This window comes from Rattus rattus, chromosome 5, assembly GCF_011064425.1.
Source record: "Rattus rattus isolate New Zealand chromosome 5, Rrattus_CSIRO_v1, whole genome shotgun sequence".
In the NCBI taxonomy this organism is placed as follows: Eukaryota; Metazoa; Chordata; class Mammalia; order Rodentia; family Muridae; genus Rattus; species Rattus rattus.
The window spans coordinates 10339884-10473879 of NC_046158.1; the positions used below are offsets into that span (position 1 = coordinate 10339884).

Genomic DNA, 133996 nt, shown 5'->3' on the forward strand with positions numbered 1-133996 from the left:
CTGCATAGAAAATTAGCTCAAACAATTCAGTAAGAAGCCTTCTTCTACTCAAAGGATGAACAGGCTGAAAAATAAATTAGGAAAATGACACCCTTCTCAATACTCACAAAAAAGTATAAAATACTTTGGTGTGACTCTGATCAAACAAGGGAAAGTTCTGTATGACAAGAACTTCAAGTCTTTTGAGAAAGTAATTGAATGAGATTTCAGAAGATGGAAAGATCTCCTATTCACATGGCAGGATTAATACAGCAATAATTGCCATCTTGCTGAAAGTAATCTACAGATTTAATCCAATCTCCATCAAAATTCCAGCTCAATTCTTCATAGAGTTAGAAAGAAATTTGCAAATTCATTTGAAATAACAAAAAATCCAGTATAGAATAACTATTCACAACAATGAAAGAACTTCTAGGAGAATCACCTTCCCTGAACTCAGGCTGTATCAATGAGCAATCGTGAGAAGAAGGAGGAGGAGGGGGGAGGAGGAGGAGGAGGAGGAGGAGGAGGAGGAGGAGGAGGAGGAGGAGGAGGAGGAGGAGGAGGAGAAGGAGGAGAAGGAGAAGGAGAAGGAAAAGGAGGAGGAGGAGAAGGAGAAGAAGAAGAAGAAGAAGAAGAAGAAGAAGAAGAAGAAGAAGAAGAAGAAGAAGAAGAAGAAGAAGAAGAAGAAGAGAAGAAGAAGAAGAAAAAGAGCTTCATTGGTTGAGACAGGCAGGTAGATCAATGGAATAGAATTGAAGACCCAGAAATGAACCCACACAATTATGGTCACTTGATCTTTGACAAAGGAGCTAAAATTATCCAATGGAAAAAAGATAAAATTTTCAACTAATGGTGTTGGTTCAACTAGAGGCCAACATGTAGAAGAATGCAAATCGATCCATGCTTATCACCCTGTACAAAGCTTAAGTCCAAGTGGATCAAGGACCTCCACATCAAACCAGACACACTCAGACTAATAGAAGAAAAAGTGAGGAAGAGCCTCAAACACGTGGGCACTGAGGAAAATTTCCTGAACAGAACACCAAGGGCTTATGCTCTAAGATCAAGAATCGACAAATGGAACTTCATAAAATTGTAAAGCTTCTGTAAGGGAAAGGACACTGTCATTAGGACTTCCAATGGCTAATATCCAATATATACAAAGAACTCAAGAAATTGATCCATTCTTATCTCCTTGTATGAAGTTCAAATTCAACTGGATCAAAGATCGCCACATAAAACCAGATACACTATTGGGTTGGGGATTTAGCTCAGTGGTAGAGCGCTTGCCTAGCAAGCACAAGGCCCTGGGTTTGGTCCCCAGCTCTGGAAAAAAAAAAAAAAAAAAAAAAAAAAAACCAGATACACTCAAACTAATAGAAGAGTAAGTGGGGAACATCCTCGAACACATAGGCACTGGGAAATTTTTCCTGAAAAGAAAATCAGTGGCTTCTGCTCTAAGATCAAGAATCAACAAATGGACCAGGATGTTGATTTTGCTTGATGATGATATGGTGGTGGCGGTGGCGGCAGCGGTGGTAGTGTCAGAATTACTCAATTAAATGGCTTGCTTAGAAGCTTGAATATACTGTTCTACCTACCTATCTCTACCTATCTATCTATCTATCTATCTATCTATCTATCGTCTATCATTTATATATTATCTATCTTTTAATGTAGTCTGTATTCTATGTATGTATGTATATATGTAAATATATATATACATATCACCTATCAATCTATCAATTGTCTATCTATATCAATTTACCTATCATCTGACATCTATCTATCCATCTATCATATATACCCTGTTACCTATCATTTAAGCATTTTGTGTGTGTACATATGTTACAGCTGTTTGCTGATTTCAGAAGGTACAAGTTTTCTTCTATGTATAAACTTTTTCAATTCTCTTTATTCCTGGGTAAATTTTCTCTCACATCACACTACATATGTTTTTTCCACCACTCTTCTCTCTAGAAAAAAATGTTATTATTCTTTTATCTCGATATTGTAAAGATTTGTTAAGACAAGAATGTTTGACAATATGATTAGAAGTCCGCCTTCTGACTCTCTTTTAAGTATGTCTTTTCTTTCTTGCTCAATACCTACTATGATGAACACCTGTTACAAATGCCTATTTACTTTACCTCTTTCATTCTCATATTTTCCCACCAGCAAGTCTGAAATGAGATCTGTTTATTTTCTTGTTAACAAATCAGATATGGGTTGGTTTCTGTGAGACAGTTCCAGTCATGCCTTCCGCTTGACTGCTGATTACAGAAGAGTGGCTGCAGGAGGCTCACCCATGTAGAAGTACAGGTGCTGCTTCTCAGAGTCAATGTATTTTATTTTCTTCTTGCCATACTAAAAGGACAGAGAATAAAAGACCCATTATTCTGTAGTATGTGTGCTTTCGTGTGTGTGTGTGTGTGTGTGTGTGTGTGTGTGTGTGTGTGTGTGTGAAAGAGAGAGACAGACAGACAGACAGATGGACAGGGGGAGGCATGAAGGTGAAGTATGATTTTAGGAGTCTGCCTGTCACACTTGAGACACTAGAAGAACCAGAATAGGCTTGTAAGTAAATAATGTGCTTTAACTGTGGATAATTCTTGCGCAGATGGATTATTTTATTTTATCATATGGAGTTTGTTATCATTAAAATATTCTTATTTATTAAAATATAGAAAAAAGAATCAACAAATGGGAGCTCATAAAATTACAAAGCTTCTTTTTTTTTTTATTAACTTGAGTATTTCTTATGTACATTTCAGTGTTATTCCTTTCGGTTTCGGCAAACATCCCCTTCCCCCCTTCCTTATGGGTGTTCCTCCCCACCCTCCCCCATTGCCGCCCCCCCGACAGTCTAGTTCACTGGGGTTCAGTCTTAGCAGGACCCAGGGCTTCCCCTTCCACTGGTGCTCTTACTAGGATATTCATTGCTACCTATGAGGTCAGAGTCCAGAGTCAGTCCATGTATAGTCTTTAGATAGTGGCTTAGTCCCTGGAAGCTCTGGTTGCTTGGCGTTGTTGTACATATGGGGTCTCGAGCCCCTTCAAGCTCTTCCAGTTCTTTCTCTGATTCCTTCAACGGGGGTCCTATTCTCAGTTCAGTGGTTTGCTGCTGGCATTCGCCTCCTGTATTTGCTGTATTCTGGCTGTGTCTCTCAGGGCGATACATCCGGCTCCTGTCGGTCTGCACTTCTTTGCTTCATCCATCTTGTCTAATTGGGTGGCTGTATATGTATGGGCACATGTGGGGCAGGGCTCTGAATGGGTGTTCCTTCAGTCTCTGTTTTAATCTTTGCCTCTCTCTTCCCTGCCAAGGGTATTCTTGTTCCCCCTTTTAAAGAAGGGTGAAACATTCACATTTTTGATCATCCGTCTTGAGTTTCATTTGTTCTAGGCATCTAGGGTAATTCAAGCATTTGGGCTAATAGCCACTTATCAGTGAGTGCATACCATGTATGTCTTTCTGTGATTAGGTTAGCTCACTCAGGATGATATTTTCCAGTTCCAACCATTTGCCTCTAATTTCATAAAGTCGTTGTTTTTGATAGCTGAGTAATATTCCATTGTGTAGATGTACACATTTTCTGTATCCATTCCTCTGTTGAAGGGCATCTGGTTCTTTCCAGCTTCTGGCTATTATAAATAAGGCTGCGATGAACATAGTGGAGCACGATGTCTTTTTTTATATGTTGGGGCATCTTTTGGGTATATGCCCAAGAGAGGTATAGCTGGATCCTCAGGCAGTTCAATGTCCAATTTTCTGAGGAACCCAGACTGATTTCCAGAATGGTTGTACCAGTCTGCAACCCCACCAACAATGGAGGAGTGTTCCTCTTTCTCCACATCCTCGCCAGCATTTGCTGTCACCTGAGTTTTTGATCTTAGCCATTCTCACTGGTGTGAGGTGAAATCTCAGGGTTGTTTTGATTTGCATTTCCCTGATGACTAAAGATGTTGAACATTTCTTTAGGTGTTTCTCAGCCATTCGGCATTCCTCAGCTGTGAATTCTTTGTTTAGCTCTGCACCCCATTTTTTAATAGGGTTATTTGTCTCCCTGCGGTCTAACTTCTTGAGTTCTTTGTATATTTTGGATATAAGGCCTCTATCTGTTGCAGGATTGGTAAAGATCTTTTCCCAATCTGTTGGTTGCCGTTTTGTCCTAACCACAGTGTCCTTTGCCTTACAGAAGCTTTGTAGTTTTATGAGATCCCATTTGTCGATTCTTGATCTTAGAGCATAAGCCATTGGTGTTTTGTTCAGGAAATTTTTTCCAGTGCCCATGTGTTCCAGATGCTTCCCTAGTTTTTCTTCTACTAGTTTGAGTGTGTCTGGTTTGATGTGGAGATCCTTGATCCACTTGGACTTAAGCTTTGTACAGGGTGATAAGAATGGATCGATCTGCATTCTTCTACATGCTGACCTCCAGTTGAACCAGCACCATTTGCTGAAAATGCTATCTTTTTTCCATTGGATGGTTCTGGCTCCTTTGTCAAAAATCAAGTGTGCATAGGTGTGTGGGTTCATTTCTCGGTCTTCAATTCTGTTCCATTGGTCTATCTGTCTGTCTCTGTACCAATACTATGCAGTTTTTATCACTATTGCTCTGTAATACTGCTTGAGTTCAGGGATAGTGATTCCCCCTGAAGTCCTTTTATTGTTGAGGATAGTTTTAGCTATCCTGGTCAAGGGGATACAGATCGGAAAAGAAGAAGTCAAAATATCACTATTTGCAGATGATATGATAGTATATTTAAGTGATCCCAAAAGTTCCACCAGAGAACTACTAAAGCTGATAAACAACTTCAGCAAAAGTGGCTGGGTATAAAATTAACTCAAATAAATCAGTAGCCTTCCTCTACACAAAAGAGAAACAAGCGAGAAAGAAATTAGGGGAAACGACACCCTTCATAATAGACCCAAATAATATAAAGTACCTGTGTGACTTTTTAACCAAGCAAGTAAAAGATTTGTACAACAAGAACTTCAAGACTCTGAAGAAAGAAATTGAAGAAGACCTCAGAAGATGGAAAGATCTCCCATGCTCATGGATTGGCAGGATTAATATAGTAAAATGGCCATTTTACCAAAAAAGCGATCTACAGATTCAATGCAATCCCCATCAAAATACCAATCAATTCTTCAAAGAGTTAGACAGAACAATTTGCAAATTCATCTGGAATTACAAAGCTTCTTTACAGCAAAGGACACTGTCAATAGGACAAAACAGCAACCAACATATTGAGAAAGGATCTTTACCCATCCTATATCCAATAGAGGACTAACATGTAATATATACAAAGAACTCAAGAAGGTAGACTCCAGCGAACCAAATAACCCTACTTAAAAATGTAGCACAGAGCTAAACAAAGAATTCTCAACTAAGGAATAGCAAATGGCCAAGAAGAATCACCTAAAGAAATTTTCAATATCTTTAGCCATCAGGGAAGTGCAAATCAAAGCAACCCTGAAATTCCACCTCACACCAATCAGAATGGCTAAGATCAAAAACTCAGGTAACAGCTAATGCTGGTGAACATGTGGAGAAAGAGAAACACACCTCCATTGTTGGTGAAATTGCAAGCTGATACAACCAGTCTGGAAATCATTCTGGCAGTTCATCAGAAAATTGCACATAGTACTTCCTGAGGACCCAGCTTTACCTGGAATATACCCAAAAGATGCTCCAACATATACAAGGACACATGCTTCACTATGTTGATAGCAGTCTTATTTATAATAGCCAGAAGTTGAAAAGAACCCAGATGTCCCTCAACAGAAGAATGGATACAGAAAAGGTGGTACGTTTACACAATGGAGTACTACTCAGCTATTAAAAACAATAACTATGTGAAATTCATACGCAAATGGATGGAACTAGAAAATATCATCCTGAGTGAGGTCACCAAGTCACAAAAAAACACACATGGTATGCACTCACTGATAAGTGGATATTAGCCCTAAAGCTCAAATTACCCAAGATACAATCCACAAACCACAGAAAGTTCAAGAAAAAGGATGGAAGTATGGATGCTTCAGTCCTTCTTAGAAGGAAGAACAAACTACCCACAGGAGGAAATACAGGAACAAAGAGTGGATCAGAGAAAGAAGGAAAGGCCATCCAGAGACTGCCCCACCTGGGGATCCATCCCATATGCAGCCACCAAACTTAGTCACTATTGCTGATGCCAAGAAGTGATTGCTGACAGGATCCTGATATGGATGTCTCCTGAGAGGCTCTGCCAGAGCCTTTTGATACAGATTAGGATGCTTGCAGCCAACCATCAGACAGAACGGGGATACCAATTGAGGAGTTAGAGAAAGGACTGAAGACATTTTCAACCCTAAGGAAGAACAACAATCTCAACCAACCAGACCCCACAGAGCTCTCAGGAACTAAACCACCAACCAAAGAGTGCACATGCAGGAACCCATGGCTCCAGTCCAGTATTGTCTTTCATCAATAGGAGAAGAAACCCTTGGTCCTGTGAAGACTGGTTTCCCCAGTGTAGGGGAATGCTAGAGTGGTGAGGTGGGAGAGAGTGGGTGAGAGTGGGAACATCCTCATAGAAGCAGGTATAGGGGTTTGGGAGGGGGAAACCTGGAAAGTGGATAACATTTGAAATGTAAATACATAAAATATTCAATAAAAAAGGAAAGAAATTGGAGAGATCCTATAGTAGCATCTTAACCGAATACCCGAAAGCTCTAAAACAAAAAGAAGCAAACACATGGAGGAGGCATAGAGAGCCTTGAGTCAAACTCAAGACTGAAATCAACCAATCAGAAATAAAGAGAACAATGCAAAGAATCAACAAAACTAAGAGCTGGTTCTTTGAGAAAATCAACAAGATAGACAAACCCTTAGCCAAACTAACAAAAAGGCACAGAGACAATATCCAAATTTTAAAAATCAGAAGTGAAAAGAGAGATATAATGGAAATTGAGGAAATTCAAAAATACTACAAAAGCCTATACTCAACAACACTGGAAAATCTGGATGAAATGTGTGATTTCCTACACAGATACTACATACCAAAGTTAAAATAAAAATCAGGTAAACCATCCAAACAGTCCCATAACCCATAAAGAAATAAAAGCAGTCAGTCTTAGTACAGAATTCACCCAGACTTTCAAAAGAGCTAATACCAATAATCCCAAAGTACTCCACAAGATAGAAAAAGAAGGAACACTACATATCTCATTCTATTTGTCCACAGTTACCACACAAAGACCCAACAATGAGAGAGAATTTCAGACCAACTTCACTTATGAACATCAACACAAAAATACTCAATAAAATTCTTGCAAACCAAAGCCAAGAACACATCAAAAATGTCATTCACCACAAACAAGTAGGCTTGATCCCAGGGATGGTTCAATATATGAAAATCCTTCAATGTGACCCACTATATAAACAAACTAAAAGACAAAAATCACATGATCATCTCATTAGATGCTGAAAAAGCATCTGATAAAATCCAATAGCCCTTCATGTTACAAGTCTTGGAGAGATCAGAAACTCAAAGCACATACATAAACATAATAAAAAGCAATATACTGCAAGCCAATGGCCAGCATCAAATTAAGTGGAGAGAAATGTGAAGCAATCTAACTAAAATCAGGGAGCAGACAAGACTGTTCACAGTCCCCCTATCTATTCAATATAATACTTGAAGTACTATCTAGAGCAATAAGACAACAAAGGGGGATTCAAATTGGAAAGAAAGAAATCAGCGCATCATTAAAGGGTAATATAATAGGGTACATAAGCAACCCCCAAAATTCTACCAGAGAACTCCTAGAGCTGATAAACAACTTCAGCAAAGTGGCTGGATATAAAATTCATTCAAACAAGTCAGTAGCCCTCCTTCATACAAATAAGAAATTGGCTGAGAAAGAAATTAGGCAAACAACACCCTTCACAATAGGCATGAATAATATCAAATTTCTTGGTGTAACTCTAACCAAGTAAAATATCTATATGACAAGAACTTCAAGTCCCTGAAGCAAGAAATCAAAGAAGGTCTCAGAAGATGGAAAGATCTCCCCTGCTCATGGATAGGTAGGATTAGCATAGTAAAATGCCATCTTGCCAAAAGCAATGTACAGATTCAATGCAATGAATGGGGGTCAGGATCAGGTATGGGGGAGAAAGGAGAGAAGCCCAGGGAGCCCAGAGAATTAATGAAAATATGCAACTGTTGGGGTAGTGTACGGGGAGACCTCTAGAAAGTCCAGAAACCTGGAATGGGGAAAGCTTCCAGGACTTAATGTGGGTGACATTAGCTGAAATGCCCAACAGTGGGAATTTGGAACCTGAAGAGACCACATCCTGTTGTTAGATCCCCAGTGGAGGGATGGGGACACCAACCCACCTACAAAACTTTGCCCTGTGGAGAGGGCATTGCACATAAAAGGTTTCTGTTAGAACTCAACTTTTCATTGAAACCTGAGACCCCAAGACATGACATGTAGTAAGTCATTGCAACTTCTCTCCTATTGCTTGGTACTCAAGGCCACATCTGCTCATGTCCCTGGAAGATCTCCACAGACCACCCGTTCCCACTTCATAGCATCCTCACCGAGCACATAAAGCCTTATGCAGAGCTGCTAGAAGGACACCCTGGGGGCTTTCTACTTCCAAGTGACAGGGTGTAGCTGCCGCACATTCATATGGCTAATGATCATAAATGGGATAGACAGGAAGTGGGTTTCTGGAGTTCCTCACCCACGAGATGTCCCAATTGAGATTTTTCTGAAACAATGGCTTTTAGTGTATATGATGATTATATGGTCTTTCACTGAAAGCTTGTAGATGTAGAAGAAATCACAGCCCAAAACCACAGATTAAAGAGAAATGGATCTGTGGTGTCTTTCTCAATATTCCACCCACACTACAAACAGTCTGGAAGGTTTCAACAATAACCCATTAGCACCCAGTCGACTAGCTCCAGGCCTTGATGTGATCTCATCACAGAGGTTCCTCAGTGAAAGTGTTCTTCCCAGCTATGGAGTCAGGACCATGGATATCAGTGAAGATGAAGGCTGTGCCTGACTGACCCCCTAGTAGCTACCCTGACCTGATTCCTAAACCCTAAGCTTCAGTCTCCCTATTGAACAGTGGATAGTACTAGAGGGAAGCATGGCCTCTTCTGTGAGCTAACCTGTGGTTTCTGAAATGACTTAGTAATTTACTGGGCCCAAGATGCTCCCCCAAGTGGATCCTTATGACTAGTTTAGAGCTAATTTGGTGGCCCAGTTGAAGCAGGTTACTGTAAAATGGCCCTCGAGCCCAAGTGTGACAGGAATAGGCTCTTCATCTCCAGGCTAAGTGCTGTCAGGTCACTGGTGTGAGGTTGTGTTGGTTCTCTAGAGTGTGCCCTTTACGGCCACAAATGACATTGGCCACATTCCTCCTGGCCATCTGTCATGGCCAAATCCATGTTCATTATGTGGGTGGATGTTATTGCTGTTGTGACCTGTTGGTCATTTGCTGCCACCTCCAAACAAAAGATCTGCAATATCTGCACCATCCAAGGGTATTACTCACAAAGGAACCACAGAAAGTATCAGTAACTCAGGTGTCAAGTGGGGATACAGTCTGCACTCTGAGCCATAGAGGAAGGGCTGTGTTCATTCCCTTGATATCACCAGCCTTTCTCTCGTGCTTCAGACAGCAATGCTACCTTCTCTACTGCTCAGGAAGGGACGTGGTTTCTCCACCAGGCACAGTCTTGCTGATTTCTATAGCCAACACTGTGTTCCCAGCTCACTGCTGCTCATGCCTGAAAGATATGGGTATGGTCACTGTGTGATGATTTGGGGTCACCTGAAATAACAACTCTAAGAGAAGCCAAGCCACGCTCAGTCCCACAGTCACCTGAACTGCTGTGCATAGGACCAAGTGTGCTCTCTTAGAGCACTTCTTACTCTCAGGTGTCTCCCTCCTTCACCTCTGCCCAAAATCTACCTCCTCTGTTGCATTCCAAGCTGCTGAGGAGTAGGATCTTGATGCCTGTATGTCACAGTTTTATCCTGATGCTGAAAAAGATCTAATCACAAGTCAGGGAGTCATGATTATATATGTTCACTAAATGACATATCAAGAGTTTCCTACGTGTGTGAGCTCAGGGATACCTAAGGGCTTGATGAAGGGACTGGTGGGGCCCTAGCACACCCTCCACCATTGAGGCCCCTTCCATACCTTAGGACCTCAGTTTACCCTCTCATTTGTTTGAACACTGACCACCAAGGTGACCCAATGTCTAGTTTCCTTTGGATAGAAAGGGCAAGAAGGAAACCAGGAGTCCACAACCCTCCTGCATCCAGACTCCATTGATAGGCTGCCTTGTCTGCTCTCTCTACTGACTCTGGCCAGCTTCCTCCCCTACAGGAACTCCGCCTCCTTCCTCCTCACTATGCATTTCTTGGCCCTCAATGTCCTGATCTGAAACACAACTGGCCCAGTTTCTGGAGTCAGGTGCTAGTCCTACAATGGTATCTTTGTGCCTTTGTGGACCTAGGATAAACAGCTCCTCATATCCATAAACAATATTAATGAGCAGTCTCTCTGACAAGCCTTGGCTTTTGCTGACATGCTCATATCATATAACCTAGGCATTTGACACCAGCATTCAATGTGCTACTAAGCAGGAAGTCTGTCATCTCAAAAGGAGAAAAGGTGGTACCTGTGCTCTTTAGAACCAAAGAATAATGAGAAGGTGGAATCTCCTTGTCTGAGGTGTCAAGGATTATTTTTTGTCACTCTGTAGATTGCACTCAAATAGCATATACTTCACCATGTGGATCACTGACGAAAGCATTTATGACACTGGTGTACGTAATTCCATCTGTCAAAAAGGCAATGAGAAGCAATAGCCATAGGTGACTGACAAATCATGAGTCTCATGTCTAGTATGATGAGAAGCCTCTGCATTCCTATCACCCTCCTGCCTTTCCCTCTGTCCCAGGAACCTGACTTCTGCCAACCATGCTCAGAGCCCCAAAAGATAAAGTGATGAGAGAATCCATGGTGAGGAAGGGCTTGCAGTCAATCCTGTGTGACTGAAGCATGCCATGATGTGGAGACCTCAGATAGGTAGATGTTCTCAGGAGGAAAAAGTACAGGTGGGTTGGGTCAGCGAGAGTAAATAATATGAAGAGATGATAAGATAGGAGAGAGGGTGCCCTGTCCATAGTGTTCCATGGCCTAAGGCATTTCTGAGTGGCCCCATTTCATTCTGGTGGTGGATCTTATACAGTCCCTGAACTCCACAGCTCCCTATCTCACCACTTCTGGTCACATCCTTCACTGCCCTTGAATGTAAACCTCATCATAGTTACCTTTTAGGCACCTAAGTTTAAAGTTCCTCACTAAAGGGTTCATTTATAGATGTTACATGGCATTTATACATAGTCAACCAATAGCATCAGGCCAGAAAGGGTGTTGGCTGGGACTGAGATGCATTGCATATAGATGGGGAGGAGTCCTGAGATTAATATCAGTAACTCCTGGAAGATGGAACTGGAGATTGTTTCCCTATAGATTACATTGTTTTTTGAGGCTGTATATGGATCACTCTGGCTGCTCAGATCCAGAATAGAAACAATCTGAAGCATGAGTGATCAGTAAAAGAAGTGAAGGATCTTTGAAAATGCTTTTGGTTCCCTGTGTTTTTTTTGAAGGCAGGGCCAAGCACACTGATTGGTGACTTCCCACCACCAGTGCGGCATGCTGCTCCTCTGTGTTTTAGGACACACTATGCTGAGGCCCAGATGTGTCCTATACTAAACACTCAGTCAATAAAAGCAGCTAATGGGATAAGAGGAGCAGTTGCTAATAGGATATGCACACCTTAATCCTATCACTTCAGAAGTAGAGACAAGAGGAACAAGAGTGTAATTTGACCCTTGAATGTGAACTGTTTTAGGCCATGATCAGCTATATTAGACTCTGTCTTTAAAGTTTTTTTAATGAAGAAAAACATTTGCCTAAAAAAGTCTATGCTTCTGTGTTTCTTCTTTACTCTCCACCTCGTGTGTGTGTGTATGTGTGTGTGTGTGTGTGTGTGTGTGTGTGTGTGTGTGTGTGTCCCTTTCTTCCTCCCTCCATCTCCTGTTTTCCTCTTAGGCAGACTGAATCAGACTCCCATAGTGTTCATGTTCTAGATAATAAGGTTTTCATGTTCTTTGCATTTTAATTTCTTTACTGGTCTTATTTTTTATTTTATATGGAGGTTTGAGTGACAATGACCCTCAAGGGCACAGATATTTTGAACACTTGGCCCCAGTTTGTGGCTCTGTTTGTGTATGTGTAAAAAGTATGACCTTGTATGTCACTGAAGGTCAGGCTTTGTGATTTCAAAAGTCACATGGCATTTAGAATTTTCTAGCTATGCTTTCTGTTGTGGTTTGAGATGTGAGTTCTCAGCCCTTCCTGCCACCATACTGGCCTGCAAACCTCCCTGTGAGGGAGGGATTAGTCCATCAGGAGACTTATCCCCTTGAAACTACAAGTCCTAAATACACCCTTCCTTCCTCAGCTAACCTTGGTCTTGGTGTTTTGTCACAGAAGTAGAAAAGGAAACAAGGTGGAACCTGGTATCATGAGAGGGAAACTGCTGTAACAAACATGACAATGAGTGGGGTGAGTTGTGGTGGCATTGAAACTTTGGTCTGGAAAAGGCGTTGGCTGATCAGAGTTCAATGGTTCTTCTGTTCAAGATGGAAAGGGAAAATGCTGAGAGCAAGGCGAATGATGAAGGACTGACTCATGAGGATTCAGAGGGAGGCAGAGACTCTATCTGGGTCATTCTGTGCTGTATGGGATTAATAATCCATAGTTTCTGATGAGCTAGAGCTGAAGAATAGCTGTGATTATGGCACCACCGATGTGAAAGCATGTTTCACTAAGACAATCCATGATGATTAACTGAGCTGAGAAATTAGCAGTGATTAAGGAGACCAGAATCATTGATGTACAGTCTCCTGGGAGAATTCCCTCATGTTCAGCACACAGAAGCTGTGGTCCAGAGGAGGCAAAGGCTACATCTCATGCTTTCAACTGAATTTAGTAATATGTAAGAATCTCCCACATGGTGCTGGGTTTATGTAAGTTTTATTACATTTATTCATGTTGTTTTATATGTGAGGGTTTTGCCTGTGTGTATGTTTGTGCACCACATAATCACTTGATGCCAACAGAAATCAGGAGAGGGCAAAAGATCTCCTAAAAAGGAAATTAGAGATGATTTTGAACTACCATATGGGTACTGGTAATCATTCACCACTCCTCCAAAAGACCATCAAGTGTCCTTAACCACTGATCAATCCAGTCACCAACATGAGGAAGTCATGAATAGAATCTGAGGCTTAGTATTCTGTAGCAGGGCTGGAGCTCCTGAAGAGAGGCCAGAGACCATTGGTGGGGTGCAGTCTCAGTTGCAATGGGACCTCCAGGACCCTGAAGACACCAGTACCATATGCAATCACTGTCAAGAGATCATCAAGTATGAGATGGAGGCTGGCCTGAGCCTGTGAAATGAGCTATTTGTTCTGCAGAGAGCAGAGGCAGAGAAGAGGTTTTATTTGCCTAGGCCCTTTAGATCCCAGAGAATTATAAGCGGGTCCCAGACATCAAGCACTTTTTACGCTGTTGAGGTTTGGTTGTGCTTTTGATTTAGCTGCAATTGAGCCCTATTTCTTCCCTTTGGGAGCAAGAAGGATTTACTGTTTGGGAGAGTTCTTGGGGTTTTTATAAGAGCCCGTGGTCAAGAGAATTTGGCCTTTGAAAGAAACAATAACTTTTTAAAAGATTTGATTTTTTACAGTGTTGAAATTTTTGAAGACTGTGGGAAAAAATGTCTCAGTTTTCTATTTTAGTAGTAATGTCAAGCTGACAGCTTGGGAACAAATGAGAAAGAAAAGGTCATGGTTGAATACTGATGTGTTTGTGCATTAAATTGATGAGTAGTCCATTGTGCTGGTTAGTTTAACTTGACACAAACCTAGACCTCTCAGAGAAGGAAGAATCTCAATTGAAGGATTTCCTCCATCAAACTGGCCTCTAAGCAAGTCTATTAATGAATGATGTGAGAGAACACAATTCTTGTTGGTAGTACCACCCATCAGAAGTTGGTCTTAGTAGCAAACTAAGTCAAGCTGGGCAAGTCCTAAGAGCAAGCCAGTGAGCAACACCCCTCCCTACAAGGCCTCTGCTTCCATTCTTACCTTTAGGTCATGACTTCCAGCTTTGGCTTTCTTCTGTCATGGATTGTGACCTGGTAAGTTGTAAGAAAAAAATAAACCTTTTTTCCTCCCAACTTTGATTGGTTCAGTTTTTTTCTTGGTTGGTTAGTTGGTTAGTTTTTGTTAATGGAAAAGAAACCAATCCAAGATTCTCATGATGAGCAAGAAACAGTGTAGCTATATCTACCTGGACCAGTGAGAGTGGAAAGGGAATCAAACACAGATATTTATAGGAAGAAAAAAGACCCTATGTGGGGACAGTGTGTTTGTCTCTGTGGGATGATATAATAAATGTAAAAACAAAACCAAAACTGACAAGTGACTTGGCCAAGGCCCCAGGATGGAACACTTCTCCACCTTGTTAGAACCAGCCAAGTATGAGCTATCCCATCACAAAATGGTTTCCTCCACAAACCTCCTGTAACCCTCTATCAATGGTTCTAGCTCTCCTTACATTTGTGTTAAGTGTCCATGGCATTAACTATCCCTGCTCACTCTACTGTGTGTTCCATTTCTCTGATTTCTTAATTGTATACTATAACAAGAATGGCACATTCCATTAGGAAGCCCCAAATGAAACAAGTTGAGGAACAACTAAGGAGACAAAGGATTAGGAGGTTCAACGGAATTGCCCAAGTCAGCTGCACAAAGGAAACATTGAAACATAATTGAAGCAAGTGAAGGAAATGAACCATAAAATAAGAAGTAGGAGAGATGGGAAGAACATTCAGTAGAGATTAGAAGAGCCAAAAATAGAGCCAGGAACAGACTGGAGAGAGGGGAGGGAGAGGAAGATGCTACAGGTAAGGTCCAGACAGGGTAGAAGAAACAGCAATAAGATGTAGGCCACTCTAAGGACTTTGTGTTTACTGTAAGTGAAATATGTCAACAAGTGAGGATGTGATATTAACAATTTTATTTTACACTTATTTTCCCAAATTTAAAAGTTATCACAAAGTAATTATTGTGGTAAAAAATAAAAATGGTCGGAAGAGTTGCCACACATACCCTAGAAGTCAATAGTTCCGACTCCAATAGGACTCCACACTGCCCCCAAGTACTTTCGGACCTGGGCAGTATGTGAGCCGTTCTAACCCTGTCAGGCCATCCGGCCTTCACTCAGCTCTCTCAGCAGGTTGCCACCATTCCAGGCATACACATCCCAATTCTGTGGCAGACCCAAGGTGTCCTGCCACCATACACTCTCTTGAACTCAATTAAGTCACCACATGAAAGAACACATCACACAATATCCTCTGATCCAATTAATAAAATATAATTTGCCCATCTACAAAATCCTGTACACAACCATCCCTTAAGAATAGTCATAACAACCTGTAACTATGCACGGAGAAGAATCTTAACATCTGCCGCCATGTTCTCTCAGCTCCCTCTTTCTTGCTCTGGCCTCTCTCCTTTCTAAAGCTTTCCTCCTGCCTGCCCTTCCTTCTTATCCAATGACAGGCCTCATTCTATCCTGTACCTGCCTTCACCTGCATAATTACATCAACCTACAAATAATGAGTGTAATTGTGACACATTTATGTATATGTGAATTGTTTTACTCTAATTTGTAGTCTTCTGACAATATTCTTCCACATGCCCATGCTCCTACCCAGAAGAAGGTAGAGTGATCATCAAACCTGAAGCTGAGACTATAGGCAACTCCTTCCATTCCTCTCTGAATGTTTTATGGCTCTATGACATGCTATAGATTAGAGATTTTCAAGTGAAGAGAGGACTCCAGCTATGCAGCTAAGGAGAATTATCATCCATGTTAAGCTGAAAGTGGTGAGTCAACTTTGGGATCACTCTTATCTTTTGAGAAACCTGGGGGTTGGGGATTTGGCTCAGTGGTAGAGCGCTTGCCTAGGAAGCGCAAGGTCCTGGGTTCGATCCCCAGCCCGAAAAAAAAAAAAAAAAAAAAGAAAAAAAAAAAAAAAAAAAAAAAAAAAAAAAAAAAAAGAGAAACCTGTCCCCGGGTCATGCAAGTAAGCAAGATAAAGACATTAATTGTCCATGATGGACTTTAATCCAACTATACTTACAGCTATCATTGATAGCCTGTATTGAGCACATAGACTATGATCATGTCTCCCAAGAAAACTTCATACAAATCCCATTAAATGCACAGGAATACCTCAACCCATCATGTCCCTGAAACTCTGTGTGAAACATCTCAAGAATACAATCTCTAAAGGGCCAGTGTGTATTCTTGCTCTTGCTCTCTTGCTATTATCCTCTTACCCCTTTGTCCCTTCTCTCCCCAGTCCCTTCCTCCCCCCTTCTCCACATGCACATGCTCTCTCTCTCTCTCTCTCTCTCTCTCTCTCTCTCTCTCTCTCTCTTCCTCTCTTACCACCCCCTCACCCCACCCAAAATAAAATAAAAATAAAAATAAATTTTTAAAAAGGCCACCCTGGGGCTGGAGAGATGGCTCAGTGATTAAGAGCATGAACTGCTCTTCCAGAGGTCCTGAGTTCAAATCCCAGCAACCACATGGTGGCTCACAACCACCTGTAATGGGATCTGATGTCCTCCTCTGGTGTGTCTGAAGACAGCTACAGTGTACTTACATATAATAAATAAAATCTTTTTTAAAATGCTCACCCTGAATCATCTGGGATCCTCCCTTCTCTTCCTTCCTCAAGGAGCACATGCACTGCTAAGCTATAGCTGGCCCTGTAAGGGACATGGGGCAGGTAAGCTGACTTTTCATATGACACCTCTCAGATCATGGTGGCCTGGCCTTCAATATCCGTCTGCAGTCTTACCCCAAAATATCCTGAGTCTTATTTTCAAAGGTTCATGTTTCTGAGAAATTTAGGAAGATGATCCAGGCAGGAACTAGCTGTATTTTGTATGTGAATAATGTGCCCAGGGAAAGAATACTGGTGTGGAAAAGCAGGACACTATCTCTGGCAACTTAAGTGAAGAGATGGAAGGGTCTTGCCCTTCTTCTGTCTGGGTTTGATGACATGAGAGTTTGTTCTCCTGCATGCAGTTTGGGATCTCAGCAGACAGGTCTACAGTATGGTTGGAAGCCTTAGGTATGTCTCTTTCAAAGGCTTCTGAGCTGAGGAGGACTCATGCAGAATTCAATGCACAGTCACAAGCTGGATACAGCCTACACCCTCTCCTAGAAAGAAATGATGAGCTTGATGGTTGGGACATTAGAGGGGAAAGGAGGATTCCACCTGTGACTGTCCCCATCCATTACCTCATTATGCTCTAGACCCCTCCAGCCAGGCTCACATTTGTGAACACGCCCATGAGTAAACCCATTCCCTGCTACAAGGACAACACCACAGTCTTAGTATGGGACCAGTGCTCCCAGTAACAAGGGAGTCCCACTGCAAATCTGTTCAGAGAAAGACCCCAACAATATCAGACACAGAAGAAAATAAAGGCATCAGGGCTGTGTGAGTTGAGACTAGATGTGGACCTGGGCATCAGGACTGGTCATGTGATGGCTGAGGTGAAGAAAGGACAAGAGTTTGCAAATCATCCTCCTAAAGAACCCCATAATGGCAGGAATTGCCCCCAGGTGAAAACTAGACTAAGGGTTGGAAGAAGGAACCCATTCTGGACCCATTGCCTCACAACTTTATCAGCAATTCTCACAGACCCACACATACATGAACGTCATCATTGCGTAGGTGGGATGTACAAAGTTAGTCACATAGTAGGCCAGGGCAAAATCGTCTGTGATTAGGAAATAGATGACTAAGGGGTACTTAGGCCCTGTGGACACAAATGAGCCTCTTTAGAAGTGTCTATGGAAAGGAAGAAGTATAGCCGTGAGCACTTACAGAGATGAAATAAACAAGATTGATCTAAGAAACCATCCAGGAACCTCTTGAACAAAATGTACCCAAAGGATTTCCTAGAGTACAGGAGAAAATGACTCTAATTAGTGCCCTTTCCTTTCTTTCCTAGCACACATCATAGCCCTGACAGTAAGATCAGGGCCACCTTTTTTTCAAATACATGTAACTCAGGCAGAGGCTTTAGAACTCAGTTGGCCATGAGCCTGTTCCCTCCCTGTGTGCAGTCCAAGTCACTCTGGGAAAAAAAGCAACTGACACACTGGTCAGAAAGAGTGAGCAGGGTTGGGGATTTAGCTCAGTGGTAGAGCACTTGCCTAGCAAGCGCAAGGCCCTGGGTTTAGTCCCCAGCTCCGAAAAAAAAGAAAAAAGAAAAAAAAAAGAGTGAGCAGCTCAGACCCCCTTTCAGGACATTCTGACACCTAGAACATACCTGGCTATTTCCCAAGAGCCAAGAACCCACCCTTGGTAAGCAATATGTCTCCAAATGCACCACCCAAATGACAGGATCCCAAGCCTACACTTGGCTCTTTACTACCACATAAACCAGTGACATATTTTTCCTACATAGAAATGACCACAGCCCCATACAATTAGCTCAATGTTCTACCCCATCCTTCTGACCATCATTCCTATAGTTACAGAATCACCTGGTGCACTGCCCAGAGAACACAAAAGGATACCATGTTGACACAGAAAGTTTAGCTTAGATAAGGAAACGTGTGAAGTAGAAACCTCTGGTTTCTTTGGAAAGTCAATTATATCAAACAATGTTTTGCTGAGCACACAGGTAAAAGGATGTTTTGCTAAAGGAGAAATGTGAAAGAAAGTTTTTCTGAAGCAGACACAGGTTAAGGAATGTTTTGCTATAGCAGACACTATATAGAAAAGATGAAAAGATGTGTGGTAAAGGAATATAACTATGACCCCACAGACAGTGGGAGCTGGAGCATTGGTTTGCTTTGCTCTGCCTCGCTAACATCACACATGTATTGATTCTCCTTGTTGCTAAGCTCCATTAGTGGAGATGCCAGAGAGAATCTCGCCAAAGAACTTCTCGTGAGGTTCCTGCGGCTTCTTGCTGCTTCAGTAGCCTCAGGCTAGTTGGCGAACCTTGCAGTTTCTTCAGGACTGAACTACAGCTGCTGGTTCGTGCATGGTGTCTGCCTGCTGAGAGGACTGGAAGGCAGTATGGACTGCGTTCATATTTGGTGTTTGCTACTGGACTGAACTTCTGATATCCTGACAACAAATATTGGACTTACCGCCAAAGAAATATTTCTAAACAGGTCTACTTCCTACCTCTCCCCTGTCCTAACAGCTTTTCTCTTCCCCTACCTCTAGTAGGTGGTGACATAGAGGAGATGTAGAACCCTTATTAAAGTAGGTTGGAAAGATGTATGCCTATGCATGTGTGAAATAAATGGGGTGAAGATTCTTCAGCCAAGAGAAGATATGATCTTCACCCTGAACCCCAATTTCTCAATAGCATCAATGACAAACGTGAAGGGCAGCAGTACACTGGCTTCTTCTTTTCAGGCATAGGCATGTTTCCAGCCCAGTGGATTATATACCGCTCTCCTAGACGCTTGGAGTAGTGAATCTCTGAGTAGTGAATCAAGGACAGAGGAATCATGAAAATGTTCCCAGGATGGAGATGGCGTGGGAGCAGAGAATGGGAAGGGCTTGCATAGCACCTCAGTGCAGACAGGAGGGGTCTGAAGCACTGGAAAGACGCCCTGAGACCTGGTCAGAAGACTAGAGTAGAGGTCTCCACAGATATGAGCTTCCTGAAAGGGACTCCTCCCTGTGTCCTTGTGGAGGTCCTGAACAAGGAACTGAAGAGAGTCACCCAGAATGAGGCATGATACAGAGAAGACAGAGCTCAGAGTGGCCCAGTCATGAGTGGAAGATGACACTAAGCACCCACAGACTATGGAATCATTGAGGGCCACAGTCCCCTCACTGACCAGTCAAGTGACTATGAAGTTCAGATGCTTCCCCCACCCCAACAGTCTGGGATAATCCTCCAAGGACCTGACTCATCAACGTTCTCACAAAACCAATCAGTCTCAGTAAAGTGTTCTGACCCTACCTAGACATAGTAGCCTCACAGACATTAGCACATGAGCTTCCAGCACCTCAGTACCTGCCTTCCCTTGGTCCTGGCTCCTAGGATCCACAAACCCTTGATCTAATTATCTCCCATGCACAGGACCCAGAACAAGATGAGAATTGAAGTGACTGGCTTTTCTGCTTTTGTGGAGGACAGGCAGGATAAAGACCAAGTGTTTCATGGGGAAAGTACAGCAAATGGAGCTGGGTCTCCAGGCCTGGGTGACAGAAAGGGTGAACAGAAGCTAGCCAGCTCTCTGCCTGGAGAAAGAGCTCTGTGAGTAGGCTGTGTGGCTGTGATGATTAACCCAATGAATGTGACAAAGTGCTTGGACATAGGTCTCAGGAGAGGGATCCGTTTGACACAGATGCTTCCGGGGTGAAGACATCAACAAACAAGTAAGGCACAATCAGAATCTCTATTCAAAACTGATAGGGTATGGGAGCATGACTGAACATCTCAGGACCCTCACATCTCCTCAGGAAAACACACCATAAGTTGCTAGACACAACCTCTTAGGGAAGCCCATTCTTCCTGATCTTCCCTGCCATCAATGATCGGCCTTCTGCATACAGCACAGCTGCATCTGTGTGCATCTCCCTGTACGGTTAAGTGGGGCCTGATGTAGGATTAATGGTGGGGTCCCACATCCACTCTGCCACAGAGCTTGGGCTGCTGGGGAGGCTGGGCTCGGGAAGTTTGACCTCGGGCATTGGGCTATGAGAAGACACAGGACACCGCTCTGGGGGTGGGGAAGCGTTGTCTAAGCACGGGACACAGCTGGAGCTGGTTTGGGGGTCCCCAGGCCTGTAAGGAGATTGGGGCCATCAGTTCTCAGGCTCTTGGGCATCCAGGTGCCACTGGAATGCCGCAGAAGAGCTGAGAACAGGGAGGGCCGATGAGGGGTGGGCACGGGATTGGATCTAGCCCGGGGCCAAAGAGGGAAGGGAAGGAGTTCCAGCTGGTCCCGCTGGGAGTAGTCCTTGGCTGGACCGTGGTGGTGGGCTTGAGCTTGGTGGCAGCCGCCGCTAGGCGCACAGGGAGACCTGTGGTAGATTAGACAGTGGCTCTGTAGACAAAGGGCTTCTCTATACCTTCCCACGGCGGATCCCATGGAAAGAGGCGGTCCATGGTTTCAAGGCATTTATTCTCATGGCAGAAAGGGGATGAGTAAAGCCAGACCCCACTTCTCTGAGTGGGCCTGAGATTAAATACCTTTTGCAGGGAGGAGTGTCTGGGAAGAAAAGTTCATTGGCTAAGCCTCCAGGCCTTTAGGTACCTCATAATGGAGATCTGTCTTGAGCCTACATGAGCTTACATGATCACTTCCTCTACCTATAAAGGGGATTGGGTTGTTGTTGACCTTATGTGACTGATGGTCACAAGTCTATGGAGGGCTTCAGGACAGTGACTGGCCTGGTTTCCTTGGAGTCAGACAAAACACCTACCGTCCCTTTCAGAGTCACTGGGGTTTGAAACCTCCTCAACCGGGAACCAGGGCATCTTTCACTACTCCACATCTCCCTGCATGAGACTTTTATTGAGACCAGAAAAGATTCAATACTGAGGGTTGAAAACAGGGTTCTTGAGAGCCACAGGCTGACAGTGTCACTAATCACTGTGACAGAATGGTGAGCCACATGACTCTATAACCCATGTGTCGGCCTGTGAATGCCAGCCCAGGGGGACTAAAAGGCAATACTGGGGGTCAGAGCCTAGTACCTAACATAGGGAATGCCACATGTGAGGTCATCAATGACCTCAGACTCTCACCCAGTCCAAGGTAATCACCCAAAAGACCCAGATCCCACTCTCAGCATTTCAAGGGTTTTCACCTTGTGAGCAGTAGCAGGAAATGAACGGGCCCCATAGGCAGCAGCATGAACCACAAAGCCCTTTCATCTGCTGATGTCATAGAATAGAGTCAGGCCCACAGTTAACAGAGCAACAGCGTGGTTTCAATAGTGCCTGGCTTCCCTGTAGCATGTATATCCTGCACAGGCTGACGACCATCCTCACCTGCACAAAGACCCATCTCTGTATGGGCTGACTGAATTCTTTTCTTTGGACCTCAGGGTGCAGAGTTCTGTAATTAGTCACCTGGCTGTGCTCGCACTCATTCTGAAGTGGGAGTTTCTGGATATGTCAGGTGAGACAGACTCACGTGGTATTTTGCTAAGGCAGACAGACTCACTTGGTGTATTGAGAGGCAAGACCTGTGGGAGGACACATGATGTTTAGAGAGAGTATAAATAGGACTCAGTGGGCACTGATGGTGTGCTTGCACAGCTAGCTTTGCTACACTTCATTGGTCTTGTGTCTTCATCTTTACTGATCTTCATTGTGTTGGGAGAGGCACAGCAATGAACGTCTCCTGGCATCCCCTACTAGTCCTGGTCATTCCTGCTGACTCATGCCAATCTGGAGGAAGCCTGAGGGTTTCTGCTAGATTGCCACCATGGCTGACTCATGTTTGGTGTCTTGACACTACTGAACTGGCTTACTGGTATCCTGACGAACAGGGATTGGAATCGCTCCAAAGAACTGGTTCTTAACAGGTCCACATGCCCTTGTCCTGTGCGCCATCTATTCTCCCCTCACTTTGGATGGTGGGCTAGAAGGAGTCAAAGCGGAACCTATTAAAAGTAGTTTTATGGGGTTGGGGATTTAGCTCGGGGGTAGAGCGCTTGCCTAGGAAGGGCAAGGCCCTGGGTCCGGCCCCCAGCTCAAAAAAAAAAAAAAAAAAAAAAAAAAGTAGTTTTATGCATTCTAAACTAAGCCTATGTATTCTGAAGAAGCCTTGTCGGGGAGACGATGTCGTCAGAGTGGGAAGCGCTGCCTCAGAACAAGAGGATAAAAAGAGCTCCTGAGTTCTTATCTCTCCATGTCCAGGTGCTATTTCCACCAACAGTCACAACACTTCCACTTCCCTCTGAGAACTTATAGTTCCAAACACCGACACCAGTCCTTCTCCATGATGTACTGGTGGATGTGAAACTCTGCCCCCATCCACAGTCCCTGGAGAGCTGAGCTCTGTTCTCTCCCCACCATACTGTTTCTTGTGTCATGCTTTTCCCAAATGCTTATGAAGACTCGTCACACCTCCCTGCAGCTCCCATACCAACAGCAGCTGGGCTTCTAGAAAGCCTCCAAATTCTACTTCATTTGTGCTCAGAGGGGCTCACTGGTCTCAGTTCTGGGCCCAAAAGTTGGAATTCAGGACAGACTGACACCCCTCAGGGATGTCTACCTCCCATTGGTCTTGTGTCTATTTCATGGCACATTATAAATCTGCTGCCTTGTTTCTGTACACGTGTGTGTGCTATGTACAAAGTGTAAGTGTGCATGGATGCCTGTGTAGGTATGTGAAAGTACACACATGCATATGTGTCTGGGAATGCATGTGTGTCTATCTTTGAATTTTGGTGTCTCTCTATATCGGTGTGCATGTGTGCTTGGATCTGTGCCTGTATGTGTCTATTCATGAACGGGTGGCATTGTGGGAGCATATTTTATACATGTGGATGTGTACCTCTATTTCTACGTGAGCATCTGTATCTCTGTGCATTCATGTGGCAGGGTCCATGAGAATCCAAATCTGTGTCTGTATATACCTCTCTTTGAGGATTTGTCTACATGTGTGATAACTTCCTGGATGTTGTGAGGAGGATTTGAAATGACTCTCACAGGCTACATGTTTAAACACTTGACCCTCTCTGGAGGAACTGTGTTGTAAAAACTGGAATCTGTGGCACTGTGTCCTCATTGGATGAATGCCAGTGGAATTCCCCTCTAGATCTACCACCAGACTCTATTTCCTGATCCACCTGATGCCTACAGACAGAACTGATTCCTACCTTGCCCTCTCACATAATGCACTATATGTCCCAAAACATGAGTCCAAATCAATACTTCCTCCAGTGTGTATTGTTTTACAGTTCCAAATAATTGCACGGACAGAAGAAATATCAGAACCTGCACTAAGGGTCCCTGGTGTTGCACCATGGTAAATTCTAACTACTTCTGCTGATGAGTGAGAAGAATTGAACAATTATGAACTTGCCTCTTTGGTGGAGATTTTAAGACACCTCAGCATTCAGGCCCAGCCCGGTGAGGATCCCAGTGACGCTCCAGGCCCCTCCACCTTACAGGCAATCTCAATCTTCAGTCTGGGACTAGTCAAGACTTAGTCCACTTTATAGTGACTGCCTTGACCTGAATTAACCCATTTTGAGAAAAATGACAGGAAGTAGTGACTTCCCAGCTTGTTTACACAGTTTAACAGCCTTCCTCTGCCAGCACTGCTAGAGGCACGACCGGATGAGAAATTACTGTGTGAGATTACATCAGAAACACCAGACTCCAGACATGTGAGTTTGTAAATTACCCCAGATGGAACTTCTCACCTGAGACTTTAAAGAAGTACTCTAAGACTGAGCAGTGCAGCGTGTTGGCTGTCACCTCCATCTATTCAGAAGCTTCATCAAGTAAAAGGACACTGTCAAGGACTTCTGCCCCTGTCTGAGTCCAACAGACGGCTTAGTTGTATTATGCTCCACAGAACGGTGATACAACCCATCCTTCAAATATATTTTTATTCTGCTGTGTCATTGCTCAGGCCAGCACAATCTCCTGCACCCAGATCCTCATGGCCTTGGCCAGAAGCAGCACCAGGGGAACCTAGAGCATTCAGAGTCTTTCTGCTCTTTTCTTTTCCGAGCTCTTGTCTCCTTTTGTTTCCCTATTCCCCAAGGAAACTTAAGACAGTAACAGCTGACTGACTCCACAGACTAGGAGAGTCACAGAGACTTGCTGAACCTCTTTATGAAGAAGGAGAGAAGAAGGTCAAGATAGAGCAGAGGTCAGAGGGTATGCTGGCTTGCCCAGAAGGAGAGTGTTTTATGTTCTTCGGGACAAAGGCTCTAGTGCTGCTTCGGAGATGGAGTCAGCTTGACACAGAAAGGACAATTTGCTAACAAGAAAGGAGCACAGTGGGAACTGTGGTTGCAGAGAGGATGCCAGCATGTCCACCAGATCACTCAAGGAGAGGCAGCCAGTTGCCATGCTACCTAAGGTTTTGCATATTAAAGTATGAAGAATCCAGATCAGCAGGAAAAGCATAGTGTATAAGATCCATCAGTAATAACCATATCAGAGACTCAGTATAACACTAGGTCTATGGAGAACACTTCTCCTTCAAATAACAATAACTAGCTATACATTTGACAGGGGATTAATACCAAGAACACAAAGAACTCCAAAATACAAACTTACCAATCAATAAATGCACGGAGCCATATTGGATTTGGGCCTAGCCGCTTTTTGACTGCATGGTTCAAAGTGACTCTGGGCTGTTTTGCCACAGAGACTCACCCCTCAGATGACTGCCATAAGTCTTAAGATTGTTGGACAAAGCCTCTCCCATGAATTTACGGCACAGGAAGATAACATTCAAGGGATGCCTCAGCTCGAGCAGATACCAGTTATCTCCTCAGTCTACACCCAGTGTCTCCACCACCTGACCTCATCGCCTGACTTCTTTGCCTCCAGCTATCACTGCCTATACCCTCATCTCCCCCTCCTTCATATTTCACAAAGGTCACTCCCCCTACCTGAAAGCCTTAAAAGCTGTAACATTCATCCCAATAAACGAGACCTTGACAACAGAATCTTGCTTGGTCTCCTTCTTCTCTCGCCCCCCATTTAGGCCCAAGGGTAGCGCCCCTTCGGGACCCTGAATAACTGGGTCCCCGCTGGCGGGGACAAATAAATGGTCTAATGAAATGAAAAGACAGTTCTCAAAAACTGAACTACCAATGATCAATAATAGCTAATGTCTTTAGCTACCAGTTAAATCCAAGTTAAAATTATTCTGAGATTTTTGTCTTAGTCTGATCACAAGGGCTATGATTAAGAACTCAATAGTAAAAAAAAAGAAAAAAAAATTCTAGTGAGGATGTGAGGGAGAGAGACCCCTAAAATTCATTAGTAGGAACATAAATTATTAAAATATGGAAATTCTTCAAAAAAAAATTGGATACAGCTACTCTATGACTGAAACATACCACCTCTGAGTATGTTTATCTGAAGCAGTGTAGGATGACCACCACAGAGACAAACTCACACAACCATGTTTACTGTGCCCCATTCACCAGAATAAACAGAACCAACCGTGGTATCTGTCAGAAGATAAATGGATAAAGATGTGTTTGTGCACAACAATGATCCATTTGGCCTCAGGAAAAAATGAAGTTATGATATTTACAGGAAATATTTTGACTTATTTTGTATACAATTCACAGGGGCCTTTGATATTTTCATAATTTTCTTTAAGTCTTAGAATAGAACACACTCTGTGATCAATAGCTTTGTAAAGTTCAGACAACCTTTCCCCAGAAATATGTCCGGACCAGCTGAGGCTGTGACAAACACTTGAAGGGGTAGCTCCTTTTCAGGATGACCTATTGTCTACAACAAGAAGCAGGTCAAGGCAGAGAGGAGGAGCAAGGAGAGGAAAACAGGTGAGGATTGAGTTGGTCTGAAGAGTTGATGTTGATGCTCTCATTTGGAATCAATCAATATATTCTCAGAGGAATATATGCTGCATATTCATGATCCAGGAATTCAGATGCCACTGAGACCCATAGTTTCTAGGTCTATCTTTACCATTCAATGTACAGGGCCACTCCTCCTTCATGGTAGCCCCCATGTCACTATGAGGCAGTGACATCACAGACCTTGAGGTCTGTACAAACTGAAGAGTGGACAAAGAGTTAGCCAAGCACTTGCTGGGGCTGGGAGCTAGGACCTAGAGGGACACTCAGATCTTCAAAAACCTCCCTGGACCTGCATGTCAGATAAGTGGATACATCAGAGACGTGACTGGTAGGGTTGCTGTAATGCTCACTTGAGTAGTGTGCTTTGAAAACAAGAATTTTATGTTTGCCCTGGGTTCCATCGAGATAGGTTCCCCAATTGTAAGTGCAGGGGTAGGCTTGATTTCTATTGCAAATGATATAACATCCCCTTACTATAAAGGCATTGCTTATGTTAGTACTTCTAACACTTCTTGGGACTGTGCCTCAGGGATCACAACCTGTACACGTTTAGAAGTTCTAAAAGGCAGTCATGACTTTGTGTGTAGGTTCAGATAGTGCTCAGATTGGAATCCTGATGCTAAAGACTTAGTAAGACACAAAAGAGAGTTGGGAATAACTCTGACAATTATCTTAGGGCTGAGTTTAGGTGCTGCAGGGGCAGCTACTAGACATCTGCTATTGCCCTGCAACACAAGACTTATGGGGATTGAGGGCTGCCATTGACTTAGATATAAAAAGAGTAGAGAAGAGTTTTTAGCTGACCTCCAAGAATTCCTAACCTCCCTCTCAGAGGTAGTCCTTCAAAATAAGAGAAGATTAGACCTGATATTCCTTAAAGAAGGAGGTCTGTGTGCTACACTAAAAGAAGAATGTTGCTTCTATATAGACCATTCAGGAGTAATTAAAGACTCCACAACTAAACTTAGAAAAAGGTTAGACAAAAGACAGAGAGACAGAGAAGCGCATCAGGTATGGTTCAAGAGCTGGATTAGTAGATCTCCTTGGATGACTACTCTGATATCTTCTCTTATGGGACCCTTCTTAATTTTGCTTCCGCTTCTGATTATAGGTCCATGTGTATTAAATAAACTAGTTACCTTCATTAGGGAAAGAATAAGTGCTGTTCAGATTTTGATGTTGCATCACCAATATAATGCTTTACAAGACCAAGAAAAATCAATATTATGAGGATATTGAAATCTAGTTCTATTATTAGAACTAGATACTAGAAGAAGTGGGGAGATGAAAGACCAGGAAAAATTCAGACCCCCTAGCAAACAGAGCCAAAAATGTAGGTTAGCCAGATCGTGACTCTGTTCCAGGAACTTGACTGACCACAGAACTGATGATTACACAAGTCAGTTTAGCAACTCTGTTCACTGACCATAAAATTCGATTAAAATCTTGAGAACAATCTTGAGAAACAGGGAGTTTCCCCTTGTGATTTTTCACTGGTATTCTCGTCATTTTCTAATGACGCCCTCCCTACCCCCTTGGGTTGTGGTTTCTTCCTTTAAATACCCCTTTTCCCAATTACTCAGGGTCAAAATCCTCTACCCCTGCATGGGATATGAGTCTCGACCCCAGTGCACTGGTTCCTATCAATAAACCTTGTGTGATTATAGCAAGGACAGTCTCTCATGAGTTCTTGGGGAGTCGCATCATCCTGAGACTTGAGTGAGGGCCTCCCCACTTCTGGGGTCTTTCAAGACCAATATGCTTAGCCAATGAGTTTAAACTGTAACCTTGTTGATATAACCTGTACCCCTAAAAAGTATAAAAACTGCTTGTTGTAGCCATTCAGGGTCATCTTCTAGTCATTTACCATGAGGGACTGATTGAGGGCCAACCCCGACACACAGGAAAAATAAACCTCTTGTGTTTTCATCAAATTCCATTCTCGTATCTCACTTGGGGGCTCTCCCAGTAGTTAAGACTCACTTCGGACCATACAGTGCCTTCACACTCTGGATACCAAGATTCCACCCTTACTACCAGGATGGCAGCACAAATCTCTGAATGTACCCAACCAGATTGCTACTCACAGCAGGACCATGACAACAGCTGAATGGGTCAGGAGTGGCTGTGAGCCTCAGGCTTCAGGATTGGTACACTATACTGTCTAGTTTTGTGTGTCAACTTGACACTGAAAGATCCCCAAAGAGAGACCCTTTCTAAAGTCGTGGGAAATCGCAGACCCCAGACACAGAGAGACCATTTTGGATGTAATAAGCAAAGGCGAGGTTTATTTCGGAGATCTATTACGGGGATCTCCGGGTCAACACATATCCTGCGCAGGAGACAGAGGTGTCGACCCCGAAGCTCAAAAGTCAGCGGTTACACACAATTGGCTAATTTCTGGCGCGGCTATAAGTGATTGGCTCATTTAAACATGGCAGTGAGATTACAGCACAGCAGGAGTCAATACGTACTGTATTGACTGGAGCGTACAGGATTTGAGAAGCTAGGGGCGTATCAGGGTTTGAAGGACATCTGGTTAAGGTGTGACTCTGAGTAAGCTGGGGGAGGTGCCTTTCTGCCAGATGGTTTGGGTCACTCCTGATAACTCGGGCTGGTTCCTGCATTCCTTTTCTTTATCTTTATGGTCTGTTAGTCCTAGCAGCAGGGCGGGGCTGCCTGGACTTGCTTTTCACAGTGTTTAGTCCTGAGTCTGAATTTTGAAACTTACTCTTTTAATTTCATATTTTTAAACCTTAAATCTGTATAATTTTCCTTTCAGACACAAGCTGGAGTTATCACAGAAAAGGCGCTTCAGTTGTGTAAATGCCTTCATGCGCTAAGGCATTTTCTCAACTCATGGTCAAGGTGGGAAGGACCCAGCCCATTGTGGGTGATGCTGTCCCTGGGCTGGTGGTTTTGGGTTCTATAAGAAAGCAAGCTGAGCAAGCCAGGGGAAGCAAGCCAGTAAGAAACATCCCTCCATGGCCTCTGCATCAGCTCCTGCTTCCCGACCTGCTTGAGTTCCAGTCCTGACTTCCTTTGGTGATGAAACAGCAACATGGAAGCTGGATAAACCCTCTCCTCACCAACTTGCTTCTTGGTCATGATGTTTGTGCAGGGATAGAAACCCTGACTAAGACATACACCATGGTTGAGGACTCCAGGATCCCAGAGATCTCAGGCATGGCTCACAGGTGAGAACTAGTGCAAGAACAGGAAATTATAACTCATTTTGTACCCATTTCCCCCATAACATCATGCCTAGCCCTCAAACTCATGAGCAGCAGCATTCACAAATTGGCCCTGTCTGTCCTGATCCTGGGGTAAGTAATCAACAGAGACCTCCTCTCACAACAGGAACCTTATGATGAAGAAGCATTTCAGCCCTATGGACAATGACAGGAACTGAACTGTATGGTTGTCTGCTGTCTCTGTGAAGGCTCAGTTAAAAGGAAGACCCTTTCCCTGAGCACTTGCAGGCATGAAAGACACACAACTGTCCTTTGAATTCATTCAGGAACAGCTTGAATGTGGAGAGTTTTGGGGACCACCTTCTAGGAATTTGGCAGGAATTTGACATTGGGCTAGGACATGGAAGCAGGCTCAAGATGAATGCAATTAAGGAATGTGTTCTTTGTATCCTGATGGGTCTTGTTAAGTCTCTGGAACCTTTATACAGTTATAATGGGACCTTTGTTTATGCTTTATTTGTTCCTTAACTACTTTGTTTATACCCTAGGACAGACCATACTCTTTGTTAAGTGCCTATAACCCAGACTGAATAAGAAAGAGAGCTTCTGGGTCTCAGGACTAGCAAAGTCAAGGGTTAAATGCTGGGCTACACAAATTAACCATTTGAAGAAAGTTCTGTGCTCTAAACACCATTGATTATATTGAATGGTGATCTTCTGGGGGTCTTCAGGAGGTGGGAGGTGCATAAAGATGCCTTTAAAGGTGCTGAACATGAATATGGCATCCATGGGCACTTCTCAGAACCACTTTGCCTATCTTAGAGGAATCTATGGCATTATGGGACCCTCACTGGTCTTATGTTATGGAAATCTTATATGTAGTAGTTTCTGTTGGGAAGAGTTCAAGAATCTCTTATCTCTTGCATATAGCTACCTTCCAGATCACTCTTGGATCCAGTCACCTCTTCTGAAGAACCTTATCCCAAACCCAAAAACAAGCCAGCCTATTAGGCAAAGCCAACTCCTCAGATACATCATCTCAGACCACTTCCCCAGACTGGACCAAGTCTTCAGTTTGGTTCAGCACAGTTTGTCTATAGAGTTCTGCTGGACAGATGGACCATCAGAACCTCTGCTGCTCAAAGGAAAAAGATGCCAATAAACAAACCATAAAGGGCCCAGGATGACCAGGGCAGGTGCCTGGAAGCCTGGTAATGTCTGTCTTACTATGTCTGCTATAAGACCATTTCAATTGCCAGAGATGTTGAGGGGAAACCAATAAAAAATGATTGTTACAAAAAGACAGAGCCAGCAATGGTGAGAAACATGATGCTTCACCAAGAATGGCAAATAAATGTAGCATAGTAGGGTCCCACTGCATGTAGGGGACATGAGGACCCTCATCAGAAAAGAAAAATATTGCATGCCCCAAGACTTCTGCATGTGGTCCCTCCAGTGTCCCAAAGAGGCCTGAGTTCCTGAACTAATCCTGCCAAAACCAATGGGCCCAGAAAATGCAAGACTTTAGAATGACCCTGGGACCCAAGGAAGCTTTGATTGATTCATGTCTCCCATAGAAGGAAAGAACATCTCATCACAGTTGGCGCTTCATACTACTCAGTGATTTAGAGAAGTACACTCACAACATTAGCATGTGCTCACAAGGCAATTCTCTGGAGATGAGCTACCTCCAGAGATGTCGACTTTGTCAAACCAGAGTGTAGGAAACAAGTAAGATTACTGCCCATTCTTCAAGAAGTATTCCCAACATTCTTCTGCCTCAATTATAAGCCAGTATCCTGAATGAGGACCTCAACCTTCACTTCTTCTATGGCCACCAAGTGAACACCAAATGCCAAAACCACTACTGGAAACTTCAACTCTGGCCTTAAACCTTGATACATTCGTACTAACACTCTTCCTGTCACACTTAACAACTGGCTTTAAAAGGATGCAAAGCAGAAGTTAGTAAAGGAAGCAGCAGAAGACAAACTTTGACCCCTGTACTTCATGGCCTTTGCCCAAGAAAGACTACAATGAGGGGGAACCCATCAGACCTAGCAACTTCACTACTCCTTGTCCTTCTCCTCTTTCTACTCCTCCTCTCCCTCCTCCTCTTCCACCTCCTTCTCCTCCTTCAAAAAAATATGCCGAGGACCTTGTAAGGGAGAGGATCTGGCCTAGTACCCTTAACCCACCACACAAAGACATGCAGAGACACCAGGGGATGATAAAGTTCTTTATGGAGAAGCAAGGAAGAGGGCGGCAGAGGGAAGGGTTGGGCAGAGCCAGAAGGGACAGTGAAGGAGCTGCTTCTGTGTCCCAAGCTCAGTGGATCTGTGCAGAGTAGAGCAATGCTGTGAGGCAGGCCTGGTATGAGGCATCACTTCCTGTGGAAAGAAGGAGAGTCAGTGGAGCCAAAACAACTCATGAGAGGAAAATATTGGAATGGGAAGGGTTTCATTCACCAGATCTAAACAGAGAACAAAGGTCATTCCCTCCATCCACCCCACCCCCAAACTGAGTTCTCACAATTCTCCATGCCCATGTGTGAAGACGGGACAGGTGAATTCAGGGCAACAGTGTAGCAAAAGGAGGACAAGGATGCTGTTGGACTCAGGCTCAGTTCCTACCTGTGCAGCTTGCCTTGGGCAATTTTTTAAACTACACTGGAGTGCTTTAAGCAATCCATGCACACATGGAGTAAACATGAGGAGCAGAGGAGGAATTTTCCTTCTGCAGAATATTCCAGGGGATACAAGAAGAAGAACGTCCTCTCCATGTACAAGTCAACTGCAGAGAATCAGCAAGGGCAAAGCAACAAAACACTCAGAGGTAGAATGTGTTCCAGGAGCAAGGCCATACCTGTCTGCACAGGTAGGAAAGGGTCTGTATCCTGAGGGTTTGAACACAGGGTCTCTAGAAACCCTGTTGACTGCAGGAACAGGATTTACTCAAGTGTGCCCACAAACTGGTCACTTACCCTAATTGCTTCCTAGAGGGCAGGTTTCTGTACAAGAAAAATATAAAAGAAAAAAATGAAAGAAGAAAAGATTCAGAAAACCATGGAATTCAGGTAGAAATCCAAGGCCCCTCGATTAGCCAGCATCTCCCCCACCCCTAAAGGACAAAGCTCAATGAGAGGCAGCCTGTTGTCCTGCGTGACTGGCTGCTTTCCCTCCATGGGGATGGGAGAACATAGCAGATTAATTCCTACCACTCTGCTGGGGGATGAAGATGTTGTCTGGGTTGAGGCCTCCAGCTCTTACAACACTCTGAAAATCTTCCAGGGCCTCCTGGTTGATCTCAGGGTCTCTGCCTATGGGTGAAGGATTTGGAATTAGGACACAGTTGGGGGACCTGCTGGTTTCCTTACCAGCACAAGGAAATAAGCAACTTTGGGTGAAGACGGAGACAGGGCCACCTATGTTGGGACTTGACCCAGAGGCCTGTGTGTGAGAAAAGAGCCTAGGAGGGAAAAATGGACGAGCACATCATATGCATCCTTCCATAATATCTAACATAGGAGAAACAGGGGCACTATTCCTGCGTTCATCCTAGGGCAGCTGAAAGCAGTGTGACCCATGCTACTCTGGAGATAAGGGAGAGCTACAGAGTCACTAAAGCTTTCATTGCCAGAAAAATCCACACAGACAGCAGCTGTGATGGAGACTGCACGTTATACTCTCCCCCGTTTCTATACCCATTCTATGTACAGCTGGAACCCCAACACCGGCAAGGTCCTTTTCATCCTGAGAGTCCTTGGCCCATCTCACAACAATGTGACTCACCTATGAGTTTTGCAATTTGGAGATGATGCCTGTGCATTTTGCCCTCATAGTAGAAGATGTAGTGGTCCTCCACTGCAGATGGTATGATGTAGAGAACCTGTTTGCCACTATCTGCAGAGGAACAGAGATACACATCTGGAATAAGCCCCTGAACCCTCAACAAGAATCCAAGGGTGGACTGGCACTTCTAAACCATGACTCCCTCCCAGTTGCCCAGGGATCCCTGACATAGGTTTCCCACAACTCCCAGAGTATTGGGCACAAGTACCCTTCATTTCCTTAGAAACCACACATGAGGGATAGCCATGTCCCAAACCTCTTTGTCCTACAGGAGGGTCTGGCTCTGGAGCTAAAGTCAGCCCCTTTCTCACTCCCTCCATGACCTCAGCCATAGCCAGTGGGACATCTCTGGGCAGTTGTATTGGCTACAATTATGTCAGTGTCACACAAGATAAAGTCATCAGGGAGGAAGAGAGCCCAATGGAGAAACATTTTCATGAGATCAGGCTGTAGGCAAGCTTGTAGAGAATTTTCTTAATTAGATATTAATAGGGTAGGGTCCAGGCCACTGTGAGGGGGGCCACCTCTATAATAAAATAGGCTGAGCAGGCCATGAGGAGCAGACCAGTCATCACCACTCCTCCATGGCCCCTGAATCAACTCCCATCTCCTGCCTTGTTTGAGTTCCTGCCCTGACTTCCCTTCATCATGAACGGTGATCAAAACAAGCCTCCTTCTTAACTTGCCTTTCATCATGGAGTGCCATGGTAGCAACAGTGACACTCCCTAACACAAAACAGTCAATTCTCTTCTAGGGACAAATCTACCATACACAATGCAGTGCTCAGTGTCAGCTGTTCCAGTCAGTAAGGAAAACAGCCTCCTGGGAGTGATCATGGGTAATTGAAAGAAGGGGGATTTCTCAGGCCATAAGAACCCTGGAATGGCCACGTTAGCCTCAAAGGGATCATGGGAGGTTGTGTGGAGCCATCACAGGTCAAGGACTCACAGGCTGTGTATTTGCCAGGTTCATCTGTCTTCTCTAGGACAGCACTCATCTCCTGGCACCGTCCTGCAATCCTGAAAGACAGAAGGTCTGTGAGACACACGGCTCAGCCACACACTTTCCCTGCTGGCAGCATCCAAATCAAGTCTTGCCTTTCCCTGTTTCCAAGGTGGCCAAGGAAGAGCAGGCTTCACTCAGCCCTTTTGTGTTTCCAGCAGGCCTCCTGAGTCCCATGTTCCAGTGCACTGGTTCTCACAGTGGCCCGAGTTCTGCCTTATGCCACCCAGTGCCTGCACTCTGACGGACTCTTGTTTACTCCCTCAGGAGCCTGATCACTTGATCTGTAAACATTGTCTCAAGCAAAACCCTCCCTTCATAACCTCCATGCTTTGTGGCTCCTGTGGCTGACCCTCTGTCTCTGAGCTATTTAGTGACCAGCCTCACAGTCACTGTCACTTGGACAAAGGAGGGAAACCTTCAGGGAGTGGGCTTGATGAAAAGAACGTAGAACAAACTCCAAGATAACTACCACAGTAGGGACGGCCCAAATGCCAGATTCCCAAGGAGACAGCACAAACACTCTCATGCTAAGAGAGCCACTAAGGTGACAGGCCCCAAGATGTGAGATAAGGCACAAAAGTAAAAGCCACGTGAATGGTTGGTCACACAGGAGTGAGACCACACAGGCGAGAGTCTACATAGATGAGAGGTCACACAAGTGAGTGGTCACAGAGGTGACAGAGCACACAGATATGAGGTCACATAGGCCATAGAGCACACTGGTGGGAATAGGCTGGCATTTCAGTGTCTGTGGAGAGCATGACAACTTTTCTCCCTGGGGTCCTGTGCACACTCTTGATTATTCTGAAATCCTGGTCTCTGCCACTGTCCCCAAATGAAATTTACATTGGTGGAAGAGCAAGGCCAGAGAGTGTGCTCACTTTGGGTTCAGGAGTGAAACCCTTCCCCTTACCTGAGTGTCTGACAAAGAATGGGATATCAGAACAGACAGTTGGTGCCCCTTGCAGCTGATTCATCTCTGGACCACCTACCATCCCACGATCCTCTGTCTGGACCACCTACCATCCCACGATCCTCTGTAAGCTGAGGCACCCAGAGTGGTGCTGTTACACACAGAGCACCTGGCACAGGGTGCTCTGGGAGTTGACTTGGCCCAGCTCAGTCCCTAGATCTCCTGTGTGGGGAAGTAAATGCCAGGGACTTGGTACACACTCACAGGGCAGTGAACTTCACTTGCAGGTTGCCCCCTTCCAGGGTCTTGATTTTCATGGGAGTCACAGACACAGATCCAAACTTCTTGTCAGGAACCTCCTTGTCCCATGCTGCAGCTTTCAAATACCATGTTCCTGACACCTGGAGAAGGGACCTGGCTCTCAGGACTAAGGTAGACAGGACGGAATGCCTCTAGTCCATACCCCCACCTCTACCTCAGCCCCCAAGTTCTGAGGGCTTTTGCAAAGCATTTTCCAGGCAACCATTCTCCCAACCCACTAAACCAGCACTACCAGGGTCACATCTGTGTGGTCTCCAACCACTACAGGCAAGAGAGTATCCCAGAGCCTGCACTCCCAGAAAATAGTGAAATGTCTAGAACTCCTCTCTCCTCAAGCTCCCTGCTCCCAGAACCATCTAAGCAGATTCCCCATGCTGTGTGACATTCATTCAGAGTCAGGGTTCAAGCCTGACTCTAAAATGGTGTCTCTTTAGGTTGTGAAGGAACGGGGCCTCCAACCAGCAACCTAAGCCTCTATCTGCCTTAAAGCCACTCGCAGCCCCTGCCCCTCTCAGCCTCACCTCCTGATTCTCTTCCATGGTGGGGAAGGCCTGGGCCTGCAGGGCAGCCAGGAGGCTGAGGCCGAAGGTCAGGAGCAGGGCCTTCATCTCCAGAGTCTGTGCTCACAGGTGAACAGCAGATCACTTGGCAGACCGAGGAGACTCTTTAGGGGCCTCTCTCAGCTTCCCTTTATACTGCTCAGCCCAGGGTCCCCAGGGAACTTGGCAAGGTGTACTTACCAGTCCCTTCCTGGTCATTCACCCTGGCCAGTTCTGCAATGGAGCAGATAAAATGTCATCATTGTTGGAAGTTGTTAGAGAACACCCATTGCCCAGAAATTGATGGGACAGGGCTACCTCCACAAGGAACCAACTTGCAGGTTTCCCCCTGGCAAGAAAGGGAGTCTGAGTTAGAGGTGCAGCCTCCCATGTCAAGAGACCCCGAGGGTGAGCACTGCAGGAGTGAACCTTTTTGTCCACACTGTGTGGCCATCCAGCTGGCAGACATGCTCCTTGACACAAAGGAGGACACGTAAGCCAGAGAGTCTTGTGCGCCATTCTCAGGGACCTTCCTCAATCCCAGAGCAGGTCACTGGACCTTAGATCCATCTTGGAAAAGAGGAATCTCTGCATATGGAAGCCCCGTTTGTACAAAATGTGGGCCTAAAACTGTGTCCCCTCTTCAGCAAGATGTGCACTAGCTCCTGTCCACCTGCAGAGCGAGGATGGGTCAGTTATAGAAAGAAAGCAAATAGGGCTTCGTGAGCACATTTGTACCCTGGCACTCATGTACACCCAATGTGCAGTGGGTAGAATCACAATCCAAACCTGGAGAGATGGCTTAGCAGTTAAGGGACCTTCCTCCTCTTACAGACAGCCCAGGTTCAGTTCTTAGCACTTATATTTTAGTTCACAACCACCTGCAGTTTTAGGCCCATGGGAAGCAATGCTCATTTTGGCTTTACACGTGTTGTACACACAGACTCACACAGGCCTGGCAGTGGGCTCCAGGCACATGAGTTTTGTCTCTGAAGAAGGCCAGGGCTCTGTCTCCTGAGGAGTGATTCGTGCTCTCCTTTATGTAAGAAGGAGGATGAGGAATCCGGAGCAAATGAGCGAGCTAGAGGATGTTGGGCGGCTGGAGCAGGGCAATGCCTAAGTCAAAGGAACTGGTTTCTTCGAGCTCTTCCGGCAGTGATTCTGACAGTGAAGTTGAAAAACAGTTAAAGGGGGAAAAGCAAGTTGTTCCAGAGAAACCTGTGAAGAAGCAAAAGCCTGGTGAGCGTTCTAGAGCGCTGGCGTCCTCCGAGCAGAGTAGCCGCAGCAGAGATGATAACATTCCGGATTGGAAAGATGAGATACGTCAGTGTTCGGGGCTTTAAAGGAAAAATTCTAATTGATATTAGAGAATATTGGATGGACCCAGATGGTGAAATGAAGAGAAAGGTATTTCTTTAAACATGGAAAAATTGACTCAGCTGAAGGGACAGATCTCTGACATAGATGATGCAGTAAGAAAGCTGTGACGTCTGGGTCATATCAAGCCTGTACTGTGTCAGCTGTTTTACTCCGTCTTTTCACATTGGCTTTTGTTTTCTAAATGTTGTTTTCCACGCTGTTGTATATTTGGATTGCAGAACAATTTGAAAGGCAAATACTTTTTAATGTGAATTATTATAATGTTCTAAGTGAAGCTAATTATCAACTTTCCTAAAGGAGGTTGCTTTGTGCCCCCTATCTAGTGCAAAGTAAAGTCAGTTCATTACAATCTTTAAAAAAGGAGGAGGAGGAGAAGCCCTTTATGGGGGCGCTGACGCGTCAGTTTATAACTTGCTCTCATTATCTCTCTACCACCCTCCATGTCTCTGTCACAATCTGGCTAAATGTGCTCTGGCTTGTTTCCTCTGTGTTTGGCCCTTTGGATGATGTAAAACATCTCTAGTTCAGTTCCAAAGCTATTATGGTCCTCCTTGGGTCAGGAATTCAGGATAAATCCCCTCCTAGGGTGGATTTTCTTTGTTGCTATTTGTTTTGTTTTGCTTTTCAAATTTTTAAAATTCTCTTTATTTTAAAAGTCAAGCACTTTACAACTGACCAGAGCACTGGGACTGAGGCTGAAGGCAGAGCCAGAAACTCTACTGTTAGGAAGAATACGTCAACTTGACAGAGAAAGGAAAAGTGGGCAGATATGACCCTCTCCTAAACAAGATACCAGACATACGCAACTTGCAGTTGACTTATTGGTTATCTATAAAAGTCAACGTGCTACCCCTCAGAATAACTTGGGAAGAGAGTCTCAATTTGGTAATTCTCTAGATCAGATTTACTTGTGGCCTTATCTGTGGGAATGTCTTGATTGTTACTTTGTCAGGCCACTGTGGGCAGCATTACTCTCTAGGCTGAGCCCGGAAGTCTATCGGTGAAGAAATCTCATTGAGTAATAAGCCATGTGGCAGCATAGGGGCATTCATTTCTCTTTGCTTTGACTATGAGTGTAGTTTTGCTGCTCTGCCTTGACTTTCCCTCACTAATAGACTGTGATCTGGGATTGTAAACCAAATAAACCCTCAAGCCCTCCTTTTTTTTTTTTTTTTTTTTGTTCTTTTCTTTTTTCTTTTTTTTTTGTTTTGTTTTTTGTTGTTGTTGTTGTTGTTGTTCTTTTCTTTTTTTCTTTTTTCTTTTGTTCTTTTCTTTTGCTTTGTTTTTCCCAACATTGTCTAGAATGGAACTTTCCTGTCTTAGGTTGAGTTATATTAGGATATTTTATCAAAGCAACAGAAATGAAACCAGACCAGTGAGAAATTATTTTATCTTCCGGTTTCTGATGGTTCACTCTGTGGCTTCTTGGTCCTGTGGTTTGAGCATCATGGGAGTGGGAGCTTGTGGTAGAGCCGGCTTTCTATCTTCTGAGAACAGGAAGCAGAGAATTGAGGAAGAACTGGAAGAATTGAGGAAGTCATCCTCAAGGACACTTTCTAAGAGTCTACTTCATTTACTAGGCTCCGTCTCCTAAAGCTTCTCTGTGTCAGCACCAGGGATTTGTGGAAGATACTTCACATTCAAACTTCTGAATCCCAAAGACTAATGCGTAATAAAAATGCATTCAAGAACTTTGATAGTTCTAACTATTGAAGCATTCTTCAAAATATGTATTGCCAGATTTGTTGGCAAAGTCGAGGACTGTCCAATCACTTTCCTATAAAAGCAAAGCAGAAAACAGCATACTGCCAAGATATAATAGTATAGACATTTTAGAGACATCACCATTCCCAATGGGTCATAAGAAAGTAGCATGGAATCAAAATAAGCCTGAAACCCAGACAGAAAATCATTAAATCCTACACCTATGTCCAGCTCTTGGGTCACACAGTATGGTCATGGGAGCTCAGAGAAGCTTGGAGAAACCAAGCACTGAGATGTCAGCAGATATAACCTGGCTTGGGAATACCTCTCCTAGGCTTTTATCAGCAAACATTTTTGTCCCCTATGCCTACAAATTCCCAGGATAAGCAATACATCATCAGGTTTGAACGTAGCCTGGCTTCCGGGAGCTGCTTGCAGGAATCCTAAGCCTGCTGTTCTTTCCTGGCTTCCCAGACTTTCTATAAAAATGGGTGCAAGCCCCTCTCCATTTCTAATTTGGACTATACATGCCTGCAAAACTCTCATTGCATGGCAGTTACTGGTCCTTCCAACACGGACAGCAGATCAGCCTCTGAGCACCTGGGTAATGGAGGGAAATGGAGCTGGGAAAACAAACTTCTTGTAGTAAGTGGGGTCACTTACTACACTGGTTCTTGCAAACCGGGGTGTATTTACTATGGTCTTGATTGAAACTATTTGGCTTCTCTTCAATGGCTGTGATTTCTTTGAAAACCATGACTTTCTTAGCTGTAACTGTCCATGACTTTCGATGACTAAACTGCAACTTTTTCCAAGTCTTCCACTCTGCTTTTTCTCTTGATTCTCTCTGTGAACCTGACCAGAGCAGCCATCAATAACTACGCCATGGCATCAATTCTGGGCTTCCTTAAAATTTTCTCTGCTACATTAATTAGTCTGTCACAGTTACTCCAACCTTTCCCTAAGACCTGGGACATGAATAAAGTGCAAACAAATTCTCTCCCACAGTGTAACACATACTACCTCAAACCCAATTCCCGACGAAGTTATCATTTCCATCTGACACCACATGTTCAGTCTTTGCTGTTAGTCTTCCTGTGTCCATTTTCACAAGAACACTCATGCTTTGTTAATAGAATTCTAGGGTTTCTCTAGCCACAATCTCCAAACTTGTCCATATTTCTCCCACAAACTAGGCCCAAAGACTTCGGAACCACACTATCGGGTAGTCACAGCAAAAATCCTACTTCTTTGCTATGACTTTAAAAAAAAATCTTAGTTTAAATTGTGTGTCTATGTATGAACACATTCATAGCATGGAGTACTTGTGGAGGTCAGGGGATAAATTGTAGGAGTGTGGGCTTACGCCGTGTGGGCTCCAGTGACTCAAATCAGCTTGGCAGCCCTAGCAGGAGAGACCTTTACCTGCTGAGCCCTTTCCACGAGCCCCTGGTCTACACAAGCTAAAGGGAGTTAATATACATCGGGCTTCTAGTTTTTGGTCTATCATGGCGGAGAGAAGGGCAAAGCTGACTCGTTGGACTTGAAGGAAGAATGCTGAGAGATTCGTGCTTGGGTTCTCCTTCTTCAGAACTGTTTCGTCTCCCCATGGGGAGCCAGGGCTGAGAGATAGATCATGGTGTTCTCCTAACCTTAGTTGATCCTCTTTGGGATCCCTTAAAGACATGTCCAGAGTCATGTTTTACTAATGTTCTAGGCCCTTCTCCATCTAATCTAGTCTACCGTCAGGATTCACAATACATTGTGAAAATATCTTCAGAAGTGACTTGTAGAGTCCTTGCCCAATGCCAAGTGACTGTGTGGAGTCATCTTCCAGCCCACAAGGTCGACTATGGCTCAGGGAACAGAACTCGATCCCCCCCCACCCAGGTATCTGCTGAACTCTAGGAACAATGATAGAAAGTTCTGGCATCCTATGGCTCACAGAAAAGTTATGCTTATTTTCCAAACTTGTAGACTTTCGGTACCCTATAGGTTAAGCCAGTATTAAAGGCTCAGAGCCAGCTTCCAAGCCTCAATTCCTTCCAGGATGGTCAACTCAAAGCTAGCATGACATGGATATGAGGCTGGCTCTCAAATGATGCAGAAAATGAATAATTGTCTGATACCCACATCCCCATAGAAGAGCCAAACTGGTGGAAGCCAGCATGGCATGGATATGAAATTGGCTCTCCACAGATATGGATAACTGTGTAGTAGATACTCACTTCCCTGTAGACGGGCCAAGCCATCTGAACCTAGCAGGTCATAGAGCTGAGTCTAGCTCTCATGGAAAGTACCATACAAGTACCGAGTTCAAATCCCAGCAACCACATGGTGGCTCACAACCATCTGTAATGGGATCTGATGCCCTCTTCTGGTGTGTCTGAAGACAGCTACAGTGTACTTATATATAATAAACTAATAAATTAATAAATCTTTTAAAACATTATTTATAATGCAAACATATGATATTGTACATAATGTAAACATGACTCTCTGTGCTTTATTGTACAAGTTACTAGGCAATATAAAATTCCAACAGTGGGAACTGAAGATCTTCTGTGTGCCCTGCACTATGTGACAAACAGCTTTCCCATGAATGTGTTGGCTTACAGTGAGTCACATGGTGCATGGTCACAGCTCAGGGCTCACAAAGCCAGAAGAAAGGAGAGAGATGACTTTAAAATGTAGAGCAATTTAGACCACTGGACATAGGGTGGTGTGAGGTGAGTCTATAGGAGAGTGGGGACCTCAGCTACGTTCAATGCCTGGGTGCCTCTTCATAATAAAGACATGGATCCTGCTGTGGAAGGCTTCAGGCAAGAGATCTATATGACAGGACATGGCAAGGGTCAAAGGGGAACCGGCTTTTCTCTGTTCTGATCAATAGTGAACTGAAAGTCTGGTTAGCCCTTTGGATGGGTTAGCGCTTCATTCACTGTTTTTGGTCTTGCCTTCCTTTGTCTTTGGGAAATGGGTCAAGGATGGCAGGCAATGAGGCACCTAAATAGCCATATTCTTTGGTCCCCTCCTCTTCTACAGGCCTATCTAAACCAACCAACCACAGCACTGACACATTCATAAGGCTTTCCCCACAGATAGCTTCCTGGTGCTTGGCTGGGGACTGACTCAGGTGGCAAGATGCTTAATGTGGGTGGGCTTCTTTCACATTACTCATGGCCTCGAGGGCCCTCTTCGGCCATTTCTAGACACCACAGATCAGTTTCATATGTGTGGAAGTAGAGGCCAGATGAGAAGAGACCTGGGTCAGGCTTGACTGAGCCTCAGTTTCCCAGAAGATATTGTTGAGAGGTTCAGTGTTGCTTTCTTAGTGGCTCCTTCCCAGCGTCCCTTCCTTTTTTCTCTCTGTACTCCAGTGTCTCCCTGGTTACAACATTTTGGAGTGGGGTAGTTATTTAGCTGGAACTCCAGGAAACAAAAAAAAAAAGAAAGAAAGAATTGTTTGTGTTTCCAAGTGAGGTCTCTCCCTTTCCATTGGTTTGTGGAACTTGGATGGTCAAAGAGTCACATTGACCCCATTGGGGATTCTGGCTAAGGTATTCAGCCTTCTGGAACAGAGTGTTGAGTGCTGTGACATCCCAGGATGCAGGGTGAGGCTGGCACAACTTTCCCCAGAACACATCCATGGACGTTACTTGGTGAAGTAACCTCCAGGCATGTTCCCATTCGTGTGACATTTACATGTCCTGTGTTCAGATTAGCCATAGTCTGGGAGAAACTGGAGGGGGTAAAGGAATGTTGGCCTTTAAGCTAATTGGTTTGCAGCACCTAGTTAAGGAGGGAGCATACATCAAAAAGGAGCATCTCGACCTGGGAATGACTTATGTTTTCTTAGCCCACTCTGTTGTATCAGCCGGCTAAAGCTGTGTGTATTTTGCAACTGCCAGGGACATTTTACAATTTTTCTCAGACCACAAGAGACCATGCCTCTCTAACGGCAAGTTAACTTAGAATGGAGTCTTGAAAACAAAATGGAGTTTATCCTGCTATTTCAATTCCTTCACAGAAAGTAAAGGAGTTACACAGAGTTGGCATGACGGTCAGACACACTCTGAGGACTTTGTTACTATTTACTTAAACTGGCTGGCCTCTTTGAAACTCCTTCCCTATGACCAAGATTCTTTAATTCCTGCTTCCTACAGAACTGACATCACACTTTTTCCTGTAAGTAGAACAGAATTGCTTTATCCTTTGTTCTGCTGTAGAATTCAAATTCATTTCGCATTGCTGATTGAGAGAATTAAGGAAGGATGCACCTTCCAGCACAGATGTTCTTGTGAGTTCTGCCAGTAAATAAGAAATGTGGCCATTCTGTTTCACGACATTTCATCATCCTGAGGCTATTCAGTGAGGTCCAGCATCCTTGGGACAGGATACCAGGTGTTCTGGCACAAAGCATGATGGGAACGCTCCTGAAAACTGAGACCGCATAGTAAAGATGGGTGTAATCTGATGTGACTATTGGTTTCACCTTCAGTGTTACCTACAAACCAACACCACAGAGACAGGTGGCTGTGGTAAATGCTATAAAACCAGTGAGAAATGGACTTCTTGCTTGTGTGTAATGAGCCCACATGGAACAATCTGGAGTCTGTGGGAGAGGGCAGAACCTGGGGTCCTAGGTCTGTATCTTCACCATAGCAAGCTCAGAGACTGAGGACTCTGGTCAACATTTGTCACAATCTGCCTCAGGGCTCTGAAGTCACGGCAGCCTTTCATGTCAATCTGTGGTGACCTTGGACTTCTCTTCACAAGGCACTGCACTCTGGGTCTGCTCTTGCTCACTTCCTCACAAATTTTGTCCACTCACCCATTTCTCTAGCTCTTTCAAAATCATGTGAAGAAAATTCTTCATGCACTCTGTCACCTGTCGCAGACTGGCTTCTTCTAGTCCCTGCCTTCTTCCCTTGTCTCAGACTCAGCACCTACCTCCACCCCACCCTATCATGTCAAGACTAGTCAGTTCACCCCAGAGATATATCAGAAAAGGCTGCCCATCCCCCTTCTACGGTCAGGGAGACTATTTTCCACTCCTCAAGAAACCAGCCCCTGTCATGCTAGCTAGTTTTATGTCAACTTGACATAAGCTAGATTCACTGAAGAGAAGGGAGCCCCATTGAGAAAATGCCTCCCACATGATCAGCTGTAGCATTTTCCTAATTAGTGATCAATGGGGGAGTGACTAGCCCACAAACAAAAGAAAAAAAACAGGCTGGCTGTTTACCTGATTGGGGAAGTGCCATGATCATGAAGGTGGTTTTTCCAGGGATAGGCTTACCCCTTGCTCAGATGAGCTGACCCCTATGATTTCTCCAATTATTCAGTGGGAAACTCAACTGCATAATTTGAGGGAGTGGGTGGGAGCACAGAAAAAAAATGCCTTTTAGACATGTAAAAGTAGCTTATGATCCCCACCAAACCCAAGGCTGCATCTGATAACCAGAACTTAGTGACATCACTTACTGAAGATGACCAGACAGAGTCCTCAAACCCCATGACACCCACTGGGCAGTGACATAAGCAGAGACCAAGAGCAGTGCTCTGCTCTGCACATCTGGAGAAACGTCACCTTGATCTGCCTTGCAGCTGGAGAATCTTCTACAGTATCCTGGAATCAGGGACTTCTGTTAGAGACTAGATCTTACCTCCAGATAGGATATGTCACATGGGTGAGCAGCCTTGGGAAGATAGGTTCAGGACCATAGTTGGGAATTTAGAGTATGAACTTTGTGTAATGGCCATCAGCATAATAAAAATACAACTTTTGTAATACTATGTGTATCTACATTCTTGCTCTGGATAGTGGGGGACTGCATTCATGGTCTCCCCTGGGGGAAAAAAGAAAAATATAGGTTGAATATGTGACATGGAATAAGGCAGTAAGTAGCACTCGTCTATGGCCTCTGGATCAGCTCCTGTCTCCTTCAGTGATGTGTAGTGTAAGCCAAGCAAACCCTTTCCTAACCAAGTTGCTTTGGGTCACCATGTCTCATCACAACAATAGTAATCCTAACAAAGACAAAAATTAGTACCAAGATTGTGGGATGTTGCTGTCACAGACCTGACCTGTGTTTTTGAGAGGATTGTGGAAAGACATCAGTACGTTGGGCTAGAGCTGGTGAGCCGTTCTGTTGGAGCTTGGAAGATAAGAATGTTGAGAGCAGTGCAGACAATGCAGGCCTGGCTTGTGACGTTTCCCAGGGAAGCAAAGACTCTTACCAGACCATGTGTGTGAAGACTCTGTGGTGTCTAGTATCTCAGGTATAGCTGAGAAATTAGCTGTGACTAAGAATAGAGCAGCATTGTTGAGGCAAAATCTTCTGGGAAGTATTTCCTCAAGGCCAGCACATAGAAGCTGTGGTCCAGAGGCCTCTCAGGTTGTACCTCATGAAGGGGTCATAGAGAGCGGCTGAGGCTTGGCCCTATGGGTCATCACTGAAGTCCTGGAAGAGAACCCAGGTGTAGTGGTTTGAATATGTTTAGCCCAGGGAGTGGCACTATTTGGAGGTGTAACGTTGGAGTGGGTGTGTCGCTGTGGGTGTGGGCTTTAAGACCCTCTTCCTAGCTGCTTGGAAGGTAGTCTTCTGTTTGACTTGGTAACAAGACGTGAAACCCTCAGCTCCTCCTGACACGCCTGCCTGGATGCTGCCATGCTCCCATATTGACGAAACGGATTGAACCTCTAAACCTGGAAGCCAGCCCCAATTAAATGTTGTCCTTATAAGAGTTACCTTGGTCACAGTGCATGTTCACAGCAGTAAAACCCTAAGACACCAGCAGAGGCTACTGATGAAAATGCAGTCCCATTGCAGCAGAAGACCCTAGCAATTTGGAGATGTCAATACCGTGGGATGACCACCAAGAAGCAGTAGCAATAGAGTGAAGTCAGCTGGACCCTAGAAGACGAACTGTGCATTCTGCAGAGGGCAGAGCAGAAGACATGGCACAAGCACTTTGGAGGAGCCTAGAAGATCATAAGAGGATCCCAGACAAAACAACTGCAGTTTGGTTTTTGCATTGTTCAGATTCTAACTGTGCCCTAGTTCTTTGTACTTGAAGTAAGAGAGCATTTAACTTTAAGAACCTACAGCTGTTGATGCTGTATTTTAAAAGCAACTTTGACTTTGAACTTTTCTTTTTTAAAAAGGTTGGATTTTAAACTGTTGGAATTTGTAAAGACTTGGACCGTCTAAGTTTGTAAAATGTTTTACAATGCAATTTATATTACTATGTGATCTTGGGGATAACCAAGAAAGAAAAGGTTGTGGCATAACAGTGATAAAAATGTTAGTGTGTCGGGCTGGAGAGATGGCTCAGTGGTTAAGAGCACTGACTGCTCTTCCAGAGGTCCTGAATTCAAATCCCAGCAACCACATGTTAGCTCACAACCATCTGTAATAAGATCTGATGCCCACTTCCGGTGTGTCTGAAGACAACTACAGTGTACTTATATATAATAAATAAATAAATCTTAAAAAAATGTTTGTGTGTCAAGTTGACAAGGGGTCAATTGTGCTACCTAGTTTTTTTTTTTTTTTGGTTTTTTTTTTTATTAACTTGAGTATTTCTTATTTACATTACAAGTGTTATTCCCTTTCCCGGTTTCCAGGCAAACATCCCCCTAATCCCTCCCCCTCCTCTTCTTTATGGGTGTTCCCCTCCCCATCCTCCCCCCATTGCCGCCCTCACCTCAACATTCTAGTTCACTGGGGGTTCAGTCTTAGCAGGACCAAGGGCTTCCCCTTCCACTGGTGATCTTACTAGAATATTCATTGCTACCTATGAGGTCAGAGTCCAGGGTAAGTCCATGTATAGTCTTTAGGTAGTGGCTTAGTCCCTGGAAGCTCTGGTTGCTTGGCATTGTTGTTCATAAGGGGTCTCGAGCCCCTTCAAGCTCTTCCAGTTCTTTCTCTGATTCCTTCAACGGGGGTCCTATTCTCAGTTCATTGGTTTGCTGCTGGCATTCGCCTCTGTATTTGCTGCATTCTGGCTGTGTCTCTCAGGAGCGATCTATATCCGGCTCCTGTCGGCCTGCACTTCTTTGCTTCATCCATCTTGTCTAATTGGATGGTTGTATATGTATGAGCCACATGTGGGGCAGGCTCTGAATGGGTGTTCCTTCTGTGTCTGTTTTAATCTTTGCCTCTCTATTCCCTGCCAAGGGTATTCTTGTTCCCCTTTTAAAGAAGGAGTGAAGCATTCACATTTTGATCATCTGTCTTGAGTTTCATTTGTTCTAGGCATCTAGGGTATTTCAAGCATTTGGGCTAATAGCCACTTATCAATGAGTGCATACCATGTGTGTTTTTCTGTGATTGGGTTACCACACTCAGGATGATATTTTCCAGTTCCAACCATTTGCCTACGAATTTCATAAAGTCATTGTTTTCGATAGCTGAGTAATATTCCATTGTGTAGATGTACCACATTTTGTGTATCCATTCCTCTGTTGAAGGGCATCTGGGTTCTTTCCAGCTTCTGGCTATTACAAATAAGGCTGCGATGAACATAGTGGAGCACGTGTCTTTTTTATATGTTGGGGCATCTTTTGGGTATATGCCCAAGAGAGGTATAGCTGGATCCTCAGGCAGTTCAATGTCCAATTTTCTGAGGAACCTCCAGACTGATTTCCAGAATGGTTGTACCAGTCTGCAATCCCACCAACAATGGAGAAGTGTTCTTCTTTCTCCGCATCCTCGCCAGCATCTGCTGTCACCTGAGTTTTTGATCTTAGCCATTCTCACTGGTATGAGGTGAAATCTAGGGTTGTTTTGATTTGCATTTCCCTTATGACTAAAGATGTTGAACATTTCTTTAGGTGTTCTCAGCCATTCGGCATTCCTCAGCTGTGAATTCTTTGTTTAGCTCTGAACCCCATTTTTTAATAGGGTTATTTGTCTCCCTGCAGTCTAACTTTTTGAGTTCTTTGTATATTTTGGATATAAGGCCTCTATCTGTTGCAGGATTGGTAAAGATCTTTTCCCAATCTTTTGGTTGCCGTTTTGTCCTAACCACAGTGTCCTTTGCCTTACAGAGGCTTTGCAGTTTTATGAGATCCCATTTGTCGATTCTTGATCTTAGAGCATAAGCCATTGGTGTTTTCTTCAGGAAATTTTTTCCAGTGCCCATGTGTTCCAGATGCTTCCCTAGTTTTTCTTCTATTAGTTTGAGTGTGTCTGGTTTGATGTGGAGGTCCTTTAACCACTTGGACTTAAGGTTTGTACAGGGTGATAAGCATGGATCGATCTGCATTCTTCTACATGTTGACCTCCAGTTGAACCAGCACCATTTGCTGAAAATGCTATCTTTTTTCCATTTGATGGTTTTGGCTCCTTTGTCAAAAATCAAGTGACCATGGGTGTGTGGGTTCATTTCTGGGTCTTCAATTCTGTTCCATTGGTCTATCTGTCTGTCTCTGTACCAATACCATGCAGTTTTTATCACTATTGTTCTGTAATACTGCTTGAGTTCAGGGATAGTGATTCCCCCTGAAGTCCTTTTATTGTTGAGGATAGTTTTAGCTATCCTGGGTTTTTTGTTATTCCAAATGAATTTGCAAATTGTTCTGTCTAACTCTTTGAAGAATTGGATTGGTATTTTGATGGGGATTGCATTGAATCTGTAGATCCCTTTTGGTAGAATGGCAATTTTTACTATATTAATCCTGCCAATCCATGAGCATGGGAGATCTTTCCATCTTCTGAGGTCTTCTTCAATTTCTTTCTTCAGAGTCTTGAAGTTCTTATTGTACAGATCTTTTTACTTGCTTGGTTAAAGTCACACGAGGTACTTTTATATTATTTGGGTCTATTATGAAGGGTGTCGTTTCCCTAATTTCTTTCTCGGCTTGTTTCTCTTTTGTGTAGAGGAAGGCTACTGGTTTATTTGAGTTAATTTTATACCCAGCCACTTTGCTGAAGTTGTTTATCAGCTTTAGTAGTTCTCTGGTGGAACTTTTGGGATCACTTAAATATACTATCATATCATCTGCAAATAGTGATATTTTGACTTCCTCTTTTCCGATCTGTATCCCCTTGATGTTCTTTTGTTGTCTGATTGCTCTGGCTAGAACTTCAAGAACTATATTGAATAAGTAGGGAGAGAGTGGGCAGCCTTGTCTAGTCCCTGATTTTAGTGGGATTGCTTCAAGTTTCTCTCCATTTAGTTTAATGTTAGCAGCTGGTTTTTGCTGTATATGGCTTTTACTATGTTTAGGTATGGGCCTTGAATTCCTATTCTTTCCAGGACTTTTATCATGAAGGGGTGTTGAATTTTGTCAAATGCTTTCTCAGCATCTAATGAAATGATCATGTGGTTTTGTTCTTTCAGTTTGTTTATATAATGGATCACATTGATGGTTTTCCATATATTAAACCATCCCTGCATGCCTGGGATGAAGCCTACTTGATCATGGTGGATGATTGTTTTGATGTGCTCTTGGATTCGGTTTGCCAGAATTTTGTTGAGTATTTTTGCGTCGATGTTCATAAGGGAAATTGGTCTGAAGTTCTCTTTCTTTGTTGGGTCTTTGTGTGGTTTAGGTATAAGAGTAATTGTGGCTTCATAGAAGGAGTTGGGTAGTGCTCCATCTCTTTCAATTTTGTGGAATAGTTTGGATAATATTGGTATGAGGTCTTCTATGAAGGTCTGATAGAATTCTGCACTAAACCCGTCTGGACCTGGGCTCTTTTTGGTTGGGAGACCTTTAATGACTGCTTCTATTTCCTTAGGAGTTATGGGGTTGTTTAACTGGTTTATCTGTTCCTGATTTAACTTCGGTACCTGGTATCTGTCTAGGAAATTGTCCATTTCCTGCAGATTTTCAAGTTTTGTTGAATATAGGCTTTTATAGTAAGATCTGATGATTTTTGAATTTCCTCTGAATCTGTAGCTATGTCTCCCTTTTCAATTCTGATTTTGTTAATTTGGACACACTCTCTGTGTCCTCTCGTTAGTCTGGCTAAGGGTTTATCTATCTTGTTGATTTTCTCAAAGAACCAACTTTTGGTTCTGTTGATTCTTTCTATGGTCCTTTTTGTTTCTACTTGGTTGATTTCAGCTCTGAGTTTGATTATTTCCTACCTTCTACTCCTCCTGGGTGTATTTGCTTCTTTTTGTTCTAGAGCTTTTCGGTATGTTGTCAAGCTGCTGACATGTGCTCTTTCCTGTTTCTTTCTGCAGGCACTCAGCGCTATGAGTTTTCCTCTTAGCACAGCTTTCATTGTGTCCCATAAGTTTGGGTGTGTTGTACCTTCATTTTCATTAAATTCTAAAAAGTCTTTAATTTCTTTCTTTATTTCATCCTTGACCAGGTTATCATTGAGTAGAGCATTGTTCAATTTCCACGTATATGTGGGCATTCTTCCCTTATTATTATTGAAGACCAGCTTTAGGCCGTGGTGGTCCGATAGCACGCATGGGATTATTTCTATCTTTCTGTACCTGTTGAGGCCTGTTTTTTGAACAACTATATGGTCAATTTTGGAGAAAGTACCATGAGGAGCTGAGAAGAAGGTACATCTTTTTGCTTTAGGATAGAATGTTCTATAAATATCTGTTAAGTCCATTTGGCTCATGACTTCTCTTAGTCTGTCTACATCTCTGTTTAATTTCTGTTTCCATGATCTGTCCATTGATGAGAGTGGAGTGTTGAAATCTCCTACTATTATTGGGTGAGGTGCAATGTGTGTTTTGAGCTTTAGTAAGGTTTCTTTTACGTATGTAGGTGCCCTTGTATTTGGGGCATAGATATTTAGGATTGAGAGTTCATCTTGGTGGATTTTTCCTTTGATGAATATGAAGTGTCCTTCCTTATCTTTTTTGATGACTTTTAGTTGAAAATTGATTTTATTTGATATTAGAATGGCTACTCCAGCTTGCCTCTTCCGACCATTTGCTTGGAAAGTTGTTTTCTAGCCTTTCACTCTGAGGTAGTGTCTGTCTTTGTCTCTGAGGTGTGTTTCCTGTAGGCAGCAGAATGCAGGGTCCTCATTGCGTATCCAGTTTGTTAATCTATGTCTTTTTATTGGGGAGTTGAGACCATTGATGTTGAGAGATATTAAGGAATAGTGATTATTGCTTCCTGTAATATTCATATTTGGATGTGAGGTTATGTTTGTGTGCTTTTCTTCTCTTTGTTTTGTTGCCAAGACGATTAGTTTCTTGCTTCTTCTAGGGTATAGCTTGCCTCCTTATGTTGGGCTTTACCATTTATTATCCTTTGTAGCACTGGATTTGTAGAAAGATATTGTGTAAATTTGGTTTTGTCATGGAATATCTTGGTTTCTCCATCTATGTTAATTGAGAGTTTTTGCAGGATACAGTAACCTGGGCTGACATTTGTGTTCTCTTAGGGTCTGTATGACATCTGTCCAGGATCTTCTGGCTTTCATAGTTTCTGGCGAAAACTCTGGTGTGATTCTGATAGGTCTGCCTTTATATGTTACTTGACCTTTTTCCCTTACTGCTTTTAATATTCTTTACTTTGTGAGTTTGGTGTTTTGACTATTATGTGACAGGAGGAGTTTCTTTTCTGGTCCAATCTATTTGGAGTTCTGTAGGCTTCTTGTATGCTTATGGGTATCTCTTTCTTTAGGTTAGGGAAGTTTTCTTCTATGATTTTGTTGAAGATATTTACTGGTCCTTTGAGCTGGGAGTCTTCACTCTCTTCTATACCTATTATCCTTAGGTTTGATCTTCTCATTGAGTCCTGTATTTCCTGTATGTTTTGGACCAGTAGCTTTTTCTGCTTTACATTATCTTTGACAGTTGAGTCAATGATTTCTATGGAATCTTCTGCTCCTGAGATTCTCTCTTCCATCTCTTGTATTCTGTTGGTGAAGCTCGTATCTACAGCTCCTTGTCTCTTCTTTTGGTTTTCTATATCCAGGGTTGTTTCCATGTGTTCTTTCTTGATTGCTTCTATTTCCATTTTTAATTCCTTCAACTGTTTGATTGTGTTTTCCTGGAATTCTTTCAGGGATTTTTGTGACTCCTCTCTATGGGCTTCTACTTGTTTATTTATGTTTTCCTGGAATTCTTTTAGGGATTTTTGCAATTCCTCTCTGTAGGCTTCTACTTGTTCTCTAAGGGAGTTCTTCACATCTTTCTTGAAGTCCTCCAGCATCATGATCAAATATGATTTTGAAACTAGATCTTGCTTTTCTGGTGTGTTTGGATATTCCGTGTTTGCTTTGGTGGGAGAATTGGGCTCTGATGATGCCATGTAGTCTTGGTTTCTGTTGCTCGGGTTCCTGCGCTTGCCTCTCGCCATCAGATTATCTCTAGTGTTACTTTGTTCTTCTATTTCTGACAGTGGCTAGACTGTCCTATAAGCCTGTGTTTCAGGAGTGCTGTAGACCTGTTTTCCTGTTTCCTTTCAGCCAGTTATGGGGACAGAGTGTTCTGCTTTCGGGCATGTAGTTTTTCCTATCTACAGGTCTTCAGCTGTTCCTATGGGCCTGTGTCTTTAGTTCACCAGGCAGGTCGCTTGCAGCAGAAAAGTTGGTCTTACCTGTGGTCCTGAGCTCAAGTTTGCTCATGGGGTGTTGCTTATGAGCTCTCCGCGGCCGCAGCAACCAGGAAGATCTGGGCCGCCCTTTCCGGGAGCTTCCTTGCACCAGGGTTCCAGATGGCGTTTGGTGTTTTCCTCTGGAATCAATAATGTGTGCAGAGTGCAGTCTCTTCTGGTTTCCCAGGCGTGTCTCCCTCTCTGAAGGTTTAGCTCGCCCTCCCACGGGATTTGGGTGCAGAGAACTGTTTATCCGGTCGGTCCCTTCAGGTTCCGGCAGTGTCTCAGACGCAGCAGACCTGCCTCCCCTGGGCCCTCCTCTACGGGAACCCAGAGGCTGTTTACAGTTTCCTCTTGGGCTAGGGATGTGAGCAGGGGTGGGCAGTGTTGGTGGTCTCTTCCGCTCTGCAGTCTCAGGAGTGCCCACCTGTCCAGGCGGTGAGGGCTCTCTCCCACGGAGTTTGGGAGCAGAGAGCTGCTGCGGGCAGGGATCCGCCGGTTTGGGACCCGCTAAATACCGGAAGTGTCCGGTCCTAGAGGAATTTTGCCTCTGTGTTGCTAGCTAGTTTTATGTCAACTTAACATGAGTCAAAGCCACTGGAGAGAAGAGAGCCACAATGGAGTAAACGCCCTTAAAATATAAGGCAGTAGACAAGCTTGCAGGGCATTTTCTCAATTATTCATAGATGGGGAAGCACCCAGCTCATTGTAAATGAGGCCACACCTAGGCCAGAGGTGCTGGCTTCTATAGGAAGAAGGAAGAATGAACTATGTTAAATAAGCCAGGAAGCAGCATTCTCCGTGTCCTCAGTATTAACCAGGGTTGAGCTCCTGCCCTGAATTCCTGCAATGGTGAGTATATGATGTGGAAGTGTAGACCAAAAGGAACCCTTTACTCTGACATGATTTGGTTGCGAAATGTTATTATGGCAGTAGAAACCCTAACTAGGACTCCTGTCCTCCCAGCCTAGAGGAATTTCCACAGGACCTTTGTCAGCCTATGGAACACTTTAACACTAATTTTTGGTTTATGTGTGTATCTATGACTCTGCATAAAAATTTATATGTGTGATATGCATGTGAGACACAAAGAAGGCCAGAAAGGACATTGAGATTCCATGAAACTAGAGCTGTACATGGTTGTGAGATACAAAATGGGTGCAAGGAACTGAACCTGGGCCGTCTGTAAGAGGAGCAAGGTCCCTTAGTGTTAAGCAATCTCCCCTGGCTTGGCCTGTGATTCTACCCCACTGCACATTGGGTGTACATGAGTGCCAGGGTACAAATGTGCTCACACAGCCCTTTCTTGCTTTCTTTCTATAACCGATCCATTCTCGCTTTGCAGGTGGACAGGAGCTAGTGCACATCTTGCTGAAGAGGGGACACAGTTTTAGGCACACATTTTGTACAAACAGGGCTTCCATATGCAGAGATTCCTCTTTTCCAAGATGGATCTAAGGTCCAGTGACCTGCTCTGGGATTGAGGAAGGTCCCTGAGAATGGAGCACAAGACTCTCTGGCTAACGTGTCCTCCTTTGTGTCAAGGAGCATGTCTGCCAGCTGGATGGCCACACAGTGTGGACAAAAAGGTTCACTCCTGCAGTGCTCACCCTCGGGGTCTCTTGACATGGGAGGCTGCACCTCTAACTCAGACTCCCTTTCTTGCCAGGGGGAAACCTGCAAGTTGGTTCCTTGTGGAGGTAGCCCTGTCCCATCAATTTCTGGGCAATGGGTGTTCTCTAACAACTTTCAACAATGATGACATTTTATCTGCTCCATTGCAGAACTGGCCAGGGTGAATGACCAGGAAGGGACTGGTAAGTACACCTTGCCAAGTTCCCTGGGGACCCTGGGCTGAGCAGTATAAAGGGAAGCTGAGAGAGGCCCCTAAAGAGTCTCCTCGGTCTGCCAAGTGATCTGCTGTTCACCTGTGAGCACAGACTCTGGAGATGAAGGCCCTGCTCCTGACCTTCGGCCTCAGCCTCCTGGCTGCCCTGCAGGCCCAGGCCTTCCCCACCATGGAAGAGAATCAGGATGTGAGACTGAGAGGGGCAGGGGCTTCGAGTGGCTTTAAGGCAGATAGAGGCCGAGGTTGCTGGTTGAAGGCCCCATTCCTTCACAACCTAAAGAGAAACCATTTTAGAGTCAGGCTTGAACCCTGACTCTGAAGGAATGTCACACAGCATGGGGAATCTGCTTAGATGGTTCTGGGAGCAGAGAGCTTGAGGAGAGAGGAGTTCTAGACATTTCACTATTTTCTGGGAGTGCAGGTTCTGGGATACTCTCTTGCCTATAGTGGTTGGAGACCACACAGATGTGACCCTGGTAGTGCTGGTTTAGTGGGTTGGGAGAATGGTTGCCTGGCAAATGCTTTGCAAGTCCAGAACTTGGGGGCTGAGGTAGAGGTGGGGGTATGGACTAGAGGCATTCCCTCCTGTCTACCTTAGTCCTGAGAGCCAGGTCCCTTCTCCAGGTGTCAGGAACGTGGTATTTGAAAGCTACAGCATGGAACAAGGAGATTCCTGACAAGAAGTTTGGATCTGTGTCTGTGACTCCCATGAAAATCAAGACCCTGGAAGGGGGCAACCTGCAAGTGAAGTTCACTGCCCTGTGAGTGTGTACCAGGTCCCTGGCGTTTACTTTCCCCACACAGGAGATCTAGGGACTGAGCTGGGCCAAGTCAACTCCCAGAACACTCTGTGCCAGGTGCTCTGTGTGTAACAGCACCACTCTGGGTGCCTCAGCTTACAGAGGATCGTGGGATGGTAGGTGGTCCAGACAGAGGATCGTGGGATGGTAGGTGGTCCAGAGATGAATCAGCTGCAAGGGGCACCAACTGTCTGTTCTGATATCCCATTCTTTGTCAGACACTCAGGTAAGGGGAAGGGTCTCACTCCTGAACCCAAAGTGAGCACACTCTCTGGCCTTGTTCTTCCTCCAATGGAAATTTCATTTGGGGACAGTGGCAGAGACCAGGATTTCAGAATAATCAAGCGCGTGCGCAGGACCCCAGGGAGAAAGGTTGTCATGCTCTCCACAGACACTGTGAAATGCCAGCCTATTCCCACCAGTGTGCTCTATGGCCTATGTGACCTCATATCTGTGTGCTCTGTCACCTCTGTGACCACTCACTTGTGTGACCTCTCATCTATGTAGACTCTCGCCTGTGTGGTCTCACTCCTGTGTGACCAACCATTCATGTGGCTTTTACTTTTGTGCCTTAACTCACATCTCGGGGCCTGTCACCTTAGTGGCTCTCTTAGCATGAGAGTGTTTGTGCTGTCTCCCTGGGAATCTGGCATTTGGGCCGTCCCTACTGTGGTAGTTATCTTGGAGTTTGTTCTACGTTCTTTTCATCAAGCCCACTCCCTGAAGGTTTCCCTCCTTTGTCCAGGTGACAGTGACTGTGAGGCTGGTCACTAAATAGCTCAGAGACAGAGGGTCAGCCACAGGAGCCACAAAGCATGGAGGTTATGAAGGGAGGGTTTTGCTTGAGACAATGTTTACAGATCAAGTAGACCAGGCTCCTGAGGGAGTAAACAGGAGTCTGTCAGAGTGCAGGCATTGGGTGGCATAAGGCAGAACTAGGGCCACTGTGAGAACCAGTGCACTGGAACATGGGACTCAGGAGGCCTGAGTAACACAAAAGGGCTGAGTGAAGCCTGCTCTTCCTTGGTCACCTTGGAAACAGGAAAAGGCAGGACTTGATTTGTATGCTGCCAGCAGGGGAACTGTGTGGCTGAGCCGTGTGTCTCACAGACCTTCTGTCTTTCAGGATTGCAGGACGGTGCCAGGAGATGAGTGTTGTCCTAGAGAAGACAGATGAACCTGGCAAATACACAGCCTGTGAGTCCTTGACCTGTGATGGCTCCCATAATCCCTTTGAGGTCAATGTGACCATTCCAGGGTGCCCTGTTGCCTGAGAAACTCCCCTTCAATTACCCATGATCAACACCCATGATCACTCCCAGGAGGCTGTTTTCCTTACAGATGGGAACAGCTGACACTGAGCACTGCATTGTGTGTGGTAGATTTGTCCCTAGAAGAGAATTGACTGTTTTGTGTTAGGAAAGGGTCACTGATGCTACCATGCAACTCCATGACGAAAGGCTAGATAAGAAGAAGGCTTGTTTTGTTAGCATTTCCACATCCCTGCTCATGATGAAAGGAAGTCAGGGCAGGAATTCAAACAAGGCAGGAGATGGGAGTTGATGCAAGGGCCATGGAGGAGTGGTGATGACTGGTCTGCTCTTTATGTTCTGCTCAGCCTATTTTATTATAGAGGTGCCCCCCTCACAGTGGCCTGGGCTGTACCCTATTAATCTCTAATTAAGAAAATTCTCTACAAGCTTGCCTACAGCCTGATCTCATGAAAATGTTTCTCCGTTGGGCTCTCTTCCTCTCTGATGACTTTATCTTGTGCGAAGCTGACATAATTGTAGCCAATACAACTGCCCAGAGATGTCCCACTGGCTATGGCTGAGGTCATGGAGGGAGTGAGAAAGGGGCTGCATTTGGCTCCAGAGGCCATACTCTCCAGTATGATACACACATTTGGGTCGTGGCCATATCTCATGTGTGGTTTCTAAGGAAATGAAGGGTACTTTTACCCAAGGCTCTGGTGGTTGTGGAGAACCTAGGTCAGCGATCCCTGAGCAACTGGGATGGTTGAGAGGTGCCAGTCCACCCCTGGATTCTTGTTGAGGGTTCAGGGGCTTATTCCAGATGTGTATCTCTGTTCCTCTGCAGATAGTGGCAAACAGGTTCTCTACATCATACCATCTGCAGTGGAGGACCACTACATCTTCTACTATGAGGGCAAAATACACAAGCATCATTTCCAAATTGCAAAACTCGTGGGTGAGTCACATTGTTGTGAGATGGGTCAAGGACTCTCAGGATGAAAGGGACCTTGCTGGTGTTGGGGTTCCAGCTGTACATAGAATGGGTATAGAAACAGGGGGGAGAGTATAACATGCAGCCTTCATCACAGCTTCTGTCTGTGTGCATTTTTCCAGCAGTGAAGACCTTAGAAACTCCATAGCTCTCCCTTATGCTAGGTACTTGTCCAGATGTAGCAGGGAGACAATGTGGGTCCCTCAGCCAATGATGACTTATCTCCAGGGTGACATTGGTTACACTGCTCTCACCTGCCCTAGGATGAACTCAGGAATAGTGCCCCTGTTTCTCCTATGTTAAATATTATGGAAGGATGCACATGATGTGCTGGTCTTTCTTTCCCACCTGGTCTCTTCTCTCACACATGGGTCTCTGGGTCAAGTCCCCACATGGATAACCATGTCTCCCTCTTCACCCCTAAGTTGCTTAATTCCCTGTGCTGGGAAGGAAACTATCAGCTCCCCCAACTGTGTCCTAATTTCAAATCCCTCACATACAGGCAGAGACCCTGAGATCAACCAGGAGGCCCTGGAAGATTTTCAGAATGCTGTAAGAGCTGGAGGCCTCAACCCAGACAACATCTTCATCCCCAAGCAGAGTGGTAGGTATCAAGCTGCCATGTTCTCCCACCCCCATGCAGGGAAGGCAGCCAGTCACCCAGGACAACAGGCTGCCTCTCATCCAGCTTTGTCCTTTAGGGATGGGGGAGATGCTGGCTGATGAAGGGGCCTTGGGTTTCTACCCGAATTCCTTGAATTTCTGAATGTTTTCTTCTTTCATTTTTTTTTTCTTTTATATTTTTCTTGTACAGAAACCTGCCCTCTAGGAAGCAATTAGGGTAAGTGACCAGTTAGTGGGCACACTTGAGTAAATCCTGTTCCTGCAGTCAACAGGGTTTCTAGAGACCCTGTGTTCAAACCCTGGGGATAGAGACCCTTTCCTACCTGTGCAGACAGGTATGGCCTTGCTACTGGAACACATTCTACCTCCGTGTGTTTTGTTCATGTTTCCTTTCAGGGTGTTGTTTCCTGAACTGCAGGGCTCTGCCCTTGCTGATTCTCTGCAGTTGGCTTGCACATGGAGTCCTCTTCATGTATCCCCTGCTAAACACTGCAGAAGGGAAATTCCCCCTCTGCTCCTCCCTTCCCTCAAATCACCGTGTTTACTCCATGCGTGCATGGATTGCTTACAGCACTACAGTGTAGTTTAGAAAATTGCTGAAGGCAACCTTCACAGTTAGGAACTGAGCCTGAGTCCAACAGCATCCTTGTCCTCCATTTGCCACATTTTTGCTCTGAACTCACCTGTCCCCTCTTACACATGGGCATGGAGCATTGTGGGAACTCAGTTTGGGAGTAGGGTGGAGGGAGGGAATGACCTTCGTCCTCTGTTTAGTTCTGGTGAATGAGGCCCTTCCCATTCCAACATTTTCCTCTCATGAGTTGTTTTGGTTCCACTGACTCTCGTCCTTCCCACAGGAAGTGGTGCCTTGTCCCAGCCCTTCCACACGGCATTGCTGCACTCTACACAGACCCACTGAGCACGGGACACAGAAGCAGCTCCTTCACTGTCCCTTCTGGCTTTGCCCACCCCTGCCCTCCGCCTCCCTCTTCCCTGCTTCTCTATAAAGAACTTCATCATGCCCTTGTGTCTCTGCTTGTTTATGGGGATCAAGGGAACTGGTCAAGATGCTCTCCTTGTCCTAGGGCCTTAGCAATTGTTTTAGAGGAAGAGGGATGGGGAAATGGCTAGAATGGATGGGTGCTCCTTCATGGTGGGGTTTTGGCAAAGGCCATGAAGGGCTGGATTGATAGATGAAGTTTTTGTTACCCAGGTGCCTTTATTAACTTCTGTGTGTCATCTCAACACCAGTTGGTGAGTGTTTTTCGAAATATGAGAGGATGAGTATATGTGGCTCCAAGGCCAGAGATGAGTTTCACTCCTATCGCCAGTGGAAATAGTGATCACCTGGTGGCCATGACAGGAGTAGAGGAAGGGAGGCTACCTTTCAGGGCACAGACATGTCACAGAGATGACTAGATTTAGGCACCTCCACTGTAGATCATCATTTTGACCCCTCTCTCCATTTCTAGTGCAGTCCTGTCTATGTGGAAGTAGACTGTCTCCAGAAGATACCATTGCCAGAACATTCTGACATCATGAGTACAGTTCCCAAAAATCACTGTAGGGCTTTCCCTGAGTCCTGCAATGAACAAAGTGTAACCAGGTACTCTTTTCTCCTGGGAGAGGAGAAAACCCACCCAGATTTCTCTGGATCCCATGGTAACTCCATTGAAACCTGTCCAAAATGGCCTACCAATATCTCCCTCTCTTCTATCCCTTGTTCTACCAAGTCAGTAAGGAATACCAAGAATGGCATCAGTGCATCTGTCACTACTATAATCTTCCCCTTCAGGAACAAGTTTTCTGAGCACACCTCAGCCTCAGTTTCATGTGTTGTTACCCACATCTGGAGCCATTCAACTACCATGGTCTTTTTCCAGTTCTGTTCCTCAACCTTGACTGGTTTTTGATCTCTCTGTTAATTTCCATCTACTGCATAAAGAAATTTCTCTGAGGAAGGTTGAGAGATGCATTAATCTAAGAGTATAACAGTAAACTAGGAATCAATTTAACACTATGTCCCTTTAGCAGAATAATAACACTAGGTTCTCCATGCGCCTGTAACCTGTTTAGACGCAGGCCCTGATGTCAGTGCCAGATAGGAGTTTCACCTAGTGGAACAGGACTTATATGCATTCAGAAAGTGAGTAGTTATTCCCATAACATTCATGCCACCACTACAGTAGGTAGCATAGCAGAATAGAACTCTAGAAGATGCAGGATCCCTCACCCATATCACTGCACTTAACGTTTTTCTTTTGATATAAAAACTGATAGAAACAACAAGCTCTTCTTATGCTATGGGGACCTTACCTTTTGGATCTCTGTGCTGTTTCTTAGTCTAGAACTTTTCTTGTGGAGTATGTAGAGCCTATATCACACAAGGTCATGGCATCTACGAACTAAGACATTTCCTTACTCTTATTTTTTTATCTTGTCTTATTGCTCTAGCTAAGTTTTTGAGCACTGTATTAAATAAGACAGCAGAGAGTAGGTGCCATTGACTTGTTGCAGATTTCAGAGGAAATCCTTTCTGTTCTTCCACATTTATATGATGTCAACTGTAGGTTTCTCATGTATAATCCTCATTGTGTTGATATATGTTCTCTCTGTTCTTGGTGTCTTCACGGCCTTCATGAAAGGATGTTGGCATTTGTCAAATGCTTTTTGGCTTCAGTTGAGATCATCATGTTTCTGTCGTGAGTCTATTAATGTAGTGAATTACATTTGGGAATTTGTGACCATTGAACCAACTTTGCACCCCTAGCATCTGATCTTCTTTATGTGATCTTGAACTAAGTTTGCAAGGTTTCCATTTAAAATATTTTCATCTATATTCATTAGGTAAATTAGACTATAGATTTTTTTCTGTGTTTTGTCCTTTTCCAGTTTTCACATCAGTGCAACCCTGGTTGTGCTGGCTAGTCTTACGTCAACTTGACACAAGCTAGCATCATCATCTGAGAGAACCTCAACTGAGAAGATGCCTCCATTAGAACAGACTGTAAACCTGTACGGCATATTCTTAATTAATGTTTGATGGGGTAGGCCCAGCCCACTGTGGAGATGCATCCCCTGGGCTGCTGGTCTACCATTCTCAAGAAAGCAGGCTGAGTTCCGTTGATGGTGAACAGTGCTATAGTGCATACGCCAGATAAATTCTATCCTCCCCAATCTACTTGGGTCATGGTGTTCATCACAGCCATAGAAACATAACTAAGACATGGCTTTGTGGAATGGGAGCAGCAGTGTTCCTTTCCTTTCTATTTTACAGAAAATTTGAGCAGCAATGGCGGTGTCTTCTTTAATGATTTGATACACTCAGCAGTGAATCCATCTGATTCTGAATTTTTCTTTGTTTAAAGACTTTTTGTTACTGTTTCTACCTCAGTGGCTGATAAGGATCTTATATCGTCATGATTTAATTTTTATAAGGCATATGTGTTAGGAAATTTATCCATTTTTTCAGATAATTCATTTTAGGTAAATATGTTTTTAAAATACTCCCTGGATCCCCCCCTCAGGGTTCTCTCCAGGTGTCGGGCTCAGCGACCACCTCGGCTCCTACAGGCGCCAGTGCCTCTCCCTCCCATCCCTCGCCATGTCCAAGGATCTTTCTGCGGACACATCCTGCACAGAAGACTACTGCCCTGTCTGTCAGGAGATGCTCAAGACGTGGGTCCAGAGTGCGGCCTGTCATTTTCTGTAGAAATTGTTTCCTGACTGCAATGAGAGAAAGTGGAATACGTTGTCCCCTATGTCGCATGTGACTAGAAGAGAAAGAGCATGTCCAAAACGGGCCATAGGTCTTGAAAATATCATGAGGAGGGTTTCTGGTAGTGTAGATGCTATTCAAAAAAGATTAAATTCTATTGCATGAGACATCATTAAAAATCTTGTAAGAAGTATGAGGATGAATATGGTGTTTCTTCTGTTGTTCCAAACGTTAAGATTTCTCAAGATTCAGTAAGGAGCAGTTCTTCTGGGCATCCCACCTTCAAGTGTCCCTTATGTCAAGAGTCAAATTTCACCAGACAACGTTTATTGGGTCACTGTAATAGTAACCACCTATTTCAGATAGTTCCTAGGACATGTCCTATTTGTGTGTCTCTTTCTTGGGGAGATCCTAGCCAGATTACTGGAAATTTCATTTAATCAAAGATACCAGTTTGGTTAGGGAGAGCTTGTGAGCCTTCAGCTAGATGAGGAAACCCAATATCAAACTGCTGTGGGAGAGACTTTTCAAGTAAACAAGTGATGTATTAGACATCTCTGCCTCCTTGCTACCTGCCGACAAGTGCCATCTTTAAGAAGAAGGCATGAGGGGTTGGGGATTTAGCTCAGTGGTAGAGCGCTTGCCTAGCAAGCGCAAGGCCCTGGGTTCGGTCCCCAGCTCTGAAAAAAAGAAGACATGAAGTCACTGTTTTCAGTAATTTACTGTGCATATTAATAAAAGTAATAATTCAGTCTATTGTGTTAGGTTTATAATTGAAAATAAAGGTGGGCCACCCTAGTTCCATTCTCTAGACAGTTACTTTAACAGCACAGAAAGGGTCGTAGCTCACTTGTGTGGCGAAAAGGGAATCCCTGTTGTCTTTTTCTTTTTTTATTACATATTCTGAATGTCTACGCTGTTTTTGATAGTTGGTACAGTCCCTTCTATTTAGTACAGAGATAACTGCAAATTCTGGATGATGTGATTCCTATAAAAGTAACAAACCTGAGCCACTTGTCAGAGCTGCAGAGCAGAAACTTGAAGTGCAAAGGGGGATGGTCCAAAGGGGGTTTCAAAAGTACAGGTCCTGGCTGAGGAATGCAGTAAGAAAACTGTATTCATACAATGCTTAGTATCTTTGAAGACTAGTGAGATTTCTTTAATAACTTTGACCTTGAGAGCATATTGTACAAATGTTTCTTCTTTTGCTGTTAGAAGAACATATCAAGAGAAGTTTTCTTTGGTGGTGTTTGCTACTTCATTCTAGGTTGAGTAATTCCTAAGCCCAAATATGTTATAGGACAGCTCTTTGTAGTCAGTGTTTCTCACTTGCTGGTGAAACATTTTAGTCAGTGAATGATACTTTACACTTAAATTAGTTTTTTAAAAATCCAAAGTTGGGGCTGGAGAGATGGCTCAGCGGTTAAGAGCACTGACTGCTCTTCCAGAGGTCCTGAGTTCAATTCCCAGCAACCACATGGTGGCTCACAACCATCTGTAATGGGATCCGATGCCTTCTTCTGGTGTGTCTGAAGACAGCTACAGTGTACTTATATATAATAAATAAATAAATCTTTAACAAAAAGAAATCCAAAGTTGCAGATGTATGTGGATAAGTACATTGACTTTTGCACGCGTATATTCACAAATATATCTTCGCCTAAAGTTTGTCAGGTTATATATAGAATTTTTATTAAAGAGTTTTAATAATGAACAGCAATATAGAATTGAAGTATTTATCTCATTTGTTAAAATTTTGTATGCTACCACATTTTTAAAACAGTAAACCAAATGCTATGTGGTACGATTGGCTGTCATTACACCTGAAAATGTGTTAAGTGGTGCTTATTTGGTAATTCTGAAAATGATTCATAACTGATGCATGGTGAGACATTTTACCAGCTACTGTTTCACTACATTTTAGTCAAAACCAAGTTTGTTCTTAATCTTTGGTATAAAGCATTGTAGAGAAGGCCAAGTCACAGAGTAAAAGGTGAAGAGGGAATTCTGACATTCTATGCTAACATAACACTGTTATGCTTTCTTTAAAAAAAAAAAACTAAACAAAAAAGAAAATCTCTGAAGTAGTTTGCTGCTAATATATACATATATTGTAAAAAAAGTTATATTTTGATTTTCTGAATACCCATGTTTGACTTTTCTACATTAACATTTTTAACTTGATTTAATAAAACTTTTAATTTTGAAGAAAAACAAAAAACAAAAAAAAAAATACTCCCTGGAAAACCTCTGTATTTTACTGGAATCCTTGTAGCCAACTTCTCCATTTTCATCTCTAATTTTATTAACCTCAGCACATTCTCCCACTATCACAGCCTTTGTGTGTGTGTGTGTGTGTGTGTGTGTGTGAGAGAGAGAGAGAGAGAGAGAATGAAGTGTGTGTGTGAGTATGAGTGTATGAGAGTGTGTGTGTGAGAGTGTGTGAAGTGTGTTGTGTGTGTGAGAGTGTGTTTGAAGTGTGTGTGAATGTGTATAAGTGTATGCATGAGTGTGCATGAGTATGTGTGCGTATGTGTGTGTGAGTGTGTGCATGAGTATGTGTGTGTGTGTTTGTGTGTGTGTGAAAGAGAGAGAAAGAATAAAGTGTGTGTGAGAGTTTGTATGTGAAGTGTGTGAGTGTGTGAAATGTGTGTGTGTATGTGTGTCTGTGTGTGACAGGTTTTTCTTTAAAAATTGAAAAATTCTTTATCTTTTCTATTGTTTTTCAAATTTTAATTAATTTCATTAATTTTAGCCTTGATTGTAATTGTTTCTTACTGTCTGCCACTTTGCGTTTAAATTGTTTTCCTAAAACCTCAAGGCAAATTTTTTGTTGTGTGTTTGAAATTTCCCTACTGTCTAATATAAACACCGATAACTATAAACTTTAATCTTAGAACTGCACTTGTTATGTCGCAAAAGTTAGTCATCCTAGCATATTTTTGCCACTACTGTAATCATGGCTGTATATTGCTGTCCCACTACTGTAGTCATGGCTATATATTGCTGTCCCACTACTGTAGTCATGGCTATATATTGCTGTCCCACTACTGTAGTCATGGCTATATATTGCTGTCCCACTACTGTAGTCATGGCTATATATTGCTATACCACTCATTATTGCAGTTCACATCTGCATTAGACTACTAGAAGATTGTCTTTAATAACAAAGCCAAAAGTAACACAGATGTGGGAACAAGGAGGAAACATAGGGTCAAAAAGGAAAAGAGAAACCAGGGAAAAGGAAATAGAAAAATGGAAAAACATCTGAACAAATTAGATATGAAAAGAAATAAGAATATAAATTTTTTAAATATACTACAATAAAAAGTTTTGTCTAACATGTAGGAAGAAAAGGAAAACATGTGGCAGGGGACAAAATTAAAAAATAAAAATATATGCATTATGGCAGCATCTTCCTTCTCAGTCCTCAGAACCCAGAGACTGCTAACTGCATGCATGCAGGGATCAGGGTTAGTTGAACTTGTGTCTCCTGTGTTTGATGCTATTGCTAAGCGCACTGGGCAAGTGTGTGACACCTGCCATGACTGTTCGCACACCAGCCAATTTCTTTCTTGGCATATCAGGGGCCTCTGCTGGCCACACTTAACTTTGTATTCTGTGGTCTAGGCTGATCCTCCCACACTCTTGAGATGCCCCAGACTGTACTTCTGAGATAAGCGAACGGCATTTCCGAAGTGTATTGGTTGCTCTGATAAAGTATCATGACCAAGAACAACTTAAGGAAAAGAGGGTTCCGCTGAGGGTTCCAAGGAGTTAAGAGCCTGTCATGTCAGGGAGCACAGAGCATGGTGGCAGGAGCAGGAAGCAGAGGTCACCTTTCATCTACACATAGGAAGCAGATACAGAGAATAGGAAGTGGATTGGCCATGACCCATCAAAGCCTGTCCCCAGGAACTACTCCCTCCAGCAAGGCTGAATTTCCTTAAGGCTCCATAATCTTCCCTAATGGCACCACCAACTGGGAAACAAATGTTCAAATGCATGAGGCTATGGGGGGCATTTCTCATTCAAAATACCACATCCAGTAGGTTGGGGTGGGGGAGAAGCCACACCCTGAAGTCCTGTAAATATGTATCAGCCCCAGAAGGATGTCATTTTACCTAGAGTTGCTATTTCTGCGATAAAACACCATGACCAAAGCAACTGTGGAAGGAAAGGGGTTTACTTCCATATAACTGTTTGTCATTGAAGGAGGTCAGGGCAGGAATTTAAACACGGAGGTAACTGATACAGAGGCCATGGAGGGGGTTGCTTACAGATGTAGTGATAGTATAGTAAAGCCTTTATGTCTGGCTTTAAGTGAGGTGTATACTAAAGCTTTTGTGTCTGGCTTTAAGTGGATTGTTTCAGCAAAGACTTGCTATGTTTGTGTCAATTAGTAAAGGTTGAGAAATTGTTATGAGACTGTTTGAAGCTTGAAGAAATGCCTCTCTAGAGAATCTGCACTTGAAGATACGCGAGGACCTGAAGCTGCACCAACCTTGGTCCTAAGACACTCCTGGCAAATCTGGAGTTCTTCCTTTTGTTTATGGCTAACCATGCCTGGTCATAGGAGACTGAAATTTATTTGAGCAAGGTAGTTGGAACCTTTCCTTGCCACAATTAACCTTGTATAATGTTTGAATAAAGTAACTGGAGTGAACTAGCTGGGTGTCAATCTTTTCCAAGAAGGCTGACCCCTCCGCTCCTTCAGGAAATGAAGACCTAACTTCTTAGTGAGCTTCTTTTTCCTGTGACACCTATGACTAACATCAATCAGTGTGCTGGCTTGCTCTTCATGGCTTGTTCAGCCTCTTTTATTATACAACACAGAACCACCAGCCCAGAGATGGCACCATTCACAATGGGCTGGGCCTTCCCCCATCAATCACTAATTAAGAAAGTGGAGGAGCACCGTCTCAAAGGCAAAGGGGATGGGTGAAGAACTCTAGAAGGGGGAAACCAGGAAGGGGGACAATATTTAGAATGTAAATAAATAAAACAATTGACAAAAAGAAAATACCCTACAAGTAGATCTTCTGGAAGCATTTTCTCAACTAGGTCCCTCTTTTCAGATAACTCTAGCTTGTGCAAAGTTGACATAAAGTTAGCCAGCTTGGGTATCATATATACCCCTGGAACTTCAGAGTTCTAGCATGCTACAGACAGGTGGTTCCAGAATTTGCTTACAAGGTGGCCTCAGATGCAGACCTACTAAACCCCAGGGTGATTCCCAATTGATGAGATCTCTTCCCACCATCTGTGACTGGACTAGATCTCCTTGTGTCCTTTCCAGCCTATTCCAGTCTCCGGTCACTTTCAACCCTTGGACCCCTCAATGTCCAGCCCTTCTATTCTCCAAAACTACCTCTCTGGGCCTGTACTCTGCTTTCGGTAAAGCCAATGGGTGTTCCTGGCCACCTGTATCACACAAAGTCTAATAAGTCCAGGTTTTGTAGAACTTGCAAGTAAATAAATGTGGAGGGAGATATGCTGTCCATGTAAGAACTGGACATTGATGAGCACCTAGAACTCTATGGAGAGATGGGGTCTATCCTCCCCCTTTTCAACTTGTATCAATCAAACATTCGCTCACCTCATGGTTACCACAAAGCTGAGAGAGGCAGGAAGGAACCAGAAAAGACAGGCTTAAAGAAGTCATGACTCTGATTTACTTCCTCCCACTATGCCTTACCTTCCACAGATTCACCATCTACCAGCTATGCATCCATCAGAAGATAAAACCATTGCATAAAGCTGGCCTCAGATGCAGACCCTTGGGCCTGATAAAATCTGACCTGAAATGCTTTCCCAGACACATACAGAGCTCTTAACCATACAGGTGTCTGTCTTCCAATCCAGTCAAGTAGACCATTGAGATTAACTGTAACATGGATGTTTGGGGATGATGCAGTATAAGTGATATAGACTGATGTTGATGATGGCATCTTTCTTTTGCTCAGAGAAACTCTGCCTGCAGGATGTGGAGGAGAGCCAGGGTACCAAGCTCCTGGTTCTTGGGCACTTTCTGCAGTGTTCTTTCCTTGCACTATAATCCTCTGGGTAACTCAGGCATCTGAGGACCCAGAAAGTGATATGGAGAGGGCTATCGTTAGGTCATCATTTTACAGAAAGAAAGGAGCACCAAATATACATACCCAGTGAGAAATACCAAGAAAAAATGAAAAAACTCTCCCATTACTAATGTGGGGATGACAAAATCTCAGTTCATCTCTGGAGCAAAATGAGCTCTCAGAACAGTCTCTTGCTCATCTCTTTGCTTTCCACAAAGTCCTCAAAGATCCTCTGGCACAGCCATACCCTCTGGAAAAGGTGAGAGTCATGAAGCCAGCACCCACTGCTTGACAACGTTCCAGCAAAGCGGAGCACATTGATGCAATTGCTGTCCTTCTGGCTCTAACTTTCGGGTTTTAGTCTCTGTGTGTTGCATTCCTGGGGACATTCCACATTATGATTTCATTTTATCTCTTTTCATAAGAAAAATTATGTCTGAGTCTTTTTAGAAAAAATCCTAAAAGTAACTTTATCTAGCCACTAATTGGAGGTCTATATTATGCTCTGGAGATCTTCAAAAACAGATAAGCACATAGCTAGATGAGGCCATTACTCCAGGAATCCTCTTGAAGTATCTGCCACTGAACAAACAAAATAATTGATGAAGGGAAAAGACAATTGACAACTCTGACTTGTAAGAAGAATAGGTTACAGATTCAAGGTCTCTTTTGTTATAGGCTTAGAAATCTCTAAATCTGTAGTTTAAACATAAGGGATCACGGCTAGCTCCCCGAGCTGACATGATCCCACACCTCACTGTACCCAAATCGTATGGGGAAAAGAGCTGGACTCTCAGAAGTGTAGACAATCCTGAAAGCTCAGGGGAGACCACCACTTCTGCTCTGACCCAAGAGGAACACACCTAGAGATCCCTGAACACAGGAACCTAGGAGCATTCACAGGCAGGATCCTTCCAGTCTCTGCCTGCACCCAGAGTTGAAATCCAGTCCCTAGGAGCACTGACACACCTGAGAGCAGAGGAAAGATCACCACTTCTGCTCCAAGGGACCCATCTGGAGCCCTCAGGACAAAGAAACCCAGGAGCAGTCTGGGACAAGATCGTTCCATTTTTGCCTGCACCCAGAGCTGCCCCTGTGAAACAGCTCTCTCTACCCAGATCCTGCTGGAAGAAAGCTAATCTGGAGGAGTGCTGTCACTTAAGGAGTGCAGTCTTAGAGGAGGGTCAAGCCACTGTCAGAGACAGCAAGACAAGATAACACAAAAGACAACCAGATAGTGAGAGGCAAGCACAGGAACCTAAGCAACAAAAACCAAGACTAATTGGAATCATCAGAGCCCAGTTGTCCAACCAAAGCAAATACTAGATATTCCAACACACTGGAAAGGCAAGATGTGGACTTAAAATCATATTTCATGATGATAATAGAGGACTTTGAGGACATAAATAAATCTCCTAAAGAAATACAGAACAACACAGGAAAAAAAAAAAAAAAAGAAAAAAGAAAAAAGTAGAAGCCCTTAAAGAGGAAACATAAAAATCCCTTTATAAAGTACAGGAAAACAACCAAACAGATGAAGGAATTGAACAAAACCATCCAGGATCTTAGAATGAAAATAGAAACAGTAGAGAAATCACAAAGGGAGACAACCCTGGAGATAGAAAACCTAGGAAAGAGATCAAGAGTCATAGACACAAGAATCACCAACAGAATACAAGAGAGAGAAGAGAGAATCTCAGGGGCAGAAGATACCATAGAAAACATGGACACAACTGTCAAAGATGATGTAAAATGCAAAAAGTTCCTAGTTCAACATCCAGGAAATCCAGGACACAATGAGAAGATCAATCCTAAGGATAATAGGTATAAATGAGAATGAAGATTTGTCCCACGCGCGACTTCCAAGAAGCACACAGGACATAGAAATTCTTGCTATGGGTGATACTTTATTCCTGTCTCATGGTGGAAGCCCCGTGCACCGGCCAGGCGCGCCTATTTAACCCTCTCACACGCATCCACACCTGATTGGTTGCTTACTCATGACCTCATCAGGCACGCCCCGGAATGGGCAAAGACCTGGCACGAAGGCACTCTTGCACATGCGCACAGTTAACTTCCTGAGAAGGGCAGTCGGCTGGCACAGAGAAGGCCAGCGCCATCTTGTCTAGCTCGGCCTTCCACGTGGGACACAGTGGAAGCCAGCGCCATCTAGTGGTGGCGCATGTTATTGTGGCCCTCTACATCTCACCCTTTTAATTTATATTATTTTATAACAGTCATGATCACCCTATCGCGTGCAATGAGGAAACCTCAGCGATGTGCAAGGGCTGATCAAAGGAAATCACTGAGTCTCTCTCAATCCCAGTGCAAATGGACCCACAGATCCATGGGGTGCAAGAGCAGAGAACTCAGAATACAGAGAGAGACCCTCTCCTCCCAGTGCAAATGGACCCACAGGTCCTTGGGGTGCAGGAGCAGGGAACTCAGATACAGAGTAAATCCTGAGCAAGATAACCAAATTCCAGAGGAGGCCCTTTGTACAATGGCCACAAGTGCTTGAGTGATAACGGCCTTGTTATGATACTGTTGAGATCTGAATTTGCAAACCAACCATGGTATGAATACTGATCCACAGCATAGGGCTGCATCAAACAGAGCCACTCCCGATAAGTAGTGGGCACCTCATTTGGTCCTCCTCAGCTGTTGCCACCAAGGGCCATGGTCAAGCCACTCCTATAATGAAATTTAGAATTTCCAATTGTTAGTAACTACTCCAGAAAGTTCACCCACTGTACTTGTCTAACAATAGATTGGGGAAGGATAATTCCAGACACTGCAGACACAATGTCTGCAGCAGTAATGGCTGCTACAATAGCAGTGAAAGTGTCAAGGTCTTTTCCAGGACAGTTCAGGATCAGTCATTTTTCTCTGGAACAACCAGCAGACAATGGAACCAATTTCTGAGATCTGTATGACCAGGACAGAGTTCTCCAGTCACTGTAGCTTTACACAGATGGCTTTCTGTGAAGCTACAGTCTGTAAAATGGCAACACCAGTTACCAGTTAAGGCAGCAAGAGTCACCAGGGAAATGAAGGGACAGGGGTAACAGCTGGAATCAGCAAGCAGCAGTGTACAGAGTCTGAGCGTAGAGCCACAGTGGGACGGGGAACACACTGCATGGCAGCGGGGTAACACCCAACTGCAACAACAGCAAAATTTCTGTGATGACAAAAAGTGAAGGGGATCTTCGCCTTCCTTTCAGAACAGAGGAATGACTCTAGGGACCTGAACCACGAGAGCTGAATCTTCATGTAACCAGGATCAGCAAGTCTCAGCAACCACCCAGGCAGCTGGCACACTCTTGTAGCATCCTGTAGAAAAAAACACAAACATTCCCTCTTCCCCATATAAAATATCTGGACAGGAGCATGTCACTAAGTGGATCTCCTCACCTAGGCAAGTATGCCTAGTTGTAGGTGCCATAAACTTTGGCATCAAATTTTTAAAATTGAAATAAAAGGGCATATTTTAGCATACAGGATAACTCCCCTATTTATTTATAAAGATATAGTAAAGATATTATTTATTAAGGTAAGTCCTCGAGGATTAAATTGGGGACACTGAGCACTTGTATTTATAAATTGACTTGTATACCAAATTATTATCTCCAACATTATTGTATTGGATATATAAAGAATGAGATTTTTTCACTAATTTTTTTCTTATATAAGGCCTAATCTGTCTGGTATCTGTCCTCCCTTGTTAAAAGAGCTCAGGCAATCAGTTTAAGTTCTTAAATGGTCTATTAAGGAACAGTATTTAGTGCTCTTAACCACTAAGCCATCTCTCCAGCACCTCACAAACTTTATTTACCTAAACATAAGCATTGATTAGAAATGCCAAATCCTGTAAACAAGGTCCAGATTTAGCCTTATCTAGAAATCCCTGAGTTGGCAGGGTGAGGCTGGGCGTTGAATGTAAGCAACTGGAGTCTTCCTCTTTTCATGAGGGTGTGTTATCAACTCCATTACCATTTTCAAAGAGCTGGGTCTATGGTTTTGTTTAGTTCTCTGAGCCAGAGCACTGAAAGGACAGTGAGTTGTCAGACAATTCACACTGAAATCACTCACTGATTTCAAGTAGAAAACCTGCCTCTAATAAAACATTAAGTAATTGTAAAATTTGAGGGCTAGTAATATCTAAAAAAAAAAAAAGAAAAACTTTTTAATCAATTGTAAAACCACAAGCCACACCTTTGGCTATCAGTATATGAATTGAAAGCTTGATTTTTAACATTTAAAAACAGTGGAAGCGCATTTTCTATGGGTTGCATGCACAAATTTACAGTAAATACAAAAGCATGCAAGGAGTAAAATTATCAATTTTGCCTGAAATTTGTATATGTAATAGGCCAAATATCAGTATTTTGTAATAACCAATTAAATTGCTGTTTGGACTAAGGTATGTTTCACCAGGTTTCTTTTTAAAATACTTCCATGACTCTAGCCTACAATTCTGTATTAACACAGCTGAAGTTTTATCTCCAATGTTCATAACAAAGACCTAAGTCCTCTGGTAAGGTGAGGTACTTAGCCAATTAACATATCTTTAGTAGCTTAAAATTAGTTTCAAATATTCTTTTCTGGAGTAGTGCAACAGCTACTCCCCAAATATTAAAGCTCATTTTGCGAGCAAAAGTTTGTAGTAAAAATTTTTATATACACTGAAAGATTTAAGGTTCTAACTTTTTACATTGAAGAAGTAACAAAATTATATAATATAAGGCTGTTAGCCACTTTTAATGATATCACTCTATGGGCTCTCTAAAATTATAAGCAAGCTCACAAAATAAAAACTCACAATCGCCAGGATGTAAACAAACTGCATAAAAACAATCCTCTAAATCTTGGAGTAAGGAAACTGGCTGTAATGTTCTCATAAGTTCCAAACCCTCATCAATCATTCGTAAATGCGGTAACAATCAATATCCTAGACAAGATCTACCTGTTTGATTTTTCCTCAATTATAAATAAATTTGAGTTAGTCAATGTAACACTGGCAATCCTTAATCAAATCCTTAAGTTCTCCTTGTAACACCAGACCACCACCACAAGGTCACCTGAGTTCTGAGTACGTGACTAGGCAGCTGTTCTCTGGGCAGTGGAAATTAGCATTAGAATACAGATAACTACAGGGCAAGCCACAGCAAAACTCAACCCCCAACAAACAATCTAGTCACCAAGGCACCCCAAGTCTATTATGTTGTAAAGTTTGACTATCAATTCTACATTTGAACGCACAATGGTGCGGTCTCCAATACCTTTCTAGACAATGTCCTAAATTCTTTTAGAAGCCTGGTTTCTAGCATAAGAATTCCATAAAATATTACCTCAATTTAGACCTGTTTCACTAGGGTGGCCCAATGTCACATGTTGTCTAGAATTACTTCATCCAAATTACAGTTTTAAGCCAACTTTCTGTTACCAATATTATACCTTTTTAACCATATCTAATAACTTGAAAGCCAATAATCCACAACCAAGGCAAGCAGAGCATATTTATACATTTAAAACCAATGAGAAACAAAATTGAAGTGGCTACACATATCTTAATATATATACAAACACCATTTTTACCTTTTTTAGCTATGATTTTAAAGAGATGCCTTGTCACCTCTTGAGTCAATTAACCAGTCAGGGATTTTTCTAAGAGAAACAGCTATCAACTCTTGTATCGAAGAGGCTGAGAAGCTGTTGGCGCTTTTAAGATCAGCCCGTGTAGACGCTTAGCCAGCCTCTAAGCAGCTCCTCCAGCTAATCTAGACACCTGGCTCCAGGCACAGGGCTTCAAAGACCTGATTGAAACTTTTTTCTATTCATTTGTTCCCTTTTGAAACGAATTAAAACCAAGTCAAGGTGTGTACGACCGGCAGATAAGGTTTTTACCATTTTTTCTTTTGAACATGAAACATAAAACATTTAAACAACGAGAAACAAAAAACACAGACATAAACTGACAGACACGGGGACATCCTGGTGCACCAGAGACAAACAATAGACAAAGGGAAAAAACTAGATGGTGTCCACGGTGACTATCCACTCGGGTGGAGTTGATATGGGCGATGGATTGTCTCAATTCCTGGACTAGTCCACCAACGTGTTGAAACCCAATTCCTGTAAGATACTGAGATATATTATCTGAGCGGCACGACCGACATTTGCCAATGGTATGGAAGTGAAACACAGCCCTGAATAATTTTATTCACAACCCAATTACATAAACTCCATCAGGCTGTGCGTAGGCACTGAGATGTCCTTTTGTTTGATTCTCCTGAATAAATTTTCAGGCGGTCTGCCTCGATCAAATCTGATCAGCATGACTCTGCAAAGCTGTCGCGTCAGCGCACGGACGCCGCGGCGTCCCGAGAGCCGGCGCGGGAGCTTAATTATACCTTTTATAAGCACCAAGACAAAGTTTTTCTCCCAAAATACTGTGTTCCTTTTACCTCCTCCTTTGTTCTCTCCCGGGACATTCATTCCCCAACTTTTCACCTCCGAATTGGAGGGGACTGTTACTTGAGATCGATCAGTTTCCTTTTCTCGTTGTAACTTTTCACTACCCTCTGTTTCTGACCATCTTTTCCGCCCTCCCCAACACTCTCCAGCTTTGCTGTTTTAACTGAGGCAATTCTCATGTGACCTCTGGCGCCCTTTTGGCGGTGGCTAGAAACTCAAGGTCAATAGAAAAAAGCCGAGGGTTGCCAGAGCAACCACTGGCGGCACCTGCCGCGTCCGGCAGGGGGACTGAGTTGGAGCAGATCAAAGGCTAGCCATGGTCTCTCAGAGTCTTACCCCACTCATAGCTTCTGAATTTCTTCCGTGAAATGGAGGCTTCCCGTGGCGCCGACGATGCAATGATGTGGCCTTTTTTCTCGGGTTCTCAGCACCAAATGTCCCACGCGCGACTTCCAAGAAGCACACGGGACATAGAAATTCTTGCTATGAGTGATACTTTATTCCTGTCTCATGGTGGAAGCCCCGTGCACCGGCCAGGCGCGCCTATTTAACCCTCTCACACGCATCCACACCTGATTGGTTGCTTACTCATGACCTCATCAGGCACGCCCCGGAATGGGCAAAGACCTGGCACGAAGGCACTCTTGCACATGCGCACAGTTAACTTCCTGAGAAGGGCAGTCGGCTGGCACAGAGAAGGCCAGCGCCATCTTGTCTAGCTCGGCCTTCCACGTGGGGCACAGTGGAAGCCATCTAGTGGTGGCGCATGTTATTGTGGCCCTCTACAAAGATTCACAACTTAAAGGGCCAGTAAATATCTTCAACAAAATTATAGAAGAAAACTTCCCTAACCTAAAGAAAGAGATGCCCATGAACATACAAGAAGCCTACAGAACTCCACATAGATTGGACCAGAAAAGAAATTCCTCGCATCACATAATAGTCAAAGCACCAAATGCACAAAACAAAGAAAGAATATTAGAAGTAGAAAGGAGAAAAGTTCAAGTAACGTTTAAAGGCAAACCTATCAGAATTATACCAGACTTCTCACCAGAGACTGTAAAAGCCAGAAGATCCTGGGAAGATGTCATACAGACCCTAAGAGAACAAAAATCCCAGTCCAGGCAACTATATCCAACAAGACTTTCAATTAACATAGATGGAGAAACCAAGATATTCCATAACAAAACCAAATTTGCACAATATCTTTCCACAAATCCAGCCCTACAAAGAATAATAGATGGAAAACTCCAATACAAGGAAGGAAACCATACCCTAGACAAAGCAAGAAAGTAATCTTCTTGCAACAAACCCAAAAGAAGAGAGCCACACAAATATAATTCTCCATCTAACAACAAAAATAACAGGAAACAATAACCACTATTCCTTAATAACTGTTGACATCAATGGACAAAATTCCCTAATAAAAAGACATAGACTAACAGACTGAATATGGAAAGAGGACCCAGCATTTTGCTGCATACAAAAAACACACCTCAATGATAAAGATAGACACTACCTTAGAGTAAAAGGCTGGAAAACAATTTTCAGCGAAAGGTCCCAAGAAGGGTTGGGGATTTAGCTCAGTGGTAGAGCGCTTGCCTAGGAAGCGCAAGGCCCTGGGTTCGGTCCCCAGCTCCGAAAAAAAGAACCAAAAAAAAAAAAAAAGGTCCCAAGAAACGAGCTGAAGTATCCATTGTAATACTGAGTAAAATCGACTTTTAACCAAAAGTTATCAAAAAAAAAAAAAAGGAAGGACACTTCATATTCATCAAAGGAAAAATCCACCAAGATGAACTCTCAATCCTGAATATCTATGCTCCAAACACAAGGGAACCTACATTCATTAAAAAGAAAAAATGTTACTAAACCTCAAAACATGCCTTGCACCTCACACAATAACATTGGGAGACTTCAGCACCCCAGTCTCATCAACAGACAGATCATGAAAACAGAAATTAACAGAGACATAGAGAAACTAACAGAAGTTATGAACCAAATGGATTTAACAGATATTTGCAGATCATTTTATCCTAAAACAAAAGAATATACATTCTTCTCAGCACTTCATAGTATCTTCTCCAAAATTGACCATATAATTGGTCACAAAACAAGACTTAACGGATATGAGAAGATTGAAACAAACCCATACATCCTATCACATCACCAAGAACTAAGGCTGGTCTTCAAAAACAAGAGAAAGCCCATATACACATGTCAGTTGAACAATGCTCTACTCAGTGATAACTTGATTGAGGAAGAAATAAAGAAAGAAATTAAAAACTTTTAAGAATTTAGTAAAAATGAAGGCAAAACATACCCAAACTTATGGGACACAATGAAAGAAGGGCTAAGAGGAAAACTCATAGATGTGAGTGCCTCCAAGAGGAAACTGGAGAGAGCATACACTAGCATCCTGAGAGCACACCTGAAAGCTCTAGAACAAAAGGAAACAAATACACCTAAGAGGAGTAGAAGGCAGGAAATAATCAAACTCAGAGCTGAAATCAACCAAGTAGAAACAAGAAGAACTATACAAAGAATCAACAAAACCAGGAGTTTGTTCTTTGAGAAAAGCAACAAGATAGATAAACCCTTAGCCAGACTAACCAGAGGGCACAGAGAGAGTATCCAAATTAATAAAATATGAAATGAAAAAGGAGGCATGACAGCAGAAACTGAGGGAATTCAAAAAAACCATCAGACCCTACTACAAAAGCCTATATTCAACAAAACTGGAAAATCTGGATGAAATGGACAATTCTCTAGACAGATACCAGGTACCAAAGTTAAATCAGGATCAGATAAACCATCTAAACAGTTCCATAACTCCTAAAGAAATAGAAGCAGTTATTAAAAGCCTCCCAACCAATAAAAGCTGAGGACCAGATAGGTTTAGTGCAGAATTTTATCAGATCTTCATAGAACACCTAATACCAATACTATCCAAACTATTCCACAAAATAGAAAAAGAAGGAAAACTACCCAATTGCCTCTATGAAGCCACAGTTACACTTATACCTAAACCACACAAAGACCCACCCAAAAAAAGAAGTTCAGACCAATTTTCCTTATGAATATCAATGCAAAAATACTCAATAAAATTCTCACAAACTGATTCCGAAAATACATCAAATGATCATCCAAATCATCAAATGGATCTACTTGATCCATCATGATCAAGTAGGCTTCATCTCAGGGATGCAGGGATGGTTCAATATATGTAAGTCCATCAACATAATCCACTATATAAACAAACTCAAATACAAAAACCACATGAACATTTCATTAGATGCTGAGAAAGCATTTGACAAAATTCAACACCCCTTCAGGTTAAAAGTCTTGGAAAGATCAGGAATTCAATGTCCATACCTAAAGATAGTAAAAGCAATATACAGCAAACCCGTAGTCAACATCAAACTAAATGGAGAGCAACTTGAAGCAATCCCACTAAAATCAGGGACTAGACAAGGCTGCCTACTCTCTCCCTACTTATTCAATATAGTACTCAAAGTCCTAGCCAGAGCAATCAGACAACAAAGGGAGGTAAAGAGGATACAAATTGAAAAGGAGAAGTCAAAATATCACTATTCGCCGATGATATGATAGCATACTTAAGTGATCGCAAAAGTTCCACTAGAGAACTAAGCCTGAGAAACAACTTCAGCAAAGTGGCTGGATATTACGTTGACTCAAAGACACAGCCAGAATACAGCAAATACATAGGCGAATGCCAGCAGCAAAACACTGAACTGATAACGGGACCCCCATTGAAGGAATCTTAGAAAGGACCGAAAGATCTTGAAGGGTCTTGAGACCCCATATGAACATCAATGCCAACCAACCAGAGCTTCCAGGACTAAGCCACTACCCAAAGACCATACATGGACTGACCCTGGGCTCCAACCTCATAGGTAGCAATGAATAGCCTAGTAAGAGCACCAGTACAAGGGGAAGCCCTTGGTCCTGCCAAGACTGAACCCCCAGTGAGCATGATTGTTGGGGGGAGGGTGGTAATGGGGGGAGGATGGGGAGAGGAACACTCATACAGAAGGGGAGGGGGAGGGGTTAGGGGATGTTGGCCTGGAAACTGGGAAGGGGAATAACAATCGAAATGTAAATAAGAAATACTCAAGTTAATTTTACACTTTGCATGCTTTTGTATTTACTGTAAATTTGTGCATGCAACCCACAGAAAGTGCTTACTGTATTTATAGGTGGTTCATCTAATGAAAAGGCTACATGTATGATTGGATCACTTCTTTGTTCTCTTGAGTTTCCCCTGCTTCAGCACAGATTATTAAATTACGTGCTGTAGCCAGTTTTTAAAATGTTAAAAAATAAAATAAAATCAAGCTTTCAATTCAAAATAAAAAAAGAAAAGAAATACTCAAGTTAATAAAGATGGGGGAAAAAAGTTGACTCAAACAAATCAGTAGCCTTCCTTTACTCAAAGGATAAACAGGTTAAAAAGGAAATTACAGAAATGGCACCCTTCACCATAGTCACAAATAATATAAAATACCTCAGTATGACTTTAACCAAGCATGTGAAAGATCTGTATGGCAAGAACTTCAAGTCTCTGAGGAAAGAAATTGAAGATCTCAGAAGATGGAAAGATCTCCCATGCTCATGGATTGGCAGGATTAATATTGTAAAAATGGTCATCTTGCCCAAAGCAATCTACAGATTCAATGTAATCCCCATCAAAATTCCAACTCAATTCTTCATGGAGTTAGAAAGAGCAATTTGCAAATTCATTTGGAATTACAAAAAAACCCAGGATAGCAAAAACTATCTTCAACAATAAAAGAACTTCTGGGGAAATCACCATCCCTGACCTCAAGCTGTATTACGGAGCTATAGTGATATTAGAAAAAAAACTGTATGATATTAGTACAGAAATAGACAGGCAGATCAATGGAAAAGAATTGAAGACCCAGAAATGAACCCACACACATATGGTCACTTGATCTTTGACAAAGGAGCTAAAACCATCCAGTGGAAAAAAGATAGCATTTTCAACAAATGGTACTGTTTCAACTGGAGGTCAGCATGTAGAAGAATGCATATCGATCCATGCTTATCACCCTGTACAAAGCTCAAGTCCAAGTGGATCAAGGACCTCCACATAAAACCAGTTACACTCCAACTAATAGAAGAAAAAGTGGGGAAGAGCCTCAAACACATGGGCACTGGGTAAAATTTCCTGAACGTAACACCAATGACTTATGCTCTAAGATCAAGAATCAACAAACGGTAGCTCATAAAATTGCAAAGCTTCTGTAAGCAAAGGACACTGTCATTAGGACAAAACAGGAACCAACAGATTGGGAAAAGATCTTTACTAATCCTACATCTGATAGAAGGTTACTATCCAATATATACAAAGAACTCAAGAAGTTAGACTCCAAAGAGCCAAATAACCTTATTAAAAATGGGGTATGGAACTATGTGAAACATTCTCAGCTGGGCATTATAAAATGGCCAAAAAGCACCTAAAAAAATGTTCAACATCCTTAGTCATCAGGAAAATGCAAATCAAAACAACCCTGAGATTCTACCTCACACCAGTCAGAATAACTAAGATTAAAAAAAAAAAAACTCAAGTCTTGCAACTAAAAAGAGCCCAGGTCCAGGTGGGTTCAGTGCAGAATTCTATCAGACCTTCATAAAAGAACTCATACCAATATTACCAAAACTATTCCACAAAATTGAAACAGATGGAGCACTATCGAATTCCTTCTATGAAGCCACAATTACTCTTATACCTAAACCACACAAAGACCCAACAAAGAAAGAGAACTTCAGACCAATTTCCCTTATGAATATCGACACAAAGATACTCAAAAAAATTCTTGCAAACTGAATCCAAGAGCATATCAAAACAATCATCCATCATGATCCAGGTAGGCTTGATTCCAGGGATGCAGGGATGGTTTAATATACGGAAAACCATCAATGTAATCCACTATATAAACAAACTGAAAGATAAAAATCACATAATCATTTCATTAGATGCTGAGAAAGCATTTGACAATATTCAACACTCCTTCATGATAAAAGTCCTGGAAAGAATAAGAATTCAAGGCCCATACCTAAACATAGTAAAAGCCATATATGGCAAACCAGTAGCTAACATTAAACGAAATGGAGAGATACTTGAAGCAATCCCACTAAAATCAGGGACTAGACAAGGCTGCCCACTCTCTCCCTACTTATTCAATATAGTTCTTGAAGTTCTAGCCAGAGCAATCAGACAATAAAAGGAGATCAAGGGGATACAGATTGGAAAAGAAGAAGTCAAAATATCACTATTTGCAGATGATATGATAGTATATTTAAGTGATCCCAAAAGTTCCACCAGAGAACTACTAAGCCTGAAAAAACACTTTCAGCAAAGTGGCTGGGTATAAAATTAACTCAAATAAATCAGTAGCCTTCCTGTACACAAAAGAGAAACAAGCCGAGAAAGAAATTAGGGAAACGACACCCTTCATAATAGTCCCAAATAATATAAAATACCTCGGTGTGACTTTAACCAAGCAAGTGAAAAATCTGTATGATAAGAACTTCAAGCCTCTGAAGAAAGAAGTTGAAGAAGACCTCAGAAGATGGAAAGATCTCCCATGCTCATGGATTGGCAGGATTAATATAGTAAAAATGGCTATTTTACCAAAAGCAATCTACAGATTAAATGCAATACCCATCAAAATACCAATCCAATTCTTCAGAGAGTTAAACAGAACAATTTGCAAATTCATCTGGAATAACAAAAAACCCAGGATAGCTAAAACTATCCTCAACAATTAAAGAACTTGCAGGGAATCACTATCCCTGAACTCAAGCAGTATTACAGAACAATAGTGATAAAAACTGCATGATATTGGTACAGAGACAGACAGATAGACCAGTGAAATAGAATTGAAGACCAGAAATGAACCCACACACCTATGGTCACTTGATTTTTGACAAAGGAGCCAAAACTATCCAATGGAAAAAGATAGCATTTTCAACAAATGATGCTGGTTCAACTGGAGGTCAGCATGTAGAAGAATGCAGATCGATCCATGCTCATCAACCTGTACAAAGCTTAAGTTCAAGTGGATCAAGGACCGCCACATCAAACCAGATACACTCAAATTAATAGAAGAAAAAGTGGGGAAGAATCTCGAATACATGGGCACTGGAGAAAATTCCTGAACAAAATACCAATGGCTTATGCTCTAAGATCAAGAATCGACAAATGGGATCTCATAAAACTGCAAAGCTTCTGTAAGGCGAAGGACACTGTGGTTAGGACAAAATGGCAACCAACAGATTGAGAAAAGATCTTTACCAATCCTATAACTGATAGGGGGCTTATATCCAAAATATACAAAGAACTCAAGAAGTTAGACCGCAGGGAGACAAATAACCCTATTAAAAAATGGAGTTCAGGGGTTGGGGATTTAGCTCAGTGGTAGAGTGCTTGCCTAGCAAGCACAAGGCCCTGGGTTCAGTCCTCAGCTCCGAAAAAAAGAAAAAAAATGGGGTTCAGAGCTAAACAAAGAATTCACAGCTGAGGAATGCCGAATGGCTGAGAAACACCTAAAGAAATGTTCAACATCTTTAGTCATAAGGGAAATGCAAATCAAAACAACCCTGAGATTCCACAGCACATCAGTCAGAATGGCTAAGATAAAAATCTCAGGTGACAGCAGATGCTGGCGAGGATGTGGAGAAAGAGGAACACTCCTCCATTGTTGGTGGGATTGCAGACTGGTACAACCATTCTGGAAATCAGTCTGGAGGTTCCTCAAAAAATTGGACATTGAACTATCTGAGGACCCAGCTATACCTCTCTTGGGCATATACCCAAAAGATGCCCCAATGTATAACAAAGACACGTGCTCCATTATGTTCATAGCAGCCTTATTTATAATAGCCAGAAGCTGGAAAGAACCCAGATGCCGTTCAATAGAGGAATGGATACAGAAAAGGAATCACAGAAAAACATACTTGGTATGCACTCCTTGATAAGTGATTTAGCCCTTATTATTAGTGATTGGGATATTAACCCAAATGCTGGAATTACCCTAGATGCACAAAACACATGAAACTCAAGAAGGATGACCAAAATGCGAATGCTTCACTCCTTCTTTAAAAGGGGAACAAGAATACCCTGGCGAGGGAATAGGGAGGCAAAGTTTAGAACAGAGGCAGAAGGGTTGGGGATTTAGCTCAGTGGTAGAGCGCTTGCCTGGTAAGCACAAGGCCCTGGGTTTGGGTCCTCAGCTCGAAAAAAAAAAAAAAAAAAAAAAAAAAAGAACAGAGGCAGAAGGAACACCCATTCAGAGCCTGCCCCACATGTGGCCCATACATATACAGCCACCAAACTAGATAAGATGGATGAAGCAAAGAAGTGCAGGCCAACAGGAACCGGATGTAGATCTCTCCTGAGAGACACACCCAGAATACAGCAAATACATAGGTGAATGCCATCATTAAGCCACTGAACTGAGATTAAGACCCCCGTTGAAGGAATCAGAGAAAGGACTGAAAGAGCTTGAAGGGGCTGAGACCCCATATGAACAACAATGCTAAGCAACCAGAGCTTCCAGGGACTAAGCCACTACCCAAAGACTATACATGGACTGACCCTGGGCTCCAACCTCATAGGTAGCAATGAATATCCTAGTAAGAGCACCAGTGGAGGGGGAAGCCCTGGGTCCTGCTAAGACTGAACCCCCAGTGAGCGTGACTGTTAGGGGGAGGGCAGTAATGGGGGAAGGATGGGGAGGGGAACATCTATATAGAAGGGGAGGGGGAGAGGTTAGGGAGATGTTGGCCCAGAAACCGGGAAAGGGAATAACAATCGAAATGTAAATAAGAAATACTCAAGTTAATAAAGATGGGGGAAAAAAGAAATGTAAATAAGAAATACCCAAGTTAATAAAGATGAAAAAAAAAGAAATGTTCAACATCCTTAGTCATCAGGGAAATACAAATCCAAACAACCCTGAGATTCCACCTCACACCAGTCAAAATGGCTAAGATCAAAAACTCAGATGACAACAGATGCTGGCAAGGATGTGGAGAAAGAGGAACACTCCTCCATTGTTGGTGGGATTGAAAGCTAGTACAACTATTCTGGAAATCAGTCTGGAGATTTCTCAGAAAATTGGACATAATAGTAACTGAGGACCCAGCTATACCACCCCTAGGAATATACTCAGAAGATGCTCCAACATATAACAAGGACACGTGCTCTACTATGTTCATAGCAGCCTTATTTATAATAGCCAGAAGTTGGAAAGAACCCAGATGCCCTTCAACAGAGGAATGGGTACAGAAAATATGGTACATTTACAGAATGGGGTACTACTCAGCTATTAAAAATAATGATTTCATGAAATTCATAGGCAAATAGATAGAACTAGAAAATATCATCCTGAGTGAGGTAACCCAATTACAAAAAATCACACATTGTATGCAATCACTGATAAGTGGATAGTAGCCCAAAAGCTCAGATTACCCAAGATACCATCCACAGGCCACATGAACCTCAAGAAGAAGGATGACCAAAGTACGGATGCCTCAGTCCTTCTTGAAAGGGGGAACAAAAATATTGATAGGAGGAGATATGGAGTCAAAGTTTGGAGCAGAGCCTGAAGGAATGGTCATTCAGAGCCTGCCCCACCTGGAGATCCAGTCCATATACATACAGCCACCAAACCCAGACAATATTGCTGATGCCAAGAAGTACAGGCTGACAGGAGCCTAATATAGCTGTCTCCTGAGAGGCTCTACCAAAGTATGACATATACAGAGGTGGACGCTCGCAGGCAACCATTGAACTGAGAACAGGGTCCCTATTAAAGGAATTAGAGAAAGGACTGAAGGAGCTGAGGGGTTTGCAATCCCATAAGAACACCAATTTCAACCAAACAGAGCTCTCAGGAACTAAACCACCATCCAAAGAGTACACTTTGGGACAGACCCATGGCTCCAGCTGCATATGTAGTGGTCCTACCAAGGCTCAACCCCCCAGTGTAGGGGGAATGTCAGGTAGGGAGGCAGGAAGGGGTGGGTGGTTGGGTGGAGGAACACCCTCATAGAAGAATGGGGAGGAGAAATGGGATAGGGGGTTATGGACAGGAAACCGGGAAACCTTTGAAGTGTAAATAAAAATATCCAAAAAAATTATGTAAAAAAAAATAGAGTAAAAGAAATGGACTGTCTAAGAGGCAATAGCCAGGTTCACAGTGTGTGTGTGTGTGTGTGTGTGTGTGTGTGTGTGTGTGTGTGTGTCTGTGTCTGTGTCTGTGTGTCTGTGTGTGTGTGTGTGTATTTGGAGACCAGAGGTCAATATCAGTTTTCCTCAGTTACTCCCCTACCTCATTTTTTTAAGACTTACTTACTTTATGTATATAAGCACACTGTATCTATCAGCAGAGGGCATTGGACACCATTACAGATGGCTGTGAACCACCATGTGGTTGCTGGGAATTGAACTTGGGACCTCAGAAAGATCAGTCAGTGCTCTTAACCACTGAGACATCTCTCCAGCCCTCCCTACCTTATTTTTTATTGGGTATTTCCTATTTACATTTCAAATGTTATTCTTTCCCGGTTTCCTGTCCATAAGCTCCCTATCCTTTCCCCCTCCCCACCTTATTTTTTAAGAGAAAATTTCTCAATGAATGTGGAACTCAACAACTGGGCTAGACTGGTTATCCAGCAAGCCCCAGGCATCCATCTATTGCCATCTCCCAGTAACTGTGGGTTATGGGCCTGAGCCATTAAGTTCTGGTTTGCGTTTAAAGGAAGACCTGGAGGGTCAAAGAGGAAAGGTGGTGGTGGAGGTGGTAGAGGTGGAGGTGGAGGTGGAGATGGAGGAGATGGAGGAGATGGAGGTGGAGGTGGAGGTGGAGGTGGAGGTGGAGGTGGTGGAGGTGGAGGTGGTGGAGGTGGAGGTGGTGGAGGTGGAGGAGGTGGAGGAGGTGGTGGAGGAGGTGGTGGAGGTGGAGGTGGAGGTGGTGGAGGTGGTGGAGGTGGTGGTGGAGGAGGTGGTGGTGGAGGTGGTGGAGGTGGTGGAGGTGGTGGGAGGTGGTGGTGGTGGAGGTGGTGGTGGAGGTGGAGGGAGGTGGAGGTGGTGGAGGTGGTGGTGGAGGTGGAGGAGGAGGAGGTGGTGGTGGAGGTGGTGGTGGAGGTGGAGGCGGAGGTGGTGGAGGTGGAGGTGGTGGAGGAGGTGGAGGCAGAGGCGGAGGCGGAGGTGGAGGTGGAGGTGTTGATGGAGGCGGAGGTGATGGTGGTGTATGTGTATGAAAGCCAGATTCCATGTCAGGCATCTTCCTCAGTCACTCGCTACCTTTGTTTGGGGAATAAGTTCTCTCACTGTAACTATTTTGTTAAACTAGCTGGCCATCGGGCTCTTACCAACCTCTTCCAGCCCAGGTGACGTTTGGTGGTGGGAGAACAGGTGCTCGCTGGAGCAGCTCCAGCATGGGTCAGGTCCCAACAAGGAGGTATGGAGACAGATGTGCTCTGAGGGTGAAATGGGATAGCTGTGCTTATTGGAAAAAATACTCTATGACTGCATAATAGCTTGGCCACAGGTAGTATTGAAATCAGACTTGGGCTATAGAGATGGCTCAGCAGTTAAGACCACTGACTGCTCTTCCAGAGGTCCTGAGTTCAATCCCCAGCAACCACATGGTGGCTCACAACCATCTGTAAAGGGGCTGATGCCCTCCTCTGGTGAGTCTGAAGACAGCTACAGTATACACATATACATAGAATAATAAATAAATCTTAAAAAAGAAAGAAAGAAAGAAAGCAGACTTAATAATTCCAGAAAACACATGATCTTTCCACAGATTGTTGTTAATCTGTTTTAACCCTATTCCTCTACATCAGAGTGAAGGAAGTAATCGGCTTTGTTCTAGATTTTTCTTTGAGGCAGAAACAGTCCAACAAGCACCTAAGTCACGGTTCTGTTCTAAGGTTCAGCACCCACCAGGTCCCCCTTCACATTGCCTCCTGCACCCTCTCAGCCTTTTTGGGAGAAACGACCCCTTAAGAGCATTTCCATTCCTCGGGGGCCTGACCCATCATTTGTACCATGTGATATTCAAGCATTGAGCTGTTTCCTACTTGTGTTCCTTTGCGCCTTAGTCTAACAGCATGGGACTGTTCTCCTTATACATTCCCCAAAGGGAAGGTCCTGATTCTTACTCGTCTTCCATTATACCTTATCATCCTAATTCCTTCAATGCCTGCTCCTGTATGTGGCAGAAAGGGATCAAGCCAGTCTAACTCCTTGACAGACTCCGCTTCTCATGGGACGTACCAGATCTTGCCATTCGTGCCCTAAGTCACATACCCAGGCAGTCAACCGTGGTACTACTCTACGCTTACCAACCGAACGCTTGCCCTCAGCTGCCAAGGCCTCAGACTTGGACCTGGGCCCACTGTTTCTCTCTATTGTGTGCCTTCAGCCTTGGGAGCGGGTGTACTCCAAGAGTTCCTGGCCCCATCTTTCAGTTAGTAAATCTTTAACTTCTCTATTCTTGGTGAAGACAGGGGACACTAAAGGGACACTTGTGTAGGAATAGACAGAGTTATCACACTGTATGGTTCCATAGTGGTGGATTCTTTTCCCAAAGAATCGTTTTGTTTAGAGAGGCTGCCGCTGTACATATTCACATCCTCTTCAAAGCCCATACACAATTTCCCAAAGGGGAAAGCACAAGGAAACTCCCGTAACACATCGTGAGAGTCATTGAAGATGGCAGGGGAAAGGGAGCTACAGGACTGTGGTCCGTGGTGTCGACGTGCTGGGATTTGTCAAGCAGCAGTGGTCGCCATGCAGTCCATGCCAGATGCACACCACTGTGTTCAGGTTTTTATGTGGGTTTTGGGGATCCAAATTCAGGTTCTCATGCTGTGTGTCCATGAACCCATTTCCCCAACCCTGAATCATTGCTTTCAATGAGCAATGTGCCTATGACAATATGGCCCAAAGTTTAAGACGGCAGATTTGAGAACCCAGCACAAAGGGTTTTTATTTTATCCTGTGTTAGTTTACATCAGACATCTTCAGGCCCTAGTCAAAACAACCTTCAAGTGTCTGCAAACTAAACCATCCTCAGAACCCACAAGTCAGAAGTGTTACCTCAGAGCAAGGCTACTGAGAGGCCACTGGGTGGCCTCCAGGATACTCGGTGTTGAAGTCTGCTAAAAGCAAATGCTGTGGTCCTGCTGACAGAGTGACATCTGTATTGATCCCGGGGTCCTAGTGACATCTGTACTGATCCCGGGGTCTTAGTGAGGACTTACTATGGAATGGTTTTTTTTTTTTTTTTTTTTTACATAACGATTCCCACCTTTGGATTTGTTTATTCTTTGATCTTCAGAGACTTGGGGCCCAGTAGAAGTTACAGGCCAGGCGTGGCATATGCCTGCAGTCTCAGCTCCCAGACTGCAAGTATCAGAGGCAAGAGGATCAGAGTATTCCTGGGCTACATAGACACCATGTGTGTGGCCGCTCCAAGCTCCGCAAATTTTAGCTGGTCTAATCATAAGGAGCTCCTAGGCTGTAAACCAGCCTATGGCTTGATCTTGTGTTTATGTCATAACTGTCAAGAGAAATTAAAGAAAGGAAAAGAGACGAAAGGAGAAAAACAAACGACCCTCTGAGGTGGTCAGAAGGAGCTGAGTGCACTCTGAAGCAGATAGCTCAGAAATGCTCACAGAAGAGGCTTCGGCATATAGAACAATTAGACACAATTTATGGGAACTTCTCAGTGGGAAAAAGGGCTTCATTTCTCTTCCCCTAGAATCTGGTTCAACCACAGTTTGCCTTACATTTTTCCGGTCTTGTTTTGTTTTGTCGTTTGTTTGTTTGTTTGCTTGCTTACATGCTTTTGGCTTATGTTTCCGTATTTTCTCTACGTTTAGAGTTCTGTTACATGTGTTTGCGTTTACTTATTGTTTACATTTTGGTAGTTCTGGTCTTTTGGTAACATGTCTCCAGATGGCCACATCCTCCAAAGTTCACTAATTCCCAAAGAACTACCTCATCTGAAAACCCTGCCTTCCGTGTGCACAGAGCACACACCCGCCCTCCTCAGTGGCCTCACATCTGGACCACCGTCCGTCAGTCCGCTAGGGAGCTCCCAAGAGCCCAAGCTCTTCAGTGGCCCACACTAGCCACTCCACCTACCTCCCTGTGACCCTGATCACCCTGTGCTTCCCTCACTAGCCACCACGTAGGCTCCAACCCCATCCCTCTCTCCCGCTTTTCAGGATGCCCAGTGCTGGACCGTGTGGCCTTGCGTGCTGCGGCATGGCACCTATGTGAGGGTCTGAGAAAGTGAACCGAACTCCTTCCTTCCTGATTATCATGATCACACTTGAGTGTTGCTCTACACTTCAGAAAATGAAGTCTACCAGGCCGAGGAAGTGTCCCAGTCAGTGAAGTGCTTGCTTGCAATCAGGGGGATCTGAACTCCATCCCCAGGACCCACGTAAACAGCCAGGCATGGCAGTAGGCACTCTTAGTCTAAATGCCGAGTGGCAGAGATAAAGGATCCCTGAGGCTTGCTGCCCAGAAAGCTAAGTGAAACAGATAAGCTCCCAGCCAATGAGAGAAAATAAAATGGGCGTGGGAGAGCTGGCTTGACTCAGCTCTATTCTTCCAGAGACCCCCAGTTTGGTCCCCAGCACACATATGAGGCAGCGTACAGCCAACTAGAATTCCGTCTCCAGGGGACCTGATACTCTCTCCTGGCCTCTGTGAGCCCCGTATACATGTTTCATGCATTCATACAGGAACATAACATAAAAATAAATAAGTCACTTGCAAGTGTTCAGAACCTAAAAAAACAACACCAGGTATTGACCTCTGACCTCTACATGTGCACACTCACAAATTACACCCGGATCCATGCACACACAAATGCATGCAAATAAATAAATAAGTTTTAAAGTTAAAAGATTAAAGCCTGGGCCCATAAGCTGTTATGTGACACACATGGCCCAGGTACACTGAGCACATTTATTTATTTATTTACTATTTATTTATTTATTTATTTATTTATTTATTTATTTATTTCCTGTTGGGAAGAGAGGTGGGCGTTTGGCCCTGCCTTTTCCTTTCTCAGCACTAAGTGTTGTGACCAAGACGGAAAGCACGTGGCAGATCCCTACTCCTGCTGCTACACGGTCTCTGAGATGCTCCTCCTGTGTTAGGAATCTCTGGGCAACTCACAGGCGTCTGCAGACCAAGGAAGAGATGAGGAGTTAGAAAGGCGTTGCGCGGTCACGCTGACAGAACTGAAGCAACAGGAAGGAAAGAAGGGAAAACCCTTCTCGTTACCAGCGTGAGGAGGCTTCTTAGTCTTGGCTTTTTCCCCCATTTTACTTATCATAAACATCTTGAAGACCCTCAGAGCGTCTAGGTCAGCTTTCAGGGTGCGGCCTGCAGGGCAGATGGAGTGAAGCTGAGTATTAGGAGGGTGGGGCCTCCAAGCCCACAAGGAGAAGAGAGGAGCCCACTCCAGGCTGGACAGGCAGCTCCTCCCAAGGTCCCCAGTCACTGACTGGAGCTGCTGGCCCAGGTGCAGCATCTCCCCAGCCCAGACCTGAGGGCAGCCAGGAGGAAGCTTACATGGAACACCAGGCATCAGAACTGAATGAACTGAATGATTATGCTGTGGGACTTAAAACCCCAAGATGGCTCCCTTCTGAGACTTCCTAGGGCAGGCCTGCCACCCTCCCAGTGAGCGGACAAAGGGTCTAGCCATCAGTTTGTCCTTCTGCAAAACCAGCCTCTCCTAGTAGAACCCTCTCTGCTGGGCCATAAAAGCCTATCCCCCATCCAAAAAAGGCCATCAGGCACAATGATATCCTCAGCTCCCCCAGGTCCCCTGGCAGATCCTTGGTCCAGGCCTCTCCCCGTCAATACTAGGTCTCCAAAGGCTGTGCCCTGAATCCCTCCTGACCAGAGTTATGTGCTTTACCCCCAAATCCAACCCACAGTCTTTTTCCTAATCTGAAGGCAGAGCCAGTGGGAAGGTGCTTTTGTCCTGTAGCTGCTTGATCCATGAAAAGACCCAGAACAGGCCATTGTTGGGACATGTGGGCCCAAGCCTCCATGAGGTTAAAGCCAGTGGTGGTTAAAACAGGAAGTGACATAGGGAGAGGAGCCAAGAATGTTAGCAGGAGCCAGGGAAGCAGCCCTGTGAGGTTACACATCAGGAAAGGTCTGTGGTACACCATTGAGGACCACCGTGGCAAGAGCCTCAGGGCTGAGAATGGGCATATGGTTCTCTCACTGCAAACCTTTAGGAAAGTGTTCTTCCTCTGATAGCATCCTGGGCCAGGCAGGGTATTGGACAGTGTGCCAAGATCCACCCTCAGAATGCCATAACTCCACCCTTACCACCACAGTACATGCCTCATAACACGTAACACATGGCTCGGGAGTCTAAATGGGACCAGGTAAGGCCCAATAGAACCATGAAAGACTGTGGCAAAGACTGACAAGATCAGGGGTGCAAGAGACATTGAGGTGCTGGACAGAACAAAGTGCACCCAGGACTCCGGCACAGTGATTAATAATGTAAGAGCAGAAAAAGAGAGGACAAAATGCTTGCAGCCCAACCCACAAAACCAGTCCATGCAGAAGGGGCTCTCTAAACTGAGGAAAATGAAAATGACCTCAAAAGAAAACATAGGCCTGGTCTGTGTGTGCTCCCAGGAATCCATGCTAAAACACAGACGGGGCTAGAACTCACCCATCAGCATCATCATCTGGTAGTACTGATAGTTCATTTTGCCCCTGAAGTAGGCAATGGCGAAGCTCTTCCCGGGCAGGAAGTGGATGTAGATGACATGCCTCCACCCTGTGGGCAGCACAGCCACGTGAGAAATCGGTCTCCCGCCGGGCCTTCCCTAAAGTAAGAACTGGAACCTAGCCACTTACACGTGAGGAATGTGCCAGGGTCCTCCCCCTCATACAGAGGCAGCTTGTACTGAATACAGCCAATGGGCTTCCTAGAACACAGAGTCCAGGTGTAGCTCTTCCCAGGGCACGCGCCCTTCCTTACTCCTAACTCTGGGGCCCATGCCGGCCTCTCCAGGAGCAAGCAACCCCATGCTGGAAATCCTCTCACCCTACTCAGCGCTGGCACAGAACACAGCCAGTGAGATTCCTGACCTCATGAACTCAGTTCAGTGTCCTCAGAGCACCATTCCCATGCTTGCAGAGCTCAGCGGGCTGTTGCCCAGACAGCACAGAGGATCCTCGTTCCCTCAGTGAGTAGCTAAGGCAAGGCTACCGGTATGCGCTTAGCCACAGTTACAATTGCTCAGCAGCAGCAGACAGGGCTACCCCCACAGAGGACACTCACGTCAGGTTCATCCTGAACTCCAGCTCGTCAAGACCGTTTCTTTCGAAGGTGAAGGGAGGCAGTGGGTCCTTCCATCTCCATTCAGGGATAGGCATGTCTCCTGCCCAGCGCTTTATGTGCCACTTGCCTAAGAGCTGGAGTCGGAGGCCACGAGTACACGCGGTTGCAGGCAGAGAGGAATCAGGAGGGTGAGAAGTAGGAGGAGCATGTGGTTAGGTCTCGGTGCAGCATGGAGGGGTCCGAGATGCTGGGATGTCAGGAGTCCTGGTCACGGCTGTCCCTCACCAGCAGCCACAGCCAGAACCAAACAGACAGGGCAGAGGCCTCCTGGGAGAAACACTTCCCGGGAAGAGCCCTGACCACAGACTCTGCACAGCTATCCAGAAGGAGCTGAGAAGTGAGATGTGGAGGACAGGGCTGACCTTTCATTTCAGGGACAGGGCAGAAGAGACACGGCTGAGGAGGTGACCTGAGATAACCATGACAGTACCAGCTGACCACGGTCTGCCTCACTGTCTAGAGTCAACGTGCTAAGATTCCACAAAGAATGGACTCCTCAGTGTCCTCCTTAAGTCACTAGGCAGTTGGTGCTGTGTCCCCAGATACACAACAGTCACAGGGGCCTTAAACTGGATGAAATCTGGAATCCACTTATTGGAAGAATATAAGAAGAGTCTCTGAAGCATGCACACACACACACACACACACACACACACACACACACACACACACACATACACACACACACACACACACACACACACACACACACACACACACACACACACACACACACACACAAACACACACACACACACACACACAGACACACACACACACACACACACCACACACACACACACACATACACACATACACACTCAGACACACACACACACACACACACACACACACACACACACACACACACACACACACACCACACACACCACACACACACACACACACACACACTCACACACACACACACACCACACACACACACACACACACCCACACACACACACACACACACACACACTCACACACACACACACACACCACACACACACTCACACACACACACACACACACACACACACATACACACACACACACATGCACACACACGCACACACACACATACACATACACACACACACATGCACAAACACACACACACTCAAAGACACACATACACACATATACACACAAGCCTGTACAAACACACACACACACACAGAAACACAAACACACACACAAACACACACACACTCACAGACACACACACACACAACTCACACGCACACACACACCCACACACACACACTACACACACACACACACCACACACACACACACATATGCACACACACACACACATACCACACACACACACACACCACATACACACACACACTCACACACACCATACACACACACACACTCACACACACACACATACATACACACATACACACACACACATACATACATTCACACACACAGACACACACACACACACACACACACACACACTCGGACACACACACTGAAAGGAAGGAAGGAAGCCTATCCTTGGGAGTCTGGTTAGAGCCAGGACAGGATCCACCCAGCAGTCCCCCCCATCCCCCCGGCAGTCTCTCAGTCTCCAAGGGCACACAGTGAGAAGAAGGCATGACTGTGGCCTAGTGCCTGCTCAAGCCCCACTGCCATCTGAGAAGATCCTACCAAGCTCAGGAGAGAGCTATCGCTTCAACACCACCGTGGCTTCCATCAGCGAGCCTGAGACACACCCAGTCCCAGCTCTGACCTTGGAAGCCAGTTCCTATCCTCAGTTCCCCCACCCCAACCCCCAAGGCCATCACCTGCTCAGTACGGGCAGGAGTTAAATTAGGCATCATGGCAGAGACCAAGGAGAGCAGACCCAGCCCTGCAGTGAGTGTCAGCAGCTGCATGGTCCCAGCTCAGCTCTGTGCTCCTGGCCTCTCAGCTGCTGCTGCTTGTCCTGTAGGGTGGCTCTGGGGCAGTATCTTGCCCTTCCCAACATGCACCAATGTCTCGGTCCAGGAGATTGCAGTTTTATTTGGATCGATGTGAATAGGTGAGCTAATTTGTAGAATTAGCCTTCCTCATGACTGCCTCTGGCACGTCTAAGGACCCTGGTCCAGTGAGAATATTCTCAGAGTCAGAAGTGGCATACCTAGGAATTTGGAGCCACAAGGGTGATGCAAGTCCCCCACCCCACCCCGGCTCACACTTTCCTCGGGAGCCAGAGACCAGCCCTGGTCCTGAGGGATAGGCAAGAGCTATTTGTCTATGCTCAGGCCTCAGTCCCCACCCTGAGTGAAATCTCCACTTCTGCTTCCTCCTGAGGTGAGACAGAAACACCAGGAGAGTGAAAAGGTCTCAGGAAGAGAAAGGAGTCACTCTGCTGGGGCTCGCACAGGAGTCTGCATGGGACAGAACTTCTCAAAGTGATGGACTGTGCTTACAATGTGGACGTAGTGTGAGGAACTACTTGTTTAAGTTCCGAGATGTGATGCAATGGTTCATCTCCATTGTCAACCTGATGGCATCTAGAAGCAGCTGGGAGACTACGTGGTGTGTGTGTGTGTGTGTGTGTGTGTGGGTGTGTGTGTGTGTTTAAATATATCATTTGGGTGCATTGCGGTGGAATACCAGTTTGAAGGAGAGAGAGGTAGCTGGACTAGCGGGCACTAACAGGATCTGAGGTTTTTTGGTTTTTTGGGTTTTTTTTTTGTTTTGTTTTTTTAAAAGATTTATTTTATTTCTTATATACAAGTGCACTGTAGCTGTCTTCAGATACACCAGAAGAGGGCATTGGATCTCTTTACAGATGGTTGTGAACCACCATGTGGTTGCTGTGAATTGAACTCATGACCTCTAGAAGAGCAGTCGGGTGCTCTTAACCGCTGAACCATCTCTCCAGCCCAGGATCTGAGGTTTTTATCATCATCTGTGGTTGGATTTAAGCTGGCTCAAGACATCTTTGAAAATAAACAGCCAGGTTTTGTTTCTAACACAGGAAAGAAGGTAGAAATAACTGAACCAAAGGTAATTCTACACAAGGGTGGTGGGAGCAAGGGTGGGCCGTGTTCTGCATGTCCGAAAGGAGGAGAGCCTTGAGCGTCCAAGAAGTAGGGTTCCTACAGCCCTCTAGCACCACCTACTGTCCACACAGGGTCTCTACAGCCCTCCAGCACCACCTACTGTCCACATCTTGCCCCAGCAGCTAAGGGGAAATGGAAGGGTTCCAGCCTGGAAGATAGGATTCCCATCCTGTGTCAAGACGAGGGTACACATTTCCCTACTCATACCCATCCTGGGCTCAGGGACATCCTGCCTCACAGTGTCACCTGCCCTTTGTGAGGGACAGCTGGAGAGCACAACAGTGAGAAGGACATGCTCACACAAGGTCTAGCCTGATGCTCTGAGGGCCTCCCTCCTCTACTTAGCAAGTCCACTATAGCCACTACTTAAGTGGCTCCAACTGTACAAGGACCTGCCCCAAACAAACCTCATTCTCAAGTCAAATAAAGTGACACAGTGTCCTTCAGCCATGGCCTCCTGCTTTCACTGGATTTGGGCAGATAGTCTTGGGAGGAACTGAGTGTCCTCTGAATGTAGCTAGCTGTGCCCAGAAGAAAGGCTACAATATGTGAAAATGTTGGGCATATTTGTGGGAATTTCTATGGAGATGTTAACCAGTTCTTCATCTTGTTTAACCAGGACTCAGTCATGCTCGTGTTCCTGTTTTATGTTTTCTGAATTTTTTGGAGTTCTTGCCTTGGGTCTCTCTGACCACGGAGAACGTCACTCCCAGAGAGTGAATTTCTACAGCTAGCAAATACCTCAGCTGCAAGCCTTACCTTCTATGTGCACAGAAGCCACATCCAACTTGTTCCACCTTTTCACACGTAAACCACCATTCTTTACCAGGTGTCCAGACCACGAGGAACATCTTGAGAGCCTGATCTCTGCAGAGACCTATGCTAGCCAACCTACCCTACCTGCCCGTACCTGTTCACCCTTTCCACCCCACTAAGCACCATGTAAGCTCTGCCCCCAACCCCATGCTCCTCTACATCTGCTTGGATTGTCCCTTGCTGTGCCCTGTGGCCCTATGTGCTGTGGCATGGCACTAATTCAGGGACCTGTGAATGCAAACGACCATCTTTCCCTTCTTGGTGATCACAGTCATATTTGAGTATCTGTCCACACCTAATTAACACAAAAATTGGGGCCCACTGAACCCAATGAGACACACGTGATTGGGGGATATCAACCAAATTTATTGAATGCAGACTTATGGGGGATGAGTAGGTGTTGGGCCTGTGCTCTTCGACACTGAGAGTTCTACACATAGGTGCAGAGGTCAGCCAGGGTCCCAGCTCCTGCTTCCTGCATGCACTCTGCAGCACTCCCTCAGTGCACTAGGAATCTTGGACCAACTCACAGGCTTCTGTAGAGGGACAAAAGGCAGAGCAAACATAGATGAGCTACAAAGTGTGACACTGTTCATGTGGTCGCTCTTGGATAGGAGAACTATCCAGAGCACAGGCCTGGGTGAGGATGGAGAAAGGGGGAAATGAGGAAATTCTCTCCTACCAATATGGGGAGGGATAATGATCTTTCCAGTTTGGGGCATTTTACTCATCACAAACTCCTTGAAGATCCTCAGAGCATCTGGGTCAGCTTTCAGGGTGCGGCCTGCAGGACAGATGGGGTGAAGCTGAGTATTAGGAGGGTGGGGCCTCCAAGCCCACAAGGAGAAGAGAGGAGTCCCACTCAAGGCTGGAAACAGGCAGCTCCTCCCAAGAGCCCCAGTCACTGACTGGAGCTGCTGCCCCAGGTGCAGCATCTCCCCAGCCCAGACCTGAGGGCAGTCAGGAGGAAGCTTACATGGAACACCAGGCATCAGAACTGAATGAACCAAATGATTATGCTGTGGGACTTAAAACCCCAAGATGGCTCCCTTCTGAGACATCCTAGGACAGGCCTGCCACCCTCCCAGTCCTGGTGAGCTGGAGACGCATGTGAAAATCTCTGCACAGACACTCCTCCTGGGCTCAAGGATGCCTTGCCCTACCCTGTCCGAGCCGCTCCAGGACTAAAACCCTGAGCTGCACTATTGAAAGAGTACCAAGTGAGAAGACAAAGGGTCTAGCCATCAGTTTGTTCTTCCTCAAAACCAGGAACCAGCCTCTCCTAGTGGAACCCCATCTTCCATCTGGGCCAAAGAAGTTTACTCCACCACCCCCATCCTCTGTGGAAGAAAGACTTATCCAGCAGTGGGAGGGTCCCTGTTAGGCCTCAGCTCCTCTAGGGCTCCTGGAGGAGGAGGACATCCTTAGCCCAGGCCTTCCCTCTGGGACACTGTACTTTAGATATTGCACCCAGAATCCTTCCCAACAGGAGACATCACATTACTTCAGAATCCAACACAAGGCCCTTCCACATCACAACTTTGCCAGAAGCCCTGCTTAGTGTGGAGGTTTGTGCCTCCAATGAAATCATGACGGCCAGAAAGAGGAGGGACATGAGAAATTCTGTGTAGTAGCATAGTAAGCAGTGGCTTGAGGAAACAAAGGAGTGTTTAGGAAGGTCCAAGGACCTCTAAAATCCTTGTTTATAAGCAAAAATGGCAGGGTATTTTGGACCCTGCTATACCCTAAAACCCTGCATAAGCCACTTCGGGGGCCTTTTATGCCCAGAGTCTCCAACCGGTGAGTTCATTGGGGCCAGCATGGGAGGGGAAGAGGAGGTAGGCAGAGACCAAAGGTTGGCAGAGAAGGAGTCCAATTAGTGACACCCGAGTTACAAAGGATCATGGGGACAGAGCTGCTGAATGCTCACCCAGATAAGTGTGTGAGGGCTGCAGGAAGAACATATTGTCCTCAGTGTGCTGATAGCAGTGGCAGGCAGAGGTCTCCACCCGGCACTGCTGACCTTGGAAAACAGAACTTTCCTCGGGGGACATCCTATGCCCCGCAGGGTGCTGGGTCGTCCTCCTGTCTCCATCCACCCTCTGAATGCTACAGTCCCTCCCATCATGAAGACTGCTCGTGCTGCCCAATGTCCCCAGTGATTAAATGAGCCACCTGTTCAGAGCAGGACCATAAAAAGGCTGATTAATGGAAGATGAGTGGTCAGGGGCTACCTGGGTCAAGAGTATGCGGGAACTTCTGACGCTAGGATTGGTCCTGTGAGAACTGAAGATCAAAAAGGCCAAGGGCTTACACATCCCCCTCCTGGTGACTTCAGGGAGTGCAGGAGAAGCTCCCCAGGAGTAGAATGAAGCAAACCAGGAAGAAAAACATGGGCCTGGTTCCTGTCTGTGCCCAAGAATCCGTCCTCAAAGACAGAGAGTGGAACTCACCCATGAGCATCATCATCTGGTAGTACTGATAGTTCATTTTGCCCCTGAAGTACGCAATGGCGAAGCTCTTCCCGGGCAGGAAGTGGATGTGGATGACATGCCTCCACCCTGTGGGCAGCACAGCCACGTGAGAAGTCGGTCTCCCGCCGGGCCTTCCCTGAAGTAAGAACTGGAACCTAGCCACTTACACGTGAGGAACGTGCCAGGGTCCTCCCCCTCATACAGAGGCAGCTTGTACTGAATACAGCCAATGGGCTTCCTAGAACACAGAGTCCAGGTGTAGCTCTTCCCAGGGCACGCGCCCTTCCTTACTCCTAACCCTAGGGCCCATGCCGGCCTCTCCAGGAGCAAGCAACCCCATGCTGGAAATCCTCTCACCCTACTCAGCGCTGGCACAGAACACAGCCAGTGAGATTCCTGACCTCATGAACTCAGTACTCAGTTCAGTGTCCTCAGAGCACCATTCCCATGCTTGCAGAGCTCAGCGGGCTGTTGCCCAGACAGCAAAGAGGATCCTCGTTCCCTCAGTGAGTAGCTAAGGCAAGGCGGTATGCGCTTAGCCACAGTTACAGTTGCTCAGCAGCAGCAGACAGGGCTACCCCCACAGAGGACACTCACGTCAGGTTCATCCTGAACTCCAGCTCATCAAGACCGTTTCTTTCGAAGGTGAAGGGAGGCAGTGGGTCCTTCCATCTCCATTCAGGGATAGGCATGTCTCCTGCCCAGCGCTTTATGTGCCACTTGCCTAAGAGCTGGAGTCGGAGGCCACGAGTACACGCGGTTGCAGGGAGAGAGGAATCAGGAGGGTGAGAGGTAGGAGGAGCATGTGGTTAGGTCTCGGTACAGCATGGAAGGGTCCAAGATGCTGGGATGTCAGGAGTCCTGGTCATGGCTGTCCCTCACCAGCAGCCACAGCCAGAACCAAACAGACAGGGCAGAGGCCTCCTGGGAGAAACACTTCCCGGGAAGAGCCCTGACCACAGACTCTGCACAGCTATCCAGAAGGAGCTGAGAAGTGAGATGTGGAGGACAGGGCTGACCTTTCATTTCAGGGACAGGGCAGAAGAGACACAGCTGAGGAGGTGACCTGAGATAACCATGACGGTACCAGCTGACCATGGTCTGCCTCACTGCCTAGAGTCAACGTGCTAAGATTCCACAAACAATGGACTCCTCAGTGTCCTCCTTAAGTCACTAGGCAGTTGGTGCTGTGTCCCCAGATACATAACAGTCACAGGGGCCTTAAACTGGATGAAATCTGGAATCCATTTATTGGAAGAATATAAGAAGTGTCTCTGAAGCATGCACACACACACACACACACACACACACACACACTCAGACACACACACACACACACACACACACACACACCACAACACACCACACACACACACACACACACACACACACACACACACACACACACTAACACTCACACACACACTCACACACACACTCACACACACATACACACTCACACACACATACACACTAACACTCACACACACTCACACATACACACACACACACAATACACTCACACACATACACACACATACACACTCACACACATACATACACACACACACACACACACATACACACTACACAGACACACACACACATACACACACACTCACAGGCATACACACACACAGACAGACACATATACACACACAGACACACACACACACACACACACACACACACACACACACACATCACACACACACACACACACACACATACACACACACACACACACACACACACAGGCATACACACACACACACACACACACACACGCACACACATACACTCACAGACACACACACACACACACACACACTCACACACACACACACACACACACACACACTCGGACACACACACTGAAAGGAAGGAAGGAAGCCTATCCTTGGGAGTCTGGTTAGAGCCAGGACAGGATCCACCCAGCAGTCCCCCCCATCCCCCCGGCAGTCTCTCAGTCTCCAAGGGCACACAGTGAGAAGAAGGCATGACTGTGGCCTAGTGCCTGCTCAAGCCCCACTGCCATCTGAGAAGATCCTACCAAGCTCAGGAGAGAGCTATCGCTTCAACACCACCGTGGCTTCCATCAGCACACCCAGTCCAAGCTCTGACCTTGGAAGCCAGTTCCTATCCTCAGTCCTCACTCTCCAGGGCCATCACCTTCTCAGCAGTGGCAGGACTCAGAGGAGGCATCATGGCACGGACCAAGGAGAGCAGACCCAGCCCTGCAGTGAGTGTCAGCAGCTGCATGGTCCCCGCTCAGCTCTGTGCTCTTGGCCTCTCAGCTGCTGCTGCTCCTGCTGCTCCTGCTGCTTGACTTGCAGGAGTGCTCTGGAAGCAGAATCCTGCCTTCCCCAATCCACACCAAAGTCATTGTCCACACCCCTCTGTCCAGGAGACTGAAGTTTTGTTTGGATCGATGTGAATGGGTGAGCTAATTTGTAGAATTAGCCTTCCTCATGACTGCCTCTGGCAGGTCTCAGGACCCTGGTCCAGTGAGAATATTCCCAGAGTGGGAAGCGGCATGCCTAGGAATTTGGAGCCACAAGGGTGATGCAAGTCCCCCACCCCTCACCCCCACCCCCACCCCCCCTCACCCCCACCCCCACCCCCGGGGCTCACACCTTCCTCAGGAGCCAGGATCAGCCCTGGTCCTGAGGAATAGGCAAGAACTGCTTGTCTAAGCTCAGGCCTCAGTCCCCACCCTGAGTGAAGTCTCCCTGCCTTCTGCTTCCTCCTGAGGTGAGACAGAAACACCAGAAGAATAAGCAGGCCCCAGGAAGAGGCTCTGGTGGGGCTTGATCTGAGTCAGCACAGAAGCAGAAGCTCTCAGACAAGCTTATAAACTATGCTTGCAATAAAAATACACCCTGACCTCCTGCAGCTATGGAAAAAGTCCTTCTGGCCTTTTTTTTTTTTTTTTTTTTTTTTTTGGTTTTTTTTTTTTGGAGCTGGCCAGGGCCTTGCGCTTCCTAGGCAAGCGCTCTACCACTGAGCTAAATCCCCAACCCCCCTTCTGGCCTTTTTGCCTGATGTTTCTGTCTTGTCACCTTGTAATCCTGTAACATGCACTTCATGTCGCCTGTACACTGAGAACTAAAAAGGAGTTATTTGGATTAAAAAAATAAAAAAAAAAGCATGACTAAACATGTTTTCTTCACCTTTCTTTAAGGTTTGTTTTTATTTATGTGTGTGTGGCACATGTGTGTGGGTATCCATGAAGGCCTAAAGAGGGCATCAATCACCACATGGACGTTGGAAACTGAACCTAAGTCCTCTGAAGAGCTGTGAGCGCTCTTAACCACTGAGCTATCCTTCCAGAACCAGGATGTGATTCGTCTTGACTGTCACCTTGATGAGATTTAGAATCGCCACGAAAGCCAACTGAGGAGGGAGAACCTACCCTGAGTCTGGGTAGCATCATCCCATGGTTGAGGTCTCCAAGACTAAATGAAAAAGACAAAGCAGGTTTGAGTAGCACCCATCCACCTCCCTCTCTGCTTCCTGACTGTACGGTCAATGCAGCCGGCTGCTTCCTAAACACGACTGTCATGACTTCTGCGTCAGGATTGCATTGTATCCCCTTGAACTGTAAGCCAAAACTATTTCTTCCTTCTTTAAGTTGCTTTAGTCGGGAATTGGGACAGTTCGACTCAATATGCCACTTGATGAGATCTAAAATCACCCAGGAGATGAACCTCTGGGTGTCCCTGATTAGGTTAATTGCAGTGGAAAGACCAACTCGTTGTGGGTGACAGCATTCTCTGGGCTAGGATCCTGGAGCATAGAAGGGAGTTATCTGAGTGCCAGCATTCATCACTCTCTGCTCCTTGACAGGCCGTGTGGACCAGTTGCTTCAACCCTGCCACTGTGACTTCCCTGTCATGCTAAACTGCACCCCAAATGCTTTCTGCTTAATCTGCTTCTGTCGTGGTATTTTATCACAGCAACGGAAAAAGAAGCCAAGACAGATAACTAAGACACAAGGTGACTGGTGGCAGGACACGAGGCCAAGACAAGAGCCTGTTCTTTAGTGAATCAGGTTTGATTTCCAGCACCCATGTGGCAGCTAAAAACCTTCTGTAACCCCAAGTTCAGGGGATCTTACGTCCTCCTCCAGCCTCTGTGAACACCAAGACACAAGCGATGTACAAACATACATGCAGGCAAAACACTCATGCACATACAAATAAAATAAAATTTCAAAACAGAAGTGGCACCATGGCTTTGCTAAACATGGCCTTAGAAGCCAGTTCCTATCCTCAGTCCTCCCTCCCCAGGACCATCACCTGCTCAGCACTAGCAGGACTCAGAGGAGGCATCATGACCTGAACCTCAGAGAGCAGACCCAGCCCTGCAGTGTCAGCAGCTGCATGGTCCAGCTCAGCTCTGTGCTTCTGTGGGCCTCTGGGAACTTGTTTGCAGCAAGTATGAATTAACGTTTGGCCTGAAATACTGGAAGCAGAGTTTGATGGGAACTTAGAAGAAAACTGAAAGAAGATTGGAGTGGACAGCAGAGGCCCCAACTCATGAGCTTTCAGAGGGAAGCAACTCTATCCCAGGAAACGCAGGAACTGGCTTTCTGTCCTGCGGAGTGACAGAACCAGGATTTGAACCTAGATCCTGTGAGACCCATGGGGCCCACTGAAGGAGGCTGCATCCAGGAGAATCGGGGGGGGGGGGGACTCTGAGCTCTTAGTTCTGTGATCCTCTGTTCCTGGTACTAACAAACAGACAGGCCCCAGGACAGAGAAAGGCCCAAGCCCAGGATCAGCCCTTCTCACTCCTACCCTAGCCTAAGCAGAGAGATCTTCTAGTCTGGGAGGTGCAGGACCCTGGATACAAAGAGAAGTCAGTGGAGGACAGAGATTAGCAAGGAGTCCTAAAGTCAAGGTCTGAGCCTGGGCCTGCTCAGCTCTGGGCCTTAGCCCAATCACCTATTAAGTAACAAATAATCAAGGCTGCCTGATGGATTGAGGGAATTCATGGCGGCTAGGAAGCAGAGGGGGTGAGGGTGGGGTCTAGAGCCAAGATATATCTTTCAAAGATAGATAAGAATAGTGATGCATTTTCTCCAATGAAGCCCTATCCCGCACAGCTGGATATCTCCCAACAGTCTCTTCAATTTTGAACCCACTAATGGATTAAAACATTGATCAGGTCAGAGCTTTCATGATCTGCTCGCCTTAGGAAACACCCTTGCAAACATACTCAGAGAAGTACTGTCCTGATCTCCTAAATGTCTCCACCAACCAAACTTACAATCAAGATTAACCATCACTGGGGACTAGGGAGATGACGCCACAGTTAAGAGCTCTGATTGCTCTGGCAGGGGATCTGGATTTGGTTCCCAACATTCACAGAGCTGTTCACAGCCATCTGTGACTCTAGTTCCAGGGGATCTGATGCACGTACATGATGCACATACATATATGCAGGCAGAACACCCATACACATAAAATAAATAAATCTTTGAAAAGATTAGCCATTACATACTTTAAGAGCCAATTCGTTGAAATAAGTTCCTCTCAACCCCCCCATCTAGGTAATAAGTAAATGATATTTACCCACAAAATATCTTTATGGTTCTGTGTCCTGAAGAACTCTGAATAACACATCTTATAACAAGAGATTTGTAACTCAAAACCCTTCTGTAAATAGAAGCCTAAGCCAGCTGGCCACAGTGAGTCTTCCCAAGCTCTTGAAGCAGAAGCATCGATGACTTGTCAAGCACTTCAGGAAACAAAGAAGGGACCAGTTCTTCAAACTGTGCTGCATGGTGAGATTGTGCTCTGTGGCAGAGGTTGCTCTGGCTTTCGCTTGCCCCTGACCCTTGGCTAGAGCTGGCTCTGCAGACAACACTGGCTCCTGAGAGGCCTCCAGGACTGTGTCTACCTCAGAAGCTGAAACTCGAAGTACTTCTGCAGCTTCTGGGAGCTCTGAGTCTCATGCTGGATCTCCAGGACAGTAAGCAGGTTCAAGATCTAACGTTTGTGCTTTAATGATGCTGCGTCTCCGAAAGGAGTCTGTGATGAAAGTGAACTTGGCGGCAGCTGTGGCAATCCAGCCGCTTCTCATTCTGTCCTCAGAGACCTTGTTGCAGCTGGGGGTTGACACCTGAGCCAGCACAGCTCTACGGCTTCAGTCGGTTAGGGAGCTGACTCGAGATCCAGAGTTCACAGAGAGTTGTGCTATGGCTAGCCCGGGAAATGCTACTGCCTGTATCTGGAGTCCGTGTCAGAACTGATTCTGAGTTGGCTATACCTGTGTGGATGGTGCTCCAGCAATTGCTTCCTTCCGTTTCCGTCAGCTGGAGATGGCTCCACACCTGTTAGCATCTCAGGACCAATGCAGGGATCTCTTCTGGCATGGGATCTCGCCCAGTCACAAATGCTACAGCCAATGGTATGGTGGGCACCTGAATCTCCGTGGCCTTAAGACAGAAGTGAATTAAGAAGAAGACTCGTCTCTTGTTGCTCCTACCAGATCTATTGGCAAAAAATGTTCACCCTGATGGGTCTGGTCAATGCTTAACAGATCAAATGAGCTTCCTCTGACCTCTGCCGCTCAGAAATACTTCCAGAGTTCCCTCCCTCATTGTAATCGTGTGACTAGGGAACATTTCTTATTCCTGAGGTCTTAGTTCCCCTCTGGCTGATGAAGATGGGCCCCACACTCGCGTCTACTGTAAAGATTCAAGGCTTCGGGCCATGCATGATGGTTCACCCCTCAAATCTAGTAGTTGGAAGTTAGGGGCAGGAGGATCAGAAGTTCAGGTTATCTTCAACTACATAGCAAGTTTGAAGGAAGCCTTAGGCTGTATGAGACACTGTATCAAAAACCAGGAAGGAAAGGAGGAAGGGAGGGAGGGAGGGAGGGAAGGAGGTGGGAAGGCAGGCAGGCAGGCAGGCAAAATAAGAATTTATGAATTTGGGACCATCGGCAAGTGTGGCTGCCCTGGCCTACCAGTAATAGAAGAGTGCTGACTGGAGTGTCCCCAGGCCCACGATTTACCCCATCACCTGGGAGCCCTCATCAGTTTCAGGACTTATTAGACTTGTGATCTGTACACAGATCGCAGCAAGTCATTTGAGTGTATTATGTGTCTTTAAGCACGATCCTGAAGCAGAGGACAGGCTTCCTTCAAGAAGCTGCTGTGTGGGGCTGGGGATTTAGCTCAGCGGTAGAGCGCTTACCTAGGAAGCACAAGGCCCTGGGTTCGGTCCCCAACTCCGAAAAAAAAAACCAAAAAAAAAAAAAAAAAAAAAAAAGAAGCTGCTGTGCACCTCAGATCCACAGACAACCCCCCCCCAGGTGGAGCAAGATAGAAGTATCTGAAATACATGAACACTCCGTAGCTCTTTACTGACTCATCCCCAAAGCTTGCTCGTAAAAGGGGCACAAATGGTCACCTCCTTGGCTCCTAAATACTGGTCAGTCAAAGTTTGTCCTCCCTCTTTGTGTGGAAGCTTTGGTATCACTAAGAACTTGGAGAGCAACGCTGCCCCCACCAAAAAAAAAAAAAAAAAAAAACACAGGGAGTTTCGTAAGGAGGCGCAGGACTTCATGGGTCGTTTGAAAAGTCCTGTGCGCTTGTCAACACTTGAAATTAGTCTCTCAGATCCACTTGGCAAGGCAGGATGTAGGACCAAGCAATACAGAAGCTTCTGGAGGACTGGCCTATGACGCGCCGGCGAGGAACAAAGGGGCCACTAGAGGGCGCTGCACTTGGAGGACAGCGAGAGTCCCTCGCAGGCTGCCGTAGTCGCTTCTATAAAGGACGTGGCGTAGGGCTGCTCGGCCTCTCAGCGGCCATGACGGTGTGGTGTGTAGGTTCCTATCGTTTTTGCTTCCGTTGTTGGCCTGGGGCGCCGCGGATGACCCTACATAGCCCTTGGCCGGCCACCGGGAAGATTGCGTCTCGTACTGACGATCGTAACAAAGACGCACCGTGCTTTCCTTCTGAGGGTTTAATCGCCCTAATACGTGCAGCAGACTAGTCATGTGGTAAGGGGAAGGGTAGTTCATGATGTGCCCGAGGGCCGGGTGGGCGGCCCCAGAAGTCCCAGGAGTGAAAGCCGAGGGTCCTGTCTGGGCTAGTACGCGGGAAGGCCCTGTGGTCAACCCTGGGTGGGGCTCTAGAGGGGTGCCCCCTTCCTGTTTAGCGTAATGCTGCAGAGTTGGAGAGACAGGAGAAAGCTGTGTAAATTTGTTTTATTTGTAGAAAGCCCTAGCAAGGAAAACAAACCTGTGGACTCATTGGAGTAGGGATAAAATACAGGCCTGGTGTAGTCTCCCAATGTGATGTTGCCGAGGTGTGTGTGGAATGATCATTCCCTTCCTTTCCTTCTCTAGGAAGTTTGTCTGCTGAAAGTAAGCGCCCTCCCGGGAGGATGTGTTGGACTTTTGGGTAAGTTGACTTAAAGTTACGAAGTTTCGGATTAACGGTCGTGGTGTGGTACCAGGCACTTGGTTCAAGACCCTGCCCCTAGAGGCGTTGCAGGTGTGGCGTCTGTGTCACATCTGTGTCAGTAGGTGGCGGAGAGGAGAGAGGCTATGTCTACGCTCAGTGTTCTGACCGGTGAACATCTGAATGATTTGTAGCCTGACAATGCTCCCTAAAGCTGGATGTGGGATTGTCCCCCGGTTGTTGACTGGCTTAGGTCATTTGATGGCTCTGAGTAAACTCAATAGAGGGGCTCGTCTGTAAAGAGGAAGTTTCTGATAAACTGGTTTGTTGGAAATCGTGGAACCAGTAACTCTCAAAAGATCCTGGGACACAGTTTGGGTCAAGAGACTGTCTCAAGTAACAACAGTGGATTAGTTAGGATTTTTATTGCTATGAAACGCCATTAGCGAGAAGCAAGTTAGGGAGGAAAGAGTTTATTCAGCTTACATTTACACGTTGATGTTTATTGCCAAAGGAAGCCAAGGCAGGAACCTGGAGGTAGCTGGTGCAGAGACCATGAAAGTGCTGCTCTGCCTGTACAACTGTTCCAGAAGAGGCCATCAAAGCCTATTATAAGCTACTGCGTGGTTGCTGGGAATTGAACTCAGCCTTCAGTGCTCTGAACGACCACTCCAACTCCAATCAAGGGGTTGGGCTTTGACCTCTGCCTGGTTTTAAAGGCCTGCTCCGCCACCGGCCCAGGAATGGCACCGCCCACAATGGGCTGGGTTTCTCCCAACCCCCCACACTGGTCACTAATTGAGAAAATGCCTTACAGCTGGGCTCACGTAGGCATTTCCTAAGCTGAGTCTGATGACTGGAGCTTGTACCAAGTTGGCACAGAAACAGCCAGTATAACCCCAGAGCTTTCCTTTGAGGAGAGGAGTGGAGTTACTAGCTAAAGATCTCAAGTGCTTGGCCGGCTACGTTGATGTGAGAAGATGGATTTTCAAACTAGATATCTCCGCTGCTTGCTGGCTGGTGCCAGAAAGGCAGACTGCACGTTCTGTGGCCTTCACAATAGCAGGGCTGGAGTCTCCATCGCTGGTACCCCAGGCAAGCGGAACTGATAATGGGGAGGGAAGTAGTGCCTGGTAATAGGTTCATGTCGCACCATGACTCCAGAATATGGGAGTATAGTGGGACAGCTAACAGTGACGTGGTGCAGCGCATGGATTAAGAGGGTCTACATTGTTTTCTTTGATACAGGAAAGTTGGTGACTAAACTCTGCTTGTGCTAAATGCCCAGCAATGACCCAGTTGAGGTAAGAGGTGGGCTGGACCCACTTGGAGCATGCTCAGATGGGATGTACGTGGCTGCCTTGAAGATGCTGTCCTAGAACAGCACCGCAGGCCTAGCTCGGCTTTGCCTGTGACATCGGGGCAAAAAGCAAGTGGCTATTTCTACGCTCAGTGTTCAGAAGCCAGTGAGCACTAAGAATGGTTTGTAGCCTGACATTTTGCAGAGCCACAGTGGAATGGCACTGGGGTTTGGCTTTGCTGTTGGCCAGATGCCAATGCCTCTAGGGCTCACCAAAGGGTCACATGGTCAGCATTTTCGCAAGACAGAACTTTGGAGGTGTGTGTGAGTTTTCTAGGAGACCTTCTGAGAGGCTGGGAAAATACAAGAAATTATCCGTCCTTTCTTCATCTTCCAGATCCAGAAGCCAGGAAGAAGGAAGGGGGCCTACTTATTGGCCAAGATGGCTGATCAGGATGAGTGCAGATATGATTTTAGGCCGTGGGCCTGAGGTATGCCCTCTGACCTCACCAGTGTCCTACAGAACTCCCCATATGGCTTTGGGCAGCTCTGAACTTAACCCTGGTAGCCAGCCTATGTCTTAAGTTATGGACTGGATTTGGGTTGGCCTGGGTTTGACTGGTCTATGGTAGTGGCACTGGAGATGATGGGGAACCTCTAAAACTCAACATCTCTACCTGACTGTACATGGTCTTAAAAGATATAATTATGAGTTGGCGGGGAGGGGTTGGGATTTAGCTCAGTGGTAGAGTGCTTGCCTGGCAAGCGCAAGGCCCTGGGTTCAGTCCCCAGCTCCGAAAAAAAAAAAGAAAAAGAAAAAAAATGAGTTGGGGGGAGGGTGATAGTGGTCCCTATAGTTCAAGGCCAGCCTGGTCTACAAAGCAAGTTCCAGGATGGCCAGAACTGTTAAAACAAATAAACCCTGTCTTGAAAAACTAAGAAGGAGAAAGAGTGATCTAGGAGGGGAACTGGCTGTAGTAGATGCTGTGACACAAATAAACTTATCAATTCTTACGGCTGGAATCTTTCTTTGCTATCAGCACTCTCCTACCTTAGGGTAAATACCTATTAAGTTTCTTCTCATCTATCTCCCCTGGAAAATAAAGCATGCCATAGTAAATGGTAAGATTTGAGGTTTAGTTTGGGCTGGAACTGGCTTTTAACAGGAGCTAAGCTTTCTGCATACTGTGGGCAAACATTTCCCCTAAGCCAGGAGACTGGTGGGGGAGGAGTGAGGCACAAGGACAACACTACAGAAATGCTGCTCCGCTAAAGTGTCTGAAGCCCAGACTGGGGCTGCTATTGTGTGCCATAGCAGATATTGCTCCTTGGTAGAGCATGATGCCTGTGGCAGAAATGCTTAAGTCCACAGGTTGGATCCTTGGGATAGTGCAGAATTTCTAGAAAACAAAGGTTAGCATTAAAGACCATGACTTTATGTCCTTTCATTGGTGCCCAGACCAGAGCTCTACAGTCACACCCTTCTTAGCAGCTGACCACACTATACCAAAGGATCCACATACCAAGTGTCACATAAAAGCCATTTATTTACATATTCAGAGGAATGGCCCCAGTGGGCCAGCCTCTGATAGGGACTCCTGCTGAGTTGGGATGAGTGGGGAGACTTGATTGCAGAGGGGTAGATAGTCTGTGGGAGTTCCACCCACAGCAGAGCCCGAGTGGCTGGAGCCTGCAGCCTTAAGAGTAGTTGGTGTTGGAGATCTCCCTCCAGAGTAAGGTCTTAAGGTGGCTAAGCACCAGAGAATGGTGAGCCTCAACCTGGCTGGCCAGTCCACTCAGTGTGGTGCATGTGCGAAGCTGTTTGCCCAGCTCCTCATAAAGGTCCGCAGGGGCTCCGGGCAGCAGATAGTCCCTCAGCAGCTCGCACACCTTGGCCAAGTTGGGCTGGATGAGGTCACCCTTGCACTGCCTCATGAGCCTGTCACATGGCGCCCTGCAGTCTCGTCCATAGATGCAGTCAGAGCTCTGCTCACAGTGGCGGCCCTGAAGGAAGCGACGCACAGTGGCCTCTGGGGCCACCTGCTGCAGGTCAGCCATCTTGAAGTCGTAGGTGGCTGTGTACCCCACATTGGCAAGTGTAGTCTCACACATGTAGAAGGTACCATAGGAACCATGGAAGAGCTCCTCTACAAATTCCAACAGGCCAATGGCGATCTTTGCACGCCATGGCCATGCAGGTCCAAACCACTGCTGGAGAGCCCTGTGTAGCACAGACGGTAGAAGGGGGCGCAAGGCAGGCAGCAACACTGCCCCGTGCCAGGAGCCGTGAGGGATGCTCTCAGTAAGGTAGAGGTCCCCGCAGTAGCCCAGCAGCCGGGAAGCATGCTCCTTCTCCTGAAGGGACAACAGCAGCAGGAACTCATTGCGCTGCAGCAGGGCCCACACGGACTTGGCTTCTGCCAGGGATACCCTGCTGTCCTTGTTGAAGTCCGCCATAAGAAGTATCTGGTCAACCAGCGCTGGCAGGGAGGGCAGGTCTCCTAAGTTAGCCTGCCATTTGAGACCAAAAGGAAAGCAGAGAAGCATACCTCAGCTGGAAGAGCACTCTGGTCTAGCCTGGTCTCTAGAAAATCAAGGAGTGCCGCCTGCACCATACACACCAGCTCTTCTCTGAGCTGTGCACACAGGCCACAGCACTAGCTTTGAGCCTTGTTCCCATCTCCTAGTCCCTACTTTAGCCACACTGGATGTGGAGTCCTCAAACTCCTGAGCCTTCACCATGCTGCCGGTTTGTTCCCACAAGCCCTGGGACGATGCTTCCCTGCCTGCCTCCTGCCCAGGTCTTTGTAGACATCCCCTGCTGTGGACTACAGTAAAGGTTTGCCCACTAACCTTCAGGAAGCTGAGGGTCATCTCCCGAAACTCTTTGATGGAGGTACCCCTGGTGGGCTTGTCAAACAGCACCAGCTCCCGCCTCGGGACTGCATCTGGCCAGGCCTTGGAGTTCAGCGCCTCTTCAATGCCACATTTGATGGTCACCTCTTTGTCTTGCCAGAGCCCACTGTACACCTAGAAGAGGTCACAGAAATATTGCCCTTAGATGCCCAGCATACACAGGCAGCCACCCACGCCAGTCCGACCCCATGCCCAGCCGCACACCTGCTGGCCTGGGGCTGAAGACAGGCAGGTCCTCCACTCCACCTTCTGCAGCTCACACAGGTCCTGGCAGACAGAGCCCGAGATGATGCCCTTCTGGTACTGGTCACACTGAGGAGACAGGACCAGGGTATGGCTTAGAGCATGGTCACAGCCAGCCTAGCCACACTCCTTTAGGAACCCCCAGGAAGGAAAGACAAGCAAAGGGAGGAGGGGAAAACCAACAGCAGCACTGACTGGACTGGATGGGTCCCTGTCCTGAAGCATGTAGAGGCTGCTGGAAATGGCTTGTCTCCCCAGAGAAGGGTGCCGCCGGACACTGCCACGAGAGTAAACAGGTAGCCAGGACCACAGGCAGGTTCCCCCTAACAGGATTCTCACTGCAGCCCAGCTGGGTCCTCAGCAGCAGAGCTGTGGTCGGGGTCAGATGAAAGCCACAAGTCCCACACGGGACCCTGATCGTGCCCAATGACTAAGCCTCAGGCTTTCCCCAGTGAGCAGCACCCTTTGGGCACCTAAGCCGCCCATCCCTGGTCCCCCATAGAATGAGGCTGTCCAAGCTCTGGACCCAGCATGGCTGGGAACTCTTGAGGCAGCTCAGGGCACTCCTGAGAATTGTCCACATTGTCCATCCAGCACATTCAAATCCACTCTGACCTCTGTCCTGTTAAGCCTGCCCTGTTGGCTAAGGCAGAAGTAGCCCATGGTAGGGCCAGGCCTTGATGTCTCCCTCAGGGTCCATCTGGACTCAGAGCCACCAACCAAGGAGACCCAGTACCTCAAACGCCCTGTCCAATCCTTCAGTTGCTAGTCACTGCCAGGCTTATCTGTCACCATCCCTAAAGAAATGGCATCCAGGGCCCCACAACTGGGGGGGGGTTAACTTCCTGCCAGACTTGCCCCAGGCTATCTCATTAGCCAAAGGTTCAAGGAGAGCCTCTCATCAGATTAAATCAGCACTACCCAGTCCCTAGTGTAAGGGTGAAGAGCCTGGCTCTCACTTGGGTAAATTCCTGGATATACATCACTGGTTGCCATAGAGCCTGGTGTTAGTCAGAGCCAGGCTTGTTGAAAAGGGGGTAAAAAAAAAAAAAAAAAGTACCCAATACCACCCCCACCTTCACCAAGAAACTGAGCCAGTCAGAAGCGCTGACTCAGCCATGTGACCCACAAAAGCCTGTGTCCTACGGCCACAAGAAACAGGTTCATCAGATAGAGATAGAAACAGAAAAGCCATACCCGTCATCCCGCCACCCTGTGGGCAAGCCCTCCAGCACAGGCCTGCCGAGACCCCATCAACACCAGTCATAGGACTCTGGGGGATGGGAGGGCCCTGCTACCCTGGACTCAACAGACGGAGAGGCGAGAGCCCACTAACCCTGCCCAGCGTCCCAAGGTGACAGAAAGGACGGAGTTCAAGAGGAAAAAAGCTTGCCACCAAGTCTAATGGCTTCAGTACTAACCCCAGAAACAACATACATGTACACGTGTACGTACACACACACACACACACACACACACACACACACACACACACAAACTGAGGTACGTTCAGCTGTCCTCAGGACTCCTGCTGTTCCCAGTCTCTAAGCCTCAGTTTCTCCATCTGAAGAGTGGGCCAGAGTGGGGATGCACTGAGTAGTTCCCACCTGCTGAAAGCCTGTCTAGGACCTGAGACTACAACCAAGGGCTGAAGAAGGCAGTGTCCCCTGTCTGGCTCCCATCACCAATCACAAAGAACAGAGTGGGCACACTCACACAGGCACTAGCGTGCAAGCATGTACCCCCACACATGCACTCACAGAACATCCACACTGCAACAACAGCTCCCTAGAGAAGACACAACACACTCCGCCTCACAACCTGCTTTCAGGACTGGCCAGGCAGCCCTCTCCAGGCCATTCTAGTCTCTCTGCAACACAAGCCATGTTTCAACATTTAAGTCCACCCTGAGAATGTGCAGCAGCCAACTCCCTCCCCTTGACCTCCCAGCCCTCTCTACTCCCCCACCTCCAAGCCCACCTCCCCACCAAATCTCTGAGGACCGTACGAGTGAGGGTCAGGGCCCAGGCAGACTTACGATCACCACCTGACAGACGTGCCCTCGGCAGAGCTCTGAATAGGATGAGTAGTGCACATAGACCATCCAGCTGCCCACGAAGATGCCCAGCCAGACCAGCAAGACATACTTGACCCTGAGGCCTGGGAGCCGGCCCTGTGAGAGAGGGACTGGGTGAGGAGGTGCCCATCTGTGGACCCTCTTCACCCACAGCCAAGTGTGGCCTTTGGACCATTCACAGCCTTTCAACCCAGGTAGCATTCAGCTCAGCACTCAACCAGGGTCTGCAGCCATGGGCTCTCCGTCAGGGACAGGTAGACGGTTCAAAGTGAGGAGAAGCCTAAGCTGAATGGAGATACCTTTTACAGCTGAGCAGCTGAGCCATCAGCCTGAGGCTAGTTCAGCCACTCCACAGACATGACCCTTTTTCCCACTGGTCCCCTTGAGCAGGAAAAGGAATATGGAGGGTCAGGGCCCAACAACCCTGCTGCACCCTGGGAAGCAGTGAAAGACATGGGGTCATGCACCCACAGTCACAGCAAGGGTCAACAGCCAGAATCCATCCACGAGATAGAGACCCCACTCAGCCTCAGCAGGAAGTAAGTGAGGCACCTGCCACCCCCGGGACGATGTCACAGAAGGACACCTCCTGTGAGACTCAGTTCCCCAGAGTCCTCAGATGCATAGAGGCAAACGGTAAGTGTCAGGGGCAGGGTGGGCTGTAGGAACAGTCGGGGTGGGAAGGTGACCTTTCTGTGATGGACCGTGCCAGTGTCTCCACGTGAGTGTCAACGCACACTGCACCTTATGTCCAAGTAGAGATGGACAGGATAGGATATTTCAGGCTATGCATTTGGCCACAATTTCTTTTAAAAAGTTGGTGTGTGTCAGGTGGTGGTGTCCCATACCTTTAGATTCCAGCACTTGGGAGGCAAAGGCAGGCAGATCTCTGTGAGTTCAAGGCTGGCCTACTCTACAGAGCGAGCTCCAGGTCTACACAGAGAAGCCTTGCCTCAAAACAACAAAAAGCCAGCAGTGGTAGCACATGCCTTTAATCCCAGCACTCAGGAGGCAGAGGCAGATGGATCTCTTGAGTTCGAGGCCAGCCTGCTCTATGGAGTGAGTTCCAGGACAACAAAGGCTACACAGTGAAACCCTGTCTCAAACAAACAAAAACCTATGTGTGTGGTGGACACACTTCTGTAGTCTTACCAGTGGGGCTCTTATAGGAAGAAACCAGCCTGGTTCCCAGCACCCAGTCAGCCATCTGTAACTCCAGTTCCAGGACACCTAATGCCTCCTTCCAACCTCCTCCAACACCAGACACACTCATGATATACATATATACATTCAGCAAAAATACTCATAAGTCTGAAAAACATTTTTAAGATAGAAACCAGGAAAAAAAAAAGAAAAGTGGATAGTCCCAGCTTCACAACTCTTGACGAGGGTGAGCCTAAGACCTTTACTTCTGTGCCCTGTCAGCCTCACCCCTCCGCCTTGGTTTTCCCAGCTGACAGGTAAGAAGAACACTAGTGGGTAGGAAGAGGTCTGGTCTAGGTGCTAAGGACACTGGCTTCCACCAAGTACTCCAAGCAGTGTCCAAAGTTGACAGCCAGAGACAGCTGGATGCCACCTCCCTCCCCCCTGCCTACCCTGGACAATGGCAGTCCCTGCGGGGAAGGGACTGGGCTTCCAAGTAGCTTGTCACATGGGGCTAGATATCCTTGATCAGCCACAGAGACCAGGCAGCAGAGTGAGAAGGAAGGCCAGACTTGTGGGGCAGCATGTTGGCCTTTCTGCTCAGGTGGGAAAATGTTCTGGGACTCAGAAGCCCAGGAACCACACAGTTCTGAGAGGAAGCCTCCTCAGAAGAGGCAGTGCAGATCCAGGGGAGGGGATCCCCAGCTGAGCTGCGGAGCTCAGCCCCGCTCCTTCCCTTCCCTTCTCTTTATTGACTGTCATCTTCCAATGAGAGAGCCACACCAGGAAGCAAATCTTATAAAAGAGATTTATTGGAGGGACCAGGGAGAAGAGGGACAAATCCAGGAGTGGCTGCCTGTGCTCCGGAGAAAACAGATAGCAGGGAACTGGACAAAGCATAATGCTTATATAGGGGCTCTTGGGGGTGGAGCTTTCCAGGGGGAAGATTTCCAGACTGAGAATTGTTAGGATTTCAAGTCCTGGGCTTGAGGCAGCTCAGGGTTTGACTGGTGGGCTTTCCTGGTCAGGGACTGGTGGATGTCCCTATTCAGGGATTGGAAGGCTTTGTTCAGACTTTTCACCTAAGATGAGCATAACCCAGGGAGGGTCCTGTTGAGGGCTGGAATCACAGTTATGGCAGAGAGGACTCCTGCAGGGACCTGGCCACTTTCCTACCCTGAGGGCTACAAAGTTACAAAGGAAGTCCACCACAGGAAAAGCTTTTCCCTGCCCCTAAGTGGCCTGAATGACCGGCACAACAACCCTAGAGTTGCAACTACTACTGAAGTCAAGCATTTCCTGTGGCCTCCTGTGTACCAGCGGCCAGAGTCTGAGAAGAGAACCAGCCAGCATCCCACTTTTGGACCTGGGAGTCATGCGGAGCTCAAGTTTAACCCAGTTCCCTCGGGGCTAGAACAAAAGGAACCTCTTCCACAGGAACAATGCTCAGCTCTTCTAGAACATTCTTCCAGAAGGTTCTTCTAGGAGATACCTCCTACTCTGGGGCATGGCTCTGTGGACATCCCCTGGGACCCTCTTGGCCTGGCACTCAGCCGTTCCTTGCGTATTTGTCCAAAAGGAAAACAGGAAGACCGAGAAACTGCAGGGGACACTGTTGCTATGAGCAAAATCAAAGGGTTTCCAGCCACTCCTAGAGCAAAGGGCCAGGGACAGCAGGTGACCCAGATGGTTTACCTGGCCTTTGTGTAACCCAGCTCTTCTCCAGGATCCCTGAGCCTTTGCAGATCCTTACCCCAGGATAGGTCTTACCACAGAGGTACTCAAAAGCTCACACAGGTTTCTGCTACTCAGTGGGGTACAGGTTGGCAGGCCCTAGGCCCGTAATTGTCAGGGCTGAACAGTCCAGCTCCAGGGAAGGTGAGAAGGTCGTTACAGGGGTAGTAACTGCACAGTGAACTCTCTGCCCAGGAAACCCAGGCCATGCGCCAGGTGCCCTAGTGTTTCCCAGTCAGGGAAGCTGAGGCAGACACTTAGTGAGTGTCTCTCTGAGCCAGCCCCACCGAACTGTCCAAAACCCCTCTCCTGCCACTCCTGGGTCCACCCACTGCTGAGTCAGGGCCTATCTATCCTTCAGTGCTAGGGGTTTGGATACACCCCATCTCCTGGCACAAGAAGGGTCCCCCATACACCTCAGGTCACACCCAACCCAGAACTGAGCATGGATCATAGCACAAGCAAGCTAAGGCCTCTGGAAGAGGGCAGGCAAGGGCATCTGGGCCTGGAAGAGCTCTGCATCCAAAAGGCTTCAGTCATCACCCTTTATCTAAAACAGTCTAAGGCAGGCCAGGCCCCGGGACAAAGGCATCCTCTGGCATCCTCTGGCATCCTCCAGCATCCTCGGGACAGCCCTGCAGAGAGACCTCGGCCGGACTGGCGAATACTGGCTCCTTTCTGTAGGCTCTGAGGACCTGGGCAACCAGAGGCTGGAGCCCAGTGGCCTGACCCCATCACCTCAAAGCATGAGCGGAGGGGCCTCTTCTGCAGATAAGAGCTGGTCCTCCACTGGCCCAAGGTCACCATAGCCCCTAGTTCCAGCTGTCTCAAGGACTGGCCAGGGGCTGGATATGTCCCAAGTTTGCTATCCCGGAATTTTTTTTGAAGTAGCAAAGGGAAGAAAGGACTTCGATGCGCCCGCGTGCACCCATCGACCCTCGCTGTCGCACGCCCTGCCCCTCCCCGTGTGGCAGCACCTGGCCGGCTGCCGCTTACCTGCAGGCCCTTGGAGAAGGGGCAGAGGAGCACTAGGTGCACCAAGCGCCGCAGCCGCCGCATGATGGGCTCCGGCCCGGGCTGCGGAAGCCCGCGGCTGGCTCGGCCTCAGCCCCAGCCCGGCCAGGCCCGCAGCGGCCGCCGCTCGCTCTCCATGCGGACCGCGCGTCCTCGGCCCGCGTTAAAGGCGAGGCGCGTGCCTTTCTGAGGACCAACTGAGACGCACGCGCAGGGAGATGGCCGGGAGGAGGGGCGTGCACGCGCGGGAAGATGGACAGGAGGGGCTGCGCGCGTGCGCGCACGGAGACAAACCGGAGGGGCGTGCACGCGCGTGGGAGGACCGGCGCGCGGCCCCACATCTACTCTAGCCTTTCCGCTGGGGACCTCGCCCCCTGCGGTCTCTGCGGACCGCTACAGCAACCCGGACCGAGCACGGAACACGGGGGCAGGGCTGGCGCTGAGGACCTGTAGGGCCCCCGCCTGCGCTTGCGCATTTCTTCCACCTTTTCAAGGGTAAAAGACGTTGATGGATCGGTCCCCATCCCTCTCCGGTATGCACGTGCGGTCAGTCCTGCGGCCACCACCGCTGACTGGGACCAGGGCATAGGGAAGGATCCACAGCCCCCACGGTCAGCAACTTCTCCTGAGAGCCAGTCTTTTCTAATTTCTGCCCATGGACAGACACGCCTCTCTCTGTAACTCTCATTTGGGGTGATTAGGAAGGCAGCAGCTGACCCCTTGGTGAGGGGCTTGTTGAACTTAACATTTGCATTCCCAGGGAATACGGAGGCTAACCGCCTTCCCCTGTGCCCCAGTGCTACCCATATATACACTTTGCAAAATGGTGATAAAAGACAGCTTTAGTTTAAAGATGCTAATTACTTCGCAATTACTGAACCAGGCCAACCTTCTCTTCATAAAAGTGGAGCAAGTGTCCCATGAGCCCTGCTGAAGGGGTTGGATTTATAAACTAGAAAGGCGGAAGAGAGCTGGAGCCAAGAGCAGGTCACAAAACAATTGGAAAATATCAAGTCTGTATCCCAGAAACCAAGAAGAAGCAGGGGCAGAAGGATCGGTGTAAGTTCAAGACCAGCCTGGCCTATGTTTCAAATTCCAGGCTAACCAGAAGCTCAAGGGGAGACCCTGCCTTGACCCTTCCTTGAGGAAGGAAGGGTGAGAGGGCAGAAGAGAGGGACAGAAGGAAGGAGGAAGAGAAGAAACAAGGAAGGAAGGAAAGGAGGGAGAAAAGAAAGAAGGAGGTAGAGAGGGAGGGAGGGAGGAAGAAGAAAAGGAAAGAAGGAAGGAGAGAGAAAGGAAGAAGGGAAACACGCAGGGATTATTTCACGGCAACAATTATAAACGAGCTGCTTAGGCAGTTTGACTATTTTATTGCGTCTTTAATTTTGATTTTGCAGGTCAGGTAAACAGTGTAGTTTACGTTTGGTGACAGGGAGGCTGGAGGAATGACTCAGCAGCTAAAAGCACTTACTGTGAAATGATAAGGATTGAAGTTCAAGTTCCAGCATCAGTGTAGCCAGTCGAGCATCCTGCAAACACCTGTAACCCAGGTTACAGGTTGAGGTGAGCCAATCTAGAACGGCTGCTCAGACGCCTCACAGCCTAGCTGAAAAACAGCCTGAGGTTCAGGGAGAGACCCTGCCTCAAAGGAGAAGATGGAAAGTGAGAGAAGAAAGCACCCAACACCCACTTCCGGCCTCCATGTGCACACAAAGATGCACCACCCCTCCCCCATGCATGACCCTCACCTTTCCTCACATATAAATAATCAAATCTTGTAATAAAAAACATGAAGCTTGGTGACAGACTTGTGGCATAGGTAAATATTTTTATATTTCAGTCTGGTCTTCTAGGGGTACAATGGCCATCTGTAACACACACCTGTATGTATATGTGTTTGTGTGTGTATGTGTATGCGTGTGTGTGTGTGTGTGTGTGTGTGTGTGTGTGTGTGTGTAAGCCAAAGGTCTGTCAGATGCTTTACTCTCTCCACTTTACTTTTTATAAGATTTTGTTTTGTTTTTAAGAGTTTTTTTTAAGATCTGTTTTTATATGCATGTGTGTGTGTGTGTGTGTGTGTGTGTGTGTGTGTGTGTGTGTGTGTGTGCCCACATGCACACACGCTCACGCCACACCGTGGAACTGAAGTTACAGATGGTTGTGAGCTGCCATGTAGGTTCTGGGAATTGAACCTGGGTCCTCTGGAAGAGCAGCCAGTGCTCTTCACCACTGAGCTGTCTCTCCAGCTCATAAGATTATTTTATTTTTGTTTCATTTGTCTGAGAGTTTTGCCAGAATTTATGCGTATCTTATGTGTACCACATGTGTGCCTGGTACCCTAGGGGTCAGAAGAGAGCATTGGCTCTCCTGGAACTGGAGTTACAGATGAAAATTGCCACATGGGTACTGAACCCAGGGCCTCTGCAAGAACAATGCTCCTAACTGCTGAGCAACCTCTCCAGACTCTTCTTGCTCTCCGGTGTCTCAGGGCACTAGTCCTCGGGTAAACGCTCTCCCGCACACAAACTCTTGGTTCTTGAGAATTGGTTCTTAAGTGGCGATCAGGTAGACTTTGACACAGTATCAAGTCCCACATTTTTCTGTGTTGTTTTTGTAAGGCACTCTTATGTAGCTCAGACTGGTCTTAATCTCCCTGTGAGGCCAAGGATGAGCTTGAACTCCTGACCATTCTGCCTCCACTTCCCAATTGCTAGGACTCCAGACCTGCCTACTACACTGGGCCACAAGTGTACTCGTCTGGCAAAAAAAAGTTAAAAGGATAGTCATGAGCCCTCAAGAGCTGAGGATGTCATTCAATAGGTAAAGTGCTAGCCTAGCATAAAGCCTAAATTCCACCCCCGGCTGCATATAAAATGAATACTGAAACACACAGCTGTAATCCCACTATTCCAGATGTAGAGGCAGTAGGATCAGGAGTTCAGAGGCATCCTCAACACAAGGGGAGTTCAAAGGTAGTCTGAGATCTGAGAGGGGAAGGGAAGTACTCGGTGTACAGAGAGTAGAGTCATTGCTACCTCTGTGCCTTGGGTGAAGCCTGGCAGGTTTCCCAACCATAAAGCCCCTGTGTTTCCTTCCCTCTGTGACTGGTAATGATCTCAAAGGTGACTCTGTGGCCTTGGGAATGCCTTGTTCCTCCCCCTGTGTTCACCTTGTCGCCTGGCATCCCCTGGCCTGGTGCTTGAGATTGCTGATTACAGAGTACAGCCTCTGAATCCAATCCGTCCGGTCTGTTCTTCTTTACTTCTTCTATTGTGGTAAATAAACACAGCAGATATTACCCACATTCCTGTGCTTACCAACTGCCACCATGTTCTCATCTCACACTGAAACCATTGCCTTGCCCCACCAAGTCCCTGACAGACACACCCCTGCCCCCTCTCCAAGCCCCTGACACCCACCCCTCCAGTTTCTCTCTGCTGCTAATACCTCTAAGGACCTCAGAAATAGAGTCCACAACCCTGGTTTCTTTTACTGAGCATCTTAACCCCAGGGTTTACGTTGTAGCATGTGTCAGAATTTACTTTTCAAAAATTATTGGCTTTGTTCATTTTATGTGTATTTTGTCTGTGTGCAATGCATGGTTGGTTTCCACAGATGTCAGAAGAAGGCAACAGATCCCCTGAAACTGCAGTTTCAGTTGGTTGTGAAGGACTATGAAGGTTCTGGGAATTGACCTCAGGTCCTTTTGAAGAGCAGTAAGCAGTCTTGAGGGGAGATGCTGGGGGTAGTTGGTCCAAGAAAGGATTTCTCTGTGCACCCCTGGCTTTCTTGGAACTCACTCTATAGATCAGGCTGGCCTCCAACTCAGAGATCCACCTCCTCTGTCTCCAGGTGCTGGAATTAAAGGCATGGCCTGATGTGTTCCTTTCATTCTATACCCAGAATTATAACTTGTAAATTGCTTAGTATTTCTGTCTGATTTTTGAGGAATGGCCCCTCTGGCTGGCTTTCACACCAGAATAGGACTTTGAGGCAGCTTAAGCTAAGTCCAGAGAGAAACATTTGGAAACATCCATTTATATAGAATTTTACTGATGTTGGGTAGAAACATAGCATTTGGACAGCATGGTGGTATGTAATCTGTCATAGGAGGCTACAAGTTCAAGGCCACCTGAGCTAAAATGAGACCTGAAGACACAGGTCAGCATTTAAGAGCACCTACTGTCCTTCCAAAAACCCTGGGTTTATTTTCCAGCACCCACACGGTGGCGTGCACAGCCAGCTGTTACTCCAGCACCAACGGATTCCACACACTCTTCTGACCTCTGATGGCACTGCACGTAATACAAGTATATTACAAGCAGGCAGAACACCCATACACATTTTAAAAATAAAACTCATTTAAAAAAAAAATAAGACCTGGGCTAGAGAGATGGCTCAGCGGTTAAAAGCACGACTGCTCTTCCAGAGGTCCTGAGTTCAATTCCCAGCAACTACATGGTGGCTCACAGCCATCTGTAATGAGACCTGATGTCTTCTTCTGGTGTGTCTGAGGACAGTGATGGTAGACTCATCTACATAAAATAGATAAAAAAAACTTTTAAAGTGAGACCTTATCTTAAAAACAAAGTATGTGTCCCTTGCATTCCTCTCTTCCTGCATTCATCGTGATATAGGAATAGTGTGTGTGTATGTGTGTGTGTGTGTGTGTGTGTGTTTCTGAAGCAAGTTTTCACATAGCCCAGTCTAGCCTCAAATTGGCTGGCCTTGCCTCCTAATTCACCTGCCTCTGCTTCCCAAGTGCTGGTATGAGCTGCTGCACCCTGCATTCCAGGACTGACTCTGGGATGACCTTTTACCCATTCCGTAATTAGTGAGCCTCCAACTTCCTCCACAAAATCAGAGGACTTCCTCCCCAACTAGGAAATGACTTCTAAGAGCCTGCAGTTAGTGAAATAACAAACTGACATAGAATCAAACTTCTCCTTTCCTCAGCCAACTTTCTGTGCTGCTGCAGAGCCACTGGCCAAAACCCACAGCCCTTGAAGACTAGCACCATGGGCAAGGTCACCAGAAAGTACGCCTTACCTCCAGGGACTCACCTGTGCTGTTGTACTGAAGTGTAGTTGCTATGGCAACCGCATGGCTCAACTAAATGCTGTGTACATTGATCATATCTCCATGTATATTGGGAAGAAGTTTGCTTGAAACCAAGTTGAATCCTACTCTTCTTCAAGAATTGGGGGCCAAGACAGCTAATGACAGGGAGAAACTCCAGGGGAAAAAAAAACCCCTCAGACTGTGATCTCAGACTGAAAGCCCCCATCAGTAGAGTGGTGAGCGAAGCCTCAACATCTTGACTGACGTGTGGACTGTAGTACTAGGTGCCCACTTCATGCCCAGTGCCATGCTATGCATTTGCCCACTCATTATTCACTTACTCTCTGCACGTAGCCTTCAAGAATACCTGATTCATCTCGGCACTGCCATTTTGAGCAATGTGATGTGTGTATGTGTACATGTGTATATGCATGTATGTGTGAACATGTGTGTATGCATCTATGTGTATGTACTGTGTATATGTGTGTGAATATGTGTGTACATGTGTGTATGTATGTGTGTTTACACATATGCATGTGTGGTATATGTGGGTACATGTGTGTATGTATGTGTGTTTACACATATGCATGTGTGGTATATGTGTGTACATGTGTGTATGTATGTGTGTTTACACATATGCATGTGTGGTATATGTGTGTACATGTGTGTATGTATGTGTGTTTACACATATGCATGTGTGGTGCTGAGGAAGGACTCCAGAATCCTGTGCATACTAGACAAGTGCTTTGTCTCAACTCTTGGGCAGATGGAGTGATCCATTGGCTGCCTTCCCAAGTCTCTCCATATCCTATTCCCTAGGACCTGAGCTGTGACTTTATTTGGGAGAAGGGTCTTTGCCAGAAGTGAGAAGTCAGGCGTGTCTGGGACCATATTCACACTAGTCCTCCAGAAGAGGACCCGACCTCCCCTACTCAGGGCCTATGGCTCCTAGTGTTCCCTGGCTTATGGCCACAGCTCTCCAGTATCTGCCTCTGTCTTCTCTCCTCAAGGACATTTAGGGAGAAAGCTGCCTGGGCTGGTCTCGTCTCAAGACCCTTGCCTTGACCCAGGAGATGACTCAGTTGTTTGGTTGACAAAGCACTTACCACACAAATGTGAGGCCCTGAGTCTGATCCTGAGAATCTCTGTAGACAAGCTAAGCACGGCAGTGGCGGTGGCGGTGGCGGTGGCGGTGGCGGCGGCGGTGGCGGTGGAGGCAGGAGGGATTGCTGGTCACCCAGCCCAGTCTAATCAATGAGCTCCAGGTCTCAGTGAGAGACCCTGTCTCAGAACCAGACAAGCATCTCCTGAGAACAACATCCAAGATTGCCTCTGGCTTCACACATGGGCACATGCATGAACATGCACGCATCACACACACACACACACACACACACACACACACACCCTTGCCTTAATTGACCCCGTTTCCAAATAAGATCTCATTCATAGGCTCTAAGTAAACGCCTTGATACACTGCAGTGACAAAAATCAAGTTACAAAGACAAATGCTTAGTATGATACCACTTTTCTGTCGAAATTGTATATACTGGCAGAGAACAGATGTGGGAAAACAGCTGTCACTGAGAGTTGTCATTTAGGGGTGACCTTGGGGAGGGAGGGAGGGGCTCTGCTTCAGTGTTTCACAGAGACTTGCTACCTCTGCCTCTTCAGTTCTGGGATCAAAGGCAAGCACCACCAACTCCAAGCTGAGCTCCTTAGTGGTCAAGACTTTCATGACTGAAAAGGCGGCCTCAAGAACTGGAAATGTGTGTGGTCCCATAACTGCCCAGCATGCCCAAAGTCCTGGGTTCAATCCCCAGAGGAGGGAGGGAGACCCAGCCCCTCTCTACAGCTTCTTGTTATGTGTGGCCTATTCCCAGGAGAGCCCCACCATACCACACCACAGCACACCCATAGGCTACCACCCTGGTAAAATGATGATGGGGTGGGTGTGAGGGTAGATGCTACCTGTCATTGGCTCTCTAGATCCATCTGTCTGAGTGTTAACCTCTCACAAGGGATTGTTCAGAAGATAACCACATGGCTAATAAGGTTTTAAAGAGCAAGTCTGGTGGGATATCCCCCTCTCTGTTCAAGTTTAAAGATTGAGTAAAATGGTTTTGCATACTTACTATTATTCAAAGATGTTGTCTTTTCCTTAGATTTTAAGACAGATCATGAGACCCACTGACAGGCACACTTTTAACATCAGTACTTGGTAGATGGAAGCTGGATGTTCAGAGGTTGAGAGCACAGACAGCTCTTCCAGAGGTTCTGAGTTCAATTCCCAGCAACCACATGGTGGCTCACACCCATCTGTAATGGGATCCGATGCTCTCTTCTGGTGTGCCTGAAGACAGCTACAGTGTCCTCATATACAATAAATAAATAAATCTTTAAAAGAAAGTCCACCAGGCATAGTGGCATACACCTTTAGTTCCAGCACTTGGGAGAAAGACAAGTGGATCTCTGAGTTCCAGGCTAGCCTGAACTACATACAAACCTGTCTCAATCGGGGAAGGGGAAGGGGATCCCATCTCAGTTCACTGAAAGGACCATGGATGGTTAAGTGAGGAGAGTTTGAGGGTCACCTGTGGTGTCTCAGGCCCTGGCTTAAAGCCTTCCCTCCTGCTAAATTAAAATAAGGCCATTGTTTGGGTCTAGGCTCTTGCACTTAGCCCTGCAGGCCAGGATAAAAGCCAAAATGGAATCATCTATACCGAAGCTCATGGCCAACAAGGAAACGCCTTGTTTTCTTACTGGGAAATCAAGGTTATAGTGATAGAGCAGTGGCTCCCAAACAGCCCTTTCACTGGCTTACTTAATAAAAAGCTCTTTCTGCCCTTAAGCTGGAAGACATCTTTTGTAATCAGGTGTTATTCTCCCCTAATCACAAGGAGCTTGTTCTGGGTCAGGGGAGGTGGAGCTTAGCATGCTCCAGGCCCATCCACAGCTGCTTATAAAACAGAGAGGTAGGGCGGGGTGTGGTGACACGCCCTTTAATCCCAGCACTGGGGAGGCAGAGCCAGGTGACCTCTGTGGGTCTGAGGCCAACGTGGTCTCCATAGTAAGTTCCAGAAAAGCCAGGGCTACATAGTGAGACTCTGTCTCACAAAACAAACTCATAAATTATGGGATGCGTGGGTAGGCTTGATCCCTCAGTGACTAAGAGTACGTACTATACTTGTGGAGGACCTGGGCTTGGTTTCCAACACTGTATCAGGAGCTTACAACCACTCATTATTCCAGTTCCAGGGTCTGTTGTATATATTTAGTACATATGCATTGCCTATGTGTGTGAGAAAGGGGAGGGGGAGAGGGCACTCACACATACAATAAAATAAATAAATAAATCTATTTTTTTAAAGATTTATTTATTTATTATATATGAGTACACTGTAGCTGTCTTCAGACACACCAGAAGAGGGCGTCAGATCTCATTTCAGATGGTTGGGAGCCACCATGTGGTTGCTGGGATTTGAACTCAGGACCTCTGGAAGAGCAATCAGTGCTCCCAACCTCAGAGCCATCTCTCCAGCCCCATAAATCTATTTTTAAAATCACCTGCTGTGACTGATCCCCGTCTCTCTTCTGCCCTTCCCTCCTTTTCTGTCTAAAAGCTCTCTCTCTCTCTCTCTCTCTCTCTCTCTCTCTCTCTCTCTCTCTCTCCCCCCCCCTCAGAAAAGAAAGAACTCCAAAGGAGGGACACCCACTTACCCACTTATTCTAGAATCACAAATGAAGTCAACTGAGTTTTGCTTTTCTTTCATGGTGAATCCCAGAGCCCAGTTTTCACCTCTGACTTTCTTCTTGTACATTCTGGTGCCTCTGGGAAATGATGCTGATAAAAGATAGGTAGGTGGGTGATGGGAGCCAGAGCTGAGGGTGGGGAAGTGGGGGTGGGGCCCTAGAAGGTTAGACTGGCAGCCTTCCTCAACCTCCTGCCACTGTTAAAGCAGGCTTATGCCCACCATGCCTTATGTTATAAACGAGGCGGTGGAATGTGGTTCAGCCATAAAAACTGTTGGGACAGTGGCACATGCCTGTCTCACACCAGGGAGCCTCACAAACCCCACTTTTAGGAAAAGAAGCTAGCTATAAGTCACGCGTTGTAGGATTCCATTGCTGTGAGATGTTCAGAGTGGGCAGATCCAGAGACAAGACAGACAAGACTGGCAGTCAGTCATCAGGCCGCCAGGACGGTAACAGGAAGTGGGGCATGGCCAGCCACCTAGTGGGTACAGGCTGTGATGTGGTGCATGAACTTTTCCTGGGGAGACATGAGCAAATGCTGTCATGACAAACCAAGGTAACACCCAAATCTAGTTTGGTGAACCAGTGAGTTTATTAGGCTCACAGGTTCCCAGGTGAGCCCCACCCCCAAGTAGCCAGATGACTAGAAAGGCTCCGCCCAGAATGATGGCGTCTCCATAGCAGCATAGATGGACCATGACCCAGTCCCCAGGCTCTAGCGCCACTACAGGCAGCTAGGGTGCATTACATGTAGCAGGGAAGGAGGGGCAGGACTCTCTATTGACCCTATCTCTACTCCCTCCTTCCTTGAGGGGAAGTCAACAAACCGGATATCAGGGGTTCTTGCAAGTAGCCATAGCCTCTGTGCTGAGGATGGCAGCAGTCAGCAGCAAACTCTACCAGTGACACTCAAAACTGTCACTTTTCTGAAAACTGTGCTGGTGAGATCAGCAAAGCCATTGCTATGGAGCCTGACAAAATGGCCTCCATCCCCGGAACCCAAAAGGGGGGAACTGACTGTGGCAAGTCACCCTCTGAGGCCAAACAGTGCTGTGGCATGAGTGCACGCACACACACACACACTCACACTTCACAAGCAAGGAAACAGATGCTACGAACAGATAAATCCTCACTTTTGTGTCTGTGAATTGCACCTCAACTTTTTTGAAGCAAGCAGAGGAGTGACCTGTAATTCCACAATCTGACAAGTGGTGTCGCGATCGGGGTAGGGGGACCAGGAGTAGGGCATTCCAGACAGTTTATTATAGACGTTGCTACTACATAAAGAGGACTGTACTCTCCCTTTCACCAGGGCTGGCTTCAGGTGAGCTCTCATTCTGTAGTCCAGGATGACTTCAAAGTTGCCATTCTCCTACCTCAGGCTCCTAAGTATTGGAGTTACAGCTGGCTTCTCCTTTCTTCTTCGATCTAGTTTTTGGTTTTATTTTGTTTTTGTTTTTGTTTTTTTTTTGTTTGTTTGTTTTTGTTTGTTTTTTTTAACAGAACAGGGGACCACACCATATGCTTGGAGATCCACAAATTCTAAGGCAAGAATCATAAGCCATGTTTGAGCTGGGCACGCTACCATACACCTGTAATTCCAGCACCAAGGAGGCTGAGGCAGGAGGACTGTTGACTGTTTGAGGCTACATAATTAGGCTCTGTCCCTAAAAAACTATTTAACTCCAAACAGCCCCTATCCAGTCCAGCAAGATCACAGCTCACTTTGGGGGCACAGTCGAAAAGCCGCTTTGCTCTCACATGTGTCCTCTGAGCATAGGCTCACAGCAAACCACCCCTCCCCAGCCTGTGTGGAAGGCATGGCCTCAGATACTGGCCTGTAGATACTGTTGGAGTCACCCCTTCCCCCATGAGTATCCCTGCTCCTGGCAGTCCTACCTGGGACCTCTCACATGGAAACTTCCATCCAGCAGGTCTCCCGGTGCTAGCCTCCCCACCGGATCTGAGCCTCCAGGGCCCTTTCTCATTATGTAGGCGCCATTGCTATACATCACACAGTGCGGGCGTGCATGCGTGTGTGCGTGTGTGCATGCGTTGGAGTCTGTGGTCCTGCTACACTGCTTCAGCTGGGGCCTGTGCTGATGTCCTTGGCCCATGTTACTACCCAAGTCCATGTGGATATCTGTGGTCTGTACTGCCACGAAAGACCATGCAAAGTTCATACACACGCTAATGCCAGAGGCCACGTGGATATCCGTGTTCCGTGCTGTCACCATGAACCGTGTTCCTGCTGTCTATAAAGAGCAAGAGATCCAGGGACTAAGCCACTACCCAAAGACTATACATGGACTGACCCTGGGCTCCAACCTCATAGGTAGCAATGAATATCCTAGTAAGAGCACCAGTGGAAGGGGAAGCCCTGGGTCCTGCCAAGGCTGGACCCCCAGTGAACGGGATTGTTGGGGGGAGGGCGGTAATGGGGGGAGGATGGGGAACACCCATAGAGAGGGGGAGGGGGAAGGGTTGGGGATGTTGGCCTGGAAACCGGGAAAGGGAATAACAATTGAAATGTAAATAAGAAATATCCAAGTTAATAAAGATGAAAACAAATGAGAAACACAAATAGAAAAAGGAAAAGTTGATCCTCCTGTAAAAAGAAAAGCAAGAGAGCTTTTTTTGCAGTGGTATAGTAACTGCAGACTCACAGCTGAGAGCAAGAAACACACAGGGCTTCTGTGACAACCTCTTCTTCCCTCTCCCCAACCTATCCAACCCCTAAGAAAGAAAGAAACAGCCTCAACAGGAAGCCATTGAAGAGAACTCTTAGAAATCTGATAAGGATACGTAGCTCACCACAACTGATGGCTTCTGGCAAGGGGAGTGGGGAGTGGAGAGTCCGGCCACTGGGAGTGTGAGCGTGTTCCAGTGAGGAGAGCGGCAACACAAATTAGTGATTTGGGGTTGAGGGTGGTTGTTGTTTTAAGGGGCATCACAAGGATGCGGTGGGCAGACCTGAGAAGACTGAGAAATGAGTGTGATCAGAGTGGATGATGTAAAATTCCCAAATAATCAATAAACATTGTATAAAAAATAAAAAGGTAGAGGGAGGGGGTATCTGGAGCCCTGTGTAAGGACAGAAGTGGGTCTACTGGGGAAAGGAGGAAGGGGTGCACCACAAGTGGTGGGGCAGAGGGTAACGGGGAGCGAGTATAATCAAAACTCATTATGCACAGTTTTGGTTTTCTGTCGTGTGATAAAACGCTCTAACCAAAAGCAACTTATTTCGTTGCTTTTGGAGAGAAAGGACTTATTGTCTCCAACTTGCAGTTATCACGAAGGGAAGTCAGGGCAGGAACTCAAGGCAAGACCCCAGGGGAAAGAGCTGAAGCAGAGGCCAGAGAGGAGTGCTGCTTACTGGCTTGCTCAGCCTGTGTGTGTGTGTGTGTGTGTGTGTGTGTGTGTGTGTGTGTGTGAGTGTGTGTGTGTTTGTGTGTGTATGTGTGTGTGTGTGTGTATGTGTGTGTGTGTGTGTGTTTGTGTGTGTGTGTGTGTGTGTGTGTGTGTGTGTGTGTGTGTGTGTGTGTGTGTGTGTGTTTAATATAACCCGGGACTTCCTGTCTAGGGGTATCCCTTCTACATCAATCCTTAAGTAAGAAAATGCTACATAAACATGTGTGATGGAGACATTTTCCCAATTGAGCATCCCTCTTCCCAGATGACTCCATCTTGTGTCAAGTTGACAAAAACCAGCACAGCAATGTCATACTGAAATCCATTGTGATATATAATGTATATGTGTTAACATCTTCCTTTGGCCTCGTGTGCACACACACAGGTGTACTCACACCTGTACACACACCTGTACACACACACATACACACACACACACACACAGGAGGAGGAGCCACAACTGTGTTGAAGTTCATGATTGTGGAGAGTTGAAATGTTGCAGCTTGAGCAGCAAAATTACCTTATACTGTCTTCAGTGCCCCTCCCCGTAATAGCCACTTGTTGCTCTCCTGTGTCTGACTTAACATCCCTGTGACCATCACACCAAACTGAATTCTGAAATGTGTTAACTTAAATACCACCAGGTTCCACCAACCCCCAAGCTAAGAATGTCTAAGGCCCGACTTTGCTGTAACCCACCTACCTTTCTTTTATCCTATGGCTATAAAAGTAACATAACAGTTTCCATATTGAAATGGAATGGAATTCAGGGCAGTGTGAATCCATGTTGAGGGTCTCAGTCATTCATATCTGGCCCAGAGTGGGCGACCTCTGAGTCCCTTTGGAGCAGAGCTGAGGATTGCATGGACAGTGACATGTGCTGGCCCTGAATTGGCAGCAGCCTCTTTGTGTGTTTAATCAGAGCATTCTGAGGTCTGAGCAATACACGGTGTCTGCCCTGGCAGGGAAACAGGTGGGTAGCAACACGCACCTGGAGAGTGACCTTGGCAGACCCTCTGACCCCCCAGGCCCTGGAGGCATCAACGCCATTCCTGTTTCCCTCCTCTGTTCATTTATTCATTCTGTGTCTTAGCACTTTCCTATGACTTAGCAGCCAGGCTGGGAAGAGGAGTGAGCAGAACCTCACAGGGGAGCAGGGAGACAGGCTCACTGCAGCACCATGGCTCACTGTAATACAGAGGAGGGGCAAGAACTTTGTGGTGGGGCTGGAGAGATGGCTCAGTGGTTAAGAGCACTGACTGCTCTTCCAGAGGTCCTGAGTTCAAATCCCAGCAACCACATGGTGGCTCACAACCATCTGTAATGAGATCTGATGCCCACTTCCGGTGTGTCTGAAGACAACTACAGTGAGGCCCAACCCATGACCAGTCACCCCAGACCGGAATTACAGGGCGTGGTGGGAGCAGGGATGGACTTGTGATAGGGCAGGTGATCAGAGCCCTAAACCCCAGAGTCTAGAAGTTAAGGGATCTGGATTTTGATTTGGGGGAAGAAGCCATGAAAGATGAGTATACGAGGGTGAGAGAGGAAAGAGTAAGGGGAGGGGGGGGCAGAAGAAAAGGAGGCAGGCAGGAGAGGTAGGATCAGACAGGCCATCTCTGCAGGCCTCTGGCACCTCTAAATGTCCTGGGTTCCTGGTCAGTCCTGGGCTGTGTGGCAGTTGTCAGTTGGCCTGTCTCCGTCCCTTAAGACAAACCACTTCAGGCCCCAGTGCCCCAGCATCCATCTATCCAGTAGCCAGGGCACCTTCTGCAGAGATGCACTGGTCTCTCGGCCCTGGCAGGAATTGGAAATCTGGGGTCTACTTTTTCCCAGCAGGCAATGGGAGTGTCTGGTAAAGCCAGAAGTGGCTGAGGACAGGGAAGGGCAGTAAAGTGGGCAGCTCTAGTTGGGCTGTTCCTAAACCCCCAAGCATACGCAGCAGCAAACAGGATTTTCTTGTTGTTCTCAGAATTCTAATCAGTAAGGCCTGAAGAAGACAATGGAGACAGACATGGGAGGCAGGCATGGGTTGGGGGTTCTGGGGGGTGAAAGAAAAGCGAGTTGAGGTCTCAGCAGAGAGAAGTGCAGAGGCCGTTTCAGTCCTAGGAGTGAATAGTAAGAGAAGCAGGAAGGATCTTACTGTCTCTCTTTCCTGCCCCATCTCTCTGTCTCTCTGCCTCTCCCTGAGCCCAAATGATGTCCTGGGACAATGTGGAAAAATAACAGAAGGAATTCTTGGTGGCTAGCCCAGGCTGCTACACCAGATACAGTCCTTAGACACCATGAGGGACCATCCTCTGCTAAATGACCATATATTTAAAAAGACAGTCATAGCTCTAGTGGATCTATAACACATCCTGGCTCGAGGACCAAGGAGGAAGCTGGGAAGTACTAATAGCCCACCCAGAAGTCAGAACTCTTGTGCTCACACAGGGCCCGAGTCAAAGACAAGTGCTTCATTTCGTGAGCATGCACATGTCAGTCATGAATGCCCAACAGCTCTAAAATAGAGGACGAAAAACTTAACTAATCTCATTAAAAAGATACATCTTGAGACAGGGTCTCATGTGTCCCAAGCTGGTCTCAAACTTTCTGTGTAGCCAAGAGAGATCTTCCTGCTACCACATCCTGAATGTTGAGATGTACATCAACACACCCTTTTCAAGTGATTCTGGGGATCAAACCCAGAGCTTCATGCCCTAACCGTGGAGCTACCGGAGTCCCAGAACAGGTTCTTTCCACTTATGAGACAGGGTCTCACTGTGTATCCCTGGCTAAGCTGGAGCTACCATGTAGTCCAGGCTGACCTCGAACACACAGAGATCTGCCTGCCTCTGCCTCCCAAGTGCTAGGAGTAAAGGTGTGTATCACCATGCCTAGCTGAACAACTTTAATTTTAAATATTTATCTATCTATCTATCTATCATCTATCTATCTATCTAGATATCTATCTATCATCTATCTATTTATTTTGTATATGAGTGCTCTCTCAGAGTGTACACCTGCAGGCCAGAAGAGGGCATCAGATCTCACTATAGGTGGTTGTGAACCACCATGTGGGTGCTGGGAATTGAACTTAGGACCTCTAATAGAATAGCCTTAACCTCTGAGCCACCTCTCCAGCCCACTGAACAACTTTTTAATACAGTTCAGGAGACCTTCACTTTTGAGTCAAGAAGCAGGTAAGAACGCCTTGGACTGCTTGGTGTGGTAGCACATGCCTTTAATCCCAACAGAGGTAGACAGAGGCCAGACTGGTCTATATAAAGATTTCCAGGACAGCTAGGGCTACACAGTGAGAGCCTGTCTTAAAAAAACATACATACATACATACATACATACATACATACATACATACATACTTACACACACACACACACACACACACACACACACACACACACACACACACACACACACACGAACACGAAGAGAGCGTGAAATGAAGAAACAAAGGAAGAAGGCAATTCCTGGAGGATAAGCCCTGTTAATCCTGTGAGGAATTTGCCATTGAGTGTAGCTAAGAAACTGACCTGTGACTGTGACCTCCTGTTGGCCTATGATACTGCAGACTAGGAGAAGGACTCAGGGGCAGCAGGTCTCAATTGTCTGGAGTCACACACAGGCTCCTGGGTCTAAGGACCCTTGAGCCCCCACCTTCCCCCATTGAGTTAAGGCTGGCTACCAGGGAGCCAGTGCCACTGAGAGCTAAGGACTAGAGAGCTAGACTGGACAAATTGCACTGAAGTTGTTGTCACCAGTCCTAGACAGCAGGCTGGCACTGTGAGATGCCACCCTCAGCAGGAACAGGGAGGGGCCACTCCATCTTCCTACCCCAGATGCTCAGGGCTAGGGCAGAGACTGGAAGACTTACTAGAGTTCCCGACAATCCACACAGGGTTGTAGAGAGACCCTTCCGAGGGGGACAGTGAATGAGGAGCTCTTCTTATCCACCCAGGAAGAATGATGAAGCCAGATCTCCTGACTGGGTGGGGTTCCAGATACCCAGACACAGGGGTACTGTATAGCATGTCAGAGGCACACATAATCTTCTGGTAAGCCTGGCAGGGAATAAGTTGGTTTGACTCCACGGATGGTAGCAAATGTAAGCTGTAGT

General features: G+C 45.9%; 3 protein-coding genes, 3 long non-coding RNA genes, 3 other non-coding genes and 2 pseudogenes across 10 annotated transcripts; 7 read left to right on the forward strand and 4 right to left on the reverse strand.

Moving 5' to 3' along the window:
• Positions 1-32162: 32162 nt before the first annotated feature.
• Positions 32163-36690, reverse strand: LOC116900076 (von Ebner gland protein 1). The gene is made up of 7 exons (XM_032901862.1): positions 36549-36690; positions 35971-36107; positions 34737-34807; positions 33728-33838; positions 33154-33255; positions 32920-32946; positions 32163-32326 (listed from the first exon to the last, which is right to left on the reverse strand). The coding sequence occupies exons 1-6, from the start codon at positions 36633-36635 to the stop codon at positions 32921-32923; spliced, it is 534 nt and encodes a 177-aa protein (XP_032757753.1). The 5' UTR covers positions 36636-36690; the 3' UTR covers positions 32163-32326; position 32920.
• A 988-nt stretch (positions 36691-37678) lies between these two features.
• On the forward strand, positions 37679-38053 carry LOC116900077 (annotated as a pseudogene).
• A 6837-nt stretch (positions 38054-44890) lies between these two features.
• On the forward strand, positions 44891-45057 carry LOC116902566. Its single transcript, XR_004388162.1, has one exon. It is a non-coding gene; the product is annotated as a U1 spliceosomal RNA (small nuclear RNA).
• Positions 45058-55080: 10023 nt separating this feature from the next.
• Positions 55081-59722, forward strand: LOC116900078 (von Ebner gland protein 1-like). Its single transcript, XM_032901864.1, has 7 exons — positions 55081-55220; positions 55658-55794; positions 56960-57030; positions 57934-58044; positions 58583-58684; positions 58895-58921; positions 59562-59722. Exons 1-6 carry the CDS (start codon positions 55134-55136, stop codon positions 58918-58920), a joined length of 534 nt encoding a protein of 177 aa, XP_032757755.1. The 5' UTR covers positions 55081-55133; the 3' UTR covers position 58921; positions 59562-59722.
• A 2586-nt stretch (positions 59723-62308) lies between these two features.
• On the forward strand, positions 62309-62965 carry LOC116900013 (annotated as a pseudogene).
• A 27121-nt stretch (positions 62966-90086) lies between these two features.
• On the reverse strand, positions 90087-92036 carry LOC116900080. The gene is made up of 4 exons (XR_004387917.1): positions 91949-92036; positions 91761-91868; positions 90341-90442; positions 90087-90238 (listed from the first exon to the last, which is right to left on the reverse strand). It is a non-coding gene; the product is annotated as an uncharacterized LOC116900080 (long non-coding RNA).
• A 4638-nt stretch (positions 92037-96674) lies between these two features.
• On the reverse strand, positions 96675-98939 carry LOC116900079. Its single transcript, XR_004387916.1, has 3 exons — positions 98779-98939; positions 97008-97109; positions 96675-96861 (listed from the first exon to the last, which is right to left on the reverse strand). It is a non-coding gene; the product is annotated as an uncharacterized LOC116900079 (long non-coding RNA).
• Positions 98940-107292: 8353 nt separating this feature from the next.
• On the forward strand, positions 107293-107424 carry LOC116902569. The gene has a single exon (XR_004388165.1). It is a non-coding gene; the product is annotated as a small nucleolar RNA SNORA17 (small nucleolar RNA).
• A 590-nt stretch (positions 107425-108014) lies between these two features.
• LOC116901262 lies at positions 108015-109544 on the forward strand. Its single transcript, XR_004387969.1, has 2 exons — positions 108015-108525; positions 108919-109544. It is a non-coding gene; the product is annotated as an uncharacterized LOC116901262 (long non-coding RNA).
• On the forward strand, positions 108591-108721 carry LOC116902540. The gene has a single exon (XR_004388143.1). It is a non-coding gene; the product is annotated as a small nucleolar RNA SNORA43 (small nucleolar RNA).
• A 501-nt stretch (positions 109545-110045) lies between the features above and the next one.
• Positions 110046-117856, reverse strand: Dipk1b (divergent protein kinase domain 1B). Of its 2 annotated transcripts, none has more exons than XM_032903019.1 (5): positions 117631-117856; positions 113728-113853; positions 111642-111749; positions 111375-111551; positions 110046-111032 (listed from the first exon to the last, which is right to left on the reverse strand). In XM_032903019.1, the coding sequence occupies exons 1-5, from the start codon at positions 117691-117693 to the stop codon at positions 110220-110222; spliced, it is 1287 nt and encodes a 428-aa protein (XP_032758910.1). In that variant the 5' UTR covers positions 117694-117856; the 3' UTR covers positions 110046-110219. The 2 variants fall into 2 exon arrangements, with proteins under 2 accessions (XP_032758910.1, XP_032758909.1); XM_032903018.1 differs by having other exon boundaries at positions 113719-113853; positions 117631-117854.
• Positions 117857-133996: the final 16140 nt, after the last annotated feature.

What these genes read in the sequence shown, in the direction of transcription:
- LOC116900076 (XM_032901862.1), bottom strand. Translation starts at nt 36,635, where the DNA reads ATGAAGGCCCTGCTCCTGACCTTCGGCCTCAGCCTCCTGGCTGCCCTG. An exon ending in CCATGGAAGAGAATCAGGAG is followed by an intron (nt 36,108 to 36,548) that starts GTGAGGCTGAGA and finishes TCCCTTCTCCAG; the next exon opens with GTGTCAGGAACATGGTATTT. An exon ending in CTTCATCCCCCAGCAGAGTG is followed by an intron (nt 32,947 to 33,153) that starts GTAGGAATTAAT and finishes TTTCTTGTACAG; the next exon opens with AAACCTGCCCTCTAGGAAGC.
- LOC116900078 (XM_032901864.1), top strand. Translation starts at nt 55,134, where the DNA reads ATGAAGGCCCTGCTCCTGACCTTCGGCCTCAGCCTCCTGGCTGCCCTG. An exon ending in CCATGGAAGAGAATCAGGAT is followed by an intron (nt 55,221 to 55,657) that starts GTGAGACTGAGA and finishes TCCCTTCTCCAG; the next exon opens with GTGTCAGGAACGTGGTATTT. An exon ending in ACCTGGCAAATACACAGCCT is followed by an intron (nt 57,031 to 57,933) that starts GTGAGTCCTTGA and finishes GTTCCTCTGCAG; the next exon opens with ATAGTGGCAAACAGGTTCTC.
- Dipk1b (XM_032903018.1), bottom strand. Translation starts at nt 117,693, where the DNA reads ATGCGGCGGCTGCGGCGCTTGGTGCACCTAGTGCTCCTCTGCCCCTTC. An exon ending in CCTTCTCCAAGGGCCTGCAG is followed by an intron (nt 113,854 to 117,630) that starts GTAAGCGGCAGC and finishes CCTCTCTCACAG; the next exon opens with GGCCGGCTCCCAGGCCTCAG. An exon ending in CTTCAGCCCCAGGCCAGCAG is followed by an intron (nt 111,552 to 111,641) that starts GTGTGCGGCTGG and finishes GACCTCTTCTAG; the next exon opens with GTGTACAGTGGGCTCTGGCA.